The sequence below is a fragment of the Tachysurus fulvidraco genome, chromosome 1 (assembly GCF_022655615.1).
Source record: "Tachysurus fulvidraco isolate hzauxx_2018 chromosome 1, HZAU_PFXX_2.0, whole genome shotgun sequence".
Lineage (NCBI taxonomy): Eukaryota > Metazoa > Chordata > Actinopteri > Siluriformes > Bagridae > Tachysurus > Tachysurus fulvidraco.
This window is the reverse complement of record NC_062518.1, coordinates 13,097,121-13,241,299: the sequence shown is the minus strand read 5'-3', so window position 1 is coordinate 13,241,299 and position 144,179 is coordinate 13,097,121. Positions and strand designations below refer to the sequence as shown.

The 144,179-nt window shown below is 39.6% G+C and overlaps 2 protein-coding genes and 2 long non-coding RNA genes across 9 annotated transcripts in view; 2 read left to right on the top strand and 2 right to left on the bottom strand.

Moving 5' to 3' along the window:
* The window catches only part of il1rapl1b (interleukin 1 receptor accessory protein-like 1b), a 313,957-nt gene extending 280,430 nt beyond the window's left edge, over positions 1 to 33,527 (bottom strand). For all 4 annotated transcript variants that reach the window (XM_027168684.2, XM_027168686.2, XM_027168685.2 and 1 more), the window contains exons 1-2: positions 32,820 to 33,527; positions 3,585 to 3,685 (exon numbers count right to left, since the gene is read on the bottom strand). In XM_027168684.2, the coding sequence (XP_027024485.1) occupies positions 3,585 to 3,666 (82 nt within the window). In that variant the 5' untranslated portion in view covers positions 3,667 to 3,685; positions 32,820 to 33,527. The remainder of the gene's footprint in view (positions 1 to 3,584; positions 3,686 to 32,819) is intronic.
* A 2,010-nt stretch (positions 33,528 to 35,537) lies between these two features.
* filip1l (filamin A interacting protein 1-like) lies at positions 35,538 to 107,933 on the bottom strand. Of its 3 annotated transcripts, XM_047801775.1 has the most exons (7): positions 107,718 to 107,933; positions 98,412 to 98,524; positions 81,877 to 82,199; positions 80,732 to 80,905; positions 79,656 to 79,834; positions 53,335 to 56,062; positions 35,539 to 37,921 (listed from the first exon to the last, which is right to left on the bottom strand). In XM_047801775.1, exons 3-7 carry the CDS (start codon positions 82,183 to 82,185, stop codon positions 37,763 to 37,765), a joined length of 3,549 nt encoding a protein of 1,182 aa, XP_047657731.1. In that variant the 5' UTR covers positions 82,186 to 82,199; positions 98,412 to 98,524; positions 107,718 to 107,933; the 3' UTR covers positions 35,539 to 37,762. The 3 variants fall into 3 exon arrangements, with proteins under 3 accessions (XP_047657733.1, XP_047657731.1, XP_027024260.1); XM_027168459.2 differs by lacking the exon at positions 98,412 to 98,524; XM_047801777.1 differs by lacking the exons at positions 98,412 to 98,524; positions 107,718 to 107,933 and having other exon boundaries at positions 35,538 to 37,921; positions 81,851 to 82,018.
* Positions 51,864 to 53,759, top strand: LOC113656976. The gene is made up of 3 exons (XR_003444036.2): positions 51,864 to 52,030; positions 53,418 to 53,502; positions 53,618 to 53,759. It is a non-coding gene; the product is annotated as an uncharacterized LOC113656976 (long non-coding RNA).
* Positions 107,934 to 119,594: 11,661 nt separating the features above from the next.
* LOC125146006 lies at positions 119,595 to 130,323 on the top strand. The gene is made up of 3 exons (XR_007144509.1): positions 119,595 to 119,739; positions 123,608 to 123,732; positions 130,268 to 130,323. It is a non-coding gene; the product is annotated as an uncharacterized LOC125146006 (long non-coding RNA).
* Positions 130,324 to 144,179: the final 13,856 nt, after the last annotated feature.

Sequence of the window (144,179 nt, the reverse complement as noted above, 5' to 3'; positions counted from 1 at the left end):
CTGACAATGCTAATTACACCAGAGGCAAAAGTTCAACGTAGTCTCTACAACCTCAGTTGGGGGACAGGAGTCTAGGAGCTGGTCCCCCTCAGAGGTCAGACAAAGAGGTTTCAAATCTCAGGGCAGTGGTAGAGAATTGCCCCCTTGCCTGAGAGAGGAGGTTCCTCCTGCAGAGAATGCCGACTGTAAAGCCAGAGCATCAACCTGAGGGGGGAATACACTCTATGACCCCTCAGATGTGAGAGAAGTTCCTCCTGGAGTAACAAGGTTTAGTCTGTGCCAACAATAGTTGGCAACACACCCTTAAAGATTTAAAGACTTTAAGAGTGAAAAGAATGAAGGCTGTGGTACAGGTATGACACAAAATCAGTAATGTCAATACGATTTAGGAAATTAGAAAATTCTACCAATTCTGTTGTTCAATTTAGGAATTCTACCAAGAAAGTAAAGAGTGATTTTGCCAATTCAAACTTTGGGCTGCAGGAATGTTGGTCTCTCTGACCAACATGAATTAAATCTGCTCATACATGAATTAAATCTGGTCATATAGATTTGTAAAGCACTTTATATTAATAATTAATTTTTTACAAGAATATTTACAGAGATATAGAAGTTCTGATATAAATAATTAAATTATAAAGCATAAATGTAGCCTTTTATTTCAGATATATATTTATGTATGAATTTAACTCAAATTTATTTAACCAAAATATTCATTACGTACACTATTAATATAATATGTCTTCCGAAAGACATACAGCCACATCAAAACGCATATGCATAACTGAGCCATCTGGTTTATTCAGAGAACTATTTGTTCCTGATTGCTTTCACAAAACTGACAGCTTAGGGTGAGTTCAACTGCTTAGATGTTCCATTCTACCATAAAATACATGGTGTCCTACCCATTCAATAAATTAGTCTTTGAATGTGGATATTAAATTCAAAAAAGGAAAATAGAGCATTATATAGAAGAGCACTCAGGAAGAAACTTTTCTTTTACTACCTGAAATTAAGAATACTAGGTCTGATCTCTCTCTAATAGAATTCCATCTACATCCATTCCATTCATTGCATCCCTTTTTAAATCATAACAAAGGTTTAAAAAAATTGTGTAATTAAAATGTATATAATTTCCAATTATAAAGTTCTCATTGGGTCCATTGAAAGGTAATATGTTAAATGTCTAGTGGTTTATTAATAAAGTTGGCTACATTTGTTGTTAGACACATTTGAAATAGACAAGTTTATATAAAAGGGTTATACTTTAAAAGGCCATTTTACTTGCAAGTCAAAACATTAATTATTAATTAATATTATTTGGAAAATATGACTGATAATGCAAAAGATTTTTTTCTTATTTAAGGAAAGTGGTCATTTGAAGATTATTATATAGTTGTTTGACTCCTTTATAAAACTTAATGATAATTGAAATCATATCCTTGAATGTTTAGCTACATTAGACATTACATTAGACTGCCAATTGACCTGCGTAATAATGTAGTATGTAATGTATGTAATGTAGTAATGTACTATTATTACGCTGGTATATAAGGCAGGAAAAGGATATAAAAAGATATCTCAACACTTGAAAATGCCAATCAGTACTGTTCAAACCCTGATAAAGATGTAGAAAATAAGAGGTTCTGTTGATACTAAGCCACAGTCAGGTAGTTTTCAATTTCAGGATTTCACCCACTACCACCAGAAGAATTGTTGCAAAGAAGAGGGATGCAAAGAGGGGTGCAAATAAAAAAACCCACAAACAACTTTGAGAGAAAGTTGTTGGTGGGTAAAGCTCCTCTTTAAAAAATGGTGCTGTTTCAAGGAGCACAATAATTATGCACTTGAACAAAAATGACCTGCATGGTCAAGCTGTCTGGAACTTTATAGTCACAACCATTAACTATGTTTTGAGAGGAGTCAACAAGGCCTACGGTCAAAAGTACACCATCCCCACTATAAAACATGGTGGGGGAACTCTTATGTTTTGGGGCTGTGTGAGCTCCAATGGCACAGAAAAGTTAGTAAAAATTGATGGCAAGATAAATGTGGCATGTTATCAGAAAATACCGGCAGAAAATTTTCATTCTACAGCACAAAAGCTGAACATGGGATGCTCTTGGGTGTTCCAGCATGATAATTATCAAAAGCACAAGGTAAGGTTAACCCTCCAATGGCTACATCAGAAGGGGAAAGGGGAAATACATGATATTAAGAACTAAAGGTATGCAAACTTCAAAACAAACTTTCCTTATTACCTATTTTGTTCTGTTTTGTTTGATGATTGTGCACATTCTGTTATGGCTGACGGTCCGATAAGAAAGAAAATAAATCAGTTTTGCCTTTTCAATTAGTTCTGCCTTCTCAATGGTACACAGCTTGCAAATTCTCCCTCAGTATGCAAATTTATGAGTACAGAATATATATATATATATATATATATATATATATATATATATATATATATATATATATATATATCAATAAAACATTTTTCATATTTTTTAAAGCAGCTCCATATTGCCTCCTCCTAATCGACCTGCTAATCTCCACCACACTTTTCTAAACCAAGTCCGAAATAACTTCAAGATACTTGATTTTAAGGTATTTTACCAGTTGATTTATTTTCAAAGACCATACATTTGGATGCATGTGCTTTGAAGGATAGTTTTTTTTAGATTTATTCCTTTCTTGGGGTTCCGTTCTCCTTGTTGGTTTCTGTTTACACTTATCATATTTCACAGATATTTGTTCATCAAAGGCAACAGCTATGACAAATGACCTCTAATGTGTTATCCTTTTAAACATGATGAATGTCACCCTATGCAGCATCATGCTCTACATGAAACAGGATACAAACTGCATCTTTCTTTAGACCCAAAAGATTTCGTTTTCATGGCACACCCTTGTTTGCCATGTGATTCTTAATATAATTTTATCTTTCCAAAATTGTACATCCAAGGACCTTTAAGAACACTGTAACATTTAAAAAATTGAGAAACACAAAAGATAAAGTGGTATATTTAGCAGGCAAGTAGATGATTAAAAACATACAAAGCAACACTCCTTCACCAGCACCTCTGATACAACTGTTCATGTTAATATTTTTTCAAATAACTGATAGTACAAATAATAGTTAATAAATCAATTCGCTATGCTTCCTGCTAGCTGATCACAGATATAAATTAAAAAGTCAAAATTCAATAGCCAAAGTCAAAGTTTCAATATATATTTACGCATCTGAGGTTTATGCTCACTGGAAAATTTAGAATAGGTTATGCTGACCCATAAATTACATTATTTAGAATATTTTTATACCCCTGCCCCTAGCTTGTATTTATTGAATACAAGGATTTATGTGTTTATGTTGCAGATAAACTTGAATAAAAAAGAAAGAATCTGAACATCCAAACAGTGTCACAACAACATTTGATTTATATATATATATATATATTTGTTTTGTTTTAAATATATTTTAAAGATAGTTGTACCATACCATCAATAACAAGGACAATACTTATTAGACATCTGCATTGGCATAACCTTTGGCATCAAGTTGAAGACAATAAATGCAGTCCTACCTGAACCTCTCTTAGATACGACCTTTAAGCTTCGAATTAATGTAGCATAGAGGAGAACCAGAAGAAGGATAGATCCTTTCATTTTCCCTTGTGACAATGTCCTGTAAATACATGAAAACATATTTGAGTGTGGAAATCAAAAGAGCACAATAAAAATGTCAAAGTTTTATACACAGATTCTAGTAAACTTTGCTAAGTTCAAAACAAAATAATATGTTAAATCCTGACATTATATTCATACTTGGTTCATATTTGGTTCATATTTCAGCCATGTTGCAATCCCTAATTTGTATGTATTTTAATAAAAGATCCTTTCCAGAATTCATATAACACACACACACACACACACACACACACACACACACACACACACACACACACATATATATATATATATATATATATATATATATATATATATAACACATATAAACCTAAATCCATTCTTTTAAAACACAGCAGAACCCACCCACCACCCCAACAAAAAAAACCTATCACTGGTGGCTTACTATTTATATAATAAGTAAAATATAATACATATCTTATATGATGTAACTTATTGTATAATTTTAATATAATTGTATAATTGTACAATATAATATGTCATGTGGGTCTTATCTCCTATTGTTCTGAGCACTGTGATGAATATTTATGTATTATTATATTATTTGATAATAAAATTCAAAGTAATAACACAAATAAACACAAATAAATAAGGGTTTGTATATAGATAAACATATGTACAGTAGTGATGGCCAGTTTGTGAACGGATCGTTCTTATGAACCTGTTCTTTTTAGTGAACTGGATGAACTGTGAGCTCGAGCTGTTCATACTGCCATCATACGAACCGATACAGCGAATCATCAGTACATAACTGAGAACTGTTTCTTTCGGACGTGTCCGAGAACCGATGACCTGTTGATACTGCGCATGCTTGAATAACTGAACTGATACAGCGAATCATCAGTACACTGAACTGAGAACTGTTTCTTTCGGACGTGTCCGACATACTGAGAACCGATGAGCTGTTGTTACTGCGCATGTGTAAATCACTGATCTGATACAGCAACAAATGGAAATGGTTATGAATTAATGTCTTATCAACGTATGAGTGTTTAACTCAGTTGCATTAGTTTTTGAAACATGGAGCGAAAGAAACATTTCAAAATTATGCTTTTTTTGTAAGTTTTTGTAAGTTGATGAAGATTAGTTTATTAACTTTATATCTTTAAGACACGTAAAACACCCACATTTGCACATCAATGTCTGTACTGGGTGTTTTAGTTGCAAAACTTAAATGTAAGAAACTTATTCAACTAAAGTTATGATTACAAAGAACTGTGTTCAAATGTGTTCAATTGATTGTATTAATATCTGCCGGCAGCGGCGGGATAAAGGAATTTACGTCATTACGTCAGGACGTAAAAGAACTGGTGAACTGGATTACTGAACTGGTTCATTAAAATGAACTGTCCAAAAGAACCGGTTCGTGGAAAAGAGCTTCCATTATTAATGTCATGTGAAAAAATTGTGATTTGATACTCCTGTAGGTAATTTTATCGATTTTAAGTACAGATAAATTACTTTTTCCTCACAAGAAATTTTTTAATTACATTTTACAGATCATTTTTAAAAATACTTTTCTTTAGTTTAATTTGTTTAGTTGTATAACTCAAATTTCCCAATATTGTTAAAATGAAAATCAAATGCCCATATGTTTAACTATTTAAAAAAACACAGGTTTTCATGGTGTGCTATAATTTTTTCACATGATTTTACATTTAAAGAACAGATTTTTTTTTTTTTTTAGTATTTTTGTGTTGATTCGTTCCTAGTTGTCAGTCTTAACAGTTATGAGCTTCCCAGAAAGTTCACATCAAACCAATAAATCTATGATTGTCATGTTTGACAAAAAAAACAAGCAAAGTGTATTTCCACAAAGACCTTATACTAACTGTCATGCATGGTGGTGAAGGGGTGGATTCTTGAAACAAATGTCCATCTGTCTAGCAGCTTTAGCTACAGTAGTGTCATGCAACAGGTGCTGATTCCAAGCAAAACAGCATCAACTTTTGAATTGACAAAGAAGACCAAATCAACTGCTGTGGTAAGATTTTAAAGACAGCCACTCATAAACTGCAAAACTCCTACAGACATAGCAGCTGCTAAGGCTGCTAAGCTGCTATTAATTCCCAAGTAGGGAGCCAACCCTGTGACTGAGGGGTATCAGTGTTGACCTGTCAACGAGGGTACCCAGCATAAAATTTATGCAAAAATCAAATATAGAATGATCTGCTGTGGCGACCCCAAAAAGGGCACAATGCTACAGATTAACTTTATTATTTTCACTTTTTTATTTTTCTTATTTTATTTTTAATGTGCTTGCAAAGCACATTCTTATTCTCTGGCATACTTATTATTATTATTATTAATGTGCTTGCAAAGCACATTCTTCTTTTCTTGCATGTTTCTTCTTCTTCTTCTTCTTCCGGACACTTTTTCGGCACGTAACTTGTCCCGCAGCTTTTGTCCTAGACCCATAAATGAGGGGTCAAATCGACCGGCTCATTGAGGAGAGGTGTGCTATGTATTTCATAAGCGATCCAACCAACGATGTTCGCACAGCGGATGAAAAAGCGGCCAAAAAAGTCCCATAGAAATGAATGGGAAATTCCTAAAATTCAAGCGAAATCAAAAAAAATTAGCACAACATGGACATGTCATATATCAAAACACTCAGCAAGGTGAGGGGAACTGATGTCACGTGTAGCCCCACCCCCAAAATTAGCTAAATCAAAAATTTAGCACAACATGGCCATGTGACATATCAAAACACTCAGCACGATGAGGGGAACTTGCCACCTGCAAACACATTCACATTTTCTTTAGGAAATGTACCGTTCTAGTTCTTCATCTTCTTCTTCTTCTTCTTCTTCTTCTTCTTCTTCTTCTTCTTCTTCTTCTTCCGGACACTCGGTGCATAACTTGTCCCGCAGCTTTTGTCCTAGACCCATAAATGAGGTGTCAAATTAACCGGCTCATTGAGGAGAGGTGTGCTATAGTTTTTATAAGCGATCGGAATTCCAGAATTCCCAGTATGGAAGTTCAAAGGGGTGTTTTTCCCCTTAGACTTGAATGGGGAATCTCTCTGTAGATGTGCTAACATCCAATTAATCCAAATGTTGTTTTTTTTTCAATTATGCAATTATAAATTCTTATTTGTTCAGATCTCTAGATATGTGTATACTAGGTGAATGTGCGCATGTGCCAAAGTATAGATGCTTCAGTTTTAACACCACATGTATGTGAAAGTCTGATGCTTCACCCGGGTCCCCTTTTATTTTCATTTTCTCATACTAATGAGTGTTTTTGTTTAGTGACATGTTTTTACGGAGGTTTTCCTTGTGTACGGAGGAATAAACCGTTTTGAGTGACGCGTTTGTGAGTTCTCCATCCTTATTTTTGCGGGCTTAACATTGAACAGCTATCCTAAATCTCCATAAACGTGTTACAAATAGCATGAGGAAAAATAATAGTATAAGTTAAATTGGTATAGAACAGCTGGAACCAATGATATATCCCAACAGAATGTTTCAGAAAAAAGAACATTATCCCTCATTTGATAATGGTTGAGAGGAAAGATTTACCCATCAATTGGAGCAGTACCAAATGCCTAGTGCCCAGTGCAGTGTCTAGATATCTCTCACCCAAGACTATTATTTCTTTTAGTGTTCCACAGGGTTCCATTTACCAGTCAGTAGACAGTCTGAGAGAACCAATGCAGAAAGGTTTTTCATATTGTGCTTAAGCCCAGGTTATTATTGTTCTAAGAATTTTTCTAGGAATGATTCACACTTATATTTTAGAAGCAGGGTATACATATGTACAGTGTTGTTGGATGAAAATCCATGAGACCAGGGAACAGCTTAACAAATGTACATTTATTTTGAGATGCAGGTATTTCCCTTTAGTTAACCTAGATGAAAGTTCTGCCTATCGCATGCTTGGAGACAAGCTTCTAGGAACTAAGAATTTAAAGAGACAGAAACAGAACACTTATGTTCTACATCCTACTTTTTTTAACTGTGACAGTTATTCCTTAACAAAAGATTCTTACATTGTAAGCTAACTTAATAAAATCTTTACCTTTATGTCTAAAGATCGATTAAACAACTTTTACACACTTGGCATTGTTACTAAATGAATAAACATTTTCCTCCTTGTTTTTTAACAGTCCATGTATTTAGGATTTGGTTTGCAAAGGGAACCAGTTCTAGTCACATATGGAGTTTTAAAAAGAGTTTTTGTTGGATGTTCTGTAAACAGATTCTTCCTAGCTTCTTGTGAGGTGCATTGCCCTCTGGCTTCATTTGGAGTGGGGTGTTTGTGTTTAGACTCTGCAGAGGAGGTCTGGACAACGGGAAGTGGCATCTCACTGTGCTTGAGCTCTGAGACAGGAAGGATATGTTTCCACTTTTGTCTGTATTCTTTTCCTTCTGACTGCTTGAGATATGATCTTGGTTCCTCACAGAGTTGTTTAACAAGTCCAATTCGTTCATGGACTTTTCTGTCTTTGTATGTCTTTTGACAGTGCTGCTTCTTGGAGAGTTGATCCATGAATGCAATGTTATGTCTTGAGGCTGGCACAAGAACAGGCTTGCTGACTGGCAGAGTTGTTCGCCTGGACATTAATCTCCTAACAGGAGAACCCAAGTTCTGGTTGCGTGGAATGTTACTAAGGTTCAACAAATTTTGAAACACATCCGATTCATCTAGTCTATATTTCTCCATTAGCTGCCTTGCATTTCGCACTGCCCTCTAAGCTAGATGACTGGGTTGGGGCTACCTGTAATGTGTGTGAGATCCCAAGCAGCAACGAATTCTTTGAACTGCTGACTTGTAAATTGGGTAAATTGTATGAAAGGACCCTGTGCAGACTCCCGTGAAAAGAAAAATGCCTTTTGAGTTTCCATTTCACTGTGCTGGAGGATAGGTCACAAAGCAAATCAATTTCAAAAATCCCCAATACAAGTCAACTAGTATGAGATAGTGTTGACCATTCCACTCAAAGATATCTGTAGCCAAAGTTGACCATTGGTGATGTGAAATATAGTGTAAGTGAAATGGCTCTTTTTGTTGGTGGGGCTTCAGACTGTTACAGAAAGAGCACAACTGTACTTTATCTTCTATTTCTTTCATAACAGAAGGCCAGAACACAATGCCCTGTTCCCTATGCTTGGTTGCCTCAAGCATAGGATGGTTTCTGTGAATTATCATGATGTATTCACTATGTAGTGATCCAGGAATAACTAATCTCTGTCCCTTCATGAGTATGTCTTCATCAACTTTGAGCTTATCCCTGAAAGGAAAATATTCATGTATTTCCACAATCAGCTTTGATTGGCTAGATGGCCATCCTGACTTAATAATACTGCAAAGGTGTTGAAGAACTGGGTCCATGACTTTAATATCAGCTTGATCATCATACAGTTTGTTTAGACAGGCTGAGTGGAACGTGACAGTGTGTCAAGTTACATGTGTTTCCTGTGTGATTGTGAAGTTGCATTTCTCCAATCTTATCATCATGCCTTGCAGTCTTGCTGGAGCCATGTAAATGGGCTTGTTGTTGATAATGAATAGTGGCTGGTGGTCTGTTTTAATGTGAATTTGGTGCATGCAAATACCACCACAAGAAGTTCTGTACATAATGCACTTCCGTTTTAGTCAATGTGCATGAAGCATATGCGACTGGAGCACCTTATATAAGAGAAGCAACTCCAAGGCTGAATTGGAAAGCATCACAGGTGAATCCGACAGGTTTTTGGATGCTGTAGTATTTCAGGGTGGGTAGGCATGAAATCCTGAGCTTTAGATCTTTAAAAGCATCTAGATGCTGTTTAAACCAGAACCTTTCTGTGTTTTTACAGGTCAGCTCATTCAGGGGGCAGACAGCTCACTGAGGTTCGGTATAAATTTTCCTAAGTACTTAGGAAGCTCATACTTTCCTCCCACAATGATGTCATCCACTATAGCTGGCAAAGATCTTTAACAAAACATGCCATCGGTCACTTTGCTGGCAGAGTTAAAGGGCATCTGAAGAAATCTGAATCTTCCAAATGGCATGCTGAACGATGTTAGTAGGGAAGACTTGTGGTCCAGTGAGATCAACCAAAAGGAGCTCTTGGCATCTAGCACTGAGAATACTTTGAAGTTTTTTGCACTGCCACTGTGCGCATGGGGTGATGTAGACATCTTAGGAACTTATTCAGGTCTCTGGGGTAAATTTTTTAGATTTCTTGTTCAATGAACTTTAGTTGATTTGCAGCATTTTTGGAAGTGCTTCCATTTGATACAACTATGACATTGCTGACAATATGCACAACATCTTTCCTGTTTAGTTTTGTGGTTGCTTCCACAGTTGCTGCAATTATGAATTTGCTGTGTGGCAAACTTTTCTAGCCTGGGTTTGGAAGTGCGAAACGGCTTTCTTTTTACCTTTTGTAGAACACTTGTGGTATTTACAGTGAATAACTTAAATAAATAATAATTATTTATCAATATGGGATAATACAGGTCTAGTCCTAGGCTGTTCTCGTTCAGAGCCTGAATGGCCTTTGTGGAACAAGCTCCTCCTAGTGTTAATTTTGTCAGACGAGACGAGACGAAATATGTTCGTCAACAACCTTTTTTTTTCATGACTAAGACGAGACGATGACAAGACTGCACCGCTGTCCAAAAACGCTGACTAAGACGAAATTAACATGCATTATTGTTGACGAAAAAAGACGAGGCGAAGATGTTTTGTATAAAATAAAAACTAAGATAAAATCTCTCTTCATTTTCGTCTACAATTGTCTCTGCTTTTTCATCAGCTGTTACGCCTTTAAAATATTCAGAACGAGTTCGCGGCTTTACGCTGTTGCTCAAGTTACAGGTCTCATACGCCTGTGGCTGCAACACGGAACTGCTGAACACACAACACCCAAAGCAGAGGTGTCAAGTAACGAAGTACAAATACTTCCTTACTTTACGTAATTAGAAATTTTGAGTATCTATACTTTAATAGAGTAATTTTTTTAGCATACTTTTTACTTCTACTTTTTACATTTTCACGCAATTATCTGTACTTTCTACTCCTTAGATTTTATAAATAGCCTCGTTACTCCTATTTCATTTTGGCTTGTTTTCATTTCGGCTTGTCATCATTAAAAAAAAAAAACTATCTATACCATCCGGATAGAGAGAATATGATTATGGTTGGATGAGAAGTATAAACATATACCATTCCGACACCCTATTGGTTTGTACGTGACAAATCACACCTGCACATTACACAAATCACGTGACACTTCAGTTACCGCAACGCTGGACATAGCAGACAGAGCCAAGTACGAAGATGTCCGTGGGAAAGGCTCAAACCTTGTCTCAACAACAAGGAAATTGGTAGCCAGGAAGACCAACCAACCAACCCCAACCCTTATACATCCATGGCTGTACCTGTAAGAATTGTTTGAAATGGTTGGATGGAAAAACAAGTCATTGAGCATGCGCTGTAAGCTACACGCACTCAAATACCATGAGCTAATGGTTTTCAAAAACTTGCCGCCTAATTTAAAAAAGCATATTGAGGTGAGCTGAAATTTTGTTATCAGTCAATTATTAACAAATTTTGACAATATTGTAGTGACCTAGTAACGTACTAATAATGATAAATTTGTGATGTTTGCTGTGGCAAACTTGGATACATGCCAATGGTTTGTTTGCTTTGTAAGTTAATTGTGCAAAGCTATAATCTACAGCTGGTTGATAAGTTATGTACTAAGGATAGTCATGATCCTGTCTGTGTATGAGAGTGCACACACCTGTATGGGGCCCTATGGGTCCTTGTAAAGAGGTAATAGGCCCAACTATTAGCCAAATGCTGTTTATTTTACTGCAAATTTTCAGTCATGCCAGCAGCTGCTTGTGGTCCTAAAACAGCTTTAAAGGGATAGTTCACCCAAAAAGAAAAATTGTCATAATTTTCTCATCCTCATGTTGTTTTACATCTGTATGAATTTCTTTATTCTAATTAACTTCTTTTCCTCCGTGAAGAAGACCAGACTTCTTGAAACAACCCAGCAGTTGGATGTGTACCTGGGGTGCCCAGGAGACAGAGTAGAGGTACTGAAGTCCTTCCCAGTTGTTTACCAGCTATCACTTAAGCTTAATACGGCTCTCCCAGCCTCAGCAGCCTATGAAAGACTGTTTAGTGTTGCAGGGCTAATCTGCTCAAAGAACTTTGAGAACCAGCTGCTTTTGTGGATGAATAAAGCCTATTAGTAACTCTTTGTCGCATGTTGATTACCCTGTTGTTGTTTAAGACCAATGTGTTTGTTTCAATAAAGGTTATTGATGACATGCCTCTGAAGTTTGACTTTTTGCACCATTACAATACTTATAGCCAACTAGTCATATCTTCTGCTCCATGAAACACAGCTCAGTAGTACACATATATGGTTCTTTAATGTATTTGCATTGTACTAAAATGCGTTCTTTTTTAATGGGCATATACAGTATGTGTCTGAAACAGGTAGCCTAGTGCATCCCAAATTTTTCAACATTATCATATTAATATAACATTTTAGTCATTATGACCTTTAGAAATATGTTTTTTGAGGAGGTGGGGTAGTGCACAATAGGCCCCTGTGGCACAGCCTAAGCATTTGTCCTTAATGGCATTTTTTTACTTGCAGTACTTTTACTTTTATATTTTTAAAGTTTTGAAACCAGTACTTTTACACTTTTACTTGAGTAAAAAGATTGAGTTGATACTTCTACAGAAGTATTTTTAAACCCTAGTATCTATACTGTACTCCTACCTGAGTAATGAATGTGAATACTTTTGACACCACTGACCCAAAGCGAACACGAGTGACGAGCAACGACGACATGCTAGGTCCAAGGAAGAGGCTAGATAATTGGTGGCATTTTAAGTACAAAAAGACAAAAAGTCAGAATGTGTCATCATAACTGACGGGAAACACTGCAGACAAAGAATTTCGGAGAAAAACACCACCAACCTTAAACGACATCTAAAAGCTAACCACCCACACATTCGGGTAACCTAAATTAACATATAAGCTAATGCTGATTTTAGGCATCTATGCTGTAAATCAACCAGTTAGCTATGGTGTTTTGGCACATTAAGCAAGTTATACATATTTTATGTTAACTTGCTTATTTTCCACATGCATGTGGGGGTCTTCACATCATGGGCGTGGAAAGTGGGGGTGCTGTATATGCATGTTTGTTCATTAACATTTATTTGTAATAAACACTCTGAGTTAGCTATTTAAAAAGTTTTATTTTTATGTTAAATTATGTAAGGGATAATGTAGAGCGGGGCGGTTATAGCTAATACAACCCCAACAGGCTGATTAGGACCCCGACACTAAGCAGATCCTGCTTATTACGTTGCTATCTACCAAATAAATCAATAATTTGGTACAAAATGACGATTTAAAAAGGAGTTTATTGATTTAAAAACAATTGTATTGCTTCCGCTAAAGAAAATAGTGCACTCCGTCTCTACGGTTAGAATCCTGTGTGTCCATGGCAACGCTCTGTTTTTCATGACAACGGTGTGTTATAGTTAGCAGCGGTCTGTTATCAAGAAATAAAATAGTGTGTGCATAGAAAGAATTAGTCCACACGCCGCACAAAAAAAATAAAAAAATAAATATAATCCTGAGTGCAAGTCCAGGCAGGCTTTTTGTGTTAAATTATATTTCCTGTTGCTGCGCAGGCTCTTTTATTGTACATGACAGCTTATGTCCTGATGACCGGACTTTGCATTACGATTAAAAGAAGTGTATATGTAAGGGAATCAAGTTTAACAATTACATGTAACATTGCTCCAAATATCATAAATTATGGTGTGTGCAATGACCATGTATAACTTGAATTAAGTTGGTAATTTACTTTATATATATATATATATATATATATATATATATATATATATATATATATATATATATATATATATATATATATGTGTAGCGATTTTGGATTTTTTGAAGCAAGGTAAATATTTATAAGTAACTATAACGTGTTATAGTGACTTCTAAATATTTTAACCTAAGTTGAAATTAACGGTACTGGAATTAAGGTTACGCTTATTTGGTCTGTTCGTCCGGCGAACAGGCCATGTGCCTTTATTAATTCTATGAAGGCGGTATCTTCCCGGCCAAGAAAGATTCGCTTTCCTTTTACTGTATACCGTAATTTAAATGTTAAATTAACTCAATAGAGCATGTAGTTCAGACCTGATGTTGCAGGTACCTTAATTTGTGAGCGATACTCAGAGACAAATCACCTGTGGCTCAAAATTATGCCATTTAATGAATGAGACAAACACAACATAAAACTAACTACACAAACAAACAAAAGAAATAGGGAAAACGAAGATTAAAATAAAATAAAACAAAAGAAATTAAAATTGGGGAAAGGGGGGAAGAGACTGGAAAGAAGAAATTAGAGAAAGGAAGGAAAGGGATGGCAAGCTTAGACTCAAAATTAAAACACACCCTAACTGGGAAATCGTCACAGAAACTTAAATTCACTTTATGATTCAATGAAAGATTCCTACTTAAAATTATGCATCTAAATTGATTGGTAGAGGAACGGCTACTTGCATTGGTTTGCGGCACAAGAATCTGGATGTAACGGAGAAATCTCAGTCAGAGTGGGGTCAGGCGTTCTTCCTGGAGGTTCTGGAGAGTGGAGCTTGCCGGAAGTTCTATGAAGAAAGATGGAGTCGTCTCTAAGCTGTTCCAAAAGTCTGACCACGGATTAGTGGTGTTTGCGACAATTTAAAGGTTGCGAACTCCACCCATCTTTGGGGAGATGACCAATACTTCGGTCAAGGTTTTGGAGGGAAAAACTCCCTTTGTTTCAGGTGTCTGTGGGCGTGGTTTAGCTATCAAACTTTTAGATGACTTTAAAGTTTGATCCAGGGTGTATTAAGACGGTATGGCACCTTTCGTGCTCAAATAAAATACACCAGTGTTTGAAAAAACGAGTAACCGATAATTTTGTGGTCATTTGGATACTAAACATGAAGGGCAATGACGGTATAAAGGCAGCAGTACATTATATACACAGATCAGTAATTAGAGTATAACTTATTTTAAAATACAATGTTGTTTTCTGACACATGAATAAAATACACCCTTGTCAGGAATTTTAAGTCAGGCAAGCCTTAAAAGAAGAACACATTACAAAAAGGGTTATAAGAATGAGAACCTTAGAGTACCTTATCTTCGGGTTTTATTAGTAAAAGGAATGTCTCATTGTGTTGTGTGTGTGTGTGTGTGTGTGTGTGTGTGTGTGTGTGTGTGTGTGTGTGTGTGTGTGTGTGTTGAGGGCCCCTAATCAGAGAAGCCGCATGGGGTTATCTGGTCATTGTGTAGGCTCCAGTCATTCTGGAGCCAGGTGTGTGTGTAAAACTGGGTTGCTCATCGGTTAATTGAGGAGTAGATGTTGAAATTTAGGGTGCCTGGGACATGAAATCTAAAATGACTGGTACCAAACGCTACTCACACCTACAGTTTTGATCTTAGGCTTTTCATTAAGTTATTTATTTCCACTATAACACTTGTGTTCCTGATATTATTGCATTTAATGAGGCCTCGTTGTATTTATTCTTACAATAGATTCCAGATGTGGTCAAGCAACCAGCCAGGAAAGAGGAGAGGCCATCTATGTCAGGTGCATTCTTTTCTCACATCAAGTACAAGCCAGACTCCCAGGAACAAAGCATTAAAGAGGAGGCTATAGCTAAATGGGTAGCTCGGACAGTAGAAGATGAGGAATTCATCAACATGTTGGAGAAAATAGATAAAAGACTGACTATGCCAAAAAAGACCAAAATTACAAATCTAGTGGACCAAATGTACCTAGCTGAAAAGGTCAAATTCAAAAACAGACTGACTATGGCCCACAAAGTAACCATTGGCATTGACATATGGACTAAAAAGGGGCTCACAGCCTCCTTCCTGGCTGTCAGTGCTTGCTATCTCAATGTTCAGGACAGTAAAGCTGAACATATACTACTAAACCTAAAACAAATGGTTCACCCACACACTGCTAATTCTATTGTCACTCTTGTGGATAAATGCACAGAAGAATGGGGGATCCCAAAGGAAAAAAATATCATGATAATAACTGATAATGGAAGCAACATGGTTTCTGCATTTCGCGTTGAAGAAGAAGACACCAGTTCTGATGAGAACGATTTCAAGGATGGTGATGAAGAGGAAGAGGCAGACGAAAGGTCAGTCTGTGAATAGTGTTTTTTTATTATAGAGAGCTTGACCACTGTAATAGATATTTGATATTGAATCTAAAAAGAATCTGAAATAAATATATTATTGTTAATTAATTTTATGTAGTCATAAAGTGCTATTGTATAGATTCATAGTTATTGTAGGATTTAATGAAAATAATTGTTGTTTTGTGTTAAACTTGACTATCAGATATGGAACCTTCGAGAGGACCCCATGTGTGGTCCATACCCTTCAGCTTGTCGTCAAAATGGTCAAAAAGGAACAAGCAATCAAACGTCTACTGGACAAGGTCCGGCATCTGGTGAGACAGTTTCGCAAATCATCTGTTGCCACAGAACGGTTGCTGGAACAATGTGGACTCATTCTCATAAAAGACTGTGAAACCAGATGGTCCAGTTCTTTTTTGATGTTGTCTCATTTACTCGAAGTAAAGGACCACGTGAAATCGGTGGCTGACACCATGGGCTGGGACTGCCTGCTGACCAGTGAATGGCAGAAGGTGGCCATCCTCAAAGATTTGCTCCTTCCGTTTGCAGAACACAAAGGTGCTTGAAAGTGACACCTGTTGTTTCTCCCTGGTTGTCCCTGCAATACTGGATTTGAGGAGCCACCTTTCAGACTTCTCCCTTGCTCATGCCAGGAGCTACAAGGATGTAGCTACACTGGCACAGAAGATGTCTGCAAACATGGATTTACGCTTCAGCTCTTTTCTGGATGTGTCGGCAAGCAACTTTTCTCCTCTTGCTGCAGCTGCTTGTTTTGTTGATGCTAGTGTGTCAGCAGAGACCCTGATTGACAATGATAATGACGGGATACAGAATCTCCTCAGTAAAGCTGAAGAGTACATCATTCGCAGTGTACCATACCAGGAAGAGGTGACAGATGATGAGGACATTGGAAATGCAGAGGTCTCAGAGGCGCCTCTGCAAAAGCGGAAGATTTTCAGTTTTTTTAGTGCCCATCGGCCATCAAAGCCAAAGACCTCCAAGGCCTCCATCAGACAAGAGGTCCAAAAATTCAAAGAATCCCTGTCCCATGAAAACCCAGAAGAATCCGGCATGGATTTCTGGTCTTCTCAAAGCTCCACTATGTATCCACTGCTGAAACCCCTGGCATTAGACCTTCTGGCAGTGGCAGCTTCCGAAGCGTTTGCAGAGCGGGTCTTTAGTTTAACTGGAGACCTTTCAAGTGGCCGCCGCAACAGAGCAAGAGTTACATTAGAAAGAAGTGCTTTTCTAAAACTTAACAAAGTCTAGATTGATAACTGCAATACTGCTCTGGTTAAGTTTTGTTAGAGTTTTTTTTTTTTTTTTACTTTAAATAACCCTCAATGGTTTGGATTTTGCTTTCTGTTGCAAATCTTGCCTTTGAACTTGATTGTTTAATTCATTCCTAAAGTGGAAGTTTCAGCAGCTGTAGTAAGCTTTAGTATCAGCAGCTGTAGTAACAAAAGCAGAACTGTTAATTGTTGAGCCTTGTTAAAGCCTTTTTAAATTTTATTTGTTATTTCCCAAGAGATCAACCTAGACTGTAAATAGGTTGTATTTTAGTCCCACCGTAGAGTAGGCCTATTCTTTTCAGTTTTTCTGAGTATATTTATTTTATTTCTGATTCGAACAGAAACATGAGACACAAGGCAACCAAAACACTTTTAAAAACCTTTGTAACTTAAGTTGTCAGTCGGAGTCTGTTGGGCCACAGCTTTTGAATTGTGTTGGTTAAAATAAAATACTCTTCAGAACAGGTTAATCATTTGTGAATGTGTCTCCTAAATCAGAAATTGAAAAACAAGACATGTTTAACATTTGCATTCAACAAAAATCATTCAACAAGTGTATTTTGTCAGGTAATTATGACATTAAACCAATGTTTGAGATATGTGTAGCGTCTGGTACAGGTCATTTAAATTTCAGGCCCAAGGCACCCTATACTTCGGCATCTAATCTTCAATCAACCGATGAGCAACCCAGTTTTACACACACACAACTGGCTCCAGAATGACTGGAGCCTACACAAAGACCAGATAATCCCATGCCGCTACTCTGATTAACTCATATGGGCCCTCAACCAGAACACACACACACACACACAACACAATGAGACATTCCTTTTACTAATAAAACAAGTAGATAAGATACTCTAAGATTCTTATTCTTATAGCCCTGTTATAATGTGTTTCTTCTGTTAAGGCTTGCCTGACTTAAAATGATTTACTCCTTACTTTCCTGACAAGGGTGTATTTTATTCATGTGTCAGAACACAACACTGTAGTAACATCAGTTACACTTTGATTACTGATCTGTGTATGTAATGTACCGCTGCCTTTATACCGTCATTACCCTTCATGTTTAGTATCCAAATGACCACAAAATTATCGGTTACTCATTTTTTCAAACAATGGTGTATTTTCTTTGAGTACGAAAGGTGCCATACCGTCTTAATACACCTTGGATAAAACTGTAAAGTCATCTAAAAGTTTGATAGCTAAACCACGCCCACAGACACCTGAAACAAAGGGAGTTTGCGACCTTTAAATTGTCACAAACACCACCAATCCGTGGTCAGACTTTTGGAACAGCTTGGAGACGACTCCATCTTCCTTCAAAGAAGTTCCAGCAAGCTTCACTTCCAAGAACGACAACTGCTCTGATCTTCAGGAGAACTTGGAAGAACGTCTGACCCCGCCCTAACTGACTCTTCAGAGTTTTCTCTGTTGCATCCGGACTCTTGTGTAGTAAGCCAATGCAAGTAACCGTTTCCTTTACCAACCAATTTAGATGCGTATTTTAAGTATGAACCTTGTATTGAGTCTTAAGGTGAATTTAAGTTTCCAGTGACAATTTCCCAGTTAGGGTGTGATTAATTTTGAAGTTTAAGCTTCCTTTCTCCAATTTCTTCTTTCCAGTCTCTTCCTCCCTTTCCCCAATTTTAATTTCTTTTGTGTTATTTTATTTTCATCTTTGTTTTCCCTAATTCTTTTGTTTGTTTGTGTAGTTAGTTTTATGTTGTGTTTGTCTCATTCATTAAATGCCATATTTCTGTGCCACAAGTGAATGTCTCTGAGTATCGCTCACAAACTTAAGGTACCTGCAACATCTGGTCTGAACTACATGCTCTTAATGCTCTTAAATTAAGTTAATTTAATTTACATTACGGTATAAAATAAAAGGGAAGTGAATCTTTCTCGGCTGGGAAGATACCGCATTCATAGAATTAATAAAGGGTACACGGACTGTTCGCCGGACGAACAGACCAAATAAGTGTAACGTTAATTCCATTAGCGTTAATTTCAACTTAGGTTAAAATATTTAGAGTCACTATAACACGTTATAATTACTCATAAATATTTACCTTGCTTCGCGAGCCAAAATCGCTACATATACACTTTTTTTTAATGAAATGTTTATCAGTAATAATCTCAGTAATAATGTGTTATTTTAAAAAAAGACTACAATGTTTTGACTAAAACTAGACTAAAATTAAAAGACTTTTATTCGACTAAAACTTGACTAACAAAAAAGATATGTGAATGACTAAATATGACTAAAACTAACAAGGACATTTGGCACAAAACTAAGACTAATACTAAATTAAAAATAGGTGATGAATTTAACACTAGCTCCTCCTCATTTTCTCTGTGATGGCTGTCAGAGAGCAGAAGCACTTCTCTTGCAGCAACAGAGTAATATCTTATTTATTCCTATGTTATATATAAGATATATTGCAATAAATCATCAATCATTAAATGTTTATTGTGTGCAAAACTACACTAAGGTATTTATGTAACCCGGCTATGTGAACGTACCTTGAAGAAGCGGTGTCTGAAGCTCTGTGTGAAATCATGACAATCGATTGGCTAAGGAGGTCATGTGATAAAGCAGAGTGTGTCAAGAAGACCATACAAAATGTCTATGTCACATTACTCCAGATTCTATTTGTCTGAAAGAAGCACAAATGGATGCCCGGAGTGTGGCCAGCAATGCAGCATTTCATTACCTTCTCAGGAAACCAGGTTACATACATAAACTGGTGTAGTTCCCTTTCAAGGGAACTTGAAGCTGCATCATTGACACTATGGAAATCTGCAGGAGGTTAATGTCCCTAGCCATAATCCATAAGGGCAAAGCCACACAGAGCACCTCAAAGGTCTCGGAGATAGTTACCATTACCTTGCATAAGGTGCTGCTTGGAGACGGGATTGCACTGTTGTGGCCACCAAAGCAGATGAAAGGCATAGGATTTACACCACATGCTTGAACAATGGGTGTGAAAACGATTTCTGTTTTTCAGATTTTCACACCCATTGTTCAAGCATGTGGCACCTGCTGTACCGATGTACAGCAGGTGCAGTCTCTCCTGCCCTGCCAACTTGTGGGATGAAAAGCAGAAGTCCTGCAGGAAATCCAGATGACCAGCTAATAGAAGAGCAAATATCCCAGGTCAGAAACTCATTCAAGGCTGATTCCTATGGCTCCAATGCAGGAAAGACTCAGCCACCTGGCTCCATGCAGAAAGGATAGGATTTGCCCCACAAGCTTGAGCAATGTACATAAAATCTGAGAACCAGAACTCTGCACCACAGGTGCAGACACTCCTGTTCTGCCAAATTGTGGAGTGGAAGGCAAAAGGCCTGCAGAAGTCGAAACAACCAGCTAATAGCAAACCTATATTCAGAGTCAAAAACTCCTCTGAGGCTGAAAGGGGACTTTGGAGCCCCTCCAAGACTACTGAGAGGTCACAGGAGGAGAGATGAGGTCTGAATGAAAGACTTGTACATGGGCAGAAATTGTCATATGCATACTACCTCCCACTGGTAGACATGCCATTCCCTGAGCCTCATACCCCGTCTGCTTCCTGATCATGCACTCTTGAATGTAAATTGCTCTCAGTGAGAGAAATCTGGTCTCTACCTTGGGAAACTTGAACAGAGAGCATGATCACAGACTGCCCTAATGATTGATGTAGGGGATCACCAAAGGTAGCCCCTGAGGTGCCCCCATGTTTGCTGTGAAAGACAGAAGTTCTCCCAAATGCCATGGGCAGGGTGGCCATCAAGGACTGTTCCCCAACTCGAGAGGGAAGCATCCGTTGGAAGAGGTGAGAAGAAGAGACACACTTTCCCAGTTTAAATGTAGATTAAAAACTCATCTCTTTAGTCAGGCGTACACATAATACATACCATAATATCATGCACCAGTACATGAGACCAGCACATTTTTATGAACAGCAGATATGTTAATCCCTTTCCACTGCTTCTCTCTTTGTACCTATCCCGAGGCATCCAGACACTGTACCAGCTCCCAACGTCCTCTGTGGGACGAAGCCTTTGGAAGTCCACTGAACCGAGGCCGACTCTAAGAATCCTGAGACATCTCCAGTTAGACTCTGTGGTACTCAGGAGATCAGAAGTCCTTGAACCTCACACCAATACAACATTTAACTGACTGTATATTACAATCACACCCCCAGAGTCACCCATATGAGGATGGGTTCCCCCTTGAGTCCGGTTCCTCTCAAGGTTTCTTCCTTTACCAATTTAAGGGAGTTTTTCCTTGCCACTGCTGCCTGAGTCATCTCAGACTTGCTCATAGGGGAATAAATACATACACACTGTGAACTATATACATCTAATAATAATCTAGAATTTTTATTCTGTTAATTCTTATTTCTTTTATTATTCGTTAATTCCTTTATCATTAATTATGTTTACCTTCTGCTCTGTGTTTATGTTCTGTAAAGCTGCTTTGAGACAATGTCTATTGTAAAAAGCGCTATACAAATAAACTTGAATTGAATTGAATTGAAAGAGCCTTGAGATGCACCCTAAGAATGTGACCCAAGGTTAGAACCAGGGTCTATCCACATAAGAAGTGTAGGAAGCCTAGCAGGTCACCATGAGCTGAACAATGTCATGTTAGAAAAGATGGAATCTCCATGCAGGAGATTATCCCAAGAAGAAGGGGTTCTCCAAGAAGAAGAAAGCACACACATCTCTGGGTTGAGCCTAAGACATAGGGACTTCATTTGGGAAAGCACGGCATCTCAGGGTCTGGCTGAAACATAACTCTATTGAGCCTAGATGAGCCAGTCATCTGGTTAATTGAGTACATTGATGGCCTGGGGTGTAATAATGCATGATAAAGTGATAAGACTAGGCCTAACAGGAGATCCCAGCACTGGTATGCTTTGGCAAACTAGATTCTGTAGCCTTTTCTTCACATTATCCAGAACCCACTGTGACACACTGCCAGGTGGTCTGAGAGAGGCATTAGCCTCTTGCTTTGCTCAGCTCACCTACTGCCCTGAAACAGAAAGATGGCTGGGGCTAACCCAGAAGGCTGTGACACTTAAGGAGAAGGAGCATGGGTGGTCATGACACAGCAGTGGAGTTGGCCCTAAAGGAGCATCTCTGGAAACCCTAGCACTCAGGCATTAGGATTTCTTTCTGACCTCAGACGAGCTTCTTTGGCAGGTCAGTTTGGTACACCTGCAAATCTGTGATTGTGTGCAGCAACACACTAACTTATCCTACAGGATCGTAGGCCTACCCTATAAGGCCAGCATGGAAAACAGGGCCTCAATAGGGGTGTAGACTTTCTCCTCGCACCCGATGAAGGAGAGGGGTAGCTCACAAGCGTCTCTTTAACCCCAAACATTGCCGCATATTCATACCATCATTGACTGAATAGTCAGCAATGGCTAAGGAGAATAAACAGGCAAAATACAGATCATTCCACAGCCTTGACACCTCAGTGAGAAGGTCTTCAAAAAATGGGAGATGCTTGCATGGAGGTGGAAGGCGGTTTGAATTTAGCTAGCGATTGGCAAGCTCAGAGCTGACAACGCTAACCTTTCATAAGGCCAGTCTAAGCTAAGCTTAGTAACAGCATGTGTGATCACCTCCTAGAACTACAGTTAGGTGCTTTGCTGGAATACAGCCAGACAAGTGCGGATTAAGCTTAGTGACAATGCCCCGTTTTTTGTTGTTGAATTGCCTTCAACAGCATGAACTATACTGGCTGTTTCAGGAAGCAATTCAGAAGTAAGCTGCTCATCATCATCCATATTGAACTCCTCAGATGCAAACGATTACAATTCCCCGTTTCACAAAGCAAGCTCCCGGAGTCAAAGTGGAGACCTTAGAGTCAGCGGAGAGGACAAGAAAAATGAGTCAACAGATTCAGAACTCCATTCTGGAATGCAGCCAAGCAAGAACGGAGATTGTGAAAAGCAATTGCTGACAATGCAAACAAAAGCCATTCGCCCACCATGATAAAGAAGAAAAGACCGTAGTCTTTATTTATCTGTTTTTGCCCTAGTCTTTAATCTAGTCTTTAGTCAATAATGCAGACAGCAACATACACATAGTGCTTCCTGAAGACAAATAAGCTGGGGTATTGGGATGTAGATGTCCTTTTATGGACTTGTTGGCACGCTCTGCTTTGTCACATGACCTCCGTAGATTTGTGTGATTTCACAGAGAGCTTCATACACCACTTCTGCAAGGATCGTTCCCATAGCGTCAGCCATGATGCAGCTTTGAGTTCCCACAAAAGGGAACTATGTGCACGTCTAATATTAAAAAAACTATATGAACCTTTAGTATTAAATCTAAGTGAATTAATTGCCAATCAGGCATGTTTCAAAAACATAAACGTGAACATTTTTAATGAAAGGATGCAATGCCTAGATCAATTGACTAAATAAATCAGAAAACTATAATGTTTTTGTGCTACTTTTTCAATTAGTTTGTCTTCATCTGGTTTTAGAACTTGAATATTTTATACTATATATAACTATATATAAATTTCAAATTTATGCAGAAATACAGAAAATTATAAATAGCAGATTAATCTGTTTATTAATCTGTGGAGTTTGACACAGATGTGACTACCTACTTGAAGGTGATTTTGATTTGGCCAACTGTTGTGAACGGGCTTTTCAGCAGGGGTTTTTCATGTTTTGGAAAAATCCAGGCCTTTTGATGGAGTTCACCATTGTTTTCTATATTTTTTTATTCTTATAAGTAAGTGAAAATGAGGAAATGACTCACATGGCCATAGAACGATTGAGCAGCCAATTGCTCGATTGCATCTGGTCTCTTAAAAAAACTGTTAAAAACAGTTCTCTTAAAGTTCTCTTAAAAAATTCTTACATGCTTCTGACTTTGCTATTGTTTGGATGTTCTTGCTTACTACTCCGTGTTTTGCTCCACTTTTCTCAGATTTTTCTACAATTTTAACTTTAGCAGATGAGCAAAGTGCTCAAACAACACATTTCTGACACAAACACTAAACTAAAAACTTTGGAACTGGAATTATACTACATGAAAGGAGACTCTTTGCCTCCCACTGCCAGCAGACAAGAAAGATAATGCCTGTTCTGGAATCTACTTGCTGCACGAACTGCCAAACACTTCTACAAAGGATTGTGGTTCTTGAAACAAAGTTACTTGCTGGACTTCCAAAACAGCAGAACACACAGCAGAGCGTCATCACGGACTCCCTCAGCATACAGCGGTGAGTCCTGTGAGTCTAGTGATTGAAGTGTAGAGGAACAAGCCAAAACTGATCGACATACAAATCGATGGCACAAACAGGGAGCGAGACCCAAAAGCACTTGAGACATCAGATTGTCACGAGTCTCTCTTATTGCTGTGTTAGCATCCTCTACCCCAGATATGGCTAAGACAAGGCTTTCAACAACTGGTATTTTACAACCTCCTATACACCTTGAGAACAGATTTGAAGCATTAATGAACCCCCAAGTGTGAGGAATCCCTAAATGTGATTTAAACATGGATAGTATCAGCCAGCAGCTAACATCGCTACTAACAGGTGCTCAATGTCCAGCAGACAGCAGCATTCAGCTCAGAGCACAGATAAGATCAGGACTCTGATAGTGGGTGACTCCATTATCAGAAACATCAGTAGCAGGACTGCAACTGCATGCTGCTTTCCTCAAGCAACCGTCTCTGATGTAAACAAAGGACTTTCTAATTCTTGTAAGGGACATTCTTTTGAAGCACAAGACTGCAAATAGAATCATCATCCATGTGGGTAAGAATGATATTCTGAAAGAGCATTCAGAAGTTCTAAAGAAGGATTTCAGTGAACTCATCAAAACACTTCGAACACTTGAGGTTCAGTCATTCACCAGTGGACCACTCCCAGCAAGGGGAACTAACATGGTTTCATGGTTGCTTGGGCTGAATAACTGGCTACAAAGAGCCTGCAGTCTAAAAAGAGTCAATTTTATCGACAACTTCAGTCTTTTCTGGGGCCTTCCCAAACAAACTTGTCCACCCAGTAGTGTGTGCCAGTCTACCCAACATAAATGGTACACTCACACTAGCTTCAGAGTCGTCATGTAGTCAACACATCCCACAAGGACACCGACAACACCACACAGCCACAACAAACACTGCTTATGGACACTACAGACAGACCATGACGTATCAGAATAGCTAACGTGGTTCTAAATTGGTTCAGGTCATATTAAGAATAGAGATGTTATTATGTGAGTATAGGAGAGCATAAGTCTGAGTAGACATCCATGACATGCGGAGTCCCACAAGGTTCAATTCTTGCACCACTCTTGTTCAGCCTGTATATGCTCCCATTTAGTCAAATAATCAGAAAAAATCTAATTGCATATCACAGCTATGCTGATGATACCCAGATTTACCTAGCCTTAGCAACAAATGACTACAGGCCCATTGACACCCAATGCCAATGGGAAATATACGGTTGGATGTGCCAGAATTTTCTTCAGTTAAACAAGGAGAAAAACTAAATAAATTGCAGATATGCTCACTGAATACCAAAGAAACCACTCAGATCATTAAGATCGAGTCAGTTAGAAATACCAAAGGTTCACACCAAACAAGGGGAATCTGCTTTTAGCTATTATGCTGCCTGCAGTTGGAATCAGCTTCCAGAAGAGATCAGATATGCTAAAACATTAGCCACATTTAAATCTGGACCCAAAACTCATCTTTTTAGCTGTGCATTTTCTGAATGAACACTGTGCTATATCCAAACTGATTGCACACATGTATAATCCTTTCCTCTTTTTAATTGTTGTAATTTTATTTTAAAAGTTTTAAATTCCTTGTTTTATTGTTGTGATTATTGTTTTATGATTATTTTACTCTTTTTTATGTAAAGCACTTTAAATTAAATAAAAAACAGAATGCTGGCTTCTACAAAGCCAACATAATAATTACCATTGTGTATGAAATGTGCTATATAAATAAACTTGCCTTGCCTTACTATGTACCCCCAAATCAGATGTGTATGTAGAGACTCCTGAAACTATACCTAGAACTGGTATAATAGCATGTTTTATCCTGTTTAATCCTGTTAGCAACACTTTCCAAGACTCTCTTATGAGAATTTTCAAACACGGCCAAATATAAGACCCAAAGTGGCTGGCAGAAATTTCAGTTACCCGTTTTATCTGTTGCACTGTGCATTTTTTCTTCATTTTATTATTTTGGATCCATTCCAAGGCATTCTGTTTTTGTAGCTTAATATCTATGAATGGTAGCACCAGACTGAAGTATGGAAACCAAGTAATTTTTCAAGGATGACAAGTACTATTAGAGGCCCAGCTACGAGGCATTATAGTCTATGCCATGCTGAAATAGGTGTAAGTGAACTTTATTTCAAACCATTGATTTGTATGATTTGAATGTGCACCAATGATTGAGCCCCAAATGGCTAGCCAAAAGATGGTGGGACAGTAAATAAAGGACTGTGACTGACCTTGTGTATTGTTCCATTTCAGGGTTTATACTTTTAAGTGTGTAATTTGATTCTAAGTGTTTTGTTGTTCTTTATTCAGCCCAACATATTTTTCCTGGGACCCTATTATATATTTTTTTATTTTTCCTGATAATTTTTGTTGTTTCTGTTGTTGTTGTTGTTCTTCTTCTTTTTCTTCTTCTTCTTCTTCCTATTCTCATTGTTCTCAAATTCTTTCTTGAAAGGACTTCAACATAGTGACCAATAATAAATAGGAAATAATAAATCTTTTTTATTCTTTTTTCTCCTCTTAAGTGGTATTGTGGTATTTATTTTTCTTCAGGTACACATTATTTACCTAGAAATTTGTCCATTCCCTGGTGGTAGGAACTGCATCAAAACTGACACATAGTGTCAGAAAGTGTTTGTATACCCACAGATTAAACCTGAAAGACTTCATTAATTAATCTTAATTCCAATATACTGTTCCAATATACTTCCAATAAGACATTTAAAGTTAGTGTATTATTTAACATGAGGTTATTGTACATATGCTTGTCCAACTCACAGAGGGTGGTCTGCTTGCTGATGCTACTACTATTTCCAGAATCCCAGATTACAGACCAACAGCTGTCAGAAACAAAAGTAAGTGATATTGAAATGGGTTGGCTGCACTCTGGACTACACAATTTAACTTAAGGCTCTGATAAATAAAAGCAAAGAATTGTGAGTGTTATCAGAATCCTGAAGAATAGCACAAAGCCATTTATTTCTTTTAAAAGCACACTGACGGCAAATGAGTGGAAGTTCAAGATGGCTGTTTGCTTGAATTATTTGTGCGTTTAGGGATGCTGCAGTTAGTATAAGCTGTATTTAAGGCTTTTGTTCAATATCTGACTTACTCTTCTGAATTAGTAACTACATTCTTACCATTAAAATGTTTAGAAAGTTATAAAAATGTATTTTTCTTTTTGTAATCTACCTACAATTGTTTTTTTTTATGTGCTCTGACTCCTGTGCTCCACCCCATACTTTCTGGTCATGCACTCCCACCATACCAGACATGTCTCAGCTGTGTTTACATAAAAGATATTGGCAGGAGAAACATACAGCCATATTTACTGTTTAATTTCCAATTATTAATAGAAGAATTCTAGTTTGACAGATATAAAAATTCTTCTTCATTCATCAACCAGTTGTGGTTAATTTGTTTTTACATTTAGAGGTACAGTATTATCAAGGTATTGATTTAAGCCATAAGTTTCCTCATAGTATAATCATATCTGGATCTGTTATGGCCAAAAAAACAAGAACTTTTTGCAACTTTTTATGAAATAATTGTTTAAAATTATCTGCTTTTATTCTTATAATTGTAGGTTCAAGAGATGAGTATGTAGATTGTGTTGGATGACCTCTTTTTTACTTTCTACTTTGTTTTTTCCTTACTGCCCCTACACCTTCAATCCACTGAATTAATCTAAAACATATCCAGTAACAGAGCAAGTGGGAAAAATAAAATGAATACAGAGAATACACATTCCTCACACTTTGAGAACCCACGTGCACACACACACACAAATCTGTATTTCTAGAGGAGAAACACACAAACATAGTTACTCAAAACCTGAAAACAATATAACTATGCTATTAGTAAGTCCAGTAAATGTGCTCATAAGCAGCCAATTTGTGCTGCACAAATGTTCAGGACGAGTGTGCTGTAGACATTTATTATTAGTGCAGGCGGTGTTTCATAGTAAAGTACTGTTTAATACAGTATTTCCCATTGTAATAGAATATGAAATCTATTAAAATGCTATTATTTATTCACTTATTATGATAAATATAATTATAACAAAATCTGACAATAATAAAAATAAAAAAACTGTCACCAAACCCAGTGTGCAAAATCAGCTAACCTGATTCAACAATTAACATGCTGCTTTTACAATTATTTATTGCAAAATTTGACAGTTCGATATTGACTTTTTTTAAGTCCACAAAAAATAGCTTGTTCAGTTGTTTGGTTTATGACATTAAGCTACTGTATTTAAATAAATGTTAGTAAAAATATAGCACAAGTAGCTCTTGGCCACCTTTTGTTAAAGTAGCTCTCAGATGTTAAAATGGTGGAGACCCCTGATATAGTCTTTGCACTTAATTATTTTATTTTGTTCTACATGCACACTACTTCTTGATGTGAAAATTGTATCTGAACAGATCTGGAACAGTATCCTTTGGACAGCAAGGTGAAGAACATGATTACCATGTTTAGCAAAACAACAAACACAGTAAATCACCACAAACAACATATAATAATGTCTTAGGTTATGTATTTAACTCAGTTCTCTGAGAAGGAAATGAGACACTGCATCATGGCTTGATGCTATGGAACGCCTCTCTAAGACCAGTGTCTGAAATACTTGATGTAGCAGCACATATCAGCAAGAAGGCATCTAAGATTGATTGTGAATCCAAAGATTGTAATTGTCTGAAGGAAGTCATTTAGGGTTACAGATGCCCCTTTTCCAACAAGGCAGTTTGAGTGCTGGTTCAGAGCCAGAGCCTAATTTAAAATTAGTTATTTCTTTTTCGACACCCAAAAGACTGGCTCTGAGCCAGGAAAAGTGGTTCTTATATAGCACCAAAACATTGCTGGTCTAGACTTAAGAACCACTTGCATCAGGGGCTGGGGGCAGGGTTACTGTTAGCACCTTTGATAATGTACCTTAAGTATACCAATGTTTATACATTTTTACTTTACCGCAATATGATCAATTATCAGCACACATGATAGTAGGTAGCTACATGCTAAGGCTACTCTTTTTTCTGTGTTAATGATAAAATAATGTTATGTACTTTCCATTATTCTCGAATGCAACCTCCGTTTATATAAACGAGCTGTACATACACATTGGATTTGCCACGTTTGGATGCCAATGTAGGTTCGCAAAGCCATGAGCATTAACAGTAAAGCAACATCCGCCATTGTTGACGTTTGTCACTGCTGCACTGTAATGTTGTATACAGTGACATAAGACCTGGCTCTGTGATGGCTCTCTAGCCAATGGAAAGGCAAACCGGTTCTTAGAAGGCTCACCAGTGGAACCAACTTCGAACCAGCACCAGCAATAGCTCTGAACCAGCACCCAGTTCTTTCTGGTGGAAAGGGGGAAACACACACCTGGACAAAATTATGTTGGTACCCATTTCGCTCCAGAATGCATTGCTATCATTGTACCCGGCACAGATTCATCTGCCAAATGCTAAGCAGCCCCAGAAAATAAACAAGTCTCCTACATGTTTCATAGTAGGTACAGTGTTCTTTTCTTTTCATGAAATTTTTTTTCATCTGTGAACATCTGTGGCTTGTCAATATGCATTTTGGCAAATTGTACTCTGGCTCAAACATACTTAGATATGTTATCAAATTTCCCCTAGCAGCCACATCAAGAGAGAGGTTAGCAACGTCTGAATAATATGTGCAACTGTAGTCACAGGAACTTGAAGGTGCTTGGAGATGGACTTAGAGTCTTTGCCTTTAAGATACTTATGTATAAGATTCCTCCCAATCTCCTGAGACAACTCTTACTGTTCTGTGGTCCATGTTCAGTGTAGTGCACGCAAGTATACCAAACAGCACAGTTTCAATCAGTCACAATTTAAATAGGTAGACTGATTGATTACAGTCTTTGAAGTCTTTGTGATGGTAATTACAGAACACACTTTAGTTTATCATGTCCCTATAGTAAATTATTTTCAATGTTTTCTAGGGGTACCAGAATGTTTGTCCAAGGACAATTTCATTAGTTTGTTTTTTTAAATGCTTCTATTGAGCCACAATTCAAAATCAATGTCTAATTTTTATTAGTCATTTTTCAGTACATTTTAATGTTTTTAATATTTCTTGGTCAGCTTCAAGGTATTTCAGTGACCACTGGGGATTTTTCTTTACCAAACATTTTGTCTATGTGCGTATATAACCTGAGGAATGTATTCTAGAAGACAGGCACAAGACATAATGCAGAGATGCATGTCAACAGAAGCTTCAACAATGGGTACGTGGATAGTAGAAATGGCATCCACATTCCTTAAGGGTAGCAGGGGCTAACCATGCTGAGAGATTCTGTTACACAGCATCTCAGAATCAGAATCAGAAAGGTCTTTATTAGACTTATAGTTAGTCTAAGTTCACCTAAACTCTCATTTGGCCAGTTCAAAACCAGTGTCCTGAATTTACTCTATTTGTCCAACTGTTTGTCACATAATGAATTGATGATCTCCCGGGTAAAAGTGTATTGTATCCCTGTCTAGCTTTATGGAGCTCCATTATGGATCTACTAAGGATCTGTGAAAGTTGATCTAATTAAGGCATGGTTCACACAAATGAATTGATTTAACAGTAACCAGTCTTTGGTTACATTTACAGTACATTAGGCCTACATTTCACAGCAGGTGAAATTGGCCCATTGTTCAATATTTATATAAACAGAAAAATATACCCTGAAGTTGCCATTTGTGCATATCTACCAAAATATGTTTGAATGAAAGTAAAAAAAAGGCATTTTGCAAAATGACATTTTTCAGAAAAAAAGTGTTCTGAAGAACATAGCAAAGAAATGGGCTGGAAAAATATGTGTAAGTACCTTAAAATGTAGTAACAACAATGACAACAACAACAATTGACTGTACACATAATCCAACATATATTGACCCTGCACTTGGTTAGACGAATAATAATTTTTTGAGTTTACACTGTTATATACTTTTAGACAATAAAATTAAGTATTACTTGTGACATATAAAAAACTAGCTGAATAGTCTTGTTTTATATTTATTGTTATTGTTTGTGATTTCTTATTTATATTAAAACAGGCAGGGAAATGCCTCTGCAGTTGGCATAAAACTGAATACATTAATCGGACTAAACAAATAGAGACAAAAAGAGGTCAGAATATGTAGGGTTTTGGGTTTGTTTGTTTTCTTTGTGAAACACTTGCCAGAAAGCCTAGTTTTGTGCATCAGTATCCTATAGGACATCACCAAACACAGTCCTGTGAGTGTGGTTCTTACTTGTCGAGGTTCATGTAAGAGCTCAAAAAACCTGTCAGAGTTACCAGGTTATAAATTTGTTACAGTCTTTTCAGAACCCTGCTCACAGAAAGAGAAAAATAAAAAACCCTTTTTGAAATGACACAAACAGATATTTTTAGCCAAGGAACATACATTTTTTTTGTTAAATGCACCATTAAATGTTTGTGAATCATGTAAAACTGTTGTAATACTAAGTTGTTATTTTGGACATATACGCTCTTGATCTAGGGATTGTCTATTGTCAATTGAACATTTTCAAGAACAGTTAGTACGAGACCATGGTGACAATGTGAGAAGCTGTCTGGTGTCGTGACTTTGCTTTTGCTTGCATGCTCTCTCTCTCTCTCTCTCTCTCTCTCTCTCTCTCTCTCTCTCTCTCTCTCTCTCTCTCTCTCTCTCTCTCTCTCAGTTAAGCTTTGGTATCATGTCCTGCAATATTACATATTCCTGCAATATTGCCCTGGTATTACATGTCCTGCAAAATACCTTAGTTTTATAGTAACAGGAAAGTCCTTTAGGTTGGAGAACTTTAATGTGGTGTAACAAACTCATAAAACCTATGCACAGTAAATGTGCCATAAATTTAATAAAAGCACTTGTCATGTTAGACGCCATATCACACACACAAATATATATATATATATATATATATATATATATATATATATATATATATATATATATATATATATATATATATATATATATATATACACGTGTGTGTGTGTGTGTGTGTGTGTGTGTGTGTGTGTGTGTGTGTGTGTGTGTGTGTGTGCGCGCGAGACAGATATGGTGTCTGACAAGCAAAAAAAAAAGTACGTTTATTAAATTTACGGCACATAGGTGGGCAGAATGAAGCAATTGAGGGAGCTTAAAAGAGACTGCAGAAAACGGGAGTTTTAATTTATTCAGAAAGCGTTTCAGCATTTCAGCCTCTGCTGAATATTCTAAAGATTGTTGACTCGGGTAGATTGCTATGGTTGTTTTTGTACCTGATTCGGCGATTAAAAACAACAGCTAAATCAAAATATGTCAGTAAAATGACCAGAAATTTGAGGCTTACCCCGGGAAAAATCCCCCAAAAAATGACCGTTCCCGAAGTCAATAAAATCCGAGGGTACCCATCACACTGGATGAATGGCACATTTTCCCTTTAATTCAAAGAGCGATTAAATTATGCAGAAATATCCCATTTAGGTCTCAACGTTGTTGGTCCGACGGTGTTTTAATCCGAATTCAAGTCGCAGACTATGTGATTTTAAAATCTTCGCAGTGCGCACAGGATCTTTCTCAGTAGCTGTCGGGAAAAACTTAAAGGAACCTATGACAATGTCAGCGAAAAGGCATAATGAATATCAGTTATTTGTAGATTGTCTCCGATGCGCAATGCAAAACCATCCCTGTTGCTCATATATCTTCAGCAGTCAATAAGTATAGATCTGTACGGATATTTCCAAACTATCCCGTATTGGCGCGTCCAAGACCTTTTTTCTCAAGACTGCAATGAAGACTCGCTACTCCGGCGACTCAATGAACCCCCCGATGGTCCTGTAGCCGGAGCAGTGTGGTCGATCAACAAGCAACGGGGTACCAGAAAACCCCACTGATATCCATATTATGTATGAAAGAAAGCTAAATATACAGGAACGAATACTTGATCTAATGCGCCGTCGTTTGTCATGAAGTACCGTGAGGCGCTTACGGAAAATGAAAGTTGAGTATGCGCCAACTCCATCCTTTCCCTTTGAATGAGCAGTGCACTGGCAGTGCAGGCTGATCTTAAAGCTATCCACACTGCCGCCTAACGGAAAGAGTGGAGAAAACAGGTGATCTGGGGAAGGATAGAAACGCCCTGTGATTCCCAACAATCCAGCGAGAATCTTACAAAGGATGCATAGAAGAAAAATATAAGTATAAGTGATTATTTTAAAATGCTTTTGAACTAAACTGACAATATGCTGCTGTTGGTATTATTATTAAATATATTATTATTATTATTATTATTATTATTATTATTATTATTAGTAGTAGTAGTAGTAGTAGTAGTGGTAGTAGTAGTAGTAGTAGTAGGATTAAATATATAATTTTTGGATGAAGCTTATAGCTTCATTGAGAAGATATTGATAGATATTTCATATTGATAATTATTTCTCATCCCACCAAATATACCATCACCCTCCCATATATATACCACACATCTTAGCTAACACTTGGAGTAACCAATCAACAGAAAGAGCAGAATTACTGAAAGTGTCAAAGATAGAAAAATTTATGGAAATCATCAACTTTTAAATAAAAGAATATTTACAAAAAATATTTAAAGGTTGTGTTGAGTGTTGAGTATTTCATCAGCTCTTACTTTACATTAGCATGTTTACATTAGGGTTTGAACTCTTGAGCTCTAGGTGATATGACAAACACAGCTCTATTATTTAAGTAGCCTGAGCCTTCTAATCCAGAAGACTGTTGTACAGTATAGGAGCCATTTTATCACCGAGGCAAGGAGGATAAACTAAAATTTCATCCAGCTTTCTTTGATAAAACTCTTTCACACAGAATGCAATTATGATATAGGTGACATATGTCTCTTTAGAGGGGAGTTCATACAGGAAAAATTATGCATCTGGCTGTATGGATCAGCTAGAGCAAGCTTTTCAAGACCACCACATCCTAGCATGTAGTACATCTTTTAATGTTCTATTTAAATTACTTAATATTAAATATAAATTTAAACTTAATAATGCTGAATGCTGAATAATGCTCACTGTTAGTCCATGGCAGATTAGCAGTCTGTGACTATTATTGATTTGATATGTGGTTTGATCTAATATTCTATTTTTGGTTTTGGTGGTAGAAGTATGCAGTAGTCTTGAAGCAGTGGCTTACTGAAGCCAAGTCATGTATCAGTGTGTCAGCAGTAGTTTTAGAAAATTTCAGAACTGACACGCTTTACACATTTTGAGTAGTAGATATATTGAAAACCAATATATTCACTCACACACTACGGACAATTTTCCAGAGATGCCAATCAACCTACCATGCATGTCTTTGGACTGGGGGAGGAAACTGGAGTACCCGGAGGAAACCCCCGAGGCACATGCAAACTCCGCACACACAAGGCGGAGGCGGGGATCGAACTCCGACCCTGGAGGTGTGAGGCAAACGTGCTACCCACTAAGCCACCGTGCCTCCCTCACTATTATTTAAATATAATAAATATTTGTTTCCATGATTTTGTTTTAATTAATTAATGTTAAACAAAATATGTCTATACATATTGTGTGTATGTGCATCTATACAGGTGTGTAGGTCACTGAATTATTTGAACAAAAATAGACAATTTTTTAAAAAGCTAACGTTTTAAACACACAAATTCTAATTCAACTCACCTATGTTCAGTCACACTCACATGCTCTACTTTTTTTTAGGTCTTGTGTTGTTTATTACCTCTGATCCTCATTTTGCCCTTGATTTCTTAGTTTGTCTATCACTTGACCTTTGTACATGGTGCTTGGATTGCATGGTTGTAATTGCTCTCTGTATTGTTTACTCACATTGCGTTCAATAAATTCTGCATTTGTATCCTACCATGGTCCCATGATCCCACTTTAAACACAAACTAAAACAGTTATAATAATATTAATTGAATAATAATAATAATAATAATAATAATAATAATAATAATAATAATAATAATGACATTTAACAAACAATCAGAAAGGAAAATTCAAAGAACTGTTAAGAAAAACCTCAAAACTATACAGGAGTATAGGGAGTAAAGTTATTACAGAGTAAAGGTATTACAATTCACCAACTACAGAAGTTGAGGACAGAAATATAAACAAAACAAAATGCAAGCCACTTATCAGCAGTAAGAATCAGAAGGCCAAATTAGAATTTCCTAAGAAATGCAGAGAATAGCCACAAAGGTTATCCAAACCAAAAGCTTGTGTGTCATCTTCTGTAATGAGCTCACTAAAATTTATTGATGTTGGAACTCAACAGAATGATTCTGAAGTCTTCAGTCTTACAGAGAGATGCATCTAATCTAATTGGGAGGATGTTTATCATGCAGCAAGACAATGGCCCAAAACACAGTGCCAACACAACAGCTGAAATTCAGATTTTATCTCAAACTAAAAGCATATTTGTTATAGAAGAAATATGGCTTTGTTGTTCCAGTACTTTTAGAAAGGACAAATATCTACCATAATGTTTGCTAGCAATGTTACATGACTGTGAACCTTCTGTTAGCAACCTTACTAATCATCATACTAATAGTTACATGGGTGAAGAGAACTGTTTTCTAACACACATTAGCATCTTCTCCTACTGTACCTCATTTCACCTCCTTTAGTTCCAGGCACCAGTGCTTCTTTGTTCTGTTTTTTTACTAAATAAAGCATCACAGTTTACTTTATCATCTTTTTGATGAAAGACTCAGTAATATGGCTTTTAAATTTGTACTCTTTGAAGAACTGCCTACACTACTCATGGAAATCCCTAATTTTCTGCCAGTTTTGAGATCACAAGTGTGTTTGTAAACAAAAAGAGATTTCTAACATGATTAGAAAGAGACATGATTTGCATAATCATATGAGCTGCTTACAATCTGACGAAAGTATCTATACACATACATGTACAGTAAGCCATACAGCATGCAACATAACATTAAATAAATCACAAATAATATGTTAAATTCTAGTTTTATACAGGTCAAGAAAATGTGTGATCTCTGTGACTTTGATTGTGGCATGGATATTGGTACCAGATGGGCTGTGCTCTTCTTAGATTTTCATACATAACAATATCTATATCTAAACTAGATACATAACAGTATCTAACTTACACATAATAGTTTGGAAAAACAAAAAGCATTGAGTTAGCAAAAGCTCTGTTGGCAGAAACACCTTGATAAGAAAAGTCTGAGAAAAATGACCAGATTGGTTTGAGCTGCCAGAAATAATATCAACTCATACAATCACTCTTTACAACTGATTAGCAAAAAAGAATCTATATTCATAAGTAATTTTCATTCATATAACATCTAAATTATATAAGAAATAAATAATTAAATGCTTTAATTAAATTCCTTTACATTATTTTCACAATCTTGTGGTCAAATTACTCTGTATAGCGTGAAACTCAATAATTATCAAAACATGTGGCAACAATATGTCCACCACACGATCAAGTTAATTGTTAACAATTTATCCAAAAATCTGTAACTCATGAATTTTTGCATAGAATCTCACAAAACTTGAAAGATAGTCATGTGAAAAAAAAGAAACACTCTATGAAAGCCTGTGTTATTTTTTTTTAAATAAATATGTGGGCATTTAACAATATTTGAAGATTCAATTTTTAAAACTAAATGTCTTTTTTAAATTATCTGTAAAATGTAATAAAAAAAATCTAATTTCTTGTGAAGAAAAAGTAAGGACACCCCCACATTTATGAATAAAATGACCCACAGGTGTATCACATCAGGTGCAAATTATTGAATATTGTTACAGAGCATGTTGAAGAACACTTGTCTTTTTTAAACATCAGATATTTAGTTTGGTTTGTTCTTAATTGGTGGAGAGTTATCACCATGGTGAGGTCCAAAGAGCTCAAGACTACACTAAATTCAAGAAAATTCACAGCAGTATTTTAAAATACATAAACTTGGTATTAGTAACAGCACAATACAGAATGGTTATTGTGTAGTTTCAGTTTTGCACAGTAGTAGAACAAGTGATCTCTTACTGGATAAAATGTTGCCTTACAATACAAAAACAGAAAATTAGTACAAACATTGTATACTGTAGAAACAAATGTTGTCAAGTCTTTCTAAAAATATAATGGATCTCTGATAATCTAGGTAAGTAAGTCTGATTCAATAAAATTAAGAAAACTACTGTATTTTCTCTTAATTGTTTGCTAGTAATTCTGAAAATGTATGTTCTTTTTTTGCAGTGGTGAAATCTTATTCATTATGACTTGTAAATAGTTCCTCTGTATTCAGATCACTGTATATGTTTTTCCTCCTTTAGGCAGGGCCTGGGCAGTTCCTCTGCTTTGTGTAAGTGCAATCCTTGAATTTGTTCCTGTTGGTGTACTGTAGGCTTTAGGTTTAGGTATCCTAGTGGGACCAGACTGCATGAATGCTTCCACAGGTACCTATTCAGAAAGAAAAAGAGGAGAGCAGAGGATCTTTCATGAGGGGAGCTCGACACACTTGTACAATTGAATATACTTCCTTTTAACTAGATTGTTTTTAATAAAATACTAAATTATTTGTTTGGGAGCAGGTGAGGTTAAGGGCCTTGCTCAAGGACCCAACGTTGATGTTTCAGTAGCCTGAACCCCGACCTTCTGATCAGTAACCCAAAGCCTTAACCACTGAACCATCACGTACTCACAGACCCTCTGCCTCAGGTACTTAAGATCCAGGGGACCCATTGTGGAGGGCATTATTAACAGCAGACTCAACCCCTCCTTGTTTAAATTTTATCCAACATTAACACATTAGACTAATAATCACCACCATACCCAAACATCCCTAAGCCTCCTTTGGATTGAACATTTACATTCCCCAAATATCTTGGCCAAATAAAGAACTCACCCACTGGTCCCACCTCTGTCTAAATCACAATCTCCATACTCATAAATTCGTCCATTGCATCCACCTTAATAGAAAGCCTTGATAATCATAGAGATTATAACGTTTCTTTCTTGAACCATGACCATAAGGCCAGTGGGCTTCTTTCATAGTCCTTCAATTGCCAAACATACACAAGGTCACTCTGCCATACAACTCACCCCATTTCCGTGTGTGCACTCAACCCATGGGAAGACCCAGAAGTAACTTATAAAGTGGGGGAGGCATACTGAAATACAGAATAAACCATAAACTACCATGAACCACAGCCTATAAACATGAAAACATGTTCCAGAACTCACACACAATGCCTTGGGCACTACTCACCTTTCTCCAATCAGAGACACACTCACAGTCACTTGCACAAGAGACAATCTCGCACACACTTGGGAATATATGCTACACTTGATTTTGTTCTGAATATAAAAAAGCCATTTTTTTTGTTTGTTTAGCCCTGTTTATCATGTTTGCTTCATGATCTGTGCCTGATTCATTGAATTTCATTTTGCCTTATATTGTATTGTTTGCTTTAACTTTATCATTCTTATCTTCTACTTGTGACAGTTTATCTGTGGAGATTTTTTTTATTGATGCTCATTTCACAAAACAAACAAACAAACAAACAAACAAACAAAAAAAACAGTTAATTGAAATAAACCAACCCTAGATCATATTTGTCAGTTATATGTGTATTTTACTAGAGGTTACAAATATTGGTACCAAGAATGGGGTATTCTAAATGACTAAGGAAAATAGCGTTATAGTTTTTTTTTGTGCAGGTGTGCAGTGTAAAAGATATACAGTATCTAATTTTAAACAAATTATATGGCATTATAATTAAATAATGTGGTAGTGGTAAAAAGCAGGTTGGAATTTCATGAGGTGGTATGCCAGGAGGACAATACTTTGTTTTGACATGCCACAAACATTGTTCTTATTTTAGTTACCTATAGCATTTTTTATTGGCAAATCACATATTACACTATATTCAACACATATTCTGCTATAATAATATATGAGTGACATGCATGTATATGTTTGGGATGTTGAGACAGGTCAATAAAACACATCCATTTACATTACAGGTTAAATAAGTAAAATTCTGGGGTGTGTACAAAATTCATTAGCCCATCAAGGCATTGAACATACAATAAACCCCCTTGTTGTAGGGCAGAGTGGCTCAAAGACTCCAACCAACCAATAAAAGATGCTACAATAAGAGGTCCTGCCCCATGAAAACCTTCTTAGTTTTTAGGCCCCTGGACATAATTACTGTAGATTTCACATTGCTGTAAAGGTGTCACATTTCTCCACCACTCTTTACTATGCACCACATCATACAGATATTCAGATGTATTCTTTACATACTGTAGAAATACTTTATATATCTCAAACCATTCCTCAATCATTTTTGCAGTGGGGCAGGGCACACTATCTTGCTGAATAAGACTAGAGCCATTAGCCAATATAATGGCCATAAAGGGGTGGACTTCGTCTGCAGCGATGTTTAGGTATGTGGTATGTGACAAACTAAAACCACATGCATGCCAGGACAGAAGGATTCCTAGCAGAATATTGCCAAGAGCATTACACTGCTTATGGCAAGCTTGCCTTCAACTGTTTATCCTGATATTCAATCAACCATAAGAATAAAACCACTGACACTTTGTGAAGTGAAGAATTCTGATTATCTTGTTACAGTGTACCTTTCACCTGGAGGAATATTTTTGCAGCAAGTAAACAGTTAGTTCTGGAAGTTGATGTGTTGTTCAGCACACCTTCTTTGGCAGGTTTGTAAAGAGTTCCCAGTATGCAGTGGTTAGTACCTAAAAAGTGGTCAAGTGGAATAATGGTTAGAGGGTCAGGGGCACCGAAGGATTTTTGATGCACATGTGAAGTGAAGGCTGATATATGATACAGTATAAAGATGTTAGAATGCACAGTGCATTACATATTGCTGAGTATGGAGGTGTATAGCCATAGACTGGTCAGAGGAGGAGGGGTCACAGTTATTTATAATAATAAATACATCAAAAAAACTCAGACATTAATTCCTGAATTAATTTCAAATTCTTTAACACAACATTTGTTGTGACAAAAATAACTTTAAACCAGTTGATTCAGTTAATTATATTTAAGGACCCAGGATTAGGATTTTACATTTAGGGATTTCATCTTAAATCAAGTTGTTCTTTAGGAAAAATATTAAATGTTGGAGACTCTAGTATTCATTTTAATAATCCAGAAAGAATACTGAGAACAGAGGACCTATGACCACTATAGAATCAATGTAATCGGACCTACTCATAATGGTGCTCACACTTGTTAGCCTAATACTAACATTCTGATTAAATATTGAAATGATTTCCACAAACTGAGGCCAATACCTCATCTCATTTAATATATGTCTTAATCATAGTATATGCACCTTGCCATACTACCCTGCTATATCAAACATAAATTCACATCCGTAACTAAGTTTTATCAATAAAATTGATCTTATAATCCTTCTAATTGTAACAACTTCAACCACTACTCCCACTCCTCACCACCTCACCATTGCCAGAATACTGAGGGATTTAAGGTTCAAGAGTTACTTCCTGGTTTTATTTATAATGGTATTTATACCATGCTAATACTAACAGCAATGCTGTTAATTGTTATGTGTAAGTTTCTTTGTATATGACCTTGTTTTCCTGCTGTTTGGATTGGGTTTTTTGGATTTGTTTGCTCTATCAATACTGGAACACTGCCTGTCTACTGACCACATTTTATGCTCATTGTTTTGGATCTGTTTGCATTGCTGTATGCTTTTCTGGTTTTTTAATCTGTTTGTTCTACAACATTTTAAGTTATACAGCTTTGAATTATATACATTGTGTGTTTAAATAAACTCTGCACATGGATTCCAAACCTTATGCCTCTGAGGGTTCCTTACAGAATACTTTGCCATCCAGGAATCCAACGGATTCCACAACCCACTGATTTCTTGCATAACGAGGAACTGGTCAGATGGTCCTCCCAATGTCTCCAACACTGCATGAAGTGGGACTTCCAGCTTCCCTGCTATGCCACAACAGTCGACATCAACAAAGATTGTGCTACCAAGCTACTTCCCCAATGCCCATGGGACTGTGCCGTTGAGTTGCTTCCAAATGTATCCCCCCATTGTAGGGTCTATCCCCTCTCAGTTCCTGAATCATAAGCCATGGAGGATTATATTGATGAAGCCCTAGCAGCAGGGTTTATCTATCCCTCTACATCACCAGCTACAGCAGGATCATCTTTGTCAAAAAGAAGGATGGTGAAATTAGACCCTGTATAGAGTGCCAAGACTTTGACAGCATCATGATCTGAGAACCATACCCACTCCCTGAGAAGGGAACGAGACACTGCATAAGGGCTGATGCTATAGGAATGCTTCTGTAACAAAGTTGTGTTTGAAGCTCTGTGTGCACACATGGCAATTTAATGGCTTGGAAAGGACAAGACGTAGTGATTACGCACCAGAAAGTCCATATAAGGGCATCTACATCACATTACTCCAGCTTCTATTTGGGTGAAGGAAGCGCGAGAGGACGCCCAGGGCATGGCCAGTGATGCAGTGTCTCATTCCCTTCTCCGGGAACTGGGTTACAAACAACGTTACCCATTGTAGTTATGGATAAAAATGTAAACATTTGCAAAAACAAGGAATCTTTGCAGTTCTTTGATGCTCACAGGTGTGGGCCATTCTGTGACAGATAGGACCTTTGCTTCTGTCCATTTTCGATGACATGAAAGTTCTTAAGAAACTCATATTTTTCGGCTGTGGCAACCAGCTGGTGCTGTAGTAGTTGTGACAACAATGTATGGACATGGCTGACATAGAGGGCTTAAGATTTGGAGTATATCAGTGACATAGACAATGACAAATTCAACAAATCCCAAAAGATTTCATTCACAAACTTTTGGAAATCCTCTGGTGTGTTAGTTAGACCATCTGGCATAACCAAATATTCATAGTGCTCTTTGGTGGTTTGGAAGGCTGTATACCATTCAACTCCCTCCTTGATTCTAATAAGACTACACACGTGGACAAAATAAGACTACACACGTGGGCAAACCTGCGTGAAGGTGGCCTGTGGCCTGGAGTCAGAACAGACTAATCTAAAATCAATTTAGACACAGAACATTGAGGAGCTCCTCGAACGAGACTGATTGTGTTCGCAGATCAGAGGGGGTAAGCCCGTCCCCACCCACATTGAGTTCCTCAAAGCCCAATGCAAAAAGCAGCATGCTCTCAGCCTGGTCAGGAGAAATCAACTTGGAAACCAAAACCGAGTATTCAGAGTCAGGGGAGAGGGCAAGAGAAAGGTAAAGACCTGTCTCTTGCTCTGCTTTGGCTAACACAACCTGCGAACCCCATGATTGAAGTCGAACCATGAGGTTGTAGCGATTTTGGCTCGCGAAGCAAGGTAAACATTTATAAGTAACTATAATGTGTTATAGTGACTTCTAAATATTTTAACCTAAACCTAACCTTGAAGACAAAGAAACTGGAGTAAAGTAATGTAGTAATGATACATTACATTACTGTATATGGATTTGCTGGCACATTGGTTAGAGAGTTTGACTCCTAACCCTAAGGTTGTGGGTTTGCGTCTCGGGCCGGCAATACCACGACTGAGGTGCCCTTGAGCAATCACCAAACCCCACTCCAGCAGTGTGTGTTCACTTTGGAAGGGTTAAATGCAGAGAACGAATTCTGAGTATGGGTCACCATACTTAGCTGTATGTCACGTCATAGTCACTTTGTCATGTGTGCTTCCCGAGCCATTAAATTGATGTGTCTGAAAACAGAGCTTCATTCACAACTTCTTCACAGAAGCATTCCCATAGCTTCAGCCCTGGCACAGCATTGAGTTCCCTCGAATGGGAACTAGTATAATGACCACACATGCACCTTAAATCAGATCACTCTGTCAGGTAGGGAAGGGTGAATACCAAATGCAGGATGTCAGGCAAAAAATAATTGTTGAACCATTTATTAGGTGTAAAAAAGGAACAAAAATCCTCAGAACAGGAGATGCAAAGACAGGGCTCATACACACAGTAATCCACAGAACAGGGTACACAAACTAAATTCCTACACATGGTAATCTACAGAATAGGTGACACAACAGAGTTTATACACAGTAATCCACACAGCCAGGGCTAAATAATAATAAGGGGAGATCCAAGAGGCAAAAACCAAAGCACAGTCTAAGTAATCCAATTGACAGACAGTGGTAGCAGGGGGCAGGCAGAGCAAAGAACGGTGATAGGCATGGTCTAGGTCAAGGACAAACTAACACACAAATGGGACAGAAATCACGGTTGATAATGGGGAAGGCGAAGTTCAAAACCAAGACAAACCTGAGTAGAAAACTCTGGGATGACTCACAGGGCACAAGGCAAACTAGATAGAACATTTGGCAAAGAATGAGAGAAAATGACATTGTTAAATAGTGCTGAAATGCTTAAAATGGTGGCTATCCTGAAAGTGCTGGATCTAAGATGGCTGACCAACATCGAATTGCTTGTCATGATAGAGGACAAAGGAGTAGGGCTGAAACAATTCCTCGAGTAATTCGAGTAACTCTATTACAAAAATTATGCGAGGCAAATTCCTCTGCTTTGAAGCCTCTTTTAATTCATTTTAAAGCTCACGTCACGTTGTTGTGCAATTATTGTGTGTGTGTGTGCACGCGTGTGTGTGCGTGACAAAGCACTTACGTCAAAGCGGAAGGAGACACGAGAAGTTAGCGGTCTTTTGATTTGAGGGTGCGTGTGTGTGTGTGTGTGAGTGTGACAACGCGCTTATGTCAAAGTGGAAGGAGACGCGAGGAGTTAGCGGCCTTTTGATTTGCGTGTGCTAGTGCGGGCTGCAAAATGGAAGGGCACGATAACAATGGCAATGAGCAAAGAGAAGAAACTAACAGGAGAAAACGACAGAAAATGTCCAAGGGAAACATTGCTTCAAAGCGCAGGGCAGCACAGGTGAAACCATTGTAGCGCCCCCTGCCCTACGTAGTTGTCAAATCTAAGCTTGTTGGGGTGGGGTGACGGGTTCAATAACTTTGGGTCTCTCGACTGTAGAAATTACCATACTCCGATACCTGAACTCTGAAATACACAATAAAGAATGAATCATAAAAACAGTTTTGTATTTATATATATATATATATATATATATATATATATATATATATATATATATATATATATATATATAGTCAATAGGTATTGTAACAAAACGAATGTGTCCAATCCACTTACTGAATAAACAATGTAAACAGTTCAAATACTTCACTTTGTAATATACTTAAACACCCAATGAATAAGCACTCAAAGGAAAATACTTAAGCACTCTTACTGTTAACTATTTTAGTAACAGTGCAACTGTAAACTTTAAACCAACACATATTACACAAAGTGTAAATTTCAACATAAAATATTAGTGGGCCCATTCACACAAGCAAACACTCACTCACCCAACCCCCGATGCAGGCCTGTGTCATTGCTTGCATGCGTTGTGGCCTTTGAAACGTTTACAACTGGCCTCTTCACTCAAATGGGCCAAAACCAACCCAATAACAGGTACCTGTGCTCCAGTGATCACTCACACTCTAAGCGGAGACATCACACACGATCCTCTGCGAATAGTGGTACGTTTCTCATGACCCAAGGCAAACCAAACTGAATGCAAGTTTTCGCCACCGAGTGCTTTTCACTCACCCGATCCAACCTGAACTCAAACTGATCTCTTGAAGTGTCTAACTCAAAGTATTAAATAGCCCAGCACCACGGTAATACACTGAATGCAGTATATCGGTCCCGTTACATTGCGTAGAGGCACTCCGATTCAACACAAACGGGCAGTTCCTTCTCAAAGGCAAAAATACAAAAAACAAAAGGGGTTTCACCAACAGTTGATAAGACAAAATCACAGTCCATTATCACATCTCCTGGGTTAACCTTTATGCATAAACAAACGAAAACACTTTTACAAAGAAAACAAATCAATATAACACGCGTTTATCATTTATTTGGATTTTTTTTCTTTTTTTTTGTTTCTGCTTCCGAAATCTCTCTCTCTCCTTTGATTGACTCATTAACCACCAATCACATTACACTCTCATATGCATGGGTGGGTATAAAATAATAAATATCCAATCACAGAAAAGATAAAAAAAAAAATAAAAAAAAACTAGATAGTAACCAGCACATGTCTTCCAGGTGCATTTAAACCAAAGTTTAGTATATACACGGGGTTTCTTAACTCTTTCGCCGCCATTGACGAGTTAAAGGGATACACACTTATTTTCAGATCACATAAAAAATGTTAGTCTCTTTAAGCACAACACAGTTTAATGAATAGTGTACTTAAACCTTATTATGAAACAAACCTTTTCAGCCCCAAATATCTGAATAGGGCAGTTATTAAAAATAAGCTTTTAAATAAGTATGACTGGAGCTTTTATACTGTATGCACATATTTTTAGTAAAAGAAACATAACTAGTAAGAGGGTTACACCATGCATGGACTCTAGGTCCAAGTTCCTGTCCATGTTTTTGCCTCTTAAATACCACAAAGCATTTCAAGATGACAGTGAAGGCGTTATGACTGAGCTGTAGATTTTGAATCTTTTAGTCCTAAAAGCTAAGTTGCATGACTTAAAGGCAGTATTTTGTATTATTATTATAATTTATTTCAATGTATGCCTTAGTTTTGATACTTTAAAAAAGTAATTTGAAAGTAATTTTGCATCTCAGAAAAGTGTTATTTTAAAACACAGAATGTATGGTACTTTAATGTACTTAATTCTTCTCAGTCAACTTTGTCATTGCTCATACACTCTAAAAAATGCTGGGTTGTTTTATCAACCCAAATGATGGGTTGAGGTCGCTGGGTAGGACTTTGGGCTGTTTTAACCCAAGTTTGGGTTGAAAATTGTCTTGAGCTATAACACAGCGGCAAATGACTGTAAAGTTGTAGTGCTTTGTGAGGAATGTAATAGCGATCAACACATCTCAGCTTTGCACGCAGGACCAGCACCCTGGATCATAGCTAACTCTTCTACACCAGTGGACGAGCATGGTAGGGAGCAAAGTGCACATGCATCAGCTGCAACTACCTCGATGTGTACCGAAGTGTGTGGAGGACGACTCAAAGGCAAATCCTGTTCTAAAATTTGTCTAGTAAATGTCTATCCAAAGGGACAACCTGAAAAGAAAGTGTGAATATATGTGCTACTAGATGACCAGAGTAATGTCACTAGCTAAATCAACCTTCTTTGATATTTTCAAAATCCATTTCAATGCTTGTCCATATACACTTAAGACGTGCTCTGGAACAGCGTATGCTGCTGGAAGGAGAGCAAGTGGTTTCATTGTAGAGTCGGCAGATGGAGAAGTCTGCCTATCATTGCCAACTCTCATTGAATGCGATTTGATTCCAAACAACAGGGATGAAGTCACAACTCTAGAAGCTGCACACAATCATATCCATCTTAGACCTGTAGCTGACAAGATTCCACTTCTTGGAAGAGACATCATACGTGTGCACAAGGTATGAGATCAGTGTAACCTTTTGCTCAACGCTTGGATTTAGGATGGGTCATTATTGGTAACGTCTGCCTTAATGGTGCCCATAAACCTGCTGTTTGTTCTTATAAAACCAACCTCCTTTGTAATGGACATCCTGGTTACCTGACGGCATGTGAGAACAACATCTATATGAAAGTACCGTTGTCAGGCGAGCAAAATGAGTCTTCTGTAAGGCCAACACACACAGATGTGGGCAAATCAATTTTCACTCAGACAGAGAAAGATTATAAGCTTGCTGCTTCAGTTGAAGAAGAAGTCTTTTTAAAGATCATGAACAAGGAATTCTGTAAAGATGATGCAAACAATTGGGTAGCTCCTCTACCATTTCGTACACCAAGACAATGCTTACCCAACAACAGAAAACATGCTTTGAATCGACTCATGTCTCTCAGTCGCACTCTGAAAAAGAACACCGAGATGAAGGACAACTCTATAGATTTCATGGAAAAGATTTTTGAAAACAACCATGCCGAAGTAGCACCTCCCATTGATAAAGATAATGAATGTTGTTACTTGTCAGGTTTTGGAGTCTACCACCCTAAAAAACCTGGACAAATTAGAATTGTGTTTGATTCAAGTGCACGGTTTAACGGTGTATGCTTGAATGATGTTCTCCTTCGAGGTCCAGATCTTAATAATAGCTTGCTTGGGGTCCTCATGCGCTTCATAACTGAGCCAGTTGCAGTGATGACAGACATCAAGCAGATGTTTCATAGTTTCCTTGTGAGAGAGGACCATCGTGACTACCTCCATTTCTTGTGGTTTCGTAACCACCAACTTGAGGGTGAAGTCATGGAGTATTGCATGTGAGTTCATGTATTTGGTAATTGCCCTTCACCCGCTGTGGCCATTTATGGTCTGAAGAGGACAGCTATGGAAGGCGAAAGTGAGTTTGGAACAGAAGTGAGGAAATTCGTAGAAAGACAGTTATGTAGACAATGGCCTTAAATCATTTCCCATAGTAGAGGAAGCTGTCAGTGTGCTGAAAGCAGCTCAAGAGATGTTGGCCCAATGCAATCTTAAGTTGCATAAAATCGCGTCCAATAAAGTAGAGGTCATGAAAGCCTTTCCTGTTGTTGATCTTGCCAAGGACTTACAGGACCTTAATGTTGGTCAAAACCTTTCCTTTGTGCAACAAAGTCTAGGCCTCAAATGGGACCTTGTTGCAGATACACTCACTTTCCAAGTGGCTAATGTTGAAAAACCATATACTCGACGTGGTGTGTTATCAACTATCAATAGCCTGTTTGACCCGCTTGGCTTTGCTGCTTCTGTGAGTGTTCAAGGTCGAAAAATCCTGAGATCTGACCAGCGATGTCTGTGATTGGGATGCACCACTCCCTGAACACAAGTTCCAGGAACGGCATAAATGGTGTATTTCTGGACAATTTTCTATTTTGGTCATTTTCTACAAGATCTGAAAGAAGTGAAGATTCCGAGAATGTACACATCAATTCCTCATTCACAAGCTCAGGAAAGAGAAGTTTGCATATTCTGTGACGCATCAACCAAGGCAATCGCCGCTGTTGCCTATTTAAAGGTTACCAATGTTCAAGGACAGGTTGAGCTTGGGTTCATCTATGGTAAAACAAAACTGGCTACGAAACCTGATCTTACCATTCCCAGACATGAACTGTGCTGCTGTTCTCGCAGTAGAAATGGCAGAAGTAATCTCTGAGGAGCTGGACCTGGAACTAAAGAACATGAAATTCTTCACTGACAGCAAGGTGGTTCTTGGATATATATTCAATGAATTAAGATGTTTCTTTGTGTATGTTACTAACAGAGTGCAAAGAATTAGACATTCATCTCAGAAACATCAATGTCAATTTTCAAACTGATCTTAACCCAACTGATTGTGGAATGAGAACAGTTTCAGCAAACCAACTTACCATCTCTGCATGGATGACTTGCCCAAAATTCCTTTCACATGCACAGATCTGCCAACCAGAAGCTTTTGAACTCATCCATCCTGGATCAGATACAGAATTGCGACCTGAGGTAAAAACATAACCCCTTTATGCCTTGGCCCCCTTTTGCAGGTTTTTCGCCTACATGACCTACCCAACAAAAAGTGGTACAGCTCCCACATACTTTGACACACAGGGGTGTGGAAATTGGAAAGAAGAGATTCTCTCAGATTGATTCTAAGCCTTACAGGCACAAAGTTACAGAGGCTAGAATGGAAGGTTTTCATTTCCGCCTGGGTTGTTTACCTGATAAACTTATTAATCTTATTTTTCTGGAACATGTTAGGGACCAAATAACAACTGAGGGTCATAGCCACATAGTCTTGGCTTTCACCAAAAAAAAATTAAAGTCAAAAGACCCAAAAATGCCTTCAATAAAAATATTTTTCTACGGACATGGTCGTCTGGTGCAGCGTTTTTGTGTACTTGTTTACTGTATAACTTTGAATTAAAAGACTGCATGCTCAGTTTGAAAGGCCTAAAACAAGCAGAGACTCTCTTTCTACTACTCTGGTGTGAAAACCACCCTGAGCTGTGAGAGTGACAAAAGTTCAAGGATTACGCAAGAATTCTTCTGCACAGCTTGTTCACGCAGATCCTGGCAGAGAAGACACGGCATGTTGCATATCGTTGGAATCGTCTGCTTATTGGCTAAAGAGCTGTAGAGGGCCCATTTCATTGCTATTGGAAGGAGTAATTGTCAGTCAAAGGCGGGTTCCCAAAAATGATGTCATGACATCATTGGCTTCCCAGCCGTCTATCTCTGCAATACAAGCACCGATTGGCTCAAGTGAGGGCTTGTTTGATTCGTTAGGTCCTGGGCTATAAACATCATGTAAATTTAGAATTTATGAATACCCCAATGATAAGTTAGAGCGGCAAAACAAGATGATGGCACACTACTGTTTCCAGTTTTCGGAACACAAACGGAATATTTGCGGCGTGACCAAAGCGTTTTGGATTAAAAGGCTTACATATTTCAGTTCCTTGGACCTGTGTGGATTTTTGTGAAATATTTGTTTTGGAATATATTACCCCAGTGAAGAAAGGGAAGCGTCTAAATGTAAGGGAAAAACCGGTCTAGCGCCACCTAGGTCAGTTTTGTCAAAAAAAATTTCTAATAGTATGAAGGCTGTGAATCATATTATGCTTTGTGTGTGGGCTTATAAAAATATTGAGAGTATAAACTTTACTAGGTAAATAGGTTTTTTCGTGTTTTTAGAGGATTTGATGCTTTAAAGATGAATTGAAGCTTGTTTCTGGGTCATCCCCTAGTGGTCACTTTGACTTCCGTGCCATGCACGGCACGGAGACCCGTAAGAGGTCCTTTCACCATGTCTTGGGAGTACACGGTTTGAAAGGTTTTCAAGCTGGACGTCTGCTTTTAGAGCTGTAGCACGACTCTCGCCCATAGCTCATTACTTTTCAAAAGAAGTCAAACAGGGTTCCTGCCATGGTTGGCATATGTGCAAGGAACCTCTGAGTGCAGTCCAGTTGGATGATGCAAAGACTAAAATCCTTCTTGCTGTTCAAACGGAGGTCTATTCAGAGGAAATGCAGCACATCAAAAAGGGAGAATCTATTCAGAAACAAAGTTCTCTTGTCAAACTCTGTCCCTTCATTGATTCTCAAGGTCTACTTAGAGTTGGAGGACGGCTGTCGAATGAAGTTCATCCAATTATAATTCCAGGTAGACACCACGTTACTTCTCTGCTCATTAGACACTACCATGAAAGAGTTTGCCACCAAGGCCACCATTTCACTGAAGGAGCCATTAGGGCAGCTGGATTCTGAATTGTAGGTGGCAAGAGATGCATCAGCAGTCTAATACACAACTGTGTAATATGTCGTAAGTTAAGGGGTAGGTTAGAAGAATAGAGAATGGCAGACCTACCTGCTGATCGCTTGAGCCCTATTACTTTGTCATAGTAAGTGCTGGGCAGTCATCGTCACGTGTATGAGTACACGAGCCATTCACATTGAAATTGCTGAATCACTGGATGCATCTAGCTTTATCAATGCCCTTGGACGATTCTTCGCAATCAGAGGACCTGTGAAACAACTGAGGTCTGATCGTGGGACAAATTTCATAGGGGCCTGCAAAGAATTACGGGGTGGTTCTAAGCATGCCAACAAACCTGTGGAAAACTACCTCTCAGAGCAAGGTTGTACCTGGTTGTTCAATCCGCCACATTCCTCACACATGGGAGGTAGTTGGGAGAGAATGATTGGAGTATCTCGTCGTATTCTAGACGGCATGTTTCTCAAACTCGGACCTGCAAAACTTGCTCACAAAGTTTTAACAACCTTTTATGGCCGAAGTTACTGCAATAGTGAACTCAAGACCATTAAATTCTGTGTGCTCAGATCCAGAGCAACCTCTTATTCTCACTCCTGCTATGCTCCTTACGCAAAAGATTGGAGTATATATTGTACCTCCAGGGCAGTTTGACGAAAGTGACCTCTATAAATGGCCAGCATTTGGCCAACGAATTCTGGAAAAGGTGGAGGAGTGAGTATATATGTGGTCTCCAAAAAAGACAAAAGTGGACAGAGGAGAAAACAAATGTGCAAGAAGGAGATATTGTTTTGCTAACGGTCATTCAAGCCAAAAGACATGATTGGCCTATTGGCCTAATCACCAAAACCTTTCCTAGTGATGACAGGAAAGTAAGTAAGGTAGAAGTGAAAATTGTCAAAGAAGGTGGCTCTAAACTGTTCCTGAGACCAATCTCTGAAATTATTCTCCTTGTGACTAAAGATGGTAAAGGACTTTGTGCTTAGTTTGCAGAATGGACATTAACTATTTGTTTTGCATGTAAGGTTTGACATCTTAAAGATGCCTGGTGGGGAGTGTGCTGTTTTCAGCCTCCGGGTTTTGTAATTTAGTGACCCCTATTGGTGGCCTGCATATATTTAAGCAGAGCACATGTTGTTCAGCCATTTTGTTGGTAGCTGTTTGAGAGTGCACACCTATGATACAAATCTCCATTCACACCTCATTTATCCTTGGAAAAAGCATTGTCTGTGAGTGTTTTCTAAATGAATGTTTTTTGATGTTTTGTTAGATTCATGTAATCTGGGCATTTATTGTTAACAAACTTTCAGCATATTTATTTTAAAGCTTGTGTGAACATTTGCATATACATATCTGAAATGTAAACTGTGTGCAATGTTGTTTACACTACTGCTGTGTATGATGTGCTAGTTATTGCTAAATTGTTTATGTTCATCTATACTTCCACTGTTGTCTTTTGCAGTTTTACACAGCTTCCACTAAATTGCACTTGGATTTAGTTCTGTTTTCAAGTCTTTTTTGGAGGAGTGTTAATCTTGCTGCATAGCTATGTCTGTCTACACATAATGAGGGCAGTAAATTTAAGGTTTGCTATTTTAGCCCTTTACAAAAATAAGAAAACGTGTATTAATAAAAACGAAGGATGACATTTTATTTAGATCACCTAAATTGTTATTTTTAACTAATAGTTGGGTTAAAATCACAACCCAGCATGCTGGGTTAAAATAACCCAGTGTTGGGTTCGTCCCTTTTTGACCCAGCGCTGGGTTGCCAAAATAACCCAAATTGGGTTGTTTTTAACGCAGCAGTTTTTAGAGTGTAGTACAGACAGAGAAACAATGGGTAATATCTAAATGTTTATTTTTGATAGAAAATATTGTTGTATGCATTACATACTATGCATTTAAAAAATAAAAGTTCATTTCAGTCAGGATCACTTTGTCAAATGAGGATTTATTAGATGATATGCATAGTTAGTGTTGGCGGTATGGTTCTGTTCTGGGAAAAAATCCACGAGCCCGTCCATGAGCATACATGGACAGAGCGGGGAGAGCAGTAACTAGAAAATAAAATAGACCCCCCATGTATAACAGCAGAACCATTACTCATGCATGTATTAAATAAATAAATTTCAACTATATCAACTTTCAACAATCAGATTTAATGTTAAAACAATTTCCTGTTTATAGAATATCACTTTTTGACCATATAGTTCACAGATATAGATTGGAAATATATGATTATAAGAAAATGTAAAGAGAGCAATATAGTGACAGATTACAATGATCAACATGAATAAAAGGTTATATGGTTTCATGACAAAATTAACATGGCCACAAGAGCTCTTCAGTAGCTCATGTGGCTGTGATCCAAGTTTTTTATTAAAATTTGGTTCACAAAATATTTAGTATAGAATTGAATTAAGTCCAGAAGCCAGTATTACAAATCAAGTCATGAACGGAGTGTTATACTGTTATAGCTGAATAGTATACAGGTGTACAAAAAGTCTAGGTAAGTTCTAGACACTACTTACTGCAATTTGTGATGGCTGTGGGATTGGAGAGGAGGCAGGCTTTATCCTGATGGTATTTGCAATTTTGCTATTAACTTTGGCAGGGATACCGCTGGTTATTACTGAGGATCTTTGCTCCTGTCCAGAAGAAGAGCAAGGTGGTTCTGTGTTGCTATTGATTGTCTGGAGGTAAGGGATGCCTAAGTGAATGTGTAATTTGTTGTCTTCATCTTTGATGACACTTGTTCTTGAGCTATTATATCTATGTGTATGCCAGTTATTTTGCTTTTGTGGTGTTTCACAGAACATTGTGTGACCTGCTTTGATATCTGTCTCCTGTGATCTATCAGAAGCTCCTGTTGTGATTGCAGTTATCTCAGTAGGTAACATTGCACTGTCTGGTGTCAATAAACTTGTGAATTCAGAAATCCCTGTTTGTGAATAAATTGTTATATTATGAGGTGTTATTGATTGTTCAGATGTGGACAATGTTTCAATGAAAGGATGACACTTATTATTCTCTGGTGAGATTGGTGCTTTCTGGACAATGCTAATTTGTTGTTTCCTGCTGTTTGGGACATTTGCTATAGTGGTATTTGTAGTCTTACAGGTAGCTGTCTTATGACTGTGGTCTGGTGTCATCTTGATGTTTTGATATTGGCTCAAGTTATGGGTGACCACTTGTTGAGTGTGAGATCCATTTAGTGTGTTTTGGATTTTGCTCCTAATTAGCTGCTGTTTCTCTACACTCTTTAAAAGTGGATTTTTAATTTGTTTTGTGTTATTCTGGTAGTTATTACTGTTTTTCAGTGAGGTACCACATATAGCTGGATTTATTTTATTATAATTTGGTTCATACTGTTGATTACTCTCTTTATGCATGTTCTCATCCACCACAGCTTGCTCTAGAAGACTAAGGTTTCTATAAGTAGGTGTAGGAGTATTTGTTGGTTCAGTCTGAACCTCTTTTGTAGAGACTTGCAGGTCTGAAAACCGTCTCCCAATCATGCCTGGACGGAGGCTCTTGCTAAAGTGACGATATCTCTCCAGCTCACTTGTTAAGCTCTCCTTCTCTCTGACAAGTTCCTTGTTTCTGATTTCTTGCTGGGTAAGCTTTCTCTGCAAAGATGCATATTCTGATTTCATGTTGCAGATGGACCCTTCTGTTCCCATGTAACTGTGTATCTTTTCCTTCAATGCTTCCACCTCTTTGGTCAGATGACTGGACTTAGTCTCTTCTTCTTTCAGCTGCTTGTACAGAATGTGTTCTTGGTTGAAATTTTCCTTTTCAATAAGATGGTATTTATAAAGCTCCTTTCTTGCAATCGCTAATTCTTCCATTAGGGCCTTTTCAGTACAGTATCTCTTATCCAATGATTCACCCTCAGTTTGTGTCTTCAGAAGATTTTCTTCTAGCATATTATCCCTCAGTTTCCTCCTGAGCCATTCTTCTTCCTGTGTTAAATCTTTCATTTTGTTGTCTTCATGTTGGAAACCATTTTGGATGGGTCCCGTTATGTTCTCTTCTTTTGTTGTTTTGTTCCTAAAAAACTCCCTTTCAACAGCCTCCAGGGACTGAAGCCTTTTCTTCATCAAGTTTACTTTAAACTGAAGGGCATTGCTTTTTTCTTCCTCAGTTTTTAGTTTGACCTTAATATCATCTCGTTCCTTGTTGGTGATGCAGATTTTTTCCTCCATTTCCACCTTAATCTTTAAAGCATTCTTACTTTCTTCAATCAGCTTCTCTGTCACTAATGTGACTTTGTCTTTTTCTTCCTGAAGTTTATCAGTACTATCTTGAAACTTATTTTCAAGTTGCTTTAGCTTCTCTGCCATGTTTTTCCTTTCGTCAATAAGCATTACTGTTAGTGTTTTCAATTTTGTAAGATCTTCTTTTAGTGTCCACTCTGTTTTCTCTAAAAGACATTCAGCAGCTTCAAGTTCCTTGATTCTTATCCTCAAATTGTCTAGTTCATTACACATATAGTTAGTTACTGCCCTTTCCTTTTCTAGATTGCATTTAAGTGAGCTAATTTCCTGCTTGCTTTTTTCAAAGGCATCTTCTAGTTTTTCAACCTCTGCAATTTTGTTATTTAACTTGTCCACCTCTGCTTTCAGGCTTTGATTTTGAAGTGACTCCTTCTCGAGCTTCCTATTGAGGTCCCAACACAAATTATCCATCTTGATCAATTCCTCATCTTTTTCTTCCATATCAACCACTCTTTTTCTCAACTCTTCCAATTCTGACACAAGGCTAGAGTTTCCTATCTCCCCTTTGCTGTTTTTGTCCCTAAGCTGCTGCAGTTCCTCCTCCACCCTGTGAAAAGCCTTGTTTGACTTTTCAAGCTCATCTTTTTCTTTGGAAAGTGCAGACAATGTCTGAAGCAGATGCCTGTTTTGTCTATTCTCATCAGCTAGTTTGGTGCTCAAGACCTCCTGCTCTTTGTGGAACTGTACAGCCTGTCCATGTAATTCTGCCTCCAAGTGCAGCACTTTGCTTTCCATTTTTTGAGCCCTGGACTGCACAGAGTTCAGCTCTTCTTCGGACTCTCTGGCAGCAGCATGGAGTGCCTGAACCTTTGCAGTTTGCTGAGCTAGCTGTTCTGAAACATGCTGCTGTTCATCAATAACCAGGAGGGCAAATGATTTCAGTTTTGTCAATTCTTCTTTAAGATTGGTGATCTTCGTGTTATTCTCTTCCTCTTTTTGTTCTTGGAAAGACTTTTCTTGATCATTGAGCAGTTTCAATCTGAGAAAAACAAACATCAAACATCAAAAAGAAAACCCACCAGACACTGCAAACATTTAAATGTATTCCATTGAAAAAGGAATAGCAAACAATTAAAATGACCCATATCATTTGCAATATATATGTTGAAGAAAGACTGATTCTGCCAGAATTATTATTTTTAATTAGCCCCTCTGTGTTCCCACTAATAACGGTTCAACTATGACATTATGGTGGTATTGATAATTTGCATGTTGTTTAAATAAATTAAGGTAAGCTATGTTCCAAATCCTTTATAGTTAAAGGTCAAGGCTCTGGGTTACTGATCAGAAGGTCAGGATTCAAACCTCCAATCTGCCAAGCTATCAACATTAAGTCCCCGAGTAAGGCCCTTAGCCCCACCTGCTCCAGGGATGCCAAAACATAACTGACCCTGTGCTCTTGATGATAACCCAGGCAGTGGTGGCTCAAGTCGTTGCTGTTTGGAGGATTGGTGTTCAAGCCCCAGCACTGCTAAGCTGACACTGTTGGGCCCTTGAGCAAAGTCTTTAACCCTTCCTGCTCCATGGGGTAGGAAGGGTACCTACATACATGCTGTATCATGGCTGACACTGTGCCCTGACCCCAACCTCTATAGTTGGGATATGCAAAGAAAGAATTTCAATGTTCTGTAATGTTTGTGACAAAATAAAGGCTTTTATTCTAGGTTTCTAATTTAGGCTCCTATTATATAGAGAAAACATCCCATGATCTCATAGGACCAAGCAAAGGCATCATTGAAAGAGGTTTTGATTCGTGATGGGATTAACCTTTTGAGGCTGCCAAAGCATACAAATGCTAGCATTAGTGGTGCAACATTTTTGGCTTCAAAGATTTATTAAGGGATGGGGGGACATTTATGGTATAACCTGGATGCAGAATAGTTTTAACTATCCCAGTTCATGTGGATGAATGAACCATTGTAGGTTTATGTGAATGACACAAACAGCCCTCATTTCCAGGCAGTTTGTGTCATTAAGTTCACATTCATTCAGTAGTCATGTACCATAGGACACAGGGTTGCATCCATGCATTTTGTAAATTTGTGTGGAGCTAGACCAAAAGGGAAAACTTGATATCAAAGAATGTGTCCTTTTAGATCTATCATGACAAACCAGTCCTCACACCATATTTGTGACATGACTAGTTTGAGGGGAATCCTGAACCTGATGTCCTGAGACTACAATTTAAGGTAGAATTTACACAGTTCCCAATACTCTTGGGTAATAGAATGTACTGGCTATAAAAGACTAGTTCTATCTTTGAGAGCAAAACGTGTTCTATGACCCTTTCTCCAAAAGAGAGCAAATCTCCTTCTGCCAGAATGGGATCTGTTCGGTGGGAACCACCATGGGCAACACACATTTACAACATTGGGTTCAGGAAGCAATTTGATTTCTGTAACCCTTATTCATGTTGCATATAATCCATTGAGATACATTTGCCATATGTTGCACTTGCTCCCTGAAACCCCTGAGGCAGCAGGGTTGGCAGGGGTGCCCTCCCGTGAGCATCGGTGGAAATGGAGACACGATAAAATTATAAGCTCAGACTTACCCTGAGGTGGACTTCTCTCATTACCCTAAGCTCTTGGGCCTTGAGAAAATTAGTCTAGAGACTAGAAGACCCTGGTTCCCAGATACGGCAAGTCATTAGCTCCTTAAACATAGCCGATTGACGATTAGCCTATTAATAGTAAAGCTGTTTTAAGACAAGGTTTATTGTTAAAAGCACTATACAAGTAAAATTGAAAATATTAGTTTAGTCACAGATGCCTCTCTGAGACAAACATGGTATCCATTGAATGGCTGTCAGCATAGGCTGTCTGTATAGTTGGATGGAGAGCTAGGTCTGCCGGAGCTCTGTCCCGTCTTCTGCCCTCTTCAGGGTCTAATTCCTTGCCCTTATCCAGTTCTCAGCAGGACAGCCTAGTATGCCTGCAAACCTGCCATGGTGTTCTGAAACATACCAGCAAGACATGCCACTACATAAGCTATGCTTATAAAAGTGGAGGATTTGGCAAGTATTCTTAACAATGCTGCTGCTAAGGGGGAGCTATAGCCATGCCTATGTTCACGGAGGCCCACAGCCAGCCAGCAATTAGATCTAGTGAGAAAATAGAAGTGAACCAATTTTGGATTCCTACATGGAAATATTTTTTTAAACATGTGATCCTTATCCGTTCCAAACGAATATTATAAATGACCTATATGCTGCAAAATATTAGTGTCATATGTACTACATACCATATAAAGTCATAGATTTTCAGGATTTAAAAACATGGGGAAATAATGCTAATTAAATATGAATTTCCACTATGTCTTAATGTGTGTAAACAGTGCAGTACTTCACTCATGCCCTTGCACTGAGTATTTTGGATCGGTATCGACGCCGATCCAAGCATTTGGAGTGGATAAGGTATCGATGGTGCGTGACCCATCCATGGCCGTCAGAACTTTTTAAGACCAATAATATTTGACCCACCCACTTTTACCATCTCTATTCAGCGCATGTCGTTTTTTTAATTTTTAAAAAAAATTTAATATTTCTTTTCAGAGCGCCGCCAGTCGAATCCATTCTCCTTGAGGAATGCCCTAATAAATTAAACTCCATTCCACATTTTACCTACAGCATTAACCAGGCTCCTGCTTCCTGAAATCCATGGAACCATTATATGTGGGTAGGACAGGACACACCCACTTTTTATTTGCTTCCGACACCCATGCCCGTAGTGGTTGATTAATGATCAGCAAACATCATAGACTATTGCTTAAACTTCTAAGAAAAATACACTTGTTTATTAAATTACATTAATGAAAATAAATATAATAAATTTTATGGGATATATGTTGCACAACAGCCTGTGAACAGACAGGCAAGTTTAGCAGGTACCCTTTCCATTTACCTCAGTGAGTTAAACATGTCGCTCATTTGGGTGCAATGTTTACTGCCTTCCTATTTTCCCTGGGTCTTTTTGACCCGGCTGGAAGGTTTGTGTCATAACCTGGGTTTTCTTCCACATATTTGCCTGAAATTGACCAGGATTGTTCCATATTATGAACTTTGCAAGTAAAATTAATTGTCTATTTTCATTGAACAATGTGTTCGTAAAATAAATACTTTGCGTTTTGGATCCGCTTGGGTCATTTTAACTCGGCCACATTTAGTGGGGCAATTGGTCACACTTTTTCCCTTTTCAGCGCAATGAACATACTGTACATACAGACACACAAATGCACACACAAAATGTCCACTAACACACGCACGCAAAACACACACACCCCACACACACACACGCACAAATTGGGCATTGCATTTCATTGGGCCTCCAGGAAGAAAAAAAAAAAGCCACACATTTGTAAATATTTCACACTTTTGATATGCCTTTGCCTAGCAGAAGGCAAAATATGATCTACCGAGATGCTACACACTCTTACACACATGCCCACACACACATTGGGCATTGCATTTCATTAGGCATCCAGAAAAAAAAGCTACACATTTGTAAATATCTCACTTTTGATATACCTTTGCCTAGCAGCAGAGGGCAAAATATGATCTACCGAAATGATGCTACACGCACATGCACTGGGCATAGCAATTCATTAGGCCTCCAGAAAAAACAAAAGCTACTCATTTGTAAATATTTCACACTTGTTATATGCATTTGTCCAGCTGGGGACAATATCTTCTCTTCTTCTTCTACCAACAATCTTTACACACATGCGCACACACTGTTTGGTACTCGGTGTATTGCTTTCGTGTGTGTGTGTGTGTGTGTGTAAAGATTGTTGGTAGAAGAGAAGAGATTGTCACCAGCAAAGCTACTCATTTGTAAATATTTCACACTTGTTATATGCATTTGAAAATTCCACTGCTGCCTCTCCTAGCCACTTCCTGACCTCTACCCGGGATGTCGTCAGGACCAACTGTCTTTCCACTTTTCATCCTCTTCAAAGCCTTTCATCCTTTCTAATCTTATCTACTTTCTGTTCCACAGAGTTTATTTTTTTTTCCCCTCTCATTTTCATCATTCATCAGCTCCTCAAAATATTCCTTCCATCTCCTCTGTACACTCTCCTCACTTGTAAGCACCCTTCCATCTCTATCCTTAATAATTCTAACTTGCTGCACATCCTTCCCATCTCGATCCCTCTGCCTAGCTCACCTGTAGAATTCCTTCTCTAGTGTCTAACCTAGTGTACAAATCGTCATATGCCTTCTGCTTGGCCTTAGACACCTCCCTCTTCACTCTGCACTGTAACTCCTTGTATTCCTGTCTATTCTATTCAGTCCTGTCCATATGCCACTTCTTCTTGGCTAATCTCTTCCTCTGGATACTATCCTGAACTTCCTCATTCCACCACCAAGTCTCCTTATTTCCTTTCCTCCTTCCAGATGACACACCCAGCACCTGTCTCCCTGATAACTTCTGCTGTAGTTTCCCAGTCATCTGGCAGCACTACCTGACCACCCATAGCCTGCCTCAACTTCTGTCTAAATTCCTCACAACATTCCTCCTGATCTTTGACCTCTTCCTCTTACAGACCCTCAGTGTCATCCTACACACCACCATCCTATGTTGTCTGGCTACACTCTCTCCCACTACCACTTTACAGTCATTAATCTCTTTCAAATAAGTAAGATTTTATCATTCATAAATTAAGTATAATAAAAAAAATAAGGAGGTAAACAGTTTTATTCACATGAAATTATGGAATGTTTGTGTGTGTAGCCTGTTGGTTGATCAGATATCAGGTGGGAAAAATAGGTGCAAAATAGATATTACACACAGAATGGTGATAATTGTAGAATTTTTGATTTATAAGCATTCAAGTCAATTTGGCCTGGAAAAAAACAGGTTTTATTTTTTGCTGACATGAAAAATGGTTTCAAAACAATCTCCTGCCCTTGAAATATACCAGCCTGTAACTGTGCATCAACTTTTGTGCTTCTACAGTGAAAATGATAAAAAAAAAAAATTTTTTTACTTAAAAAATGAGGCATTTTTGTATATAAATAAGGTTTATTATACCAAATATTTTTTTTTTTTTTTTTTTTTTTGCAAAATACAACCTCTTACCTGTCGCCCCCCCATTTTCATGATTTTCGCCTAGATGACATACCCACCTAAAAAGTGGTACAGCTCCCATATACTTTGACACACAGAGGCTTGGTCTCATTGGAAAGAAGAGTCTCTAGTTTCTGACACGTGTCAGGGTGATTCTAAGCCTTACTGACAGAGTTACAGAGGCTACAATGGAGGATTTTTATTTCCGTCTGAGTTGTTTACCTGATAAACTGATTACATACATTGCTGTATTTAATGATGGTAGGTAAACAACAGCTGAGGGTCATAGCCACATGTCTTGGCTTTCACCAAAAAAAAAAAATGAAGTCAAAAGACTCAAATGGATTTTATATGAATATTTTTCAATGGGCATGTCCGTCCATTCATGTTTTTCTTGTTTAATTGTTTACTGTATAACTTTGTATAAAAAGACTGCATGCTTAGTTCAAAAGTCCTATAACAAAGAGAACCCCTCTGCCTAGACGTCTGCTGTGAAAAAAGGCCTGTAAACTGACACCCTGAGGCGTGAGTGTGAGAAAAGTTTGAGAATTGCGCGATAAAGTTGAAAAAAATTAATATGCACATGCTCATTGCACAGCCTGAACTCACCAGATGTATCGTGTTGCATCTCGTTGGAATCATCTCCTTATTGGCTAAAGAGCTATGACGCTCGCGAAACATCAAATCGCTACTGGAGGGAGCAATTGTCAGTCAAAGGGAGGGTGACCCACATAGCATGGAGAGACCTCATTGGCTTCTTAGCTGCCTATCTCTGCACCACAGGCACTGGTTGGCTCATGAGAGGGCTTGTTTGATTCGTTAGACCCTCGACTACAAATCTAACGCGTTTTGTAAGCCTCCAATGAGAAGTAGGAGTCGAACAATGGACGGAAGTGAACCGCTGTTTACAGTTTCCGGTCAGAAACATAATTCTTGTGAGGCGAGCAAAGAGTTTTGGATTAAAAGGCTTACATATTCCAGTTCCTTGAACTCTTGGGAATTTTTACAAGCATTTGTTTTGGAAAATAACATTAACATTAGTGACAATGTGAAGAAAGGGAAATTTAAAGACCAGCATTTAAAGGTGAGTAAACAGATCGAACTAGCGCCACCTACTTTCGGTTGGCTATCAAATGGTTCAATTACTATGACTGCTATAAATCATATGCTTTGTGTGTGCGCTTAATAAAATCCTGAGAATCTAAGCTTTCAAACAGTATATAATTTAACTGTGTATTTAGAGGATTTAATGCTTAAAAGTTACAATGAAGTTACAATGAAGTTGATGCACTCTCGCCTCCTAGCGGTGGTGGCTCGTTCTCGTGACGGCGACTTGATAAGTTTAATATGTTTGAAACAAGTTAGACTAAAAAGGTGAAAGAAAAAAAAAAGGCTACCATATATACTTCATTTTTTTATAAGCAGTCAAACAGATGAGGTCAAGTTGACTCAGCGCTCCTAATTTGTATAGGAGGACAATAGGAGGGTTAATACATTTTGCATTGTGTTTCAAGAATTCTAATATAAGATTCACTTTATTTTCTGAAGAAAAGGCAATATTTTAAATTTAATAATTGTAGTATATATGGTTTAGAATGTTATACCACTAACTGTTAAGTACTGTTTGCTACTGCATTATTACTTTTTTTAAGGTTTCTTGTTTTCATTTTTCATCCAGTAATGGGCATTTTTGTATTTCTTTGGCAGAAATAAATAAATCTTAACTAAGAGAGATGTATACATTCTTTAGTTTTAAAGGTAGAAAAAACATAGATATCAGATCGGTATCGGTACTGGTATCCGAATCGGATTGGAAGAGAAAAAGTGGTATCGGTACATTGTTAATCTCTGGTACATCTGCAATGCATTCATATCATTTTCAGACACCGGCCTAATCTTTGGCAATTCAAGTGCAGTCACCCTCTCAAATACTTTTAACTATAACTAATCTAAAAAAATTATTTGTATTATATTAATAGCATGACCGGGATCAAACCCGCATTGTTCCTCCTGCATCTGAGGTTCGACTATCTGCCGAATTCTCCTCTCCAGTACCCTGGCATAGACTTTTCCCGGGAGGCTGAGGAGCGTGATCTCCCTGTAGTTGGAACACACCCTCCGGTCCCCCTTCTTAAACAGAGGGACCACCACCCTAGTCTGCCAGTCCAAAGGCATTGTCCCTCAACCGGCACGAGATGTTGCAGAGGCGTGTCAACCAAGACAGCCCCACAACATCCAGAGACTTGAAGTACTCGGGGTGGATCTCATTCACCCCTGGTGCCTTGCCACTGAGGAGCTTCTCAACTACCTCCAGTGACCTCAGCTTGTGGGATTGACGAGTCCACAACTGAGTCCTCGGCCTCTGCTTCCTCAGTACAAGATATGTCGGTGGGGTTAAGGAGAACCTCGAAGTACTCATTCCACTGTCCGAGAATGTCCCCAGTCGAAGTCAGCAGATTCCCAATCCCACTGTAAACAGTGTGAGCAGGGCACTGCTTCCCCCTCCTAAGACGCCGGACGGTTTGCCAGAATTTCTTCGAGAGTCCCCCGAGCCAACCAGGCTCAATAGAACTCCTTCAGCTTGATGGCATCCCTTACATCCAGGGTCCAGCATCCAGCGTGCACTGGGACAGTTTGCAGCCGAGTGTGAAGCGGCCATGGTTTTCAGCCGGAAAAGGGTGGCTTGTCCCCTTCAGGTTGGTGGAGATCTCCTGCCTCAAGTGGAGGAGTTTAAGTATCTTGGGGTCTTGTTCACGAGTGAGGGAAGGATGGAGCGGGAGATCGACAGGTGGATCGGTGTATCTTCTGCAGTGATGCGGTCGATATACCAGTCTGTTGTGGTGAAGAAAGCGCTGAGCCGCAAGGCGAAGCTCTCTATTTACCAGTCGATCTACGTTCCTACCCTCACCTATGGTCATGAGCTTTGGTCATGACCGAAAGGACGAGATCCCGAATACAGGCAGCCAAAATGAGTTTCCTCCGCAGGGTGGCTGGGCGCTCCCTTAGAGAGAGGGTGAGGAGCTCGGTCACTCAGGAGGAGCTCAGATTAGAGCCGCTGCTCCTCCACATCGAGAGGAGTCAGCTGAGGTGGCTTGGGCATCTGTTCTGGACGCCTTCCTGGGGAGGTGTTCCGGGCATGTCCAACCAGGAGGAGGCCCCGGGGAAGACTTGGGACATGCTGGAGGGGACTATGTCTCTCGGCTGGCCTGGGAACGCCTCGGTATTCCCCCGGAAGAGCTGAAGGAAGTCTGTGCATCCCTGCTTAGTTCCTTACATGATTTTTACCTCAGGCTATTTCGGTGTAGAATGATTTTATACTTCAGTTCCTTGCTACTTTTCAGCGAAGCTGCATTTAACAATTTTTCCTCCTGCTTATAGTTATATATATCAGGCAGTGGAGGAGACGTCAGTTATTCATGATAAGGTAGTTGTTGGAGACTTAATGTTAAAGTTTAATAAGAATATCCTCTTAGGAAAGCAATTGTTTACATCTAAGATTTGGTGGAGGTTAACCAGAATGTAATAGGACCCACTCATAATGGAGGTCACACTCTTGATCTTGTTCTAATAATCGGATCAAATATAGAAAATATAGTCACAGTGCCTCAATCAAAAGCTATCTCAGACCATTATCCCATTTCATTTAAGTTGCACTTCAGACACGATATTTGCAATCTGCCACACTGTGCTAGAGAGAGAGATTTACCAACAGTCTCCCAGAATTATCATCCATGATTGGATCACCATCTGATCCTGGAGAACTTGATCGGTGGTTGACTATTTAGTCAGTATTTCGCTACACCCTAGATATTGTAGTTCCACTTAAATGGAAAGAAATTCGAGACATAAAACTTGCACCCTGGTACAATGAAAACACACAAACTTTAAACCAATAATTTAGAATGTAAATAGCATCAAACTAAATTATAAGTTTTGATTAGCATTCAAAAAAATCTCTTACTGCTGGTAGATTGTTTTATTTCTTCAGGCTAATTAAAGATAACAAAAAAATCCTACATTTTAATTTAATACTGTAGAAAAATTAACTAGAATGCACATTTCCTGAAGAAACTGTGAATGGTGCTTGCATGTGGCAAGTTACCCTCATCGGCCTGAGTGTTTTGGTATGAGACGTCCATGTTGTGCAAAATTTATGATTTCGCTTATTTTGTGGGCGGGGCTACACATGACGTCACGTGAATACCCGGTAAAAAGTGGAAAAAGTGTATTGACTGGATGCCAATACTTGTGGAATCATTGGATTGATAGTGTGGAGTTGATAGTTACATGTATTGACATTTACATTTACAGAGAGAACAAAAGATTTTTAAGAATTCCCCATTCAAGTCTATGGGGGGAACCATTTGAGCTTCCGTACCGGGAATTCGGATTGCTTATAAAAGTCATAGCACACCTGTCCTCAATGAGCTGGTCAATTTGACGCCTCATTCACGGGTCTAGGACAAAAGCTGTGGGACAAGTTACGCGCCGAAAAGTGTCCGGAAGAAGAAGAAGAATAACTAGAACGGTACATTTCCTAAAGAAAATGTGAATGTGCTTGCATGTGACGTCAGTTCCCCTCATCGTGCTGAGTGTTTTCTGTTGTGTAACTGAGATATGGCTTCTTTATATTGCAATATGGTTCGTAAGGTGCACTACATGGTTGCTAGGATATGGCTGCACAGTTACTATGGTTATATTTGCAGACTAGTTTCTCACCTGCAACAAAAGAGCACACCTGAAAATCCATTTATCTTTTCCTGAAACAAGTGCCATGAAGATCTTGAACTAAAGCATCAATCAGTGATTTTACTGGGAAAAAATATAATCACGTTACAATAAGGATCATTAGTTCAAATGTAATGCATTAACTAACATTTACTAACCATGAGCAATAAATTATTGTATTTAGTAATCTTTGTTCATGTTAGTTCACAGTATATTAAGTAATGTTAACACGGTCTTAATGTATTAGTAAATGTTGAAATTAACATGAACAAAATTAATAAAAGCTGTAGAAGTGCAGAACACAAGAAAGCCTTTGCGGTTTTATGTATTAATTCACTAATGTGAAGAATGGCGCATCTAACAACACCCAAGCTTTATTATATTACAGTCATTCTTATCATTCTTTGTGATATACGTGTCATATCATGTCAAAAAATAATTATGTAATGTGAGGAGACAAAGAAAAAATGCGCTTAATTTTAACCTCTTATGGACCTCCGCCTATATCCATTGTCCAACAAAAAGTGGTACAGCTCCCACATACTTTGACACACAGGGGTGAGCCTGGTCTCATTTGAAAGAAGAGATTCAGATTGATTCTAGGCCTTACTGGCACAAAGTTACAGGGGTTTGAATGCAGATTTTCCTGTCCGCCTGGGTTGTTTTTCTGATAAACTGATTATTCTTATTTTTCTGGAACATGTTAGGGACAAACCAACAACTGAGAGTCATAGCCACATGTCTTGGCTTTCACCAAAAAAAATTTCAAGTCAAAAGACCCAAAAATGGATTTTATATGAATATTTTTCTACGGCCCTGGTCGTCGGGTGCAGCGTTTTTGTGTACTTGTTTACTATATAACTTTGAAATAAAAGGCTGCAGGCTCAGTCTGACAAGCCATAAATAAGCCTAGACACTCTCTCTATCAATCTGGTGTGAAAACAGGCCTGTAACTTGACACCCTGAGCTGTGAGAGGGACAAAAGGTCAGGGATTACGCAAGAATTCTTCTGCGCATCCAGTTCACGCAGACACGGGCAAAGAACATACGGCATGTCATATACCGTTGGAATCGTCTCCTTATTGGCTAAACGGCTGTATAGGTCCCAGCCCATTTCATTGCTATTGGAAGGAGTAATTGTCAGTCAAAGGCAGGTTCCCAAAAATGAGGTCATGTCACCATTGGCTTCCCAGCCGTCTATCTCTGCCATACAAGCACTGATTGGCTCAAATGAGGGCTTATTTGATTCGTTAGGACCTGGGCTATAAATATGACGTAGACTTTGAATTTTTGAATATCCCAATTAGGAGTTAGAGCGGCAAAACGAGATGATGGCACACTTCTGTTTCCAGTTTTCAGAACACTAACGGAATATTTGCAGACTATTTGCAGACTGTGAATCATATTGTGCTTTGTGTGTGGGCTTAAAAAATTGAGAGTATAAACTTTACTAGGTAAATAGGTTTTTTCGTGTTTTTGGAGGATTTGATGCTTTAAAGTTGAATTGAAGCTTGTTTCTGGGTCAGCCCCTAGTGGTCACTTCTACTTCCGTGCCGTGTACGGCACAGGGCCCGTAAGAGGTTAATTAATGGGTGGTTCTTAAAAGAGCCGTTGCTGTTCTTAAAAGGACATTAGTTTAAAGTGAAATAAAAAATTATAAAAACTACACTGATAGTTGAAAACAACAAAAAGTTATACAAATGACAGAAACAACAACATATTTGACCACCGTGCTGTCCAAGGCACGCAACACTAGTTTTTAACATCAAATACATGGTTAAATGTTATATTGTTTGAAAGCTTAGACTCTTGGGATTTTATTAAGCCCACACACAAAGCATAATATGATTTATAGCCATCATACTAATTTAATCCAACTTGATAGTCACCGGAAATAGGCGGCACTTACCTTTCTTCACTGGGGTAATATTTTCAAATGCTTGTAAAAAATCCCCAAGAGTCTAAGGAACTGGAATATGTAAGCCTTTTAATCCAAAACGCTTTAATCCAAAACGCATTTCTGACCGAAAACTGTACTTCCGTCCTTGATCTTTTTCTTCCAACGTTGTGTGATCTGACAGATTCACTGGTGTCTGCTGCCCTCTTTTGGATGTTAGCACATCTACAGAGAGATTCCCCATTCAAGTCTATGGGGAAAAAACACCCCTTTGAACTTCCATACTGGGAATTCTGGAATTCTGATCGCTTACAAAAGATAGCACACCTCAATGAGCCAGTCGATTTGACACCTCATTTATGGGTTTAGGATAAAAGCTGCGGGACAAGTTATGCGCCGAAAAAGTGTTCGGAAGAAGAAGAAGAATTATCAGAATAATAATAATAATAATAAGTATGCAAGAGAATAAGAATGTGCTTTGCAAGCACATTAATAATGGTGCTGTAATGGAGAGTTGTAAGGCGGATGATCCATTTGCAGCTTTTAATAAAGACAAACTCGTAGTCATACAGGCAAGGACAGGGCAAGTAAACACTATATCAGAGAGCAGGCAGAAATCGGAAACGGTAAGACAGGCAGCAATCAATCACAAAACGAAAACACAGAAGCAGAAAACGAAACCAGAACAGCGAAAACACAGGAATTGCTCAGAATGATTGCTGGAACAGATCAAGATTTCGCCCTGGTTTTCACGTTCTGTCTTTATAGGAAGTGGTTGATGAGGAACAGGTGGTGTAGCAATCAGAGTCAGTGGTGGATTCTGGGAGGTGTAGTCTGGGAGAGCTAGTATTCTGGAGAGGCTTCTCGGTGTTGGTGTTCGGTGGGCGTGGGTGGTGCGTTGACCGTGACAGAGCCCCCCCTGTGAGCGGCTCCCGACACGAGGGCGCGTGCGACGCCGGGGTCGTCCTTGAGAACGGAGAGCCGGCTTGTCAGGATATTGCTGGTGGAATTCGGTTGTGAGCAAGGGGTCCAGGATGTGCCCCGCCTTCACCCATGAGCGTTCCTCCGGGCCGTAGCCCTCCCAGTCAACTAGGTATACCAGGTGACCTCCTCGGCGTCTGGAGTCCAGCAGGTCGCGGACTTGGTAAGCCTATTCGCCGTCAATTAAAAGTGGAGGTGGATCCGGCGGGTCAGTTGGACGTTCTGGGTTCTCTCTAGGCCCAACAGCAGGTTTAAGCAGCGAGACATGAAAGGTCGGCGAGATGCGGTAGGTTGGGGGCAGTGCGAGGCGGTAAGAGACCGGGTTGATTTGCCTGATGATCCGAAATGGCCCCACGTACCTGGGGCTTAGTTTGCGACAGGGTAGGCGGAGGCGGTTGTCGCGGGTCAAGAGCCAGACCCACTGACCGGGTTGATTATTCCGGGTGTGCCCTGCGGTGTCTGTCGGCCTGGCCTTTTTGTCTCCTTATGGCCCGCTGTAGTTGGCGATGCGCCACGCACCATGTTTCCTTGCGCCGGCAGAACCAGTCGTCGACGGCCGGTAGGTCGGTGGGCGTGCTGGACCATGGGAAGAGGGGAGGCTGGAAGCCCAGGACACACTGAAAGGGAATCAGGCCGGTGGCGGGTTTGATGAGGGAGTTTTGTGCATACTCCGCCCACATCGGATATTTGCTCCACTCTGTCTGATTGTTTTGGCAGTATGAGCGGATGATCTCCTGGTTTAACCGCTCTATCTGTCCGTTCGCCTGTGGGTGATACCCCGAGGTGAGGCTGACGTTGACGTTCAGTCGTTTGAAGAAAGCGGATCAGACTCGAGAAGTGAACTCGGGACCTCGGTGCGAAACAACGTCTTCAGGCAGTCCGTAGTAATGGAAGACAGAATCGCACAGTGTCTCTGCTGTCTCAGATGCTGTAGGAAGCTTGGATAGCAGAACCAGGCGGCAGGCTTTCGAGAATCGGTCTGTGATGGTGAGAATGTGCGTGTAATTATCGGGGCAGGTCGGTGATGAAGTCCAGAGCGATGTGAGACCAGGGCCGTTGTGGAATTGGTAGAGACTGCAGCAGCCCTGTGGGAAGTTGGTGAGAGCTCCAAGCTCCGCACAAAATCCCGTACGTCCGTGGACAATGATGGCCACCAGAACTGGTTTTGGCGTATAGGCGATGCTGGATCAGCCGCTCAGGCACCGCCCTCATGTGCTGAACGTGCTCCTTCAGGTTTTCAGAGTAGATAAGGATGTCATCGATATACACGATCACCCAACGGTGTCACGGAACACGTCATTGATGAATAACTGGAACACCGCCGGACTGTTAAAAAGGCCAAACGGCATGACCAAATACTTGTAGTGGCCGGACTGGGTCGAGAAGGCGGTTTTCCATTCGTCTCCCTCTCTAATGCGGGTGAGGTTGTAGGCGCTACGGAGATCTAGCTTGGTGAAGTACCGTGCTCGGCGGAGTTGTTCCAGGGCTGATGGGACGAGGGTACCGGAACTTGGGTACAAGCGGAAGAGGGTACCGGAACTTCACGTTTAAGGCTCTGTAGTCGATACATGGCCATAGGCACCGTCCATCTTTTTCACGAAGAAAAAACCCGACGACGCCGGGGACACGGAGGGCCGGTGAACCCCTTCTCCAACTCCTCCTCGATATACTGGTTCATGGCCGCCGACTCTGGTTGTGACAGAGGGAAGATTCTCCCTCTGGGTGGTGTGGCACCCGGCTGGAGCTCGATGGCGCAGTCACAGGCGCGATGTAGTGGCAGTTCGGTTGCTTTGGTTTTGCTGAATGCTACTGCAAGGTCCTGGTACTCACTCGGGAGGCCAGGTAGGTTGGTCATCGTGGTATTAAGCTGGAGTGGACTCTCTGTGGGGCGGTGGTGCTGGGTGCATGCGCTGCCCCAGCTCAAAATCCGTAGCTCAGGCCAGGAGATGACTGGGTTGTGGAGCTTGAGCCATGGTAGTCCAAGAATGAGGGCATGTCGGGGAGAGTGGATGATGTGGAAGTGGATCTGCTCGTGATGATGGGGCCCCTACTTGTAGGCTGAGGTCCCTTGTCATACGTGTGATGCACCCTTCTCCAAGTCGCTGGCCGTCAATACACTCCACGGCCACAGGGGGCGCACAATGGGTTACCGGTACGTCATGGGTCCGTATAAATTCCTCCAACAAAAAGTTCTTGGCTGCACCTGAGTCGATGAGCGCGGCCAGGCTAAGTTTTGTTCCTCGCACCTCAAGGTTATTAATACATTATACATTAATCTCAGCACAGTTCTGTGATTGAGGAAGGGAGAGGTTTCGACTCACCGGAGTGTTACGCTTGTTGGGTGGTCTGACTGGACAAGCCAATAGAGTGTGGCCGGATTTCCCGCAGTACAAGCAGAGGTGCCAGTGGAATCGCCTTTCTCGTTCCTCAGCTGTGAGGTGCGTAAAATCAAGCTGCTTGGGCTGGTGGCTCTCGGAACGAACAGAGCGTGCGGGGTTTTGTCGGGTGCACATAAGGTTGTCGATTCAAATGGAGAGGTCCATAAACAGTCCATTGACAGGAAGCAGCACACTTGGAGCTCTCGCATCTTCCAATTTATATGCCTGGCTGAGTATTTTTTATTCAATTCCAAGTTACCTTGAGTTTACACTATAACCTACTTACACCTTAATTCTTGACATCATATTTACTTTTCCTGCAGTGTCCGCTTTTAGCCAGCTAGCATAACTAGCCTGCTAGCTCGGCTACCGCTAGTACAATCTGCTGTACTTGCTCTGTAACATCATGTCGGTTATGTCTCTGCCTTTGAGTGCAGGTGAGGACGCATTGGAGCTGCACTTGGTAGAGCTGGATGCTCTGGAGAAGCAGATCCGCGAGCTACAGGTGAAGCAGGCCAAGCTACGGGAGCGGAAAGCCGCACTGGAAGCTCCCCGGTCGGTCGCTCACCTGTCTCAGGTAAACTCCCGGGATATAATTACCACTCCCTCCACCTCTACCCCACGTGTTTCTCTTTCTCTGTCCAGGCCCAACACACCCATGAAGTGGCCAGCCCAGGAGCTGTTCACTCCGGCGCCAGGGCACCGCGGGCCCTGGGTGCAGTAGCGGAGGACGCGTGCGGGTCCCCGGCCGAGGACCTCTCCCCCTCCACCACCGCCAGTCTTCGAGATCCCCACCCGGAACCGCTTCGCCCCCCTCCGCGAGACGGACTGCGACAACGTGATCATCAGAGACTCCATCGTCCGCCACGTCCGTGCTACGGTGGCTAAAGGTAAGGCTCGCACTCACTGCTTACCTGGTGCTCGTGTTCTTGATGTCTCTGCACAGGTACCTAGAGTCGTGAGCAGAAACACCAGAGCTGTGGTTCTTCATGTCGGCTCGAACGACACCAGCCTGAGGCAGTTGGAGATCCTGAAGAGGGACTTCAACACCCTGGTGGAGACGGTTCGCAGCACAGCTCCCACAACGAGGATCATCGTGTCTGGACCGCTTCCAAAGTACCAGCAAGGAATTGAAAGGTTCAGTAGACTTTTTGCTTTAAATGAATGTTTACAGTCATGGTGTCAGGCAGAGTTGGAGTGGAGATCCTCTCGGACCACATCTCCAGGGCGCTGAACACCTTCTGACTGGTAAACTACTCTTTAAATTTAAATCTCAATAGCCATCCTTCACCTCAGCACATTGACACAAAAAATGCACACATAGCTCACCCTATAGAAACTGTGTCTGTTCCCCGAGCAGTGAGATCAAAAAATAAATACATGAGAAGTTCTCGAAATAATCTAACTGTAATTAGACCAGAAAAATGCCAAAGAAACAAACAAAAACAGTTCTTAAGGTTTGGACTTCTGAACATTAGGTCGCTTGCACCCAGAGCACTTATTGTAAATGAAATGATCTCAGATAATAGCCTTACTGCACTCTGCCTCACCGAAACTTGGATTAAACCAAATGAATACATCAGTCTAAACGAGTCTACACCATCAGGATATATCTATAAACACGAGCCTCGTCTGACTGGTCGTGGAGGTGGTGTCGCCACTATACTTAGTGATTACCTCACTGTTACCCAGAGAACACAGCATAGATTTAGTTCTTTTGAAGTGCTCGTCCTTAATGTTACACTATCGCACATGCACACGAAGAAATCCCTGATGTCTCTTGCTCAAGCAACCGTGTACAGACCCCTAGGGCCCTACACAGTTTTTCTTAGAGAGCTCACAGATTTTCTCTCAGACCTATTGGTTAACTTTGACAAAGCATTAATTGTAGGAGACTTTACCATTCACGTTGACGACACAAACGACGCTTTATGACTCACATTTATGGACTTACTAAACTCACTTGGGCTCAAACAAAACATCACTAGTGCAACTCATTGACATAACCACACACTAGATTTAATAATATTACACAGAATAGATGTCACTGATATAGATATCATACCTCAAAGTGATGACATCACAGACCATTACCTCATAATGTACACACTACCTATAGAACAAACTAACTGTGTCTCACCACGTTATCGACTCGGTAGAACCATTATTCCGACCACCAAAGACAGATTCACAAATAACCTGCCTGATCTGTCTGGACATCTTACTGTACCCTTAAACTCAAATGACCTAGATGCAATGACTAACAGCATAGATGCTATATTCACTAGCACATTAGACACTGTTGCCCCAGTCAGATTGCAGAAGGTTAGAGATAAAACACTTGCACCATGGTATAATAGTCATACTCACACCCTCAAGAGGGAGACCCGTAACCTCGAACGGAAATGGAGAAAAACTAAATTAGAGGTTTTTAGAATTGCGTATAAGGACAGTATGTCCAGCTATAGACAGGCTCTAAAAGCTGCTAGGGCTGAGCACCTGAGCAAACTCATAGAAAATAACCAGAACAATCCCAGGTTTTTATTTAGCACAGTGGTTAGTTTAACAAAAAAACAGAAATCTGAACACACTATTCCATCACATTTCAGTAGTGAGGACTTTGAGATTCTTCACTGATAAAATTGAAAGTATCAGGAATAAAATAGGTGACGCTCAACATATGAGAGCAACCAGTGACACAATCTCACCTAAGGCTTTACAATTACAGGACAGGAAGAGTTAGATAAACTTATTACTACAGCTAAATCAACATGTTCACTAGACCCCATCCCAACTAAACTACTGAAAGAAGTGTTGCATAAAGCTGGTGAGCCTCTTCTTAATATCATTAACTCCTCGTTATATTTAGGTTATGTCCCAAAGTCTTAAATTGGCAGTTATTAGGCCACTCATCAAAAAACCTAACTTGGATCCTAATGAACTATCAAATTACAGACCTATCTCACACCTTCCGTTTATGTCTAAAATACTTGAAAAGGTTGTGTCTGTTCAACTGAGCTCCTTCCTACAGGAGAACAACATCCTTGAAGAGTTTTAGTCAGGTTTCAGGCCCCATCATAGCACAGAAACTGCACTTGTTAAAGTTACAAACGACTTCTTAGCCTCGGACCAAGACTGTATGTCACTATTAGTTACTGTATGTTACTTGACCTTAGTGCTGCATTTGACACTATAGACCACAACATTCTTCTAGATCGCTTACAAAACTACACGGGTATTCATGGACAGGCTTTAAGCTGGTTTAGATCCTACCTGTCAGACCGATACCATTTTGTAGAATTAAATGGTGAATCCTCCAGTTTATTACCAGTTAATTATGGGGTCCCTCAAGGATCAGTTCTAGGACCTCTGCTTTTCTCTATATACATGTTTCCATTAGGGAACATTATTAGAAGACATGGGATTAGTTTCCATTGTTATGCTGACGATACACAGTTATATATCTCATGAAAACCAGATGAAATAGCCACAGTGTCCAAATTAACTCAATGCCTTAGAGAGATAAAAGACTGGATGAGCTGCAACTTTCTGTTGTTAAACTCCGATAAGACAGATATACTACTCATAGGTCCAAAAACCAGTGCACTGAAACTCTCACAACTTAACTCCCATTTAGAGGGTTGTACTGTTACTAGAAGCTCGACAGTGAAAGACCTCTGTGTTATATTAGACAGCAACTTGTCTTTTAAAAATCATATCGCTCATACTACCAAAACGGCGTTCTTCCACCTTAGAAATATTGCCAAGCTGAGAAACATCCTGTCTGTATCTGATGCTGAGAAGCTAGTTCATGCCTTCATGACCTCTAGACTGGACTATTGTGATGCATTACTAGGTGGTTGTCCTGCATCTTTAATAAATAGGTTACAGTTAGTCCAAAATGCAGCTGCCAGAGTTCTCACTAGGACAAGAAAGTCTGACCATATAACCCCAATTTTATCATCTCTACACTGGCTACCTGTTAAGTTTAGAATTGATTACAAACTGCTGCTACTTACGTACAAGGCTCTTAATGGTTTAGCTCCCATGTATCTAACTAGTCTTCTAACACGTTACAATCCTTCACGCTCTCTGAAATCACAAAACTCAGGACTTCTGCTAGTTCCCAGAATATCCAAGTCTACTAAAGGTGGTAGAGCATTTTCTTATTTAGCTCCCAAACTTTGGAATAGTCTTCCTGATAGTGTTCGGGGCACTGTACACACTTTTCCAGTTTAAATGTAGATTAAAAACTCATCTCTTTAGTCAGGCATACACATTATACATCCTATAGTATCATGCACTAGTACATCAGACCTGCACATTTTTATGAACAGCAGATATGTTAATCCCTTTCTACTGCTTCTCTCTTTGTACCTATCCCGAGGCATCCAGACACTGTACCAGCTCCCAACATCCTCTGTGGGACGAAGCCTTTGGACGTCCACTGAGCCAAGGCCGACTCTAAGAATCCTGAGACATCTCCAGTTAGATTGTGTGATACTAAGGAGATCCGAAGTCCATGTTCCTTACACCAATACAACATTTAACTGACTGTATATTACAATCACACCCCCAGTGTCACCCATATGAGGATGGGTTCCCCCTTGGGTCCGGTTCCTCTCAAGGTTTCTTCCTTTACCAATTTAAGGGAGTTTTTCCTTGCCACTGCTGTCTGAGTCACGTCAGACTTGCTCATAGGGGAATAAATACATACACATTGTGAACTATATATCTAATAATAATCTAGAATTTTTATTCTGTTGATTATTTTACTTTTATTATCTGTTATTTCCTTTATCATTAATTATGTTTACCTTCTGCTCTATGTTTATGTTCTGTAAAGCTGCTTTGAGACAATGTCTATTGTAAAAAGCGCTATACAAATAATCTTGAATTGATAAACTCGGCCAGGTTTTTCCCTTCGTCGCGGCAGGCAAGCTCCACTTGCAGTTCCGGGTTCAAGCCCTTCCGCTATAGCAGCTTCAGCGGCCGTTACTCCCAGCCTGCTGCTGCAGCGAGGGTGCAGAATACCAGCGCATACTCCGTGGCGGTGCGATCGCCCTGCGAGATTTTCAGTAGACGCTCCTCCTCGCTCTCACCGGTAGTGGAGTGATCAAAGACAGCGCGGATTTGTGCAAGGAAGTGCTCGAAGGTCAGGAAGGCGGCTCAGTCTTCTTTCCATATCGCGGTGGCCCAATCCAGCGCCTTGCCGGTGAGGAGCGTGCACACGAGGCCTCGGTCGGATATATAGCGGGCTGTTGTGTCACGAAGAGCGAGCGTTGCATAAGAAATCCCTTACACCTCCCGGGATCTCCAATGAACTTCTCCGGGAAGGCAAGGCGAGGACTGGTGGCATACACGATGGCTGTGGGTCAGGGCAGGGCAGGCAGCAAACAATCACAAAACGAAAACACAGAAGTGTCAAGTTCACTGCACTGGTGTCAAGTTCACGTTCAGTCTTTATAGGAAGTGGTTGATGAGGAACAGGTGGTGGAGCAATCAGTCAGTGGTGGATTCTAGGAGGTGTAGTCTGGGAGAGCTAGTATTCTGGAGAGGCTTCTCGGTGTTGGTGTTCGGTGGGCGTGGGTGGTGCGCTGACCGTGATAGATGCTTTGCAAGCACCATTAATAAGTATGCAGAATAACAATAATGATGCTTTGCAAGCACCATTAACTAGGAATAAAAACACACTATGTACAGTGTTTGTAGCATTAATGACTTCATGAATTATTTCAATGGAAAAATTTATAACATCAGACAGAAAATTCAGACTAACAAAACAAATTGATAGATAATGCCGTAGATAATATTTCTGTTTTTGATCAGTATTTAGACCCATCCCCTTCAAGAGACTTATTTTCACTGATTTCTTCTTATCAACAAACAAACTGGATCTCTTACCTACATGTTTCTTTAAACAGATACTACCAGTAGCTATCCAACCTATTCTAAAGATAATAAATTATTCCCTTAGAATAAGGACTTAGCCTGAACTTTGGCCATGTGCTTTTTGTTTATGTTCTGTGTTCACGTGTCTGACCCGCCCTTGTCTCTTCCTCCCCACCTCTGCACACCTGGTCCTTATGTGTTTAATTTTGTCATGTATTTAACTGTGCCGCATTGCCCAAGGCAGCGGGGAATCTTCGTCTTCGGTTTGTTGTCTGATGTTGTGTCTGTGTTTCATGCTTTTAGTTATTAAACCTGTTTTTCTTTTACGCTATCCTTCACTTGGGTCCGTTTTTATTCCCCCGCTACTAACAGAAGGACTCCGCCAGATCAGGTCCAAGCAGGATCGCTTCAGCCTGGACCAACTGGTGGGAGCATTTTTTTTTTTTTCTTATTGGATTTTTTTTCCCCCCTGGACTACGGGGTTTTGGTGACATCGGTTCGCACCTGTCCGGTGGGGGGACGTTGCTTCACATCCGGTTTCCGTGGAGGACGCCACCCCACTTCCTGTCCACGGGGCGTGTTGCAGGTCCGTGTTTTGCCCCATGGATTTTTTTTTGTTTGTTTTTTTTTCTGTTCTGTGGAGGAGGTTTTTTTCCCCCACCCTCCCTCCCCTTCCTGGTTTCCGAGAGGTGGGTCTGGCCGCGGTGCATCGGGGGACGCGCTTGGCAATCCTGTTTGGCTGTGGACGTCGCTCGACCCCCCTGCTCGGCTGTGGACATCGCTCGGCCCCCCCGTTCGGCTGTGGACGTCGCTCGGCCCCCCCTGTTCGGCTGTGGACGTCGCTCGGCCTCTCTGGCTATGATTCATCATGTGCCTTGCACCCCCCACCTGCCTCACAGTGTGCCTTGCTCCCCACATTTACCTCGCCATGTGCATCGCTTCCCCTCCTGGACCCTGTCAGGATGATTGGCGCGTCGGGAGCCACGCCTCGATGTAGGGGACTGTCAGGACTTAGCCTGGACTTTGGCCATGTGCTTTTTGTTTATGTTCTGTGTTCATGTATCAGCCCCGCCCTTGTCTCTTCTTCCCCACCTCTGCACACCTGGTCCTTATGTGTTTAATTTTATCATGTATTTAACTGTGCCGCGTTGCCCAAGGCAGTGCAGAATCCTCGTGTTTTTTAGTTACTAAGCCCTTTTATGCTATCCTGCACTTGGGTCCGTTTTTATTCCCCCGCTACTGACAAAATCTTTAAGTTAGCAGTTATCAAACCTTTGATTAAAAATCTCGACCCAAGCCAGCTATATCAAACTATAGGTCAATATCAAACCTCCCCTTTATATCCAAAATCCTAGAAAAGGTTTTAGCTCAGCAGTTATGATCATACCTACATAAGAATAATATTCATGAAATGTATCAGTCAGGATTTAGGCCTCATCATAGCACAGTGACAGTGCTGGTTAAACCACCGGTGCCCTAGATCTGTGCAAGGAAAGTGAGCTCAGAGTGTGCTGGAAGATGGCCCTGGCTGCTCACTGCTATGAGGGATAAATTCCCAAAATTATGCAGACTGGCACTTCACATCCTGGTGCCAGTCTGCATAATTTTGGGAATTATGCAAACTGGCACTTCACATCCTGGTGCCTGTTGACAAAAGCAGTCACTGAGTCACCTAACAGGCTTTTAGGTAAAATTGGGTCATCCAGAAAAAGAACCTATCAGGCAGAATAGGGATTCCCCCAGGACCCGATACCTCTGCATGGAGAAAAAAGGCAGCTGCCTGTGTGGAGACAACAACATACTCTCTTCAACGTTGGAAGAAATCACCATGCTAGCTCCCGAATCTGAAACAAATTCCTTGCCACAGTCACCCGTCACCTCAGACTTGCACATTGGGGAAAAATACAAATTCTTTTAAATATAACTAATATTAACCTTGATGTATTTTTTTATTATATTAATCTCTGTCAATCTTTATGTTTATGTTCTGTAAAGCTGCTTTGAGACAATGTCAATTGTTAAAAGCACTATACAAATAAATCTGCATTTGAATTTGAATTGTGAAACACGGAGATCTGAGTCAGGGTCTCCCATGACTCAGATCTCCCTGTTTGACAATTCATATTCAAATAAAGGGAAGGCAAGATAAAGGGAAGGACCCCTGAGAACTGAACCACAAGGCACAGATGCCTTCCTCAAAGAAGCATTCCCATAGCATCAGCCTTGATGGAGAGTCTAGATCCCTCAAAAAGAAACTAGCAAACCACAGGTGAAATAAGACATAGAATATATGGGCTTAACCATTTACAAATCTTAGCAGATTTGTAATTTTGTTTCACCTGTTGTAGGAAAAGTGCGCCAAATAAGTGTATGCCAAATTTTAATCTATCTAATTATGTTCCTTTTATTACAAAGATAAAAAACATACTTTTATTTATTTTTTAAGATAAAAAGTATGTATCTTTAATAAGCAGAATGGTCTTCCATGTATTTCCAATAAGTTAAAACCAATTAAGCTTACCCCTGGGCATAAGCTCTGTAAATACAGCTGACCATGAAATTGAAACAAAGACATCTGCATTTTCAGCCTATACATGCTGATTTAACAGTTTTTCTGCTGCCACTGACCTTTCTCTTTCCTGCTCCAAAAGGTTAGTGAGGTCATCGCTTTTTTTCATGTACTCGCGGTGATTGTGCTTCTCATCCTCCAGTCTGTCGAGTGTCTGTTTGTGTGCCTGTTCTACTAGCAGCAGCTGTTCCAGCATACGTCTGTATGTTTCTTTCTGTTTCTCCACAAGCTTGTCCAACTAAGAAACATATGCAAGTGTATATACACATTAGGTGGAATATTTGCAATTTCAATTTGCTGTTTGCTGTTGTTTCATATTTTAACATATACAGTAAAGAACCGTACCAAAAAATGAAACTTTAACGTATAATTCATAAAAATACTTGGTAATATGGGTGTAATGCACTGACAAGTAACTGTTTCACTAAAAATTAGTTGTCACACCAACTTTGGTCCAACTTTGGTCCAAATAATATAATATTGTCAGGATCCCTGTTTTCATTCACTGGCACATTTTTTTTCTAACCTAGCACCAGAAGAAATCCTCAAAGTTCTCTTGTCCCTCAGTCCTACTGGATCCAATTTCCAATTTCTCTTACAAGACATCTTCCCTTTCATCATTACTATAATCACTGGCTCCATACCATCTGATCATGCACCATCTAAATTCAAGAGAGCAAGGAGTGGAGTGGACCCATATCATCTCAGACTCTCCACAAGTGTGAGCATAGTTCTCAACCTTCAAATTCCTTCCACACCAGCCCATTGCGACATTCCCTTCAGCGGTGTCCCTTTAGCTGCCCACATAAGATTTAAAACTCTGGTGGTTGCCTACAAAGCCAAAAATCTACCAGTACCCACTTGTACCCTGAGAGATGGTGTGGGCAGTGATAAATATTTTTGGGTAAGTGTGTACTGGTTAATTTTTGGCTATGGTAAGTATGCATCAGACACAAGCATTTGACAAATTCCATAAACATCAATGGAAAGTTGTATTTTCAGGGCCTTGTTTCAGTAAAATCGCTCTAGGGGATGTGAGAATTTATAACATGTAGAATGTTTTTGCAGGTCCATCATAAGCATGAAATTAGCAAACATTTTAAATCTACACTGGATACAAAAGTTTTTCCCTTACCTCTGCAATTGGCTTCTCATAGATGTCTTCCTGCCAGACATGACCTTTACCTAATATGGTGTCTCGCTGAAGGGCCTGAAGGACTTTGGGAGGCGTCACAAAGCCATAGTGGGCCTCCAGTAATGTTAAGTCTGTCTTTTTTGCCCTCAGCACTGTTATCACCTCATCTCTGGCCTATATTGACATACAAGATAATATATTTGTTAGGCTTGAACCACCTCAAATTCTAAATTCTAAGGTTATTTAATTGTTTGGGGTTATCTTAGACCAGTTATAATACTCGTTTTGTTGTACTGATTTCTGGTGCTGGTTACATGGTACTAGTTTTCTGCACTTCATTTAACACTTTATTTTCCACATGTTTTTAAACTCTGTCCCCAATTATTTACATTGCCTATGATAAAGCAGTCTTAAAAGACTACTTAAAGAAAGACAGTGCAAGACAGGGGAGATTTGTTACTACATATGTTATGCATGACTAAAATTTCTATTCCACCCAAGGGAACTTTTTCAAACTCACTTTTTACTTTACTCCTGGAAATTTTACACACAGCAAGAATAATTTACACAGCAGTGTGCAAAAATACACTGAGTGAGCAGTGTTTCTGTGGTTTAAAATGTCAAGTGGCTCCCAGGAAAGCTTAAATATTCACTCTTAGGTGCAAATATAGTCAGCAGATTAGCATCTCTGCATGCAGAACACATCTAACCCTTAGATGAATTGGTTACAACAGCAGAAGACATTTTGGTTCTACTACTTTCAGCCGAACATGAATCTGAGACTCATCAATCCTGCAGAGTTTATAGTACTGGAAGATAAGAATAATAATAGAACAGTCATCAACAGTTCAGTTTTGGTGAACCTGTGTCAATGATACTGTACCCTCCGATTTTTGTTCTTGGCACATGCATGCACACACCCATACAAACTCAGAGGGGTGACAGAGTGAAGCAATTTTTTTTCTGTTGTTGTTGTTCTATTTTATTCAGTTTTTGAAAGTGCTGAATAAATGATGAACTAAAATACTGCCTGCCTTGCATATTGTGTTCTACAATATTATAGATTCCTCTGAAATCAACTCTATTCCCTTATGAATTTACATGAACTGAGGTTCTTACTTTGACTGCATTCCGTTCATTGATACCTGTAGCTCTCCCTCCAGGATACTCAGCAGAAGAAGGAGATCATCATGGGAGAGATCCCTGTTGTTCCCAAAAGATGTCTGTTCTGTCAGCTCATTGTTTATGTTGTGTGCCTGGCTGCAGTAAGTACTCTTGTTCTTTCGATGTACTGTACTCATGTTGTCCGGGAATACACTGTGACGAGATCGCCTAGAACCTTGAAAGCTTGTTGAGGGCTCATTATACTTTGATTCGTTTTGCTGTGCCTGAGCTTGCACCTGAGATGATTTCACCTCTGAAATATTCTCCAGACTGTTGCTACGGGAATGCATGGCTTCTGGACTGTCTGAAAAAAACAAGGTGAATTTTTAAGTGTACCTGTGTGTATGTTTGAAAAAATATTTTTCACAGTATTTGCACAGGGAGGATGTAGCATATTTGTATATAGGATGTGGTATATTTATTATTATTATTATTATTATTATTATTATTATTATTATTATATTGTATTAAATATATTTTTACTCAGGAAAACATTTTTAGGAATACATTTATAACCTGGATCTCTAAGAATGGATCAAGATGCTCCATCATGGATTGACGCCTCACAGAACTGATGTCTGAAGCCCTTATGAACATATGCCACTTTCATTACCTAAAAAGGGTCAGGTGACAGAGCAGAGCATCTTAAGAGGAAAAACTATCACAATGCACACAGTCAGCTACCTGAAAAGAAGACTGCATGTGCTTCACTCCTAAACAAACAATGCAAAGAGTGTGTGAGTTTTCCTCTGTAGCAAAAAAACAGGGAGCACAGCAAAACGTGTACATTAAATCGTTTGCTTGTCTAAAAAAAAAAAAAAATAGACAAGACAGACACCAAAATAGAAAGACAATTCACATAGTCGGACAAATGGCTTTTTGAAGAAAAAAAGAAAGTGGCTTATGTCACACAGATGTCAATTGATGGTCTTGCTGATGCATATTTCTACTTCACCTAACCTCTTTCTGCCAATGAAATTGCCACGTGTGTTAACACAGGCTTCAGACACCAGTCCTGCAAAGTAATTTCCATAGTGCCAAAACATTACACAGCGTTAAGTTCCATCAAAGGGGAACTCTTGCTTATTGCTCCCCTTTAATTCTCTTTCATTTGTTACTGAGTCTGCTACCTGTAAATGTGCATGCATAAATACAAATTTAAGCAAAAAAAGAGTAAGAAGTCTCTTTCTAATCATGTAATAAAAACAGTGTTGGACAAAATTATTGATATGGGAGTTATAGCCACTGGACACTAATGCCAATTATTCTATAGAAAGAAGAGCACAGGTCTCAGAATCAGGGCTCTCAAGTTTTGAAGACAGGCAAGAGTGACATCTCCAACCTGAATCGTTTGTCGTGGGTTTTGTGCCTGTTTCAGCGTTTAAACTACACTATTTTAATTTTCTCATTTTGGTTAATATTAGACACTGTCACTTCTGTATATTAAATATTTTACTTTCCTATCACAATTAATTGTATTCTTATTCTTCAAGAGATGCTTTTTTTGTCTCCTGTCTTCAAACAGATAGAGGAGGAAACTTTGGACCTTCTTAATATTTCAATCTCATTGAATTCAAAGTTACTGTATGTAATCATTAAGTATGGCATACATTCACCTTGTCCAGTTTGTGAGCTGCACAATGTTTAGCAATTTTTCCTCTGTCATTAGCATTGATTTTACTTGTGATCAGTGTTGTGCTAGTTACTAAGAAATAGTAACTAGTTACCTTTACTAGTTACTTCATTCAAAAAGATACTAGTTACTTAATTCAAATCAAATAAAATTTTATTTGTCACATACAGTACACAATTACTTTGTTGATTACTTTCACCAAAAAGTAACGCATTACTGTTAAAAGTATCTTTTTAGTTACTTTTTTAAAGACGTTCTTTAATGTTCCCATTAATGCCTTTTTATGCGGTATGGTCTATACAAACACACAACCAGATTTCCCAAGTGTCCCGGATGTTCCGGAAGTCTCCCACATGTTGAGAGCGGCTCCCTGATGCCCAAAAATTAGTTCCCCCGGAATCTAGAGTGAGCGAGCAAGAGCGCACATGCGTGTCAGAGACTGTGCTCCAAACCTTGTAGCGCACACACCGCAGAGAGGGAGGGGGCCAATCCTAATTGGCCTGTTTTGGTAAGTCAACCAATCAATTGTCAGTGTGGGCGGGCTATAGCCCATGTGTTTCGGAATACCTCCCATTACTGCCGCACATACTTGAATAAACGGAAACACCCCCCACATAGCGTCTTCTTCGTGTTTACAGTGGTTGGCATCCACCAATCCTACAATGCGTCACTTCTATAAACAGGTTAGGCTGTAGGCTACACTTCAGCCAAAATTAATTAATTTAAAATAGTAACGGACAACAGGAGCACCACTCCTCTCCGTTTCACATGTCTAACAGGTTTGCTCTCCTCAGTTAAGCACCACATGAGACTACATCTTAGCTAGGCCTTTAACCTCCAGAAGCACAGGTTAGGTGTATTCTGGGACCAGGGTGCTGGACATAACGGGTAATCTTAAGGTCCTAGGTAAGCATAGGTACTGAAAGGTAGTTTTCTTTGAAGAAGCTAACGAAAAAGACCATCAATCAGAGCTTACTAAGAGTAATATTGATACAAAGGTCAGTAAAATAGTGAAGGCAATGTCCGATGATTGAGTATGCTCTGGCCACATCCCAATGCGGCATGGCAATGAAGCTTACAGCAGGTTATGATCACTGAACTGCTGGATGCCCAAGTGGTGCTTCCAGATCAATGTGGGTTTCATAGATAATTGAGGGCAAGGCTGGTCTATTAGGATGGGACAGTGTCCATCCTACTCAGGAAGGTGCTTATTTCTTGCAACATAGCACATGGTTTAAGATCAGGCCGAGTTAATGAGTGACAATCCAGGGCCAGGGAGCGGACAAGCAGGCTAATCCGACTGCTTGCTGCATTGAGTTGTCACCAGGGTTCACAATATTGAGACTGTGTCTGTTTCCCCAGCTATAAAACAAAATTTGTTTTAGTAACCTTATAAGCATAAAATTAAGTTATAGTGAATGGACAGCGAGCACCTTTGTTTTGAACCTAGGACTGATAAATATAAGATCTCTTGCATCTAAGCTCTTATTGTTAATAAAATTAATACTGAAACAAAGTTTAGTGTTCTGTGTTTAACAGAAACATGCGTCAAACCAAACTATATTGTTGCATTAAACGAAGCTTGTTGACCCGGTTATAGTTATATAAATTAGCCACGCCAAACAGGGAGGGGAGGAGGTGTCACAGTTATTCATGATGATAAGCTACTGTAGGCATCAAACAAGAATCTAGATAAATGTTCAATCTAAGTATTCATTGTATATTTGACTATTTGAATATATAGGTTCTTTATTCTAACATAACATCTGTAGCCACAAAAAATAAGTCAAACAATAAGTTACTGAGTCAGTTCCTCTAATTGTTATTTACAGACCTCCTGGACCATATTCTGAATTCGTTTGTAAATTTGCAGATTTTATTTCAAATCTAGTTTCTTTAGACAAAGCTGTAATAGTTGGAGACTTTAATATTCATTTTGTTAAATTAGAAGATCCTTTGAGAACAGCAGTTGTTTCCATCTTAGATTTGGTAGGGGTTAACCAGAATGTAAATGGACCCACTCATAATGGAGGTTACACTCTTGATCTCATTCTAACCCTGGATTAAGAAAATATCCTTTATATTATTTTCTTTAAAATGTGCTTCATTACCAATAGACTCTCAGAATTATCATCCATGGTTGGATCACCATATGACCCCACATAACTTGATCAGGTGACTGATTATTTAAAGTCAGTATTTCACTACAGATTACTAAGATATTGTAGCTCCACTTAAAGGTAAGTAATTAGAGATTTATGAAATACACACAAACTTTTAACAAATCAGCTAGGAAATTGGAACATAAATGGTGTCAAACTAAATTATCAGTATTTCAAATGGCAGTGTAGCGATTTTGGCTTGCGAAGCAAGGTAAATATTTATAAGTAATTATAATCTGTTATACTGACTCCTAAATATTTTAACCTAAGTTGAAATTAACGGTAATGGAATTAACGTTACACTTATTTGGTCTGTTCATTCGCCGAACAGGCCGTGTACCCTTTATTAATTCTATGAAGGAGGTATCTACCCGGCCAAGGAAGGTTCACTCCCCTTTTACTTTACACTGTAATTTGAATTAAATTAACTTTAAATTAACTTTAACCAGATGTTGCAGGTACCTTAAGTTTGTGAGCGATACTCAGAGACAATCACTTGTGGCACAAAAATATGGCATTTAATGAATGAGACAAACACAACATAAAACTAACTACACAAACAAACAAATGAAATAGGGACAACGAAGATGAAAATAAAATAAAACAAAAGAAATTAAAATTGGGGAAAGGGAGGAAGAGACTGGAAAGAAGAAATTAGAGAAAGGAAGGAAAGGAATGGCAAGCTTAAACTTCAAAATTAATCACACCCTAACTGGGAAATTGTCACCGGAAACTTAAATTCACCTCAAGACACAATACAAGGTTCATACTTAAAATATGCATCTAAATTGGTTGGTAAAGGAAACGGTTACTTGCATTGGCTTACTGCACAAGAGTCCAGATGCAACAGAGAAATCTCTGAAAAGTCAGTTAGGGTGGGGTCAGACGTTCTTCCAAGATCAGAGCAGTTGTCGTTCTTGGAAGTGAAGCTTGCTGGAACTTCTTTGAAGGAAGATGGAGTCGTCTCCATGCTGTTCCAAAAGTCTGACCACGCATTAGTGGTGTTTGTGAGAGGGAGATGGCCAATACCACGGCCTGAGATTTCGGAGGGAAAAACTCCCTTTGTATCAGGTGTCTGTGGGTGTGGTTTAGCTATCAAACTTTAAGATGACTTTAAGATGGTGAACACCGTTCCATATGTGGAACACTACCGCTAGGGGCTGAAGCTGCATAATTTCCTTGTAACTTTTAAGCATTAAATCCTCTAAAAACACAAAAAAACGTATGTTTCTATTAAAGTTTATACTCTCAATATTTTTTTAAGCCCACGCACAAAGCATAATATGATTCATAGCCGTCATACTATTAGAAAATTTTTTTGGAGAAAACTGACCTAGGTGGCGCTAGACCAGTTTTCCCTTACATTTAGACGCATCCCTTTCTTCACTGAGGTAATATATTCCAAAACAAATATTCCACAAAAATCTCCAAAGGTCCAAGGAACTGGAATCTGTAAGCCTTTTAATCCAAAACGCTTTGGTCGCGCCGCAAATATTCCGAAAAATTGGAAACAGTGGTGCGCCACATCTTTGTTTCGGCTCTAACTTCTCATTGGGGGTTTCAAAAATTCTAGCTGATCCCGATGTGTCTCAGGGCTGTAGTGTCTGGACATGATGGCTCATTGGCGAAGAGAGACTGAGACAAGGGCCAATGCAAGTTCTTACAATATTGGAGGCCTACGCTAATAGGCGAGAACGTGCTGTCTACTCACTTTGCCTAATGGGTAATCTAAAGATTTGGCTACTTTAATTTGCTGTTTTTCTGTGATGATTTCCCAGTTAGGTATTTACCTCAACTAAATAGAATGAATATAGACAGATCAACTCATAACACAGAGGTGATAGAGCAGGACGAGGCCCGGAAGGGGAAGAGTTATAATGTTGAAACTAAATAGCTGAAACTGAATTTTAAATTTAGCTTCACCCTCTGTTTAAAGTTTAATTTAAAATAAGTGAGGAGAAGTGGGAATAAGATAAATGAGAAGGGAGAAAAGAGAGAGATGCAAATAATGATAATAATAATAAAAACCAATAAAGGCAGATAACAAAACTTCAGTAAAATTCAGAAATTCAGTAAAAAAAATGATTACTAATAGTAATAAAACAAAACATGACCAAACAAAAACAACCAAAATTGATAATAATAAAAAGGGAAACAATAAAACTAAATTAAAAATAAGAATAACAAAACAAAAATAAACAAAAATACAAAAAGAAAAATGAAATAAAATTGAAGGGACAAACCACAAAAACCAGGTGAGAGAGAGAGAGAGAGAGAGAGAGAGAGAGAGAGAGAGAGAGAGAGAGAGAGAGAGAGAGTTCACACACGCTGAAGTTATATAAGTGTCATGCGACCTTATTTTCGACCAGTTCAAATTAAGGAAGCAGGCTTTATTCGCTACCTCTATAAAATTGTAAGACTGAGAGGACAAAACTTAATAATAAAGGTAAAATAGAAGTATATATAGTCAACAGGGTTTCCTTTGCTGTTGATATGTAAGATTAGGTCTTAAGAGTTTAGCTGATAAGAGTTACACTACTCAAATCACAGTTTAACTACTGAGGAAAGGTTTCTCCTTTCCACAAATTCAACATTCAAATACAGCAGCATGGGAGGAAATCCTTCATAGCTACAAAAAAATCTCTTAGAGCAGTTAAATGAGTGTATTTCTTCAGTCTTATTGAAGATAACAAAAATAATCTTTCAATTTTATTCAATACTGTAGCAAAATTAACATAATATAAAAACACTGTCAAAAAGCACACAATCTATTTGTAGAAGTAATGACTTAACATCATAGGATCAAAGCATAAACATCTGGTAGAAAATTTAAAATTCAAAAATATAGCTGCAAGCAGCGATGGCGGGCCCTCGCACGTTTTTTTTTTATCACTATACGGTGCCTCCCAGAAAACAATGAACGGTGGGCAAGTGCAACAAGTGGGTAAATATCAGTGGACTATTTTATGTTGTTACTGACCCATTTGGGGACTGTACGTAAATAAAACCCCACATTTTAGACAAACGGGGGCGCTACTGAGCCACTTAAGAGACACACCGTTGTCTGACTTTTGTGTCCACACTTAACAGCCGACAAACGTGATGTATGTGTCAAATTTCAAGTTACTCTAAGCATGCCAAAAGCCTTAAATATGCCTGAAATAAAAGTAAATTTGACACGATGCCATGGCAACGGTGTTTGAGATATCAAAAATCCATTCACAATTTCACATCTCCAATATCTCTGCGTCATGGTGGCCAAGTCTGGTCTCAATTGCATGAATCGAAAAATTTGCATGAATTGCAAAAAATCCACCTTTGTGACTGACACTTCCTGGGGCCTGTTGGTGGCTCTATACCCGGGACTCACAATAAGCACATCGATGCGATCGGAATCCTTGGCCGAACATACACACCGCGTGTCATCCCAATAAGACATTTTTTGCTTTAGATACTAAAAATTGCCTGTTTCTCTGAATTCGCCATAAATTAGTCACCTCGCCAAGGCAGCACTGTTCAAGATATCAATTACCCCTTCGGAATTTAGCAAGTGCGATGTCTCGGCATCATGTTCACCACGTTTGATGTCAATCGCATGAATTCCCTAGGAGGGCTATTTAAAAGTTCACCGCATGCAATTATAAAATAATCCAAAATGGCCGACTTCCTGTTGGGTGGAGCTCATAGTTTAGAGCGCGACAGTTGTTCGGGTCGATGAGATCTATACGCGTACCAACTCTCGTACATGTGCGTACATAATTGTCCGATCTGTGCACAAATGTTTGTTTTTGCATTACAGGGAGCGCTACAGAGCCCCCCGCCACGCCCGTATTCCAGCCTTTGCCGGAGCCTAGCGTCGCACTACTCTGACGTGTGTGCCAAATTTCAAGAGTTTTCGGACATGTTAAGGGACCCCAATTGGCCAATGTGTGCAAAAAAAAATAAAAAAATTATAATAATAAACATAGCTGCAAGCAGCGATGGCGGGCCCTCGCACGTTGTTTTATTGCTATACGGTGCCTCTCAGAAAACAATGCACGGTGTGCAAGTGCATCAAGTGGGTAAATATCAGTGGACTATTTGACGTTGTTACTGAACAATTTGGGGACTGTGGGTAAATGAAACCCCACATTTTAGACAAACGGGGGTGCTACTGAGCCACTTAAGAGACACCCCTTTTTCTGACATTTTTGTCCACACTTAACAGCCGACAAATGTGATGTATGTTTAAAATTTCAAGTTAATCTAAGCATGCCAAAAGCCTTAAATATGCTCTAGATAAAAGTCAAATTTGACACGATGCCATGGCAACACTGTTTTTTTTCACTATTTGAGATTTCCGTTCGCAATTTCACATCTCAAATATCTCTGAGTCATGCTGGCCAAGTCTGGTCTCAATTGCATGAACCCCCTAGGAGGAGCATTTAAAAGTTTACCGCATGCAGCTGTCAAAATATCCACCTTTGTGACTGACACACTTCCTGGCGCCTTTTGGTGGCGCTATACCCGGGACACGCTATACGCTATTCCGATGCGATCGGAATCCTTGGCCGAACATACACACCACATGTCATCACAATAAGACATTTTTTGCCTTAGATAGAAGACACTTCCTGTTTCTCTGAATGCGCCATAAATTAGTTGCCTCGCCATGGCAGCACCGTTCAAGATATCAAAAATCCCTTTGGAATTCTCATCTGCAACGTCTCAGCATCATGTTGACCACTTTTGGTGTCATTCGCATGAATGTCCTAGGAGGAGTATTTAAAAGTTTACCACATGCAACTGTTGTGACTTACACACTTCCTGGCACCTGTTGGTGGCGCTATGTCCAATATTCACAATAGGTACATCGATGCGATCGGAATCCTTGGCCGAACATACACACCTCGTGTCATCCCAATAAGACATTTTTTGCTTTAGATATTAGACATTTCCTGTTTCTCTGAATTCACCATAAGTTTGTCGCCTCACCATGGCAACACCGATCGAGATATCAAAAATCCCTTTGGAATTAAGCAAGTGCAATGTCTCGGCATCATGTTCACCACGTTTGATGTAAATCGCATGAATCCTCTAGGAGGAGCATTTAAAAGTTTACCGCATGCAGGTGTCAAAAAATCCACCTTTGTGACTGACACACTTCCTGGGGCCTGTTGGTGGCGCTATGTCCGAGATTCACAATAAGCATATCGCTGCGATCGGAATCCTTGGCCGAACATATACACCGCGTGTCATCCCAATAAGACATTTTTTTGCCTTAGATATAAGACACTTCCTGTTTCTCTGAATTCGCCATAACTTAGTCACTCAGCCCTGCAGCACCGTTCGAGATATCAAAAATCCCTTCGCAATTTAGCAAGTGCAATGTCTCGGCATCATGTTCACAACTTTTGGTGTCTATCTCATGAATTCCCTAGGAGGACTATTTAAAAGTTCACACATGCAACTGTTGTGACTGACACACTTCCTGGCACCTGTTGGTGGCGCTATGTCCGAGATTCACAATAGGCACATCGATGTGATCGGAATCCTTGGCCGAACATACACACCGCGTGTCATCCCAATAAGACATTTTTTGCTTTAGATATTAGACATTTCCTGTTTCTCTGAATTCGCCATAACTTCGTCGCCTGGCCGTGGCAGCACCGTTCGAGATATCAAAAATCCCTTCAGAATTTAGCAAGTGCAATGTCTCGGCATCATGTTCACCACGTTTGATGTCAATCGCATGAATTCCCTAGGAGGACTACTTAAAAGTTCACCCCATGCAATTATTGAAATCCTCCAAAATGGCCGATTTCCTGTTGGGCGGAGCTCATAGTTTAGAGCGTGAAAGTTGTTCGGGTCGATGAGATCTATATGCGTACCAACTCTCGTACATGTGCGTACATAATTGCCCAATCTGTGCACAAATGTTTGTTTTTTCATTAAAGGGGGCGCTACAGAGCCCCCCTGCCACTGGATAAAAGTTGGATAAAACTTTTAGATGACTTTGAAGTTTTATCCAACTTTTATCCAGTGGATGCTTACTAACTTCCCCTTGCTTAACTCTTACACGACAGAAGTGCTTTTACTAGGATCACAGGCAGCCAAAAGTAAGCTTTCTGATTACAGAGTAACTCTGGATGGTCTTTCTATTACATCATGTACAACAGTAAAAGACCTTAGTGTGATTCTTGATACTGGTCTCTCATTTGAAGCTCACATAAATAATATCACAAGGGCTTCCCATCAAATTTTGCATTGATTATAAAATACTAAAACTAACCTATAAAGAACTTAATGGTCACTCGCCACAGTACCTGAGTTTTTTTTTTATAATCCATCACTCCTACTTTGATCAAAAGGTGCAGGCTATTTGGTAGTACCTCAAGCAGGACTTAGACACAGTCTCAGTGTTTAAGTCCAGGCTAAAAACACATTTGTTGTTCCAGCTTTTTATGAATAGCTTTTCTTAGGTAAAAGGAGCAGATCTGGAGGGCATTGTGTGTTTGGTGAATTAGGATGTCTGGATGCTGTCAGCTTACCACCCTTGCAAGTTGCTCAGGTTTGCAAACTGTGGAGTGGTGGGACATCCAGAGACTGTCATGCCTTCTTTGAACCATTGTTGCATGAGTCAGCTGTAGGGTCTGGATTTTATCAGAAATCATTTAAAGACTTTTGCAGGAAGGAAGTAGTATTAAATCTGTGGTGATCTCAGAGTTTGTGCTGACCCATTATGTCCCCAGGAGCTCTTGGTTGCACTATTATAAACTGTTGTAGAAATGAAATTGTTTACATTCCCTTCTGAGCCTGGTTCCTTTCAAGCTTTCTTCCTCATATCTTATCAGGGAGTTTTTCTTTGCAATCAATGCCTCTAGCTTGCTCATTGGGGAAAGTTGTTAGAGATATTTAGTATTTAAAATTTTGAACTTTAAATGTGTGCATTCATTTATTTATTTTTCTTCTTATTATTATTCTTCTTATTATTTTCATTTTTCTTTCTTTCTTCTGTTTATATAAATGTCTTTGCTTTGAGACAATTTGAATTGTTAAAAGGTGCTATACATATAAATTGAATTGAATTGAAATCCCGTTTATCAAGTTATGGTCACTTAATGCCCTCTGACCTGTGATGCAACACTGTGTTGTTGAACCGGAGGCAGTACTCTTATGACTCAAAGAACATTTCATCTTTCTCTTTGATGAATATTTTTCATTGTCCATATACTGAAGACTTTGACACATTGGTGCTACTGTATATGTCCATCCTCTGCACAGATATAACAAAGTACTCTTCTTGGTTTTCTGGTAGCATTAGCCATCAAGGTAAACGTTGAAATACCATAATTGTGATCTTTACTTTTTTCTTTTTTTACTTTTTTAAACCAGCAATTTCCTCTTCCTGGTGTCACTGGCAGGGCTTGTAATATGCCGCTGTATTTAGCTAAATTGTAGTTATAGTAGTTTTCAAAGTAGAAAACACAGCTTCCAGGTTCTGATACTCTTTGTGCTAAGTATCCATATCCACACTTGTTGTTTCTTCAAGTTATTGAATTGTCTATCTTTCTTAGAAAATCAGTTTCTTTTCTTTTTTTCCCATCAAAGAACCATACACATTTAGAAATAAATATATACACTCAAAAATAATGTTAGAAATATAAACAAACCATACCTTACTCAGATAACTTACAAGTGTAATTAAATATAATTTTTAATTTCATTATTTACAACATATGCTACATGCTAACCTTTGTGGAATCATCTTTTGGAGAATTTACTTGACATATTTTTACAATACACAAGATGTCTCAGCTCTCATCATGTGTATATGCTCAAAAGAAGGTGTTTAGTTGTTAAATATCACCCCCTGGTGGTTATGATGTTTTTGCAGAAGCACAGATACACATGTAACTAATGGTATGTATGCTTACTAAAAGTATACTATTCTACTAGAATGTCTTTTCAGTGCTTTAGAACTGCTAAAACTGTTTTGTTGACCAGGACAGTAGGTTTGGTCTGTTTTTCAATGTGATTTTCAGCCTGAACCTGTTACCTCATAAAATGCCAATGAAATGCTAATGAAGTGGAAAATATAATATGAGCCCTTTATGTAATAATAGATTAACATTTCAGTATTACACATTGAAAAATGTCACTGCGGATGAAATCTGGACATTAGTTGACTATTATAACCTCTCTGATCAAACTTAAATCAAAGCTAGCGATATATCTGAATTGGGGCGTTTCACACAAATGATGATCCAGACCACTCAGTAAAATAAGGCAGCCAGAAAACACTCTCTTTGCTTAGAGTTATTTATATGAAATTCTCAATTACTTTAGATGTCCAGTTTTAAGAAGACCAGAAACACTGATGACAAAAGCAAAAAATGTCCTTGCAAGGTATTGATGAGTTTAACCATATTGAGTTGAGTCTTCTGAGTACTTTAAAGCATGTCCATCAACATCCCTTCAAATAAGGTAGCTGCATTCATCCAATCACCGTTTTAATCCATTGTCCGTATTACGCTTTAAGCATGTAATGGGATGGACACAAAAGGCCCTTCTATGAATACAAAATAAACTCAATTACAAGTTTGCATTCATTAACAGTACACAACAAACAGTGCCAGAAATATGTCTTTCATATAAAGTCAAAACATTGCAGTAGAAATACTCACAATGGCAATAGAAACAAAAGTTTTCCATCAAGAGGCCTTTCACAGAAGCCAGTACAAACCCTGGTAAACCACAAACTTTGGTGGAAGCCATTCCATTTTCTTCTACTAGCCTACTACAGTACCTTATAAACATTCAACACCCTCAAGGTTTCCCCCTATATGTAAGGAATGGAACTATATCTAGTAGCAGGCTAGACCTGTTACATACTCCTCCCGTCAGAAAAAGGTTTGACATACCCGTGGTAGCTTTTCAAATTCTGTACATGATACTTTCAGGATCATCAAGAAATGATACTGCGTAATTTACAGAGAACAAACATTTTTCAATTTTGGCTGGACCTTTCCATTTAGCAGAAAGTTTTGAAATAACCCCTTCATCTGACTTGGACAATGGATGAGCACGGACCCAAACTATATCACCTACTTGGAAGTGTGTCGATTTTCTTTTCTGATTGTAATAACATTTTTGTTTAGTCTGGGCTTTTCCTACATTCTCCCTTACCAATTGGATCAAGTTTTGTTGTCTTTCTAATACTTCATAGGTAGAGCAGCTTGGGTCAGGTGGATAATGGATGGCCCTTTCCAGAGACCCCTTTAGTTTCCTTCCTAGGGTCACTTCGGCAGGTGTAAATCCGGTACTTTCTTGCCATGCCGTATTAATTGCAAATCTGAACTCCGCCAACCATCTGTCCCAACATCTGTGGTGCTCTTCCACATAAGAAGCAATCATAGTTTTAATTGTCCGATTGATCCTTTCAGTGAGGTTGGCGATCTGAAGATCTGGATCAGCTGGAGGTCCCTGAAAAAGAATGCCAAAGGGATAACATCCATTCTTTCCATTAGGCACGCCCCCCCTTACCTGCCTTTAGCCGCCGAGCCTGGATCTCCCTTGTGTTGCACAGCCAGAGGGTGAGTGCTACAGCGGCGTTCCTGATTGGCTCTCGGCTTTTCGGCGGGAATTCTGCCGTCCTGACTTGCACGCTGATCCAGTGGTGCTGACTTGGGTGCTGAATCCTTTTTAGCGCTTCGTCAGTGGTGCTGTCCACACTGCTGAATCGGCGCATTTTTAGCGTTTTGTAGCCTTTCGGGGGCGAGGAGCGGTATTTTGGCTGCGTGGGACAGCGGTGCATGCTCCGCCTTCACACATATAACCTGGCTCCACCACTGGTGTAGATTGTAAATGTCCTGAAAGTTTAGACAGGTTAGGTTTGTACTTGTGACAGACTTGATAATTCTTACGTTACTTCTATACATCTGCTCTTACACTAGGCAAATATGCAACTTGTAACAGCCTGAAAATAGTCTTCTTTCTCCCAAGATGTCCACTTAAAGGATTGTCATGGGCGTATTGTAAGAATTCATGGCGGAGAGAAGTTGGAATGCTTAATTGTAGTTTCTCCCCTTGAAGACTGCTGGGGATACTGCGGAACAGCAATCCATTCTCATACATGTATCTTACCTGTGTATTGTCTCCCTTAACCTGTGCATTCACTTTCTTTTCCATTTCTTGTACTTCAGCATCATTCTTCTGTGTGTCAGTAAGTTGGAAATGGTCGACTGGTAAGTTAGCTGGTTTTACTGATGACTTCACAGCTTTAAGTGGTGTCAACATTCCTGATGGCTCTATACTTCTAGACAGAAAATCTGGTACCACGTTGGTTTGAACTTTTCGATAATTGACCGTAAATTGAAAGCCCTGTAACCGAATGGTCCATCGCGTAAGTCTTGAGGATAGTTTGGGGTGTTGGATCACCCAGGTCAAAGCAGGGTTATCCGTAACAACTTCAAATGGCCGTCCCTCCAAATAAGTCCTCCATTTCTCCACTGCCCAAACCACTGCCAAACATTCTTTCTCAGAAACAGAATAGGCTTTTTTCTGGTCCTCACAACAACTGAGAGGCATATGTTACAACATGTTCTTTTCCTTCAGAATCTTGTGTCAGCACTGCTCCCAAGCCAATTTCACTTCCATCAGTCTGAACTTTAAAAGACTTCGACAAGTCAGGAGGAACAAGTACAGGAGCATTTGTGAGGTCTTGCTTGATGGTTTCAAATGCTTTCTGACATTCATTTGTCCAAGCCCACGTTGCATTCTGTTGTTTTAGTGCATGGAGAGGAGCAGCCTTTTCAGAAAACTTAGAAATAAATCTATGGTACCACCCTGCCAAACCTAGAAAACATTACAAATCTCTAAGTGACTGAGGAACAGGAAATTCGCAGACTGTTGATACTTTGACCGGATCGGTCTTTACTCCTTCACCTGAGATCACATAACCTAAAAATGTTAGTGACTTCTGGAAAAAATTGCACTTCTTCAAATTCAATGTCAACCCTGCATTAGGAAGAAGGGAAAAACTTGGTGGAGGTGTTGTTGATGTTTTTCCTCATTCTCTGAGTAGATCACCACATCGTCTATATAAATCAGACAGCATTTCCCTCTTAGTTCCATGAGCACATGCTCCATCAATCTCTGGAACGATGCTGCAGAATTTTTAAGGCCAAAGCGTAAATGTAAAAATTCAAATAATCCTGCAGATTAGGTAACAAAAGCTGTCTTCTGTATACTTTCCTGTTTTATCTCCATTTGCCAGTAACCAGTCTTAAGGTCAAGAGTACTAAACACTGAGGCACTGTGTAAAGATTCCAAGATGTCTTGTATCTGTGGCATTGGTTAAGCATTCAGGTGGGTTTTTGTGTTCAGCCCTCTATAGTCAATACATTGTCACAAACATGGGATAGAACAGACCCAGATGCAGGATGGCGAAATAAACAGGATTTAATAACAAATGAACACTAAATATGACACAGACTAATGACAGGACAAGACAACAATAGATTCCGCTGCACCAAGACCCAGCAGGATGGCTGTAGCTCGGACATATTTGCCCGGATTTTTTTTTCTTATTGGATTTTTTCCCCTTGGACTTTGATGGTTTGTGGTTTTGATGACATCGGTCTGCATTTTTTCGGTGAGGGACGCCACTCCGCTTCCGGTTTCTTCCGGGCGCCGCCTCACTTCCTGGTTGCGGGCCATGTCACCAGCCCGAGTTTTGTTTTGTTTTTTCGGTGTCCTGTGACATCACCCCGCACCTGTCTGGTGGGGGGCATCGCTTCACATTTGGTTTCCGTGGAGGACGAAACCCCACTTCCTGTCCGCGAGGGGTGTTGCAGGCCTGTTTTTGGCCCCTATGGATTTGTTCTGTTTTTTTTTTCCCACCTGTTTTTGCCGTGTGCCTTGTCCCCCCCCCACCGGCCTGCACCGTGTGCCTTGCTTAAAATTAATGGAAAGAAAGCAGGATGCCAAAGAAAATATAAGAGATTGTGCTTATAATTACAGAGCCTTATGCCTTCGCAAAAACAAGGACATGATTGACAAAGAAATTGTTCATGCCATACTACGGAACTGCAACCCAAGGCTGACTAGTTTGCTACCAGGTAATGTAAAAGTAAGTGAGCTAGTACGAATTTGTACACAAATTGAAAGAGATTTTGAAGAGTCTAAAAGATACTGGAACCAAGTAAATTCATCACTTTATATTCATCACCTTGGGAAACCCAGCCAGTAAATTTGTATATTAAAGAAATAGAGCATGCAGGCTAGTCACACAAAAAGTCCAAGAGATTTAATTTTTTTTTCTTAAAACTATATATCAAATAAAATAGTATAAACAAATAATTAGGTACTGGGCCTAGATTTAAACCACTGACAAGTGAAGTGAATAAGTAAGTTCTTGAAGTTAATACAGTGTGTGTTGCAAGTAAGAAAATGGCCAGGCTTATACAGTAGATGCAAAGCCTATCTGGTCTGATTTCACAAAATAGCTATAGCACAACACAATCGCCCAACACAATTTGGTTGAAAAAGATCATGCTGGTTATTATAAAAAGCTCTGTAAAGCACTGTTTAGCTACAAACCGTCAGAGTGCCCGTTTTGTACCCTGTCCACCACCGAAAGGACCCACACTGGGTACATGTGCATCATAACTGGTCTGAAGAATAGTATTTTCTTTTGCATTATGTGAATGGCTGGGTGTACAGTATGTGAATGGCTTACCTGTGAAAGAGATGGAAACAGAATGGACTAAATTAAGAAGGCAAACCACCAGAGGAAGTGTGTTGCTTTGGATAAGATTACAAAATTTAAACTCGAAAGTCAAGGGAATGACTCTGAAACAAGAACCAAACACAAAAGATACAAATGAGATACAATAAAGAGGTATAAGGATGCACTAAAGTAGAGGAAGATAAAATAATATACACAGGGCAGCACAAATATTGAATAACTAGACAATGGCTCAACTACACTGAGAATGGTTCATACAGTGGTTGTTTACATAAGAAGGGGCAACAAAATGCCTTAGTTCCTAGAATGTTGCACATAACAAAACATGTCAACAGTACAGAAAATATAACAGGAGTATACTCTGTTACCAGCAGTGTGGATAACAGTGGGAAGGAGTTTGCAGTAAAACATTATATACAGCAGGTGGTGCCCCACCTTAAATAAAATGGTCAGTAATAGGTTTCCATGTATTTGCATGTTTGGAAGAGTGCCCTCTTTTTACCCTCTAATTGCCTTTTTCTTTACTGAGGATGGCATATACATCTTTAGGAAAAGAACACAAATACACTTTTAATTATTGTTCACTATTCATAGCTATGAAAAGACTTTCTTTACAATGCACTTAAGCTGCTAGCATCCTTTATCCTTATAGCTGTTTAAGTTGGCCATTATTTGGCCATACGTTGTAGTGTTGTTGGCACATTTCCATCCCCCCATCCTGACCCACGTTTTACAGAGGGACCATTGAGAGCATTCTGAGCAGCTGCATCACTGTCTGGTTTGGGAACTGCACCATCTCGGAATCGCAAGACCCTGTAGCGGATAGTGAGGACAGCCAAAAAGATCATTGGCGTCTCTCATCCCTTTATCATGGACATACCCCTTGTACACACTGTTCACCCTCCTGCCACCTGGAAAAAGGTGCCGAAGCATTCGCGCCCTCATGACCAGACTGTAGCAGTTTCTTTCCACAAGCCATCAGACTCCTCAATAACTGAACTGAATCTAGACATGCACTGTCTCTTCAAATATACATCCATGTCTACAGCGCCACCATATAAAACTGTTTACATGATGTTTTGCACACTGTTTTTGCTCTTTGCACATGTTGTCTTTCACATTTCAGTTGGTTTTGTGTTATGTGTCTTGCACTGTTTGCACCAGGTTGCACAGATGCACTTTATGTGACTAGGACTATTTACTACGTCCTTAACTCTGTCTTTATTTTATGTAGTATCATGGTCCTGGAGAAACGTTGTCTCCTTTTTCTGTGTACTTCCAAAGTTATATATGGTTGAAATGACAATAAAAGCTTCTTGAGTCTTGACTTAAAAGATGAGCGGTCCTCTTAGCAATAATCATGAATTGAAAAATCTAACCTTTTGAAGCAAGGGCATGCATATATTTTATATTTTATATTTTATATTTCCCTGTTTTGGTTCACCACAGTGGATCACATGATCCACATAGATTTGGCACAGGTTTTAATGCCCTTCCTGACACAACCCTCCCATTTTATCCGGGCTTGGGACCAGCAGTGATAGTTAACTCTTCATTAGCTGGGTTAGCTTCCTGCCTGGGAATCGAACCCAAGCTGTGGCAAAGATCCTGCCGAGGGACCAGTAGAAGGATAGGGGCATGCGTCTTTTATATTTATTTTATATTGGCATGGTTATTTTATTTTATACTGTTAGACTGTTTAAAATCAGTCAGTCCAGCTATACTCTGTATAAAATAAGTATACAGTAAAAATATATATAATAAAATACTGTATAAAAAACAGTACTCTGTATAAAATATACTGTTCATAGAGTCATATTATCAGTAGGACTACTTAACCAAATCTTATAGTCTTAATACTTTTAGATAATGATGTACTTGTGTTTTTTAAACACTTGTGTAGTACCCTGTCATTGCATAAACATATTGTTTGTTTACAGTGTCTGATATGCACTAATGTTTATGAATGTTGTTTGATATACCAACTGTGTTAAATATGTATTAAGCCATGTAAATGTTTAGACAAGTGTCACTCTGTTTTAATAAGAACTTTTAAGGTAACCTTCCAGGTGATGCGTGGGGCGGAGAAAAAAAAAGAGAAGGGGTTTATTTCAGCTTTTTAGAGAGACGAATGAAGACTGTTCGTTGGGAACTCGTGACATCAAACTTTTGTGCTTCAGAAATTGCTGCAGCAAAGGAGTGTGGACTTGCTATAAGAGCAGTGGTGTCAAAAGTATTCACATTCATTACTCAGGTAGAAGTATAGATAGTACTAGGGTTTAAAAATACTTCTGTAGAAGTTGAAGTATCAACTCAATCTTTTTACTCAAGTAAAAGTGTAAAAGTACTGCAAGGAAAAATACTTTAAAGGTATAAAAGTAAAAGTACTGCAAGGAAAAAATGCCATTAAGGACAAATGCTTAGGCTGTACCACAGGGGCCTATTGTGCACTACCCCACCTCCTCAAAAAACATATTTCTAAAGGTCATAATGACTATAATGTTATATTAATATGATAATGTTGAAAAATTTGGGATGCACTAGGCTACCTGTTTCAGACACATACTGTATATGCCCATTAAAAAATAACGCATTTTAGTACAATGCAAATACAATAAAGAACCATATATGTGTACTACTGAGCTGTGTTTCATGGAGCGGAAGATATGACTAGTTAGCTATAAGTATTGTAATGGTGCAAAAAGTCAAACTTCAGAGGCATGTCATCAATAACCTTTATTGAAACAAACACATTGGTCTTAAACAACAACAGGGTAATCAACATGCGACAGAGTTATTAATAGGCTTTATTCATCCACAAAAGCAGCTGGTTCCCAACGTTCTTTGAGCCAATGCATGGCTCATGGCTTGGCCTGAAGATGAACTATGGGTGAACTATCCCTTTAAAGCTGTTTTAGGACCACAAGCAGCTGCTGGCATGACTGAAAATTAGCAGTAAAATCATTTTAAACAGCATTTGGCTAATAGTTGGGCCTATTACATCTTTACAAGTACCCATAGGGCCCCATACAAGCGTGTGCACTCTAATACACAGACAGGATCATGACAATCTTTAGTACATAACTTATCAACCAACTGTAGATTATAGCTTTGCACAATTAACTTACAAATATTGCATATAGTACCAATATAAGCTCAGATAACATTTCTTTAAAGTTGAATTTCAAATCTCACACCGAGCCACCAAACTATTTGCAACACTGTATCATAGCCTACTGGTACAGTAGCAAGCAAACCATTGGCATGTAGCCAAGTTTGTTACAGCAAACATCACAAATTTATCATTATTAGTACGTTACTAGGTCACTACAATATTGTCAAAATTTGTTAATAATTGACTGATAACAAAATTTCAGCTCACCTCAATATGCTTTTTTAAATTAGACGGCTAGTTTTTGAAAACCATTTGCTCGTAGTATTTGAGTGCACGTAGCTTACAGCGTTTGCGTAATGACTTTTTTCCATCCAACCATTTCAAACAATTCTTCCAGGTACAGCCATGGATGTATAAGGGTTGGGGTTGGTTGGTCTTCCTGGCTACCAACTTCCTCACTGGTGGTGGTGCTTGGTTGTTGAGACAAGGTTTGAGCCTTTGCTACGGACATCTTCATACTTGGCTCCGTCTGCTATGTCCAGCGTTGCGGTAACTGAAGTGTCACGTGATTTGTGTCATGTGCAGGTGCGATGGGTCACATTCAAACCAATAGGGTGTCAGAATGGTATATGTTTATACTTCTCATCCAACCATAATCACATTCTCTCTATCCGGATGGCACAATTTATCTTGATAGGTTTTATTTTTTTGAATGATGACAAGCCGGAATGAAAACAAGCCGAAATGAAATAGGAGTAACGAGGCTATTTTTAAAATGTAAGGAGTAGAAAGTACTGTACAAATAATTGCATGAAAATGTAAGGAATAGAAGTAAAAAGTATGCTAAAAAAATTACTCTATTAAAGTATAGATACTCAAAATTTCTACTTAAGTAAAGTAACGAATATTTGTACTTCGTTACTTGACACCTCTGTATAAGAGTCTGTTATACTGCTAAACCTTATACCCGTGGACACTAACTAAGGACTCTTTTTTTCCCAACAAGTGAAATGGAAGGTTTGAATCCAAAGGAACTGTGAGTAATAATAAAACAGTTTATACATGATTTGTGAGCGCCAACATGCATGCAACATTATGGTATCATAGACATGTGGGGTCTATTATTATTATTGTGTGTGTGTGTGTGTGTGTGTGTGTGTGTGTGTGTGTGTGTGTGTGTGTGTGTGTGTGTGTGTGTGTGAGAGAGAGTGTGTGTGTGTGTGTGTGTGTGTGTGTGTGTGTGTGTGTGTGTGTGTGTGTGTGTGTGTTTGTGTTTGTGTGTTCATGTGCACGTGGTTGGTTTGTTTTATTTCAAAGGGGGGTCTAATTTCTAAGAATTCTAAACATTGTTTAATAATAAATGTTCTTATAATAATTGTCACTGTACATATGAGTGAGTACAAGTGAGTACTGAGCTACTGAGTACTGAGCATCACGCATTGCATGGGAGTTTGGGCTCACTTTAGCAGCATAGCTACATACTGTAACACGTGAACCTGACTTTTCTGCTTCAAGTCAGAGACATACTAGCCAGCTATAGGGTACTTGTAGACACATCACTATGGTAATAATCTAGTAGACCCATCATCTCCTCCCATGCAAAGTATGGGTATCACATTCATGACAAAGGGGATTGAGTGTGAGGGCTACACTTAATATTGCAAAACTTTAATAACACAACAGCGCTAGGCTTTGTAGCAAACACAGACGATTACATAATGCAACTTTTACATAAAGCACATTTTAAATTTCTCAGACTCTAATGCAAATTGAATACAAATATCCAATAGTAACCACAAACATGTTTCAGGTTTATATCAGTCTCATTCTCCCACACTCCCACTTTAGACTCCCACTAAAGTTAATATATATAGTAAATATTTAATAGTTAATAATTTTTTTAAAGTAGTAAGAATATAATGGCTTTTAACATTCAAATCTCACTATTTCTTTGAATAACATTTAACATTGTCAGAGTAAGTAAGAAACCATATCAACATGAGTACTATTTAATCAGTCCTCTTTAACAAAAACATTCTTAAAAACATACTTAAATTAAAGCTTCACTACAGACAGATACAGTATATGTCATTAGATTCTGTTGGTGTCTAGTATAGCTTGTGGACTATGTAAATATTTTAAATAAACTCCTTTAGCGAAATTTTAATTATTTAAGTAAATTGATAAGTAATGTTAAGTTGTGTTTAAATCAGTGCAATAAACAGATAATCAGCTCCTGATTAAGCATATTTTGCAGTAATATCATTACATTGTGTTGGATTCGCACAAGTGAGTGAGAGGCACGTTGGATTTTACTTCAGATTAGTGACATCAGAGGACTCGGTTTCAAGGAGGAAAATCTTCTTCATCGTCCATTTCTAGCATGACTTTTTTCAGTCTGAGTGAATGCCTACAAGCACATTCCTATTAAATTCAGAAGACTGTGTAGTAATGCACAGCTTGAACTACATGGTGAAGATGGCGGCGGAGCAGCATTAGCACACAGCGGCCTTTCCATATACAAATGGTGCTATTTAGTGTACTCTTCAAAGTAGTTTTGCTTTTCAAAGTAAATGGACACTTGGAACAATGATGTTCATGTGTACTACTGCCAGATGCCATTACAGCACAGTAATCATGCAACAACCAACCTGCATGAAGATGTTCTGGAGAAGAATTTTGTGACCTCTGCTTGATAAGGAGGCCTCCAGTCCTCAGTGTTGCCTGATTCTGGTGACAAAGAGAGGAAGCACCAGTGGAAGCGGTGATAAGTGTGCAGACCAGCTAGCAGATGTCTTTACTGACATCTTCTACATTTCCATGAGTAGCGCCATTGTTCCTATGTGCCTCAAGAGAACCACCATCATCCCTGTGCCTTAGAAGTCTTCAGTGTCCTGCCTCAATGAATATCGTCCCGTCGCACTCACACCATTCACATTCACATTGTGAAGAAGTGCGTCAAGAGGCTTGTCATGAGGCACATCAAGACTTAGCTACCGCTTTCACTGGACCCCTTTGCAGTTTGCGTATTGCCCAAGCCACTCCATGGACGATGCCAATGCCACGACCCTCCATCTGGCCCTCACCCACCTGGCCAATAAAGAAGCTTATGTACAAATGCTGTTCATAGACTTCAGTTCAGCATTCAACACCTCCCTCGGCAACTGGATCCTGGACTTGGAGACCTCCGTCTTGATCAGGTACAGCGTCTGCAGCACCACACCACTAAGCACTGGGGCCCCTCTGGGCACTGATGTTCACATTGCTGACTCTCAACTGTGTAGCAATGCACAGCTCGAAACACATCAAGTTCTCTAATGAGACGATAGGGGTGAGTCTCATCAGCAAGAACGATAAGTCAGCAGGGGGTGAAACAGCTAACTGACTGGTGTAGCGCAAACAACCTGTCTCGGAAAATTGACAAAACTAAAGCGATGGTTGTTGACTTCAGGAGAACACAGAGTGACCAGTGAACATTGACAGATCCTCCGTGGAGATCGTCAAACTTCATCTGGTAGAAAACTTTGCCTGGTCACTCAACACCAGCTCCAGCAGCACCATTACTTCCTGCAACAGCTGTGGAAAGCCCATCTCTCCAACTGAACTATTACTAAACACAGACGCACTTACACCGCCACTCCAGCTCTGCAGCACTGCCTCACTGCAGCACCTCCTGCACCCCCATCACTGCCAGCACTTTTTAGCAGCATTGCCTTCACCCTCACCTTGACTTTGCACTTAGGTTTTTCACCACTTCCTGACTCTGCCTTTGTTCTTGCATCCCCACCTCGCTGCGGGGCTGGCTACAACCCTCTATTTTTGCACAATGTTTACAACAGTATATTTTTGCACAATGTACTGTAAAATTTGTCCTGTAGTGTTTTATATTGTCTGTTTACAATTTTGTTTGCACTAGGTTGCACACAATGCACTTTATGTGGCTAGGATCACTTACTTTATGTACCTAACTCTGTGTTGTTTTATGTAGCTCTGTGTAGCTGTATATGTTTGAAATGACAATTAAAGCATCTTGACCCTTGACTTGTCTTCAGTATATACATATACATATTTATTGATTATTATTACTGACTTTGTTTTTTGTTATTTGTTTGTTTTTGTTGTGGTTAAATGCTATTTTTTTGTTCATTTGGTCAATTGAAAATTGTTGTGTTTCTGTGCATATTTTGTGAATTAGAAAGAGGAGTAATTATTTCAATAACTACAGTTACTGTTAAGTACTTTAGTTAAAAAATGTATAGTTAACCTTGTAATTTTTCTTCATGTATTGTTGCATGTGTACTAGATTTTATATACTTTGCAGATCTATTGTGCAAATGTTAAGCTAAATGTCTGTGTGCGCATCCTAAACAAAAGAAGATTAGATTAGAGAGAAGAGAAACAGAGAAAAAAAAATCAGTGACCCAGTTTCCTCACAGGCACACTACTAGCACCCAACACAACTACTTCATCACGACAAATATAGCCCTTTTCCCACAGCCTACTCTAGGAAACAGGATCCCGGATCTAAAAATGTGCTTCATACTCAGAGTATACTGTGTGCACTTGCTTTTGATGCCAGTTCTCTGCTCTGTAGTAGCTTAAGCAGATGCAGAATAAGTGGTAAAACAAGCTTGATTTATATATTTTGGGATCAGTGTTTCACAAAAACATGTGAGCTAAGATGCATCTTATATCCTTAAACCGTAGTCTATTATATCTCGACTAATGTCAATGACTGTGCTTATAATAACAGCATTACATATATATGAAACACGATCATGTTTATTATATACTATGTATCTAAATCAAAAAGAAGTTGTCAAACTAAATTGGTGGGTTATTTATTTTTGTTTGTTTGTTCTATTGTAAGCTTATTACTAAAGTAACATTTTATTGACATCTGATCAAATGTTTGACTACAGGCATGCAAGCAATTATAAATACTGTTTTCAAAAATGTTTTACATCAAAGAAAGATTTGAGATTTGGTCATTTTTTCTATTTACCGGCTTGATCTTAAAATGGCACACATTATCATTACAAAAAAAAGTCAGGAATAGTACTTTGTAGATAGCTCTGGGCTAGAACAGTCATCCCAATTTATACTTCTTAAACTTCTAAATATTTGTTTATTCACTTCTTCATCCTGGTCATTCTTGTGGTGTTTTAATGTATGTCCTTTCTAATTAATTTTGGCCAATGAACCATAACTGAAATGCTGAATTTTAAAAATGCTGATATTGAACTGGCACAATCAATGGTAGAATTTACATAACAAACATTCAAACTGTAAAAACAAATTACAAATTGTCACTTACTCCAAACAATCAGTGATGCTAAGCATGTAACTAAAGAAAAGTGGTATTCTACAGCATGTCCACAATTTTATGTGCACATTTTCTAAATCATAAGGTGCAATGACATAAATATTTCACTGAGGTATTTTTACTGGAATAAGTAGCAAAATGTGAATAGTTATGTATATAGCAGCTAATTACATAATTTGATTTTATTTCTATAATTGAATACACTTTTAAAAATAACCAATGTATTTTCAGGATTGTGTCCACTGACCAGATTAAATTAAGTGGAATATGCTTTGGCTTGTTTGTGGTTTATGTCAATTCCCCATGAACAGAATAACCAGACTCTTGTCAAGATAAATCAGTCACTGGTTTCAAGGCCGAGGCAATGAAACATGACACTTATATTCCCTCCCCCCACCTTACACAGTATGCAGGTCTAAGTGGAATATAAAAAAAACTTACAACCCATACACTAATTACAGTAAATCACATGTTAAGCCATTGAAGCCAGAAACTTTTCTTAAACTGTATGTCTCATGGTAAATCAGTGATTGATATACTGTTATTTCAGTAAAATAATTTATTAGCTTCAATTTGTTTAACAAAAATCACAATGCTTGTTTAAGGGCAATCACAAGTGTGACACCACAGAAGAAGAAGAAGATTAAATTAAAGTTTTAAAAAACAAACAATGTTGCATCCATACAAATTTCATGAAGAAATTAGCCTGGCATATTTTGGCTTGATTTAACACTATTCTATCTGTTCTATCACTTGTAATACTTTAAGTCTCACCACTGAAAGTCTACTGCATATATGGTCAGTTGTGTACTCTACATACTGTCTATTTCAATATGGAGTTTTAGAAAATACTTACCACGTCCTCTTCTCTTCTCCTTTGTCTCTTCTTTCTGTCCCTCAGATTCACTTTTAAAGTTTGTGTAGGAGTTAGGATAATGGTGGTTGTTTGGAATAGTGTGGGTTTGAATGGGTAAGCAAATATTTACAAAAACAAAAGAAAAGATGTGAAAAAATGGTTAAAAAGCACAGAGGAAGAAAGGAACCCCAAAGCAATGAAGAGAGAGAGAGAGAGTGAATATGGAGAAGTGACCTACCACACATGTCACTATATTTAACAGGCCCTCCATGATCTCTTGTCAAACATGGACACACACGCACATGCACACACATATACACACTGGAAATACTACAGTGTGCTTTAGCAATAATAAGAGATTATAATAAACTTTGAGTGTATCAAAAAGAAAGAACAGTTTGAAATAAAGTTAGATAAATTCAATTAGATGAAAATACATAGTAGATAAATACATAAGCATTTCACAATGTTGTTGGCATATAGCTGTCAAAAAATTGCATTTGTTCCCTGAGACATACTGTAGAAGAAGTATCACTTCAGAGCTCTGGTAGCAGCTACTGATACAAATGGATAAATGTCATGTTATTGTTATTGTTTCATTACTGAAAAGGTGAAATCATTCAGCTGGTGTAAAAATGAGTTTCCTTTTAGTTTCTCCAATGTACAACTGGTTCACCTTAAACTGTACAGTTTAAAGTTTGCATATAAAGTCATCATGTAGCAGCAGCACAATGCATAAAATCCTACATATACACTACAAATGGTGTTATGCGAGATCTTTTAATTTCCTCTTTTATTTTTCTTTATTTAACAAAACAAATATCCATCTAAGCCCAAAAACAAATTTTGTGTGCCGATATTTTGAAATGTTACAGTTGAGCCACATTCAAACAAGCCACGTTTATTTATCGTGCTTTTTATTTATCTTTTTTTTTAGCTTTTTATGTTTATTTATCATGCTTTTTTTAGTCTTTTTTGCTATCTTGACATATTTTACTAGAAACCGTTACTATTTAGGCGTTCACTAAATTCAAAAACGCACAAAAACCTGACACAAATCCCACAGCAAAATTCCATAATCTGGTGAAAATCATTCTCTAGAAATTGGATGCTATTATAGCATCAAAGGAGGGTCTGACTCCATATTGGTGCCAGGAAATAAGTGCGTCATGTCATGGTCTATATTATTGGAGCAATAATGGTGTGTGACTATGTTTTGCACCATATTTATTAAGCAACAGGTAGCAAACAAATGTGAGCATATGAGTTGCTTAACTGTGATATGTAACATAAGATAAGATATATGTAACATATGTAAGATATGGTGATAATTGTTAGACTTTCCTTGAATTTGGATGCACCATTGTTGGCTCACCAACGTACTAGAATGCTTCTAAAGCGTAAAAGAAATGTAAGCTGGACCATCCTGTGTATTGATGGCACAAGGTGGGGCACAGGCACTATGATATGAGCTATTTGGTTCCCCTTTACAGTTATATGTTAATTACAGATGGGGCACAGTGTCAGTAACGGGGGATAAAACAGACCCAAGTGCAGGATAGTGTAAAAATAAACAGATTTAATAACTAAAAACATGAAACAAAGACACAGACACGACATCAGACGACAACAAAAGACAACAGGATTCCGCGCTGCTCAAGGCAATGCGGCTCAACTAAATAGACAGGACAATCAGAAACATGAGGAACAGGTGTGCAGAAGTGGGCAGGAAGGGATATGGGAGGGGCAGACACATGACAAATGCACATGGCCAAAGTCTGGGCTGAGTCCTGATACACAGGAACATCAGACGTTGATTACATATGGAATGTCAGGCGTTGATTATGCCTGAAAGAACTAAAGACACAAAATCCTTCAATCCCCATTGATAATTTTTGATCACACAAATAAAATGCATATAAAACAACTTAACTGAGCAAGGCTTAGAATGCATAAGTTGCTGGTGTTCTGTAAATGACATGGGTTTCATCTTTCCTAGTTGTACTGCAAATGAACTTAATTCCTCTAATCAGCAAGGCAAGTAGAGTCAATCCAATTAAAGCTAAAAAAATGTACTCAATTGCTGTTTGCCTAAGGTCTTCTACATATTTAGTTATCCAATCAAAAAGACCAGAACTTGATATTGTTGTTTTTTTATGCAATACTCTGGATATATTATGAATGTTAGAAATCACATTCTTCAAATTTTCATTATTATAAGGTATGTAAGAGCATTGTTTTGCAGGGCTATCATCCTAATAGCTGTCAGTTCTTCTGAGATTTTTTTAATCTAATGCGGTGTTATTAGCTATTAGCTCTACTTTTTTGGTGAGATCATCAATTTGATCAAAAGCTGACATTACTCCTTAATTGGGAATAAGAGCTCCAAGAATTCAATTCAAGTTTATTTGTATAGCGCTTTTTACAATAGACATTGTCTCAAAGCAGCTTTACAGAACATAAACACAGAGCAGAAGGTAAACATAATTAATGATAAAGGAATTAACGAATAATAAAAGAAATAAGAATTAACAGAATAAAAATTCTAGATTATTATTAGATGTATATAGTTCACAGTGTGTATGTATTTATTCCCCTATGAGCAAGTCTGAGGTGACTCAGGCAGCAGTGGCAAGGAAAAACTCCCTTAAATTGGTAAAGGAAGAAACCTTGAGAGGAACCGGACTCAAGGGGGAACCCATCCTCATATGGGTGACACTGGGGGTGTGATTGTAATATACAGTCAGTTAAATGTTGTATTGGTGTGAGGTTCAAGGACTTCTGATCTCCTGAGTACCACAGAGTCTAACTGGAGATGTCTCAGGATTCTTAGAGTCGGCCTCGGCTCAGTGGACGTCCAAAGGCTTCGTCCCACAGAGGACGTTGGGAGCTGGTACAGTGTCTGGATGCCTCGGGATAGGTACAAAGAGAGAAGCAGTGGAAAGGGATTAACATATCTGCTGTTCATAAAAATGTGCTGGTCTGATGTACTGGTGCATGATATTATGGGATGTATTATGTGTACGCCTGACTAAAGAGATGAGTTTTTAATCTACATTTAAACTGGGAAAGTGTGTCTGCGCCCCGAACACTATCAGGAAGACTATTCCAAAGTTTGGGAGCTAAATAAGAAAACGCTCTACCACCTTTAGTAGACTTAGATATTCTGGGAACTACCAAAATTCCTGAGTTTTGTGATCTCAGAGAGCGTGAAGGATTGTAACGTGTTAGAAGACTAGTTAGATACATGGGAGCTAAACCATTAAGAGCCTTGTACGTAAGTAGCAGCAGTTTGTAGTCAATTCTATACTTAACAGGTAGCCAGTGTAGAGATGATAAAATTGGGGTTATATGGTCATACTTTCTTGTCCTAGTGAGAACTCTGGCAGCTGCATTTTGGACTAACTGTAACCTATTTATTAAAGATGCAGGACAACCACCTAGTAATGCATCACAATAGTCCAGTCTAGAGGTCATGAACGCATGAACTAGCTTCTCAGCATCAGATACAGACAGGATGTTTCTCAGCTTGGCAATGTTTCTAAGGTGGAAGAAGGCTGTTTTGGTGGTATGAGCGATATGATTTTTAAAAGACAAGTTACTGTCTAATATAACACCGAGGTCTTTCACTGTCGAGCTACTTATAACAGTACATCCCTCTAAATGGGAGTTAAGTTGTGAGAGTTTATGTGCACTGGTTTTTGGACCTATGAGTAGTATTTCTGTCTTATCGGAGTTTAACAATAGAAAGTTGCAGCTCATCCAGTCTTTTATCTCTCTAAGGCACTGAGTTAATTTGGACACTGTGGCTATTTCATCTGGTTTTGATGAGATATATAACTGTGTGTCATCAGCATAACAATGGAAACTAATCCCATGTCTTCTAATAATGTTCCCTAATGGAAGCATGTATATAGAGAAAAGCAGAGGTCCTAGAACTGATCCTTGAGGGACCCCATAATTAACTGGTAGTAAACTGGAGGATTCACCATTTAATTCTACAAAATGGTATCGGTCAGACAGGTAGGATCTAAACCAGCTTAAAGCCTGACCATGAATACCTGTGTAATATTGTAAGCGATCTAGAAGAATGTTGTGATCTATAGTGTCGAATGCAGCACTAAGGTCAAGCAGAAGAACTCGCTTCCATGTTGACTGAAGGTGAATTTTAAAGAGATTCGTTGATCTTTGATACCTGATTCTGTCTGGTAAACCCGTAGTGACCCTCGTGACTGGAAGTAGATGGCCTAATGCAAAGACACCGGACCATGTTCTGGGAAGTTGTGAATAGGCATTGTTATCACAAAATCCAATAAACTCCCATAGCAGTAGGATGTGCTACTGGAAGGTATTGATTGTCTATAAACTTATGACAGTCCAAAGTCTCTCCAACAAAAAAGGAGCCATTTTGTTTTATACACCATGAGTATGGCCCACTGGACAGAACAATGTTAACAGGTTGATCATCCAATCTTTGATCAGGCCTGATCATAATTTTCAAGATTAGTTTTAGTGTTGTATTTGGAGATCATAGGTACAGACTTCATAGGAAACCATGTGCAGAAGAATTTGTTATTAGTCCACAAATGTAAATGTCAGGAATAATGCCATTCTTTTGTGTTGGATTATGGTCCTGTGGTAGCGTTGACTTTGCAAATGAGTATTGTCTGATCCTTCCAGCAGTTGTTAAGTTGATGAAATGCAGAATAGTGTAGGTCCTCTGAGCAATAAAGACACACAAAAAAAGAAAGGGAAAAGTATCTTCATAGAACTCAGATTTAAGCATTTATTACCTCTTACATTTATTACTTTCCCTTTTTACATTGGCAGGACTCTACAGTGTATATCAGTGATGGTGTAATCTTCATTCTCAGGCAACAAGCTAAATACTAAAAACTTTAGTCCTGCCATATCTGGCATATAGTTCATCTAACCTTCCTCAGTAGGTACATCTAACCTTCCTCAGTAAGTACAACCAACTAGTCTTCATGAGTTCGTTTAAATTTAAAAAGGGGGTTGAGTGAACTTTAAGAAACGAGTAGGGAGACCTACAGCCCTCAAGTTCAGTAAACTCAAAAAAGCTTTGTAGCAAATTACCTCATTTTTTTAAGTTGGTTAAACTTAATTTTCTTCTTTTAATGTACAGCAAACTTCAAACTTCTAGCCCCGCCCCCAAAATAAGCGAAATCAAAAAGTTTGCAGAACATGGACATGTCATATATCAAACACTCAACCCGATGAGGTGAACTTGCCACGTGCAAGCACCATTCACATTTTCTTCAGGAAATGTACATTCTAGTTTATTTTACAATTCTGCCAAGCGACACATTTTCTGTCAACATGAACTGCAAAAATTGGACTCAGATATAGTTCTACTCCAGTCATCAAAATACTGTAAAATAAATATTTCAAAATAAAATATGTATAAAATTGTAATAAAATAAACGGCAAAAAATGGCAAACTTTTAATGTCTTTAAAATTATGGAGTAAAACAACACAAATGCTTTTAAACTGTTGAAACAAAAATACAAAAAAAAAAAAAAATGGTTTTAAAGTGCTGGAGTAAAAAAATTGTTCTCAAAGTGCCAGAATAATAATCTTAAAAATGTACAGCAATAAAAAAACAGAGTTTCAACACATGCAATACAGCAATCAAGCATTACAACTGTTAAAAACAAAACATGAAAGTCATTAAACCTTACACTAAAACTTAAAATTGACTTTGGCATATGTTGTACTTTTATACAGCTACTAAACAAACAGGAACAAATCAGAACGTGCACTTTTTTTTCAATTTTAACAATTTGTTTTTGAAGGACTGGACTCTTGCAGAGCACTGGGGATCAAGGCCAATAAACACTTTCTGAATAATTTCAAAAGTGTATTTTGGTTCTTTAGAATATCTAATGTTTATGGCATAAATCAAGCCAAATAGTAGAGCAACAGCTGTAGGGAAGTCTTGCACATTATTCAGCACAACTTGCTCCTCTAAAACTACAGACAGGCACCTTACTTTTGGGTTTGAATGGATGGTGGCAATCTTCAATGGATGGTGTCATCTTCAATGACAGTTAGGACCCCATCTTCATCTCTTTTATGTGAGTGTCTTCCGAGTATGTGTCCTGCAGTAAAAAGCAGCATAAAGACATAATTATAACCCATAATTTATAGAATTCTGCTTGACCACAAAGAGAATTTTATATTGTTTGAGATAGGTCAGCCAAATATCACACATGCCACAATTTTCCATTGTGTTTGCTTGGATATACACCATGTTGCCAAAAGTATTGGGACACACCCTTTTAATGAACAGGTTTGACTACTTTAGTAATTTCCATAAGGACAAATCTTAATTTTTTAGCATATAATAATATCCACTGGAATTTTATAGCAAGAGTTTGAACAGGACCCTTTTCTATTCTAAAATAGCAATGCCACTGTGCATAAGGAAAGATTCAAAAAGAAATGGCTGATTCAGTAAGGGTGGAAGAACTTGACTGGTCTGCAGAAAGCAAAGGCTTAATTCCAGCAGAATACCTCTGGTGGGAATTTAAATGCAGACCTTGAGCCAAAAACATCACCAAACACCAATAACTTGTACTTACACTATATGGACAAACCTATTGGGACACACCCTTGCTTAGAACAGAAAAAAGGCACTTGAAAAACTGCGTCAACAAAGATGAAAATATAATTCATGTATTTACAAATTGTATTTCCATCTCTGTTGCAACAGTTTTGGAAGTGTCTAAATTGACTACCCATATGTACAAGTCACTGGGTTTGGTTTGAGTTTTTGGCTCATGGTCTGCATGTAAAGTCACATCAAAGGTGTTCAGCTGATATTAGGACTTGGTTTTATGCACACCAGTCAAGTTCTTCCACACTGGCTGAATCAATCATTTCTTTCTGAACCTTGCCTTATACACAGAGGCATTTTAATGTTAGAAGAGAAAAGGGGCCCATAAAAAATGTTAAAATATTAGAAGCACACAATTCCATAGAATATCATTATACTTATACATTAAGATTTGTACTCATGGAAATTACTAAAGTAGTCAAACCTGTTCTTAAAGAGGAGTGTCCCAATACTTTCAGCAATATACTGTAGTGTAACACTTCTTTAATTTGTGCTGTCAGACTAATTACTGATAAATATTCAACAAGGATTATTCAATAAATACATTTTTGCCAACACTTTGCCTCCTCCATTCTACTCTTTCCCCTGCTCTTTAGCTTATAGAACAGTTAGCAGATTAGTTTCGACACCAGACAAAACTGTTTTCTATTTATAGGATCTGTACCTCAGGTATGAGAGTATATGCTGATAACAGACTGATAACACACTTACCAGGCAAGACTTCAGGAAGTTTCCAGACTTTCCCCCCCTTTTACCCCCCTACAGAAAATGTGTCTGTTCCCCGCATAGTGAGATCAAAAAGTAAATGCATGAGTTCTCGAAATAATCTTATTGTAATTAGACCAGGAAAATGCCAAAGGAACAACCAAAAACAGTTCCTAAAGTTTGGGCTTCTGAACATTAGATCACTTGCACCCAATGCCATCCATCTTCCATCCATCCATCCATTTCTACCGCTTATCCGGGGCCAGGTCGCGAGGGCAGCAGTCTAAGCAGGTATGCCCAGACTTCCCTCACCCCAGACACTTCCTCCAGCTCTTCCGGGGGAATACCGAGGCGTTCCCAGGCCAGCCGAGAGACATAGTCCCTCCAGCGTGTCCTAGGTCTTCCCCGGGGCCTCCTCCCGGTTGGACATGCCCGGAACACCTCCCCAGGGAGGCGTCCGAAACAGATGCCAGAGCCACCTCAGCTGACTCCTCTCTATGTGGAGGAGCAGTGGCTCTACTCTGAGCACCTCCCGAGTGACTGAGCTCCTCACCCTATATCTAAGGGAGCACCCAGCCACCCTGCGGAGGAAACTCATTTCGGCCGCCTGTATCCGGGATCTCGTCCTTTTGGTCATGACCCAAAGCTCATGACCATAGGTGAGGGTAGAAACGTAGATCGACTGGTAAATAGAGAGCTTCGCCTTATGGCTCAGCTCTTTCTTCACCACAACAGATCGGTATATCGACCGCATCACAGCAGAAGATACACCAGTCTGCCTGTCGATCTCCCGCTCCATCCTTCCCTCACTCGTGAACGAGACCCCAAGATACTTAAACTCCTCCACTTGAGGCAGGAGCTCTCCACCAACCTGAAGGGGGCAAGCCACCCATTTACGACTGAGAACCATGGCCTCGGACTTGGAGATGCTGATTCTCATCCCCGCCGCTTCACACTAGGCTGCAAACCATCCCAGTGCACGCTGAAGGTCCTGATTTGAGGAAGCCAACAGGACATCATCTGCAAAAAGCAGAGATGAAATCCTGTGGTCCCCAAACTGGACTCCCTCCGGCCCCATACTGCGCCTAGAAATCCTGTCCATATAAGTAATGAACAGGACCGGTGACAAAGGGCAGCCCTGCCGGAGTACAACATGCACCGGGAACAAGTCTGACTTACTGCCGGCAATGCGAACCAAACTCCTGCTTCGATCATATAGGGACCAGACAGCCCTTAACAGAGGGCCCCGGACCCCATACTCCCAGAGCACCCCCCACAGGTCACCACGAGGGACACAGTCGAAAGCCTTCTCCAGATCCACAAAGCACATGTGAGCTGTTTGGGAAAACTCCCATGAAACCTCCAGCAACCTGGCGAGGGTATAGAGATGGTCCAGTGTTCCACGACCGGGACAAAACCCGCATTGTTCCTCCTGAATCCGAGGTTCGACTATCGGCCGAATTCTCCTCTCCAGTACCCTGGCATAGACATTTCCAGGGAGGCTGAGGAGTGTGATCCTCCTATAGTTGGAACACACCCTCTGGTCTCCCTTCTTAAACAGAGGGACCACCACCCCAGTCTGCCAGTCCAGAGGCACTGTCCCCAACCTCCACACGATGTTGCAGAGGCGTGTCAACCAAGACAGCCCCACAACATCCAGAGACTTGAGGTACTCAGGGCTGATCTCATCCACCCCCAGTGCCTTGCCACTGAGGAGCTTCTCAACTACCTCAGTGACCTCAGCTTGGGGAATCGACGAGTCCACAACTGAGCCCCCGAACTCTGCTTCCTCGGTGGCAGACATGTCCTTCCACCATTCGAGGATGTCCCCAGTCGATGTCAGCAGATTCCCACTCCCACTGTAAACAGTGTGGGCTCCTTCTTGAGCTTGATGGCATCCCTTACTTCCGGGGTCCACCACCGGGTATGGGGATTGCCACCACGACAGGCACCGGAGACCTTACGGCCACAGCTCCGAGCGGCCGCGTCGACAATGGAGGTCGGACTCAATGTCTCCAACCTCCCTCAGGATCTGGTTGAAGCTCTGCTGGAGGTGGGAGTTGAAGATCTCTCTGACCGGAGACTCTGTCAAACGTTCCCAGCAGACCCAACTTCCTCCCCCGCCATCGGATCCAACTCACCACCAGGTGGTGATCAGTTGACAGCTCCGCCCCTCTCTTTACCCGAGTGTCCAAGACATACAGCCGGAGGTCAGATGAAACAACCACAAAGTCGATCATCGACTTCTGACCTAGGGTGTCCTGGTGCCATGTGTACTGATGGACACCCTTATGCTTGAACATGCTGTTCGTTATGGCCAAACTGTGACTAGCAAAGAAGTCCAATAACAGAACACCACTCGGGTTCAGGTCGGGGGGGGGGGAGGCTTTCCTCCCAATCACGCCCCTCCAGGTGTCACTGCCCACGTGAACTTTGAAGTCCCCCAGTAGAATGACCCCCGGTCCCCGGTCAGAGCACTTTCCAGCTCCCCTTCCAGACAAGCCAAGAAGGTCGGGTACTCTACTCTGCCATTTGGCCCGTAAGCTCAAATAACCATGAGAGACCTATCCCCGACCCAAAGGCGCAGGGAAACGACCCTCTTGTTCACCGGGGTGAACTCCAACACATGGTTGCTGAGCTGGGGGGCTAAGAGCAAGCCCACACCAGCCCGTCGGCTCTCACCATGGGCAACTCCAGAGTAGTAGAGAGTCCAGCCTCTCTCAAGGAGTTGGATTCCAGAGCCCAAGCTGTGTGTGAAGGTTAGCCCAACTATATCTAGTCGGTATCTCTCAACCTCCCGCACTAGCTCAGGCTCCTCCCCCCCCCAGCGTCCCTAGTGCCAGATTCCATGTCTGGGGATTGGGTCGCCGAGGCCCCTGCCTTCGACTGCCACCCAATCCACATTGCACCGGCCCCTTACGGTTTCTCCTGCAGGTGGTGGGCCCACAGGAGATCAGCCCTACGTCGCTCTTTTGGGCTGAGCCCAGCCGGGCCCCGTGGGGCAAGACCCGGCCACCAGGCACTCGCATGCGAGCCCCAACCCCGGGTCTGGCTCCAGGGCGGGGCCCCGGTTGCGCCTTACCGGGCGACGTCACGGACCTTGATTTAGCTTTTCTCATAAGGGGTTTTTTGAACCACTCTTTGTCTGGCCTGTCACCCAGGACCTGTTTGCCTTAGGAGACCCTACCAGGGGCAAAAAGCTCCAGACAACATAGCTCCTAGGATCATTCAGGCACGCAAATCCCTCCACCACAATAAGGTGGTGGTTCAAGGAGGGGTGCACCCAAAGCACTTATTGTAAATGAAATCTCAGAAAATACTGCACTCTACCTTACTGAAACTTGGATTAATCCAAATGATTACATCGGTCTAAATGAGCCTACACCATCAGGATATATCTGCAGTATAAGTATGTGCCTTGTTAGATTGGTTGTGGAAGTGGTGTTGCCACTATCTTTAGTGATTTCCTTACTGTTACTCAGAGAACACAGTACAAATAGATTTTCTGTAATTCTTTTGAAGTGCTTGTTCTTAATGTTACTGTTGTAAAAAATCTTAGTAGAAATAATTAAAGTATTATTCCTTACAATACTATAACCAAAGTAAAGTATTAGGCCTTGCATAAGACATATGTAGGCGATGTTGTATGCCAAAGATGTTTATTGTAACCAGATTCGGGACTGTCAGGCCTAGTCAGTCTGAGCACATTTGTAATAACAAATGCAAACTTGTTATGTAGAATGGAAAAGACCATGGTTCCCAGACCTTAGCTCATAAATTGTTATGGAAAATGAAGAAGACCATGGTTCTCAGACCTTAGCTCATAGTGATAACTTGTTATGTAGAATGAAAAAGACATTGGTTCACAGACCTAGGCCCTGAAAAATAAGGGGAGGAAAATCCATAAATGGGCATGTGGTGCACATAAACTTGTTGTGCAGACTGAAGAAGGCCCAGGTGTTTATTCTGAGGTCATGAAAAATAAGGGAAGGAAAACCATAAATGGGCATATGGGTGAAAGGTAATGAGAAATAATGGAAAATTAGGTCAGTGTGTTTAGAAAACATAGGAGGTGATTCCGGTAAATAAGGTGATATGGCACCTGGGCTCCTAGGAGCGCCAGGGTATATATTGAGAAGATATCTGGGGCGAAGGTGTGTGTGCACGTGGGTGCGTGGGGGCGCATGTGCAGGCGCGTGCGTGGGCGCGTGTCCGTGTCCGCGGGTCAAGGTGGGTGTTTTTATTTTTGCAAGGACGTCGAGAGAGTTCTTGTTTTTCTTGATTGATTTTGCATGACATGCTCTGTTTGGGGGTTTTCATTTATTACTTTTAATTTGGCAACTTTGTTACTTTTAATTTGCCAATTTCTCTTATAATTTGTTGGCTGATTGACCACAATAAAGAAGTTTGCTCATTCTCATCCAGGTCTGAGGAGTTTTCTCAGTATTTTTGTAGTAATTATAGATTTAACAGTTAAGTCTAACTAAAACAGTCTTTAGTAACCAAAAAGTCTAAGTGTGGAGATCACCCTGCGATGTGTCGACTTGGAGACCGGCTCTGAGTTACGACATATTTAATGGCACCCCAGATGGGACTTCAAAGGGGCTAGCGTGATCTGCGTCCGGGACCAGGACCACTCTCTCTGAAGGGTTACAGAGGCCGGCCATAATATTAAGGTAAGCAGACGCCTGTTATATTCAAAAGTCTGTGTATAATGAATCTGTGACCTGAAAAGGGAGGGGTGGCCCTCGGAGGCGGACAGCTGCCCTTGAAGTCAAGAACTCCTAAGGGTGAAATAAAAGAACTGGATGAGAGGGAGCAAAGGGGAAATAGATAAAGTTGTTTTGATTTGTGACTGTGTGTGTGTGTGAAAGAAAATCTCATGAGTGAATTCTGTTGTGAGAGACACACACGGAGAAAGAGAGAGAGAGCGAGAGACAGAGTGAGGGGGGGTGTATGTGTGTGTGTGTGACAGAAAAAAATGTCATGAGTGAATTCTGGTGTATACCGCCGGTGTGGGTACTATATAACTCACAGCCGGGACTGAACGGGCAGGTGGAGAAAATTCCTGTGGCGTACCGCCGGTGTGTGGGTGCTATAATACTCACAGCCAGGACTGAACGGGCAGGTGGAGAAAACGCGTTGGCCCTAGATACCGCTGTCAGGCGAGGCAGGTCTGCTTGTTAGGGCTGGGGGGCTCCCGGGATGGTTTTTTTATGTATTTATGTGTATTCATATACGTGCACATTATCATCATAAGTATACGGCGATAAGTACACAGTCATAAATATATGGCGATAAGTACACATATTTATAAGTGTACACCATAAGTATATAAAATTCATAAGTGTACGCCAATAATATACAAATAAATTATACGTGTACAGTGTGTAATGTGTATGAATTGTTTATGTGCACATGTGTATTTGTGTATTGTCAAACTGAATGACGATTCAGTTTGATGTCTGATAAAAACATATAAAATGAGTTGCAACGGAAAAAGCTTTAAGTCACACAAGCATAACATAACATCCATTTAAGTCACACAAGCATTCAATTATAACAGAGAACTGTACTGTATGAGACACACTGAGTGAAAATAAGATTCACCTGATTCATCTGATTCACCTCGCTTCATGGTTTTCAATTTTTTTTTTCATAAATCCCCAAGGGTCCAAGAAGTATCTAAGCCTTTTAATCCAAATTGCTGTGCTCGCCTTATAATAGTTATTTTTCTGACCGAAGACTGTACACGGAGTTTACTCCCGTCCATTTTTTTTCCGGCTCTCACTTCCCAGTTGATGAACTACAAATTCGGTGTCATATTTGTAGTCCAGCCTCACATGAGCCAATAGGTACCCCGTAGAGCAGAGATAGACAGTGTAGTGTCGTGTACCAGTCATTTTAGATTTCATGTCCCAGGCACCCTAAATTTCAACATCTACTCCTCAATTAACCGATGAGCAACCCAGTTTTACACCCACACCTGGCTCCCGAATGTCTGGAGTCTCCACAAAGACCAGATAACCCCATGCGGCTCATTGGGGCCAGCAAACAGAACACACACACACACACACACACACACACACACACACACACACACACACACACAACACAATGAGACATTCCGTTTACTAATAAAACCCAAGATAAGGTACTCTAAGGTTCTCATTCTTATAACCCTTTTTGTAATGTGTTTCTTCTTTTAAGGCTTGCCTGACTTAAAATTATTTGCTCCTTAATTTCCTGACAAGGGTGTATTTTATTCATGTGTCAGAAAACAACATTGTATTTTAAAATCCGTCATACTCTATCATCATATCTTACTGATCATTGCATGTTAATGTACACCTGTTCTAATGCCGTATGACCCTTTAAGGTCTGATGTCAGAATGTATACGAAGCTATTGTTTTCTTTTTACTTCCCTAATGAAAGTGCATCTTGTTCATGTTTCATTTTTGTTTCTTTGCCTTTATCTTTGCCTTGATTAATGATCTATGTATGTAATGTACCGCTGCCTTCATACCGTCATTACCCTTCATGTTTAGTATCCAAATGACCACAAAATTATCGGTTACTCATTTTTCAAGCACTGGTGTATTTTATTTGAGCACGAAGGCGCCATACCATCTTAATACACCCTGGATCAAACTTTAAAGTAATCTAAAAGTTTGATAGCTAAACCACGCCCACAGACACCTGAAACAAAGGGAGTTTTTCCCTTCAAAATCCTGACCGAAGTATTGGTCATCTTCCCAAAGATGGGTGGAGTTCGTGACCTTTAAATTGTCACAAACACCATTAATCCGTGGTCAGACTTCCGGAACAGCTTGGAGACGACTCCATCTTCCTTCAAAGAAGTTCCAGCAAGCTTCACTTCCAAGAACGACAACTGCTCTGATCTTCAGGAGAACTTGGAAGAACGTCTGACCCCACCCTAACTGACTTGTCGGAGATTTCTCTGTTGCATCCGGACTCTTGTGCAGTAAGCCAATGCAAGTAACCGTTTCCTTTACCAACCAATTTAGATGCATAATTTTAAGTAGGAATCTTTCATTGAATCTTAAGGTGAATTTAAGTTTCTGTGATGATTTCCCAGTTAGGGTGTGATTAATTTTTGAGTCTAAGCTTGCCATTTCCTTTCCTTCCTTTCTCTAGTTTCTTCTTTCCAGTCTCTTCCTCCCTTTCCCCAATTTTAATTTCTTTTGTTTTATTTTATTTTTCATTTTCGTTTTCCCTATTTCTTTTGTTTGTTTGTGTAGTTAGTTTTATGTTGTGTTTGTCTCATTCATTAAATGTCATAATTTTGAGTCACAGGTGATTTGTCTCTGAGTCTCGCTCACAAATTAAGGTACCTGCAACATCGGGTCTGAACTACATGCTCTATTGAGTTAATTTAATTTAAATTACGGTATACAGTAAAAGGAAAGCGAATCTTTCTTGGCCGGGAAGATACCGCCTTCATAGAATTAATAAAGGTACGCGGCCTGTTCGCCGGACGAACAGACCAAATAAGCGTAACCTTAATTCCAGTACCGTTAATTTCAACTTAGGTTAAAATATTTAGAAGTCACTATAACACGTTATAGTTACTTATAAATATTTACCTTGCTTCGCAAGCCAAAATCGCTACAACAGCTTAGAAGCCAATATCCAGAACACCCGCCGTTTGTTTGGCAGTTGGGCCAGCCAGTAACAAGTAGCGAGACCCTGATATCTCTTTAGCCAATAAGGAGACGATTCCAACGAGGAGCGATAAGGGCCATCTGGCAAGGGGCCAGCTGTGCCAGCTAGAGCACTGTGAAAGCATGACTGTTATGACTTAATTCCCAAGCTGAACACACACACAAGTTTTTTCCGTAGTGTTAAACCAGGTGTAGGTTATTTTATTTTTATTTTATTTATTTTATTTTTTGTCTTTGTTTTATTTTATTATTTTGTTGTTTTTGTTTATTTATATGGATCCCATTAGCTGAAAGTCTATGCAATCAGCTAGTCTTCCAGGGGTCCACACATATGCATACTCATACATACATAAAATCTGGTTTTAATTCATAACAGGACTAGACATAAATACAATATGATTTATAATTACATTAATCAAGACATATAAAAACCTAATGTAGTGTTTTTGTTTCAGTAAAAGAAACCCTCCATTCTAGCCTCTGTAACTCTGTGCCAGTAAGGCCTAGAATCACCCTGACATTTGTATCACACACACAGAGAGAGATTGTTTTGGTTCCAATAAGATTGTTGTTTTTTCTTTTTTCTTTCTCTCTTTTCTGAGTGTTAGAGGTTTAAGAAACTGAAAACTTGGAGCATTATCTAACCGTGTAGAGTTACATGATGTTATAAGTGAGTCATTAGATGAGACAATTACCAACAAGTTAACAACAATTTAATTGACTTATTCTTTTTAATTATTTTTAATAATTTTAATTTTACTTTGACTTATACTTTTATTATTTTAATTTTCATTTTAATCGAAGTTATACTCATTGGACTTATACTCTGATCTTGATATCTGCCTTGTCTTTCTTGAGAATTATACTAGAAGGAATCCTGCACAACCACGTTTACCAGAAAAAGAATAAACGGTCAACTGAAATAGTCACAGAACCACGTGACAGTGCCACAAGGGCGAGACAAAGGTGCATGATGGAGAAAGGTAAAAGAACTTAATTACTCCAGCTGCAATTGTAATAATTAAGCACAAAGATGCTGAAAAGGAATAGAAAGTACATGGCAAGAACGGATAAAAGGAGAGTTGCAGTGGCCTGAAGGAGGGACGTTTGATGAGTTAAAATGTAGGAAGATGAGAGTAAGAATAAAATGCTGGGGAGAAGTAAAAAGAGAAAGCATGAGAATTTTTTTTTTTTAATTTTTTACATTTTAGTAAGTTTTTTAGGAAAATGTTGTAATATAAAACGTTGGGCTCTGCTGGGAGCAGAATTTCTGTATTTGTACCCACTTTGTCTGATCAGATATACAGAGCATTTAGGCATTCATTTGCAGGGTTGATTGCTTACTGTGTATAATCATATGATGTAGGAATGGGCATTTATTGATATGGGTATTGAGAGGAAAATATTTAGGAGAGCTTTTGTTTCTGTCACTTTTGGTGTGGTTGGAAGTCTGTGATTGGTTGCAGTGATAGGCCCTAAGACAGCTCTTTTATACTGAAAAGCACAGGCGAACATTGCACTTGCTACACAGTGTGTTTGTGTATCCACAATTGCAGTGCAACTGGAAGAATAGACTAACTGAAAGAGAGATCTACATATTATCCAGCATATCCATTTGCACCTGTCCCTGAACAATGCAACAGGCATCACCCCAAAAATCTGCTACTTGGGCAACACTCATAAAGAATCTCAGGATCGTTTATTTAAATAACAAACAAAAAACTACAAAGATACAGGTTTCAGATACTGCTCTATATGATGGAGTTTCAAATAGCACATAAAATGTATTTTTATGTAATTATGGTCTAATTGAAAATAAAGCACAAATTTAACGGAAAAGCACATTTAGAAATGAATTACAATGAATCATCTTACAGTTTAAATTTCGATTTGTGATGATATAAGAAGTGCAGTGTCTTTATGTAAGGCATAAGGCACACAGGCTATTTTGACTACCACTTTGGCCCAAAGTTGTAGAATTACTGCATGGACATAACAAGCTCTAGTTTTCCTAAATAACTAAATATGTATTGTATGTGTTCTAGACATTGTAATGAACACAGAAAAATGTTTGAGGAATTTTATGGTAGGGTGAGTTCATGGCCAGGTGACTGGACAAATAAACAAGGTGGTGTTGTAATTCTGCAACGGTGGGCTTTACAGGGTTAAAGGGGTTAAAGAGAGAACAGAGTAAAGAACAGGAGTAAGAGAAGGCTACAGCCCCACCCTCAGGTGAATGTGAGGAGCAGCTCCAACCCCCATCTTATAACGAACATTACAGATCCGAGTACAATGGGATCCATCAATACAGTTGGGAGAAGGAAGCGGAGCATCGCCTCACTGACATACAGTACACAACGCGCACAGCGGCCTCATTCCCCCAGGAGGATATGAGTGAGGGGGAAGTGACAGTGTACGAGGCACACTTGAGAAACAGTTTCATGAATGGACTTATTCCAGAAATATCTGACAAGGTGAAAAACCTATGCATTACGTGGGACACTGGAAAGCTGAGCCTCATCATACAACATGCTTTGCATGTAGAAAAGCTGTTCATGCAAAGTATGAAGGAGCAGATTAAGTATGAAAGGCCAGATGAAAATCTGTGCATGAGACACCCAGATCCCCAGATCATGAGAATGGGAGAAATCCCACATACTCTGACTTCATAATGGAATTACATGAAGCGTAAGGCTTTTTTGTGATGCTTTTCCAGGGAAGATGGATATGACAAAGATTGCGCTGTGCAAACAGGAGGCCAAGGAGGAAGTTGCTGGAAGTGCAATAACCCAAGTCACCTGAAACAAGACTGTCCCTACCTACAGTATGGAGCACTAGGAGGGGTCATGGGAAGCCAAGGAAGACAACAGGTGCCTGCACAGATGCCTGCTCCAATGCTTCAACAAGGAGCAGGGCAGTCAGGAATGCAGCATGCACTCGCAGCAACACAACAAGGAGCTGGAAATTGGGCAGGCCAATGGATGGGCCCAGGATTCCAAGGACAAGCCCCAGCTCCGCCAGGAGGGAACCCAATGGGGCCAGCTCCAGGAGGAATGTTAAGCCAGAGGGGGAGCTGGTGCAGTGTACCACCTCATTGCACCCTGCACAGAACCAACAATTATGGTGGGAATTGGAAATGAAGTACAGGCCCCATTCCTGATTCACACAGGAGCAACATTTACATGCATTGGAAAAGAAGGCACAAAGCTTCCCCTCACATGTAGAGCAATAAAAACAGTGGGCTTCTCAGGAAAAACTCAGACTCTACGATTTACTGAGCCACAATGGATTACTATAGAAGGAATAGTAGTGCAAGCACCTCTACTTTATTCCCCAGACACTCCAGCTAATCTTCTTGGGAGAGATGTGCTCTGCAAACTAGGAGCCAAAATACACTGTGGGCCAACAGGAGTGTGGATAACACTCCCAGAAATGTTAGCTCGACAATACCTAGTAGTAAGCCAAGAAGAAGAAATGACAGAACTGGATAAAGTGTATTGGATGGAAGTCAAGGACAAAGATACATCAAAAATATGGCAAGGATACTCGGAATGGAAACCATGGCTAAACTACATACCTCCAGATTGCCGTGAGGCTAGAGGACCATGGCATTGTACCCCGAAATATGTTGAAGGGGGAAAAGATGAAGAATATGCATCATTATGGGAAGAACGACTAGAAGGAAGAAAATATCACATCAGCACGCACAGAATAATACTTGATCGGCAAGGAGTAGCTACATATGCTGTACTCCCTGAGCAGATCCAAGAATGGTATCATGTTGGAGACGCAGTCTCCCACATCTCATCTCCCTGATGATCGGGCAAGGTTTTGAATCAAAAGACTTTTGGCCTATGATGAGAGAAGCAGGGAGGGTAGAGAAATGGAACACAACAAGATATTCTAGGGTATGTATGTCGGAAGACAAAACGTTCCTAAAGATAGATTATAAGGGGACAGAACAGGTAGTAGCCACCACCATGCTGGTTAGTCAGCAGACAAAAATACAGGTGAGAGTAGAAGTGGAGGTACAGATGTCACAATTAGAAGACGAGGAAGAGCTGACAGAAGTAGAAGAATCACTAAGTAAAGTCCCAGAGCAATTGTGGACTAAACATGCAACAGATGTAGGACTAGTCAAATCAGCAGGATTAGCAAAAATACAAATCAGACCCAATGCTCCACTACCCTATCAAAGACAATATCAATTATCCAAACAAGCGGAAGAAGGGATAGGGCCAACTATTAAAGGGTTACTAGAAGCAGGGGTTTTAATCCCCACTAGGAGTCAGTGCAATACTCCAATTTTTCCGGTCAGAAAGCCTAAATCAGATAAATGGAGATTGGTCCACGATTTGAGACCAGTCAATCAGATAGTGGTGGCTGAGACCCCAATAGTCCCAGATCCACACACTTTATCAAATATTCCAGAGGGAACGAAATGGTACAAAGTAATTGATCTATGTTCAGCATTTTTTAGTATCCCATTGCACCCTGATTCTCAGCACTTGTTTGCATTCACTTATCATGGGCAACAGTATACTTATACGAGGCTGCCCCAAGGCTATTGGGTCAAAAAAACAGTACGTGGACGACCTCCTGATTTGTAGCCAATCAAAAGAGCAATGTGTACAGGATTCAATAACAGTACTGAAGGCCCTAGCAAACAACGGGCACAAGGTTAGTAAAGAGAAGCTACAATTCTGCAGGAGAAAGGTGGAATATTTAGGACGAGTTCTAGAAGGAACAACACGAAGAATATTACCGGCTCATGTACAAGCTATACGTCATACACCACGACCTCAAACCGTGCGCCAGATGTTGTCATTCCTGGGCATGGCAGGATTTAGCAGACCATGGATATGCGAGTTTGCCTTAAAAGTACAACCACTTAGAAACATGATAAAAGCTGCAGATCAGGCTAAATCCAATACACAGCTGACATGGACACCAGAAGCATCAGCAGCCTTCGAGATGTTGAAGTGCACACTAGCCTCAGCCTCAGCGCTGGCTAGTCCAGATTACAGCAAACCATTTCACCTATACGTGTCAGAAAGACAGGGCTTTGCATCGGCAGTACTAATGCAGCAAGGGGTAGGAAAACAACCTATTGCCTACTTCAGCACAGCATTGGATAACGTTGAGAAGGGCATACCACCATGTTATCTTGCTCTATCAGCAGCAGCATTTGCATATCAAAAGGCTTCCACCATCACAATGGGTCACCCCGTGACCCTGTATACATCACATGCACTGCATGCATTATTGACAAGTCAAGCATTCGTAATAACCAATGCAAGGCGAACAGGGTATGATGTGATACTGTCAGCACCAGAATTGACAATTGAAAGATGCAACACAGTCAACCCAGCCGAAAGGATGGTGCTGCCGAGTGAAGGGACTCCACACAATTGTACAGAGGAATCTGAAAAGTTCCTGAAAGCACGACCAGATTTAGAGTCCCAACCTCTCCTAGGGGCACAACAAATTTTCTTCGTGGATGGATCATGTTATCATACCAATGAGGGAAACAAAGCGGGTTATGCAGTAATAGAATACGACCTCATGGAGAATGTATATCGAACAATAAGCAAAGTGACTGTCCCCAAACACAGCCACTCGCCATAGAACAAAGAACTGGGGAACAGCCTTCCATGTCTGAGGCAGGACAACAGCTGGCAGGTCAGTCACCTGCCGAAAAAAGAAAAGAAAAAGACTGGGAAACATTGTTGAAATCAAAGCAATACAGGACCCCGTATCCTGACGGCAAGGATGATAGTGATCCCTATGGCCTTACATAGTGACAGGCCCTGCCGCTGGAACACGAGCCAGAGCTAGAGCCCGCACACAGCAAATCCACCTGCCAAGGAATGTCAAGACATCAATCCTAGCCCCTGTAGACGACATTGTTGAGGGTAACCCAAGAGTTTACACAAGCTCAGCGAGGGATTAGATATTTAGATATTAGAGATTAGATATTGTTTGAGAACTAAAGTTGTAACAAAACGTTTGTGAATCATGGTGCAACTAGCCGCACCCCAAAAGGAGAGCACAGACGAGAAATCACTAGATAAACTCGATGGGACTCATGAACAATATAAGGACAGACTAACTGTACAAATCTTTTATATGGCATGTGTGATAGGCATACTTCTGAATCTGGCAATCACAGTAGGAATTCTTACAGTTAAAATTCGTGCCTATACCCTACAATCAAACGACACTCATAATGACTCGCTGCCCTATAACAGTTTTTCAGGGGAAAAACTCCTATCCCATAATAGCGGGAGTTGACAGGACATCAGCTGAGACAGCTATTGAAAGTCACATAAAGTGTGCTCTAGGATTATTCGCCCATGCTAGCAAGCACAGGAAAATATGGAATGACACATTGTACTTTATGATGTATTCTTTTGACTACACTGGTCCCTTTCTGGCAGTAGTATCAGACCCGATACAGTGGGCGAAAAACCAGTCATCGTCTCACTAACCCCTGACCCTAGAGATTCGAATTAAGCGACCAGGGGAAGCGACCCAAGATCCAACAACCAGCATTGTTGTCAATGACCAACCTGCCAGTGGTGACGACGGCGGATATTGTAAATTAATCCATGCCTTATGGTATTACAGTCTCCACGTGGACTCAGTTTATCTATCCTCATTGCAGAAAACGTTATTCCTTGAAACATATGAAGTCTATGTCTATGTTCCTGCCTGGAGTCCTGGCTTCCAGTTTCGTCAGGCAGGCATTGATTTCTGGGCTAAATGTGATGGTTCAGGCAATAGTAAATGCGAAACCTGCCGCTCCAGGGTGCGGGGGGAGTACGAGGCACTTCAGGATTACGTTAAAGTGCTAGTATTAACCAATACAATACCACAGCTGACGGCATCGAGGGAAACCTCTATCGACAGTGGCTGACAGAAACCGCTCACCAGGTTGCTGCAAACAGTACCTGTATAATATGCCATGACCGGTCTAATCAAACTCCCTACTAGACTGGACGAGTGTGATAAATCTCCATATAATGATACATATTTATGTCCTGCACTTTGCCTGCTGGGTTCAACAGCCAGAACACATGGGCCGAAATGGATGGGCAACATAAGTAGATCCTGTGCGTATCAGCCGGTAGCCGCACCAATCCCTACAGATATGACTGTTCAGATGCGGCCTAACCAGAAGTTTCCACTATGTATTAAGTCAAGAGGATCAGTGTATGTCGGATTAAGACTCATTCCCACTGCTGGGCGAGAACAATAGTGATTCGGACTGGAACTAGTTGCGCATATACAGGACTGTAACATATTAGTGTGTGTCCATGTTTGTCTGTATCCCCTATGTGTGTATATCTTTCATAAGTGTTGTGTACACGAGGCACCACATTACTGGTGATGGCCTTAATGCCTTAATTGTGACTGAATCCAGACTGACTACACACAAACTTTTCTGTACATATGCTTACGTAATGGGTGTTGGTATTTTGTGTCTACTGGTCTATTGCCTGTGTTGTCTGTAAGGCTTTGTTGCAGGCTATGTTGAACTCGCGGAGTGACCAGAGACAAGTCCAGCGACCCCTGTGCCCGGTTAGAGGCAAGCCCACGGGGTGTCGCTTGTCGCCTCGACGACGCTCCCGGTTACTGCTACACGTGCATCCAACTGGACAACGAGGTGGACCTGTCTGACTTCATCTGGCGGGACTTCGACCTGGGTGTAGCACCACATCGCACATGGCTAACATACCCTTCCCCCCCGACGGCTGACACCTGGTTCACGTTGCTTGAGGACACACGCCCCGTGTCACTTATCCTTGCACACACAGATCTAGTCCTCCCTGAAGGACTGTGGGTTCATTCATGCCACCAGAATGATTATTCTCTGGACAGGGGATCGTTTTTGCAGGTACACACAAACGAGGTACGTCGTTCCTTTTGTGTGGCCTCGACATATGGATGTGGACGTGCACATGCGTATATTATTTCCCGCCATATACGGCAGGCCGCCGTACGCCAGTACTGTACGTTATTCTTTTGTGGATATAAACTATGGACATCTCACACCAAAGATGTGCAACAAGGTCTACAGGATATGCAAGGACCACCCACTTTCATGGACTCATGGGCAGGGGGTGATTCAGATGCGGTTGTTCCCATAACTCGAGCTTTCCACGCTTATAGCCACAAAGACATTTGGGGATCCCTACATGCAGGCCGTCACTTTTGGGCCCCCTTGCCACAGTGGATTCAAACCATGCATCACAATCATTACTGGTGGTCTTCGTAGGGACAGCTAGTTCTCTCATGCCGTGAAATTGTTCTTTGTTTATTTTGTCATATGTTTATGCTGTATGTTTTGGTGAGCCTGGTGACAAAAAGAAAAAATTTCACTGTCGCGCTATATATGCGGGCAGAGTGAGAATTTTCCCTCAAATCTGGCATCTAGAGGGTTTTTCGCTCACTCCTGGCTCACATTCTGAGAAAGAGCATGTGTGAATTGTGGTCATTGTAGCAGAGTAATGTTTTGTTTTATGTTATTGTGTTTGTTATGTTTTATGTATTATGAGTTTTGTTTTCATTGAGGAGGAGTAATATTCTGTTTTATGTTATTGTGTTTATGTTTTATGTATTATGGGTTTTTTTTGTTTTCATTGTGGGGGAATGTTGTAAGTTGTTGTAAGTTGGGGTAGAGGTCATCGTGATTAGATAGATATATGGGTTAGTGGAAATGACAAGGTAGTCCAGAACACTGCAACATAAGTTTGGTGAGACTTTACAGTCTCACAGGGGGGAATGTTGTAAAAAAATCTTAGTAGAAATAATTAAAGTATTATTCCTTACAATACTATAACCAAAGTAAAGTATTAGGCCTTGCATAAGACATATGTAGGCGATGATGTAGGTCAAATATGTTTATTGTAACCAGATTCGGGGCTGTAATAACAAATTTGTAATAACAAATGCAAACTTATGTAGAATGGAAAAGACCATGGTTCCCAGACCTTAGCTCATAAATTGTTATGGAAAATGAAGAAGACCATGGTTCTCAGACCTTAGCTCATAGTGATAACTTGTTATGTAGAATGAAAAAGACATTGGTTCACAGACCTAGGCCCTGAAAAATAAGGGGAGGAAAATCCGTAAATGGGCATGTGGTGCTCATAAACTTGTTGTACAGACTGAAGAAGGCCCAGGTGTTTATTCTGAGGTCATGAAAAATAAGGGAAGGAAAATCCATAAATGGGCATATGGGTGAAAGGTAATGGGAAATAAGGGGAAATTAGGTCAGTGTGTTTAGAAAACATAGGAGGTGATTCTGGTAAATAAGGTGATATGGCACCTGGGCTCCTAGGAGCACCAGGGTATATATTGAGAAGATATCTGGGGCGAAGGTGTGTGTGCGCGTGGGTGCGCATGTGCGGGCGCGTGCGCAGACGCGTGTCCGCGGGTCAAGGTGGGTGTTTTTATTTTTGCAAGGACGTCGAGAGAGTTCTTGTTTTTCTTGATTGATTTTGCATGACATGCTCTTTTTTGGGGTTTTCATTTGGCAACTTTGTTACTTTTAATTTGGCAACATTGTTACTTTTAAAGGGGGGGGGGGGGCATGGTGGCTTAGTGGGTAGCACTACGGGTACTCCGGTTTCCTCCCCCGGTCCAAAGACATGCATGGTAGGTTGATTGGCATCTCTGGAAAATTGTCCGTAGTGTGTGATTGTGTGAGTGAATGAGAGTGTGTGTGCCCTGTGATGGGTTGGCACTCCGTCCAGGGTGTATCCTGCCTTGATGCCCGATGACGCCCGAGATAGGCACAGGCTCCCCGTGACCCGAGAAGTTCGGAAAAGCGGTAGAAAATGAATGAATGAATGAATGAATGAATGAATGAATGAATGAATGTTACTTTTAATTTGGCAACTTTGTTACTTTTAATTTGCCAATTTCTCTTATAATTTGTTGGCTGATTGACCACAATAAAGAAGTTTGCTCATTCTCATCCAGGTCTGAGGAGTTTTCTCAGTATTTTTGTAGTAATTATAGAGTTAACAGTTAAGTCTAACTAAAACATTCTTTAGTAACCAAAAAGTCTAAGTGTGGAGATCACCCTGCAATGTGTCGACTTGGAGACCGGCTCTGAGTTACGACATTACACTCTTGCACATGCACACGAAAAAATCCCTGATGTCTTTTGCTATAGCGACTGTGTATAGTTGTATCAACCTTGCATATTTTCTTTCAGACCTATTGGTTAACTTTGATAAAGCATTAATTGTAGGAGACTTTAACATTCAAGTTGATGATACAAACAACGCTTTAGGACTCACATTTCTGGACCTACTAAACTCATTTCGGCTTAAACAAAAGAGCACTATCGTCTTAATCACACACTAGATTTAATAATATCACAAGGAATAGATGTCACTGACATAGATATCATACCTCATACTGTACACACTACCTGTAGGACAGACTAACTGTGTCTCACCATGTTATCGACTCGGTAGAACTATTATTCCGACCACTAAAGACAGATTCACAAATAACCTGCCTGATCTGTCTGGACTTCTTACTGTACCCTTAAACACAAACGACCTAGATGTAATGACTAACAGCATAGGCGCTATATTCACTAACACATTAGACACTGTTGCCCCCATCCGATTAAAGAAAGAGACAAAACACCTGCAAGATGGTATAGTCATACTCACACCCTCAAGAGAGAAACCCGCAACTTCGAGCGAAAGTGGAGAAAAACTAAATTAGAGGTTTTTAGAATTGCATATAAGGACAGTATGTGCAAATATAGACAGGCTCTAAAAGCTGCTAGGGCTGAGCACTTGATAAAATACTCATAGAAAATAGCCAGAACAATCCCAGGCTTTTATTTAGCACAGTGGCTAGATTAACAAAAAAACAGAAATGTGAACACTCCAGTTCAGTAGTGAGGATTTTATGAGATTCTTCACTGATAAAATTAAAAGCATTAGGAACAAAATAAGTGATGTACAACATATGAGAGCAGCTTGTGACCAAGTCTCACCTAAAGTGCTACACTCACATCTACAGTGCTTTACAAGTAAGGACAGGAAGAGTTAGATAAGCTTATTACTACAGCTAAATCAACAACATGTTCACTAGACCCCATTTCAACTAAAATACTGAAAGGAGTGTTACATAAAGCTGGTGAGCCTCTTCTTAATATTATAAATTTCATGATTTTCGCCTAGATGACATACCCACCTAAAAAGTGGTACAGCTCCCATATACTTTGACACACAGAGGTGAGCCTGATCTCATTGGAAAGAAGAGAGTCTCTAGTCTAGTAGATGCAAGCTTACTGACACAGAGTTACAGAGGCTAGAATGGAGGATTTTTATTTCCGTCTGAGTTGTTTACCTGATAAACTGATTACATACTTGCTGTATTTAATGTTGGTAGGTAAACAACAACTGAGGGTCATAGCCACATGTCTTGGCTTTCACCAAAAAAAATGAAGTCAAAAGACTCAAAAATGGATTTTATATGAATATTTTTCTACGGGCATGTTCGTCCATTCATGTTTTTCTTGTTTAATTGTTTACTGTATAACTTTGTATAAAAAGACTGCATGCTTAGTTCAAAAGTCCTATAACAAAGACACACCCTCTGCCTAGAAGTCTGCTGTGAAAAAAGGCCTGTAAACTGACACCCTGAGGCGTGAGAGTGTGAAAAGTTCGAGAATTGCACAATAAAGTTGAAAAAAATTAATATGCGCATGCTCATTGCACAGCCCACCCTCACCAGATGTATCATGTTGCATCTCGTTGGAATCGTCTCCTTATTGGCTAAAGAGCTATGATGCTCGCGAATCATCAAATCTCTGCACCAAAGGCACTGGTTGGCTCAAGAGAGGGCTCTTTTGATTCGTTAGACCCTCGACTACAAATCTGACGCGTTTTGTAAGTTTTGTAAGCCTCCAATGAGAAGTAGGAGTCGAACAAAGGACGGAAGTGAACCGCTGTTTACAGTTTCCGGTCAGAAACATAATTCTTGTGAGGCGAGCAAAGCATTTTGGATTAAAAGGCTTACATATTCCAGTTCCTTGGACTCTTGGGGATTTTTACAAGCATTTGTTTTGGAAAATACATTAATATTAGTGACAATGTGAAGAAAGGGAAATTTAAAGACCAGCGTTTAAATGTGAGCAAGCAAACCGAACTAGCGCCACCTAGTTCAAGTGGCTATCAAATGGTTAAATTACTATAAATCATATTATGCTTTGTGTGTGCAATTAATAAAATCCTGAGAGTCTAAGCTTTCAAACAGTATATAATTTAACTTTAGATAATTTGTATTTAGATGATTTAATGCTTAAAAGTTACAATGAAGTTACAATGAAGTTGATGCACTCTCGCCTCCTAGCGGTGGTGGCTCGTTCTCGCGACGGCGACCTGATAAGTGGTTAACTCCTCGCTATCTTTAGGTTACGTCCCTAAATCTTTCAAGTCGGCAGTTATTAAGCCACTCATTAAGAAACTTAATCTATATCCTAATGAACTATCAAATTACAGACCTATTTCACATCTTCCATTTATGTCTAAGATACTAGAAAAGGTTGTGTCTGTTCAACTGTGCTCCTTCTTACAGGAGAACAATATCTTTAAAGAGTTTCAGTCAGGTTTCAGGCCCAATCATAGCACAGAAACTGCACTTGTTAAAGTTACAAATGACTTGTTCCTAGCTTCGGACCAAGACTGTATGTCCCTATTAGTTCTACTTGACCTTTGTTGTTATCTGTAGTGTTGAATGCAGCACTTTCTTCTAGATCGCTTACAAAATTACACAGGTATTCATAGACAGGCTTTAAGTTGGTTTAGGTCCTACCTGTCTGATCGATACCATTTTGTAGAATTAAATGGTGAATCCTCCAGTTTATTGGCAGTTAATTATGGGGTCCCTCAAGGATCAGTCCTTGGCCCCCTGCTTTTCTCGATATACCTGCTTCCGTTAGGGAACATTATTAGAAGACATGGGATTAATTTCCACTGTTATGCTGACGATACACAGTTATACATCTCATCAAAACCACATGAAATCGCTAAATTGTCCAAATTAACTCAGTGCCTTAGAGAGATAAAAGATTGGATGAGCTGTAATTTTCTGTTGTTAAACTCCGATAAGACAGAAATACTAGTTATTGGTCCAAAATCCAGTACACAGAAGCTCTTACAATTCAACTTCCATTTAGAGGGATGTACACTAGTAGCTTGACAGTGAAAGACCTGGGTGTTATATTAGACAGCAACTTGTTTTTTGAAAATCATATCGCCCATACCACAAAAACAGCCTTCTTCCACCTTAGAAATATTGCCAAGCTGAAAAACATCCTGTCTGTATCAGATGCTGAGAAGCTAGTTCATGCATTCATGACCTCTAGACTATTGTAATGCATTATTAGGTGGTTGTCCTGCATCTTTAATTAATAGGCTACAGTTAGTCCAGAATGCAGCTGCCAGAGTTCTCACCAGGACAAGAAAGTATGATCATATAACCCCAATTTTATCATCTCTACACTGGCTACCTGTTAAGTTTAGAATTGATTACAAACTGCTCCTACACACGTACATGGTGGTTTTGCTTAGATGGTTTCATATCTGGTTTAGCTCCCATGTACTGTATCTAACTAGTCTTCTAAAACTTTACAATTCTTCACACTCTCTGAGATCACAAAACTCAGGACTTCTGGTAGTTCCAAGAATATCAAAGTGTACTAAAGGCTGTAGAGCATTTTCATATTTAGCTCCCAAACTTTGGAATAAGCTGTCTGATAGTGCTCCGTGCTCAGACACATGTTCCCAGTTTAAATGTAGATTAAAAACTCATCTCTTTAGTCAGGTGTACACATAATATTGTGCACTATTTTATCAGACTTGCACATTTTATGAACAGCAATGTTAACTGCTCTCCACTGCGTCTCTCTTTCTCCCAATCCCGAGGCATCCAGAAACTTTACCAGCTCCGATTGTCTTTTGTGCAAGGAAGATTTTGGACCTCCACTGAGATGAGGCAGACTCTGAGAATCCTGAGGCATCTAGAGATTTACCAGCTCCAGTTAGACTCTGCGATATTAAAGAAGAGATGTGAACTCCATGTGATCTTTTGCATCTACTCAACATTTGTTTGACTGTATTTTTATAATTACACCCTCCAGTGTCACCCATATGAGAATGGGTTCCCCTTTGAGTCTAGTTCCTCTCAAGGTTTCTTCCTTTACCGTCTAAGGGAGTTTTTTCTTGCCACTGCTGCCTGAGCCACCTTAGACTTGCTCATTGGGGATAAATACATACACATTGTGAACTAAATCCATCTAAGATTAATCTTGAATTTTGCATTCTATTACAGTGATCCCTTGTTTATGGCGGTTAATGGGGATCGGAACCCCATTAACCCCATTACTTTGAAAATCCACAAAGTAGGATTGGCCCTAAGTTTGACCTTTTCACTGATGGTCATCATCTCCTCTTCCTCTTGAGGAATCTTTCGCAGGGACACAGCTCTTAGGAGGCATTGTAAGGGCTTAACGAAAAGTTAATTTCGAATACAATACGCGAGACAGTTGACAGCGTGAACGAGAGTGGCAAGATACAACAAGGGAAGAAGCTGGGAGAGGATGCGATGATGCGCAGCCAATCAGGTCAGATCTCATGCCGGGAACCAATCATGTGCCTTGTCTGAGTGCCAGTGGGTATGTACAAAGCCTCTGAGAGTGTTTCTCTCTTTGTCTGGCATCCTGGGAACCCGTTTTTATTTTTATTTTTCGATGAATATTTTTGAAAAATCAGCGATGCACTGAGGCCGCGAAACTTGAACAGCGAAGTGGCAAGGGATTACTGTATTCTTCATATTAACCTTTTGTTCTATGTTTATGTTGTGTAAAGCTGCTCTGAGACAATGTCAATTGTAAAAAGCACTATAGAAATAAACTTGAATTGAATTATTTTTCAAATGTTCCCGTACGGGCCACCATGAAGTAATTATACTGACGTACGTGTCTTTTAGTGACGCATTTTTCGGAGTGCGTAGGAACCCTTCTTGCCCTCCCACTAACGGATGTGTCCTAGTTTGCACAGGTTAGTATTGAAAACGCAAGATCAACTATCAGAGTTGGTCTTACCTTGAACGCATTTGTCCTTCGAGGTCCCCCGGTCTTCTGGCTTTTCAGAATCTTCTACCTAATCAATTGTTTGAATCTTTTGATGAAGGAGTCAGTCTTAGACCTTCTTGTCTTTTCAGGCTCCTCACAATGGGAGGCCTTGTTTTTATTAAAAGAAGTATAATACAAATAAACATGTGTAATATATGTAAAGTAAAATAAAAGAACATTAGGAACAAAATCTCCTTCAAATAATCAAACAATTCTAGTGTAAGTAGAAGTAATTAAAACGTAAAGATAAGAACAAACCAAGAAACACTCTCCAAGTGTAAGCATGCTTGTTCTCCTGATGCACCCTCTATCAACAATAACAAAGTATAGCACACAGAGCTTGCCTCTAGGTGAATGCACACCAATAACTGGTTCTAAAACCCTATTTATACCATTCATTAGTATTTTTTTATAATGTAATTCTGCTTCTGTCAGCATCCTGTCAGCTGTCTCTCATGATCTCATGCCTCACAATAACATCCTGAGAAGGTTCTTCAAATTTACTGCTGATTGTGTGTTCTTACGCTGAGACAAAACCTCGTGATTTCCTTTTAAGCTTTCTCTGATACTCTCTGTCTTAATATCTGAACATACTATTGAACAATATATCATTTCTTAATCAAACAAATGATTACATAAATTCATATAAAGGGTAAAGAAAACATCATTCTCTAAAATGAAAAAGAAAACAACAATTCTATAATCTTCTTTCAGCAAGATGATGGGTCTTGATCAAGGGACTGTCAAGGTACAGTGTCTGTTCCTCTTTTGGTTGAATCAGCTTCTTTCTGGATCTTACAGTTTTAATCAGATATATTAAATTTCTTTATTTCATACAACAGTTTCCCCATTTCTTTTAGTTTATTTTTCATACCTTCCCTTTTCCTTGCTTTCTGTCTTTGTTATATTTTATTTCGTTTTTCTCTTTGTGCTGCATTAATTTCACTTTGTTTTTTTATTGTATTGGATGAGATTGTCAGAAAAGGATAACCAGATGCACATTGTATGGCAGTTACTCCACTCCTAAAATTTCTATCCACACCCCCCCTTGGAGTCATTGACGTAGCATGAAGAAACTCCATACCTCGATCATATGGTTTCCTTAAATTGACCACTTCAGCTCCAACTTTAGTAGGTACGCTCTTAACTGTCTGTCCTAAATCAATTGACCTTTGCGTTGCAAAGAATTGTTCTATCATGAACTAACAAAACCGCTATCTCATCTAATGATGGGTACAAATCTTTATGTACTCTTCGTATTTTCCGATTATCAAAAGTAATTTGAGCATGATAAATTGGATCTCAGGGATTATATTTCCATTCTGGTGTTTCAGTTACCCACATCCTGGTAACCAGTTTGCCTCCTAAACCTCCACAATGGTCCGGAGTATGTCCCATGGTTCCCTTCGTAGTGACATTTCGCCTTTGAGCTCCACCACTACATAGTCTCCCATTTCTGGGTCCCTCATCTCTATACCACTATTGAAGGAAACAGTGTTCATGAAGATATCTTGACCCCAATTTTATCGAAACTTATGCACCAGAATTGTTTCTCTTTTAGCATTTATCAATAGTAGGTCTGACTGATTGATCTATTTCATAATATGATTAACACTACAGTTTCAAAACTTTATTCTGAAATGCCTTAACACTGGGAATTTAACACTCATGAATTTGCTTTGTGAAAATGGCTTTTTCACCTTGTTTCTTACCTTAAAACAATGTAAAAAAGCTTTTTCCATGATTTCTGACATAAACACAATATGTCCTATCATGTTCCACTGAAACAACGTGAAACAGCCCCTTTCAAGCTTGACAGATGTGTGCTTATGAGGTTGCACGCAAAACCACTTTCAAGCAACACTCATTAATTTGCTGTGTGAAAAGGGCTTTTTCACCTTGTTTCAATGAAACATGATAGGACACATTGTGTTTTTTTGTCAGAAATCTCAGAAAAAAAGCTTTTTTTTAAAATATTTTATGGTAAATACTATAAAATATGATAGTTCACATTAAAGACCAATATGTTGATTATGATTAAATATGATTAAAGCTCGAAAAAGTGATGTGGTATGTGGGGTTTGTGTGTCGTATGATCATTTTCATAAAATCTCAGGTATCAGCATGTGTTTTGAGTGAATCCCTGCATTTGTGCTCAACATACACTGCTTCCATTTTCATCAAAACAAAATGTATTTCTTCCTTTCTCAGGAGAATTGCAACTATTTTACTAAACAATGGCATTTCATCGACCACATCAACACAAACAACTGATCCACAATGAAACTCAATTCCATCACACTTTATCCATGCAGTGCAATATGCCAATAGGCAGAGCCGCATATATACAGATGCCATGGCATTTGAAGTCAATGGCAAATCCGAGCAATTCAGAAGTTCAGTGTCACTATTTTCAGTGTGAAAAAGTTTAAGATGTCTTCTGAAACCACAATAACTTTTAAATTCCAAAGAACAACCATGCTGTGCACATAACAATTTGAACTTTTTGCCAGGATATAAAAAAGTTGTAAGCAAGAAGGTAAGGCTGTTAACATTCATCATTATCCAAATGCTCTTGCAAATGCTGTTGAGAGCATGTAACATAGTACTTGTTCAAAAGAACATATTTAGGTTAGAGATTTACTGACTTTAGATTATGCACAGATTCATTGAATCATAACATAGGCTACCTTGTGAAAATCTATAAGGTGGTAAAATCTATATCCACAGCTTGACGAGCACTTACTTTAATTTGTCCTTTTTCTCCCAGGTGGCTGAGGTGACTGATATGTATACTTTACTCCTGCTCTTGTTCCATCCTGCGAAGAAAAAAAAGCAATTAACTAATCCAATCTACAGAGTACACTGTTATTCAACTCACTAAAATAAAACTCAGTTTTGAGATAAAAATGACAAATACATAGTGTTACCCATCACTTAAACATCAAAACAAAACAAATATGGCTAATAATTGTATGGCAATAATCATATTTATTAACCACCTAAAAACATTTGGGTAATTTTTTAATGATAAAAATTAAAAGCCTTTTTGGCGGTTCAACATGTTGAAAGGAAGACATCTACTTGGGATGGCATGATACACTGCTTTTCCAATACTGGACAACTTAACTTCTAAGCTATCTTCAGATGATCCGCTTGCTCCCCTTTGGAAGACTGCAAAAGCTGTTCCAGATATGGCGTTGTCACAAGCGCAGATGCCTCATTTATCAACTTTGGTTTGAATGATGGCCACCTTTCTAGATGTTTAGCAGATATTTCAGGTCCAAAGAGAGGGCTGAAATCTTGAAGAATCTAAAACATTGAACGACACAGGAAAAGACCTGAACACGATTTACAGTAAGTGATAGTTCACCCAAAATGAAAATTGTCATCACACAAGGTAAATATTCTTCTGAACACACAAGACAATAGTTCAAATACTCTTCTCTTTACAAGACTAATATATTCCAAGTGTTTGAAAGTGACAATCAAGGGGACTTCCGGTTGGAACATCGTTAGGATGGCCGAATAGCGAGTGAGCTCCCGGTAGAACCAGAGAAATTAGATAAATCCCCCATACAAGTCAAATAAATAATTTCATAAAAAACATAGACAAGGGGGCATGAGCCATAATACCACTCAGAGCAATTAAAAACCGTCCAAAGACAGGGGGTGAGAAAGATGGGGCGCAGCAACATTAGCAGCTAACAGGTTTAAGCTAGCGGAGAAATGTCTGTCTTGGAGAACTAAGAGAGTTTCGCCAAGAAAATAAAGAACAATTAGAGACGAAATTGTGAAGGTGAATGCTAGACTGGACAAGGCAGAAGGGCGAATTGAGACAGCAGAATAGAGGATCCAAAACACATATCACGGCTATGCTAAAGTGGCACACTAAAATTGAGGACAAGCTGTTGGATCTGGAAAGTCGCTCCAGACGCGATAACATAAGGATTTACGTGGTGCCGGAGGAAGCCAAGAAGGATTCAACAACAATGGTTTCATTTGTGGAAAATTTACTACATGGGGGCCTCGAGTTAGCAGAGGACATGCCCGACCAGCAGATTGAAAGAGCTCATCGGTCGGTGCGACCGAAGCCACCAGTGGACTCGCCACTACGCTCCATCATTATTAAGTTTTTGAGTTTCAAAACAAAAGAGACAATACTCCGCAAGGCATGGCAGAGGAAGGGGTTTACCTGGCAAGAAACCTCTGATACTCAAAAAACAAAGAGAATATTCTGATATCCACAAAATGCTGGAAGAAAAAAGTTCCATTCCAGACCCTCTTCCCAGCCAGGCTGTGCGTGAGACACGATGATGGAACCAAAACCTACGATACTATAGAGGAGGCATCAGAGGACCTGCGGAGAAGAGGTTACACTGTGACAATCACCAGACCTCCGGAGACGCTCTTGGAGCAGGTGCAGCGGTTATCATGGACAAGAGTGGACAGAAGAGCGAGGAAGGACACACTCAAAGCCGGGCGGGAAGCATGCTTCAGGGAGAAGCTCTGAACCGACAGAAGACCATCAGCGGCCCCCTACGGGATCTAAAGGATTTAACCCAAAGCTCGAGGACGACAGAGTTAATTGTGAAATCTCTTGAACTGTACTGTAATTAAGGGTGGAATTCCATGACAGGATTGACTGGTTCGTTTGGGACTAACTTTTCACCTTTGAACCCCCCCCCCCCTTTTTTATTATTACTTTTTTTTAATTATTTCACTATGCAACTGTTGCAGGTAAGGGTCTCTCCCTCCGGATTGAAGAGGGGGATTTTTCCCTTCGAGCCACCTTGGGAAGCTCAAAAGGGTCAGGTTAACAGACCCCTACATAGGAAGTCACATGGACAAATCGCGTTCAGTTTTATGTTTATTATTGTTTGTCGTTCAATCCCTGCCGGTTCTTGCAGGAAGGGGGAAGCGCACTAGTTTTTTTTAGTGGAATGAAGAGGGGGATCACATAGATGCAAAACAGGTCTTTAAAGATAGCATCATTTAATATAAATGGAGTACTCAATCCGGTTAAGAGGGGGAAAATCTTATCAAAATTAAAGAAAGATAGAATTCAGATAGCTTTTTTGCAGGAATCACATCTTAACGACTTTGAACATGCCAAATTGAATAAATCAGGATTTAAATATGTCTACTTTTCTTCCCACAGATCGGGAAAGAGGAGAAGCGACTTTGATATCCGGTGCTGTAAATTATGAACACATATCAGAGCATAAGGATAGCGAAAGCAGATTTGTGATGGTTACAGCCAAAATAGAAGGAATTGTGATGAGTCTCCTTAACATGTATGTCCCTCCAGGCAGTGACTGGTCCTTTTATAAACATATAATTGATCTAATGACAACAAAAGGACAAGGGATTCTAATATGTGGCGGAGATTTAATATCCGATTAAATCCGAAAATTGACTCATCAAACGGGAAATGTGGTGCCAAAAGCATTTGTAGAAGATTAAATACTTGGTTGTGTGAAGTGGGGATCGTGGACGTGTGGCGAGAGATAAACCCGATGAGCCGAGATTACTCGCACTACTCATCCGCTCATAATGTCTAATCGCACATAGATTACTTTTTTATGCTTAAAGGAGATCCTTGTAGGGTATATAATTGTGAAATAAAAGCTAGCACTCTTTCAGACCATAGTCCCATTTATATGTCAGTCCATCTGAATAATAATAAGAAATCCACTCTTTGGAGACTTAACTCAGACATTCTGAATAACCCAGCTACTAAGGATAAATTGAAAAGCGAAATCCAGTTGTACTTAGATAATAATAATAATGAAGAAGTGACTCCACCTATTCTCTGGGATGCATTAAAAGCAGTGATTAGGGGCAAAATAATAGCCATATCCTCATATGAGAAGAACATGAAGGGAATAAAACTCCTAAAATTGGAAGAAGAATAGAGACTACAGGAAGAACATGGGGTGTTAGGAACTAGTGAGTCAGGGTTCATGGAAGTATTTTTATCACTAACTAAACCCAGATCATGCAACAAAATCTCCAAACTATATAATGTTATACAATTATCTAAACAAGAAAATACAGAATACATAAAGAAGAAATGGGAAAAGGAAGTAAATGTGAAGATCACACAGGACAGCTGGGGGAAAATATGGCAGTTACAATGATTATCAACCGGGTCAAACACATGCCGGGAGTTTTGCTGGAAGAACATTGCGAGATTTTTTTTATTACACCCATTCAGAAACAATACCAAGGCAGCGGAGATGCCTGTTCGAGACT

Bases quoted from the DNA above. Each gene is read 5' to 3' on its own strand.
- filip1l (XM_047801775.1), bottom strand. From the start codon at position 82,185: ATGCATTCCCGTAGCAACAGTCTGGAGAATATTTCAGAGGTGAAATCA. The intron at 80,906-81,876 runs GTATCAATGAAC...ATGTCAATATAG, and splicing joins TCCTGGAGGGAGAGCTACAG to GCCAGAGATGAGGTGATAAC. The intron at 79,835-80,731 runs GTAAGGGAAAAA...TATGTTTCTTAG, and splicing joins ATGAGAAGCCAATTGCAGAG to TTGGACAAGCTTGTGGAGAA.